The sequence below is a fragment of the Onychomys torridus genome, chromosome 1 (assembly GCF_903995425.1).
Source record: "Onychomys torridus chromosome 1, mOncTor1.1, whole genome shotgun sequence".
Lineage (NCBI taxonomy): Eukaryota > Metazoa > Chordata > Mammalia > Rodentia > Cricetidae > Onychomys > Onychomys torridus.
The window spans coordinates 105,857,489-106,001,667 of record NC_050443.1 but is presented as its reverse complement, the minus strand read 5'-3'; the positions used below and the strand labels follow the sequence as shown (position 1 = coordinate 106,001,667).

The 144,179-nt window shown below is 46.6% G+C and overlaps 2 protein-coding genes across 4 annotated transcripts in view; both read right to left on the bottom strand.

Moving 5' to 3' along the window:
• Positions 1 to 33,628: 33,628 nt before the first annotated feature.
• Itgam (integrin subunit alpha M) lies at positions 33,629 to 88,120 on the bottom strand. The gene is made up of 30 exons (XM_036194415.1): positions 88,020 to 88,120; positions 86,235 to 86,340; positions 80,904 to 81,007; positions 79,020 to 79,090; positions 78,756 to 78,873; positions 69,296 to 69,426; positions 68,857 to 69,002; positions 67,009 to 67,162; positions 65,447 to 65,597; positions 64,723 to 64,796; positions 64,430 to 64,559; positions 64,014 to 64,156; positions 54,059 to 54,199; positions 53,768 to 53,977; positions 44,795 to 44,925; positions 44,543 to 44,706; positions 40,062 to 40,216; positions 39,838 to 39,969; positions 39,623 to 39,696; positions 39,267 to 39,408; positions 39,055 to 39,177; positions 38,459 to 38,538; positions 37,254 to 37,337; positions 36,903 to 36,978; positions 36,180 to 36,287; positions 35,950 to 36,033; positions 35,741 to 35,854; positions 35,557 to 35,658; positions 35,212 to 35,322; positions 33,629 to 34,807 (listed from the first exon to the last, which is right to left on the bottom strand). The coding sequence occupies exons 1-30, from the start codon at positions 88,045 to 88,047 to the stop codon at positions 34,733 to 34,735; spliced, it is 3,462 nt and encodes a 1,153-aa protein (XP_036050308.1). The 5' UTR covers positions 88,048 to 88,120; the 3' UTR covers positions 33,629 to 34,732.
• Positions 88,121 to 128,541: 40,421 nt separating this feature from the next.
• Trim72 (tripartite motif containing 72) overlaps positions 128,542 to 144,179 on the bottom strand; it is an 18,905-nt gene continuing 3,267 nt past the window's right edge. The window contains exons 1-7 of one of the 3 annotated variants that reach the window (XM_036180954.1): positions 135,644 to 135,860; positions 134,836 to 135,246; positions 131,747 to 131,842; positions 131,126 to 131,356; positions 130,690 to 130,712; positions 129,918 to 130,036; positions 128,542 to 129,165 (exon numbers count right to left, since the gene is read on the bottom strand). In XM_036180954.1, the coding sequence (XP_036036847.1) occupies positions 128,591 to 129,165; positions 129,918 to 130,036; positions 130,690 to 130,712; positions 131,126 to 131,356; positions 131,747 to 131,842; positions 134,836 to 135,225 (1,434 nt within the window). In that variant the 5' untranslated portion in view covers positions 135,226 to 135,246; positions 135,644 to 135,860 and the 3' untranslated portion in view covers positions 128,542 to 128,590. Of the gene's footprint in view, positions 129,166 to 129,917; positions 130,037 to 130,689; positions 130,713 to 131,125; positions 131,357 to 131,746; positions 131,843 to 134,835; positions 135,247 to 135,643; positions 135,861 to 144,179 lie in introns of those variants that run through there. The other 2 variants (XM_036180945.1, XM_036180964.1) reach the window with 2 other exon arrangements.

Here is a 144,179-nt window from a genome sequence, read left to right as displayed (position 1 = left end):
AAACATGAAGAGAGGTAGAGCACAGTAGGAAAGAAAAGGAGAGCAATGAGAGGGGATCTGAGAACCAGCAAGGCACGAACGAGAGACAACTGGGTAGACAGGGTTTCTCACATGATGTGTACTGGCGATAATGTACCTCAGACTCCAGCATGAGCTCTTGCTTACCCTGTGGGAGGAGCAGGGACAAATCTTGCTGTAAGAAGGACACATCACTCACCTTGTACAGTGCGGCTGTGATGAGAACCAGCAGCAGTAGACCTCCCACGGAGCTGCCCACAATGAGGGGGACCGGGTTGTAAACGTCATACATCTCCAGCACCGTCTTCATCTGGTGGAGATGGACCCATTGGAAAGTGTCATATCCCATGCTGCCTCACATTCTCCCCAGGCTCTCAGCCTTTAACTCCCCTCCTCCTTGCCCAGGCTCTGTTTCAGGGGGTGAAATACTGAAGTACTTGTGCACCAAGTGCCTGACGACCTTCATTCAGCCTCCCCCCAGGCTGGCAAATCCCCCAGCCATCACTGCAGACTGAGCATTAGGAGCCCTCTCACCAGCCTGGCCACCGCCTGCCACAGTCACTACCTGGGCTCTCAGAAATGCCTCCTGTCCAGGCAGCTGGGAATACACAGATGTGTTGAATGTGATCTCGGCCACACTCATGACCACCACCTTTTTCTGCAATGTCTGCAAAAGAGAGGGTGGGGCAGAGCTGGGAATTGGACCTGTGAGGAGCTCAGGGTTCAAGAACTGCCCTGACCCCAGGATGCTCCAGACCCATCAGGCACACACGGACCGGGGGAGGACCTCTGCCATTGGCCACACACCTGACTGACCCAGCCGAAGCTGAGGTTGCCCTTCAGAATGAAGTCAAGCTCGTCCTGGATGCCCAAGGAGGGGATGTCACAGCGGAAGTGCAGGCAGTCAGCAATGGAGCAGTCCTGGGGACAGGGAGACATTATCATATCTCAGAAAGTAAGTCTGAGAGGAGAAGACAGCTTAACGTAGGACTTGACAGAAGCAGCCACTTCTAAATACAGCTGCTTGTTCAGCAGGTGCCGTCTGAAACTCAGAAAGTGAGTTCAAGTCCTCTGATATGTATAACACGTTGAAACATCCCAGTCTTCCTCACCAGCACGGGACTCCTCTGCATGTGAGTCGGGAGGTCAGATGGTGCTGGCACTATTCTATTCTGATAGCACTGGGTGGGCATCAGCTCTGGGTTCTAGAAGGCAAGTAGAGAACAGTGCTTTGGCTGCAGCATTGGGGATTTGTAAGTGACACCGGGCATAGAAGTCAAGGAAAGGCATCAGTTGAGGAGCCATAGCTGGTTTTGAATACCTGGGGGTGGGAGACCATCACTGCCCACACAGCCTCTCCCTTCAGCTCCACAGGCACCCAGAAGTTGATGGTGACTGGCACGTCCCTCTGTCCCAGATTATTCACCTGCGCAGAAGGCACGGAGGGTAGTCTGTGGCCAGCTCCTCCCTACTCACCAGTTCCCTCGCTCCTAAGTCCCCATACTTGCCTGGTATCTGTGTTCAGCTACACTGCTCTTGCCCTTTTCTGAGGCCGAGAAGTTGAGATACTTGGTAGACTGGTCGTGGCTGGAGAGAGAAGAGTCATGAAGTCCCACCTGGCCTCCTGAGGAGGGCCTGGCACTAGCGCCGGTTGGGTCATGGGGTAGCAAAGAACGGGGTACGTGGCAGGGTTGGAATAAGGGAAGGATTAAGGAGTGGGGCCAGCTTCAGGGTGGGTGTAAGGGAGCATGCAGGGGCCACCCAGAGGAGATGGCTGGAAAAGAACAGGTTGAGGTGTAGGGAAAAGACTTAAGAGCCATGCCACTGGCTCACTGGAATAAGTCACCCCCCTGCCCCATTTCTACACCCCGGCTTCCCTTTCAGTCTTTCGTGGACACGTAGGCTAGAGCAAACTTTGCTGACCATGTGCACGGCCCATCCTTAACTCAATCTCCACTCTTCCTTGTTTCCTTGCCTTCTATCACCACGAAGCTTTGAAAGGGCCAATGACAGACTCTCCCATGGGTCTCAATGTAACAAAACTTCACGAGACCCACTTGGTTCCAAGCCTGGAAGAGCAGTGGCCACAAGGTCTCTCACATATCGACTGATTCTACCTCTATCCCTTTCCACGCTATTCCTCGGGGCCCCAGCCTTTGCCTATACAGCCCCAACTTCTAGCCCACCACTCCTCCCCTTGAGGCAAGCTAGCAAGGCACAAAGGAAAATCTGCGTGGTTACGAGACTGGTCTAACTGCAGAGCTACACTACAACACATCACCATGTGCCTGCTCAAACGGCAAACGAGACCATCCCAAGCCAACTAGGACTAACATGGCTGACTGAAGGGATCATAACCAACTTTTCTTCATTATAATGTCATCTCCATGCCATTAGCATGCAGGATTAGCTGTTCCCATCATGCATCTAAAGACAGCCCCACATAAGGATAGAAAAGATGGGTAAACCCTATTGGGATTTTCTCTACTGCAGCTGGCCAATTAGACAAGCTCTCCGGAATCCTGAGCGGCACCACTCTTTCATGAGAAGCTTGCACTCCCTCTCAAATGTGACTTTCTCTCTGTAATAACTCCTCCTACCTCTTACTGTCCCCAGTCTGAATTCTTTCTCGGATGGTGACCTGGAAGCTCTTTTATACCTCCCGTGGCAACCCTCTGGAGTTTCATTTCTCTGTTCAAAGGACTCCTCCCAAATGCTCCAGACTGCCCTGGGCACCTCTCTGAGTGTGACTGACCTGTAGGACCACCTAAGTCTACAGGTGCTATGCCCTATCTGTGGCTCCCTGCAAAATCCCATGAGAACCACTGTGCATCTATACTTAGAGCATGCATCTCCTTACTTGGAGAACCCCAGACACGTGGGGCAATGGAAGTGTGACATGCTATGCAAGAAGAGACCCTCAGATTAGGTGGGTTACACATAGGAGTTCAACAACGTTTGCTCCTGTCAAATGAATTCAGAGGAAGCAGCCACACTCTGCCCAACATGGAGCAAACACTAAGAAGGCATCTGCTGAACATGCTTCCTAGTCTCTGTATCCCCTCCCATCCTTCTTGGTCCCAGCTAAGGCCCAGTCCCCTACCACCCTTCCCCAGTACCCACCCTCCGCAGGCATAGCTTTTGTTCATATTTTCTACAAAAGGAGGGAAGGAGAAGGTTTAAAGAGCCTTATGGCAGTGTTCTCAACCCTCCTAATGCTGTGACCCTTTAATACAGTTCCTCATGTTGTGGTGACTCCCCCAACCATAACATCATTTTGTTGCTGCTTCAGAACTGTAATTTTGCTACTGTTATGAATCATAATGTAAATATCTGATAACCTATGGGATATGTCTTTTTCTTATGAAAAAGAGGTCTTGCACAAATGCCAAAGGCCCTTTTGAGAATCATTCTAGTCAAGCCCAGTGCCATAGACCCACCAGTGTTTTTAGTGTTCCACTGCTTCAGTTCCATATTGAAGCCTACCCTACCCATTCCCTACATCTATGCTTGGTGCTCCGAGTGGCGCAGTCAGGAGCCGTGGAGCCTTTGAAGAGTGGGACATGCCGGGAAGTTCCCAGGTCAGTGAGAGTGTGCCCCGGGGAGACTACAATGCCGTAACTCCTTCCTCTGCATTCTCCACTGCCTCCTTGCCATGAGACGAGAGCATCCACCATGACACACTCCATAACCACAGACAAAAGCCTCGGGCCAATGAACCATGGACTAAACCCTCCAAACTGTGAGCCAGAATAAGCCTTTTCCATTTCTAGGTTGCTTCAGATTCTTGTAGAGGAAAATCCAGTTGACATACCATGATACCCAGGAATCCAAGAACAGCATCTGGGGAGATTGTGAGTTGGGTACAGTAACCCTGTTCTCCAGTTAGGCTATAAGAATCTCAAAGACAAGGGTGTGTTTCATATGTCCTAGAGAACCCAAGAAAATCTTGTGGATTTTCAAAGCCTTTTGAGACCTGTAATCTGCATTAAATATATGCTATAAATGCTAAAGATTCCACAATTATTGTCATAACCAGCCCATAACAAACATCCACTGATGATGATGCACAGCTATCAGTATAATCTCCCACTGAAAGGACGACAAAACCTGAAAGATCCCAGATGAGGGTGGTGACTCTTGCATACCCTCCTTCCAAGTAAAGAAGAACCATTCTGAGGTCCTAGGGAGCGTACCTGCTGATCACCATGTACACAGCATACTTTACTGGGAGCTCCAGCTGGAAGGTGGTTTTTTTGGTCTCAGGTGTGTCATTCTCACTGGGGACAGAGGGAGTATGGAGTATAAGGATCAGAAAGAGAAGGGCACCCCCTGGGCCTGGCCAGCTTACCTGCTCACTTTGGCTTTTAGAAGCAGTCGGTTCCCCAGGGCAGCTTTGGGGGAGACATCAAAAGTTACCAAGAAAGTCATCTGAGGAGGAGAAGGGAGGAGTCACAGAAGAGGGAGGCAGGATGGGAACAGGGCATGGGGTAGGCTGAAGCCAGGCTGACCTGTGCACCTCCGCGGAAAATGATGTGGCTGATGCGGCAACTGGTCCTCCAGAGGCTCTGGCTCCTGCTTGGGGTGCTGTCACATGTGAGGTGCAGAGCACGCTGCCGCCGTTGTTTCTAGTTAAAAACAAGGCCAAAAGAGCACAGGAGGTGGGGGCTTATTAGTGTTCCAGAGAGACACTGGTATTCAGGCACACAGTTCCCTGGAAATCTTAATGCTTGAGGTTCGACGTCTGGTCAAACTTCCAATGGTGTAGAAAGCTCTAGTCACGAGCCCTGACCCTTCAGTTCTTGTTGGGTTTTGCTTTTGCTTTTGCTTTGCTTTGCTTTGCTTTGCTTTGCTTTGCTTTGCTTTGCTTTGCTTTGCTTTGCTTTGCTTTGCTTTGTTTCGTAGCCCAAGCTGTCCTGGAATTCACTAGATATCCAAACCTAGCCTCAAACTCATGGTGATCCTCCTGCCTCAGGCTCAAGTGTTAGGATTACAGGCATGAGAAAGCATACCCAGCTTCTTGTTGCTGCTAAAGGCTTTTGACTGTGGATAGTTTCAAACATACTCCAAGGAGAGAGAGTGGACTATCAACCTCTATGTTCCATCACTCAGCAGAAGTTAGCAACACTTCCCCACTGTTCCCTCCCGGCCCCCATAGGTTATACTCCATTTTACCTTTTCTTAATAATTTAAAGCACTTCCTACACATCATATCATTTTATCCCAATGTATTTCAGTATCTACTCAAAACCAACAAGGTTTTTTTTTTTTAATATAACCACAAGACCTAACAAACCATACACAACAGAATTAACAAAAACTCCCTAATACAACAGTTGTGTTCCATTTTCCTGGGTTGTCTCAACCATGTTGTTTTTGAACTGCTCACTTGTTAAATAATATATCCAGCAAATATCCACACACCACACTGGGCTGCTGTATCTAGGGACACTGTCTCTGCTCACACTCTGTCCAGCAAAGACCCACATGCCACTCTAGGTTGCTTCTAGGAACTGTCTCCACTCCCACTCCAGATGTTGCTTTTCCTGGTTCATTTTTCATAAGTAATCAAAATGTACTCCCATGAAGGAATGCTAGATCTAGAGATATGGTAGATGTGCAGAACAAATACATGAGCCCAGTTAAACTCCCATTCCAATAAACCAGGTGTAAAAAGATATTTGGAGGAGAATTGGGGGGGGGGGGGGGGGCATTTGACCATGTTCTAAACACTGAGACTCATTCATTTCATAGGGTGATATGATGACTTTGGGGTCACATAAGACATTGCTGCTGTTCAGAACTCCAGAGTAAAATAAAGAGGAAGCCATGACCCAGTGTCTAATACTTGTGTGAAAATATTTCAGCAAAAGGCAAGGTCAGGTGTGGTGGTGTACACCTGTGCTCCCAGCACAGTTAAGACAGGAGGATCAGGAGTTCAAAGCAAGCCTTAATTAAAAAAGCTTCTCAAATTTGAAGTCAACTTGGGCTAAAGGAGATTTGGCTCCGAGAGAGAAACAGATGAAGCAAATGGATCAACATATTGATCACTGTTCACACTTGTTGATGGTGCCTTTAGGACATTTCGTTTAATTCTGACTACTTTAATAAAAGTTTAAAATTGTTTTAACAATAAAATGTTTGAAAAAAAATCTGTTTCACTGGGAGGTGGTGGTGCACACCTTTAATCCCAGCATTCAAGAGGCAGGCAGTCTCTGTGAGTTCAAGGCCAGCCTGGTCTACAGAGTGAGTTCCAGAGAAACCCTGTCTCAAAAAAACAAAACAAACAAGCCAACAAAATCTGTTTTTTAAATCTCTTTATGGTCCAAGTTCTGTCTTCTAGAACAGAGATCGGCCTGCCACCTATGTGTTCTGTTATGCACACTTGTGTAGATAAGTGTCAGTGGCTGCTACCATTGTACAAAGTAGAAACAAGAGGCTGGGACAGAAACAATATGGTCCATGTAGTTGAAGGATTTCCTGTCTAGCCTTCACAGAAAAACTTCTGGCAAGCCTCAAGCCAGAGTAGCCAATACATTCATTTTTTTAACAATATTTTTAAATATTCTCCCAGTTTGGTAGTATGTGCCTACATTCCTAGCACTTTGGAGGCTGGGGCAGGAGGATTGTGAACTTGAGACCAGTCTGAGCTGCTACATAGTGAGTTTCAGGCCAGGTAGTACTGTTAGGGAACCAGGCAGGAGTCCAATGACACCTTTCAGGTGTCACGTCTCTTCTTTCATCATGTGGGTCCTGGGTCACTAGGCTTGGTGGTAAGCACCTTTAGCTGCTGAGTTGTCTCACTGGCTCTGGAATCCACTTATATTCAGTATCTTCAAAATATGGTGCCAGGAGAACAAAACCCAGACAACACAACCCCACCACCCAATCAAAACCAACTAAGATCTCTTGACCCACCAGACTGCTAAGCAGGGCCACCCAGTGTGAGCTTTGAACCTAGCACACAGCCCACTCACCTCTTCCTTCCCCTGATGGAGCACTTGGCCTTCGGCAACTCGTCTAAAGGACAGACCCACAGGGTAGAGCAAAGTGACTGTGGTTCCATAGGAATCTTCCCCATCATTAGACACTGTCACATCCACATTCAGCTCCAGGTCACTTCCCACCACCAGGGTCTTCAAGCTGAGTGTCGAGAGGGAAGAGGAGATGAGTCTGTGACTGAGGCTAGAGATGGTCCGGGGATGAAATGCAGGGTAGCGAGGTAAAAGGCAGACAGGAGAGGCCCAGGTTCTGAGCCCCAGGTGAGACTGTGAGCCCCAGATCCTGGGAGGGAGGCTGGGCTTTGGGGAAGATGTAGGGGGTGAAAGCTTACTCTGGGAAGCCAAAGATGATGCCCAGGTCATCCTGGCAGATGTGATCAGCTCCACAGTTCTTCTCAAAGGGAAGCTGAGAAAAGGGGGCATAGGAATTAAGTCTGCTTCTCAAGCCAGACCCACATGCATCGGCCTCTTGCAAATAGCCAGAATGAAGGAAATGGCAAGCTCCCTACCAAGAGTCTCTCTAGGACTCTCCAGCTCCCTAACAGATCCCAGGTTTCCAGGCTTCAGGAAAATGGCAGGCACCATTCTTACTTCCCCCAAGGAAGTCCACAGGTTCAGGCTGCCAAACTCCAGGCCATCAGAACACTACCAAGATAGTGGGTACACCCCAACTAGCTGTGCCCCACCTCTCACCCCCCCACAGCCTTGCAGGTGACATTCCTTCCACATACTGCATCCCAGGTGTCCTCCCCTCGGTACCCAGGAATCAGGCACAGCACAGTTGCAGGTCCAGTTACTCATCAACCACATAGCATGAAGCCTTGCCATCCTCTGAGACCAATAAGAAGGGCCCCCACTCTGCCTTGTGGGTCTGAACTGTCCTCAGAGACCCCTGCATGCTAATATCTGTCCATGCTACCAATAGCTCTTCTAATAAATATTTTCCCCCAAATGCGACTTTCCTTGGTGTCCCCCCTTGAGCCCCAATACCATAAATCAACTGACTCACAGAGGCCGTGAAGTACGTCTGCTCATCTACAGCTAGCATGGGTTGAAGGTTCCGGTAGGAAGGGATGGGCATGCCAACAAGAGAGAAGTTGAGGCGCAAAGTGATGGGGGTCACTGAGTCTTCCACACAGGCCTACAGAAGAGGCATTTGAAGGGTGGTTTTAAAGGAAGTCCCTTGCACAGTTACTGGCTGTACCCCATCTCTGTGTATTTAAGGGGGGGTAGAGCAATCCCATCTATGGCCAATAAGCTCCACCCCCCATACAGCTCTCCCACTTTCAACAGCTCCTCATAAGACCGTTCTGTTCTCTTCTCTGGTTTCTCTCTCTGTAGCATTTATCCCTACCTGACATTCACTATCTAGAAATTTGTTTGGGGTCCCCCATCATCACTGGGGAACTCCCTATGGACAATGACTGCTTTGTCCCCTGCTGTAGGCATGTCTCAGGGGACAGCCATAAGTATGTGCTCAATAAATGCCTGCGTGAGTCAGTCTAAGGCCACACAGCTCTCCCGGGCAACCCTATTCTCTCCCTAACTTCCATCTGGGTGTCCTCTGGCAGCTGCAACTGGCCATAGTCTTTCATTCACTTGCTTGGCTAAACCGGTATTAACTACTGCCCGCAGGCCAGATCCTGGGAGGAAATTTGGAATATGCTGTGTTCTTTCCCTGCTGAACCTGCTTCCAGTCCCTACAAGGCCTCTACCCACAATCCCCACAACCCATCTATAGTCTTCTCACGGGGAGCAGCAACTTCACAGTTTCACAGGACTGGCTCAGACCAAGAATTTGGACTCGGGTCAGAGCCTGGGTCTTTGTCTCCTTGAAGATGGCACGAGGACTCAGGCGGCCAGGGTCTAGGACCAGGTCAAAGGTGACAGAGCTTTGGAGGTCACCTGTAAGGGGACGTGGAACACAAGGAAGATTGAGAGGGTCAGAAATTACTCCTGTGGGCCAGGGACAAGTCATCAGAAGTCCTAGGTGGGAGGCTTCCAAAGGTCAGGGTCAAAGGGAAGAAACTTACCTAGCTGGGTCTTGGGACTTTCATAAATATGAAGGCAGACAGTGGCATCACCCAGTGTCTGGACTGAGGTCACCTGCTCCTGACACTCAAACACAGACCTGGCGATTTCTGCAGGTGAGAAGTGTATAGTGGATAACATTCGAAGGATCGGTCTGGTCCTGCAGGCAGAACACTGAGCTGAGAAGAGGCTCCTGGCCACGGGGACCTCAACCCCCAGTTAGGAAGGAGGGTCCTAGTCTAGGATGGATGGGGAGTGTCTAAAGAAAGCTTCGCTCACCTGAGCAGCAGCACGTGTCCCTTGGAGCCCACAGCCAGGTCCACCAGTCCATCCTGGGTGAGGTCCTGACCCCCGCTCAGTGACTGCCCAAAATGTTGGAGCCTGGAGGAGAGCTGGGATCCTGAAATCCTCTGTGCAGAAGAAAAGATGAGTCAGACTTCAGGAAGGGATGCAATGGCTGAGCGGCAGCGTGTTTCCCAACTGCGTGTGACAGGCTGTGCTGAACCTTTCCAAGGAGTCTAGTGGAACTGCATTATTGATGGCCTTGCGCTCTGTGCTGACTAGTTTTTATGTCAAATTGACTACAAGCTAAAGTCATGTAGGAAGAAGGAAATTTAGAGAAAATGCGCCCATATAATTGGCCTGTAGGCAAGTCTGTAGTGCATTTTCTTGGTTGATGATAGACTGGGGATGGACAGCACAATGTGGGTGGTGCTACCTCTGGACTGGTTATCCTGAGTGGGCTGAGCAAGCCAGGGAGAGCAAGCCAGTAAGCAGCACCCCTCCATGGCCTCTGCATCAGCTCCTGCCTCCAGGCTCCTGCCCTGTGATATGGAGCAGCAAGCTGAAATAAACCCTTTCTCCTCGGCTCCAGTTGTCTCTGGTCATGTGTTTTATCACAGCAAGAGAACCCTTGACTAAGAAGCTGTCCAAGAGATTAAGCAGTATTATACAAATCATCTAGTTCCTAGAACTATTGCAAAAGAACACGACTTCTCCCTTGACCAGGCATGAGGACACAGGACGGTAATCCCAGCTCTCGGAAGGCACACAGCAGACAGATCTCTGTAGGACCAGTCTACGCAGTGAGACACTGTATCAAGAAAGACTGGCCTTCTGTGCTCTCCCTGGCTTCCTAGCTCGTGATCTTCTTACACACACTGCCACCGTCTGTTATGATGACAAAACACTCACACACAGAAAAAATATTTTTTAAAGCAACAGGAGAACGAGTGAGGTAAGAATGTAAGAGGAAGGAAGGGTGAGAAGTGGACAGAACTCATTTAAAAAAAAAGAGCCTAACAGATCTCTGTGAGTTTGAGGCCAGCCTGGGCTACAGAGTGAGTTCCAGGAAAGGTGCAAAGCTACACAGAGAAACCCTGTCTCAAAAAAAGGCTTTGTTCCCTTGGTTTACTATTTTAAATAAATAAATAAATAAATTTAAAAAATAAAAATAAAAAAATAAAGAGCCTAAAAGAAGTTGGGACACGGTGGCTGGGGTCCTCAGGGCTCAGAGACTGGAGAGCTCTCCTGGTGAGCTCAGCTGAATTCATCTGCTTAGTCCTTGCTTCCCATTGACTCCTTCGTGAGCCAGGACTCAATCCTTCTGTGCCTCGGTTCCCTCATCTTTCACAGAGAGAGAGAGCCTATGTTAGGATTTATGCTTACAGATTATATTTATATTTTCACAGTTATTAAGTCAATCCACTCGAATGGTTATTAGAACAGTACATGGAGTGTGGTCAGCAGTCAACATTATTATGATCAGGTCTCAGAAGCTGGGGGGATGGCTCTGTGGGTAAGAGGGTTTGCTGTTCAAGAAAATCCTCAGCACTCAGGAAAAAGCCCATCATAGCTGTGAGTGCCTGTGACCCCAGTTCTGGGGAGCAGAGACAGGGAGATTCTGGGAGTTAGTTGGCCAGCTAGCCTAGCTGAGACTCCAAGCTTCAGGTTCTGAGAGACCCTGTCTCAAGGGAATAAGGTGGAGAATGATAAAGACATCGAGCATCCTCCTGGGGCCTCTGCATGCACACACACACATACCTGCACACACATGTGCATAAACCACCCACACACTACAAAAACTAAAAAGGACTTCAGGGCTCACTTAGCCTCTGTCTCATTTCACAAACAAAACAGAAAGTTCAGAGGCTGTGGCCCGAGTCACACAGATTTCAAAGTTTGACTCCAGCCTAAGACAGGGTCTCTGGCTCTAGCCGGTCACCTTTTTTGCTCTGTTTTGAAAGGATGAAGAGGATTGGGGAAGTGGCTGCAGCTGGCCCAGATTCTCCCCTCATGGGCCTCCCCTCCCTGTGGCTTCCTTCCCTTTTAGTTCCGTCACTCTTAAGCTACCTATTCCCTCTGAACACACGTGACTTCATCTCTGACACTGTGGAGACCAAAGGTATTGGTGATGAGAATAAAATTGAAAGGCAAGAAATGCCAGTTCCTAAGGGAACCTGGGACTCATGGGTGTGGTAGCCAACACCAGGGATCTCCCAGTCCAGAAGTCTCCGGTTTGGTACAGGAGCCTGTGGAGGACAATGTTAACCCTTTCCAGTCAAGTGTGTGACGGAATAAGAAGAAGAGAAAGGAGTCTTCGTGGGTTGGTGAACCCCGAAAGGCCTGTGGGTAGAACCCCAGTGACATTTGCATTTGGATGGGAACCTGTAAGTCATTTTGGCGAAGAGAGGCTACAAACTGGTGTGAATTGGATGAGCTTTCAGTTTTTCTCCCAGCCACACACCTTTAGGTCTCTGTCAGTTGTTAAACACTATTAGCAGTTATAACCAGAGCAGCTTCCCACAGCATGACATAGTAATGGGGTAGTCTGAGTGCTATGTAGGAACAGGCGTGGCCAGTTCATTCCAGCGTGATCACCGGTCTGCAGATGAGCACAGACAGATGTCAGGCTCTTTTCCTGTCATGGTAACAAAATCCCTGACTAAACAACTAAACGGGGAGGGGTTATTTTGGTCCGTGGTGTCAGCTCATTCTGAGGGTACGTGTGGAGAAGAGCTGCTCTCAAAATGGCAGCCAGGAAGGAGGAGGGGGGAGGAGGCGCGAGGAGAAGGGGAGGGACAGGGACACAGAGGTTTTACTGATCTCTTAGTACTCCAAATTCAATCTCAAGCATTACACAGACACGGGCTCTTCCCTGTGCTCTTCTGAAGAACGACACAACGGCCTTCGAGAATAGCCGTGCACCACACAGTTCATCTCTCACAGCTCCACAGCTTCTGTGTGTTCAGAGCTGTGAAACCATTTCCACATTTATCACCCCCAAAAGAGATTTGACACCTGTTAACAGTCACCCCATGCCTGTCACTTCCCCTTACACCCAAACCTAGGCAACCAGTAATCTCCTTGCTGTCTCTACAGATTTGCCTATTAGAGACACTTTATATAAATGTGACCATACATCATATGATCTCCTTTAACTGGTTTCTTTCCCTTATCATGGGATTTCAAAGTTCATCCACATAGCCTGTACCAGCTCATACTGGAGTAATATTATTCCATTGCACGGATAAACATTTAGGTTGCCTGCTAAAGGTAGATGGCCCTACGGGTTGTTTCTACCTTTTGGCTATTGATTTTGAATAATGCTTCAAGCCGCATTCTAGGTAGTCTTGTGAGGGCATGTATTCGGTTCTCCTGTGCTAGAGTTGTCTGGTCATATCACAACTCTGTAATTAATCTTCTGAGAAATTAACACATTGTTTCAAAATAGCCATACCATTTTCAGACTCTCACTAGCCATGCCCGGGGGTGCTCATGTACCATGCCCTAGTGATAGTGGCCCTGTGATTCCAGCTGTGCTGATGAGCATGCGGTTACACTTCACAGTGGTGATCTGTGGAAACCTCATGAATAATGGTGTCAAGCACTCAACTTTCCCTGTGTTTATTGCCCTTGTTTGGAGAAATGCCTGCTGAGATGTCGTCCGATTTGACTTCTTTGACATTTGCCAAAGGAAGCAGCCATCCCTTCTGAGGAAACCCTGTTCCACAGTGTGGAGGGCTCCTGTCCAGCGGGGCACCTGGAAGGGTCACTGATTGCAGGATTGGAATAAAATTCACCAGCATTCACTGAACTGAAGGGATGAGAAAAAGCTGGTACAGTAAGGAAGCTAGACCTAAAGCTGGTGAGCGGTGGGTGGGGGTAAGGGGAGGGGGTGCAGAGACAGGGGATGGGGTCGGGGGAGGGAGGTGGGAGAGCCACTGAGAGACTGAATGCTGAGTCAAAAGACCAGAACCTCCCTAGTTTGCACTGAACCTCATACGTACCAAGTCACATCTATGAAAGAGGTTTCCTACCGTGCCATGCACCTAGCATAGGTGATTACCAGCTATGGTTTGGAAACTACTCAATTACTGAGCCTCAAGACAATGCAAAGAATGCAGCAGTTAGCCTTCCCATGTCTCCATTGCATGGGTTTTACATGCTGCAAAATGCTCAGTGCTTAGCCAAGAAATAAATAAAGTCACGGAAGAGCACCTTTGTGAAAGAAAGAGAAAACGAAGAAGAAGGTATTGCAGTCTTGGGAGACAGTGATTTGGCCTCACCTGGCTGGGCGCGGGGTTGATGTCCAGTTTTGAGGCTCCGTGAAATATGTACACAGCACCCCTGTTCTCTTCCTCTCCAGGTGCACCAATAGCCACATCTGTCACACTGTCCCCATTCACGTCCTCTAGCACTGTCAGGGCTGCCCCAAAGCGGCCCCAAGGATGGCCCTGCTCCCCATGGAGTCTGGCCTCACACTGCCACCTGATCCTCTGCAGAGCAAAGTCAGTGTCAGAACAACCTGGGCGGCCCTCCACCCACACCCACACCACCAGCCGGGACCCTTCACCACTTACCCCACTGGGCATTGGGCACACAGATACCTGCCCCCCTCGGGTCTGCTCATAGTAATGGGGGGCCCCGATCAAGACCAGGTCAGTGCTGCCATCTCTATCCATGTCCACAGAGCAGAGGGAAGCCCCAAAGTAAGAGCCGATCTGGTGGGCCGAGCCTGAAGTCATCTTACAGATGCCCCTCTGGGCCAGGTCCTGCCCCTCTCCCAGCACCACAGCCTCCCCCGTGGGCCCCAAAGTCCCTTTGTCTCCTCCTTCTCCACCCTGGCCACACTGCCCACTCTGAGACTCCACTCTGGCTTCTTCCATACCCACCTGTGTCCCACTGACTTCAGACTTGGGCCTCCATCGCCCAGATTCCTGGGTAAAGATGACAACCTTCCCCGTGTGCTGGTGGCGAGGGGCCCCCAGGACCAGGCTGTGGACTCCCTTCCAAAAGGCCAGTGCACTGGAGTATCCTGAGGGGCCCAGACCTCAGCATCAAGGTTTTTCCTGTCTTCAGGCAGCTCACCCCGCCCCTTCTCCTCCCACAGCCTCTTCTTACCTAGGTAAGCATCTCTCATGTCCACATTCTCCTGAGACATGTTGATGAAGGTGGGCCTCATATTTGGGGGGTATAAGAAGGCACCTCCAGACCAGCTGAAGCTTCCCACAGCTCCCAGAACTGGTCCATCCTGGGAGGAAAGGATCGCAGGGCTGAGCAGGCTGGAGCAGGATGCCAGCCTAATCCAAAGGAAGACTTCCCCTGGCTCCAGACCCCCATCTAGCACCTGCCTGCCCAATGCCTTCCTTTCCATCATCCTACATCACCAGCCTGAAGGAGCTCAACTTACAGGTGTAAATACAGCACTGAAGCCCTCCTGGGACATCTCCAGTTCAAAAGAACTGCTGCTTACTGTCTCCGTACCTGGGGAAGGCACAATGCTTGGCTTTCGGAGAGAAAGACAACATTTCCCAGGGTCAAGGAAGCTTCTTAGGAGAATCTAAGATCAGAGACTAAGCCCTCTAGCAAGGATTAGTGCCCAGCTCCTGAGGGTCAAAAAGGGAAATCCCTACGGCTGAGGACTCCTGAACAAGTAGCTTCATTGCCAACTAACCCTCAATGGCAAAGATCTTCTCCTTCAGCTGGTTCTGAATGTCCTTCAAAGCATCAAAGTTCTCCACGCTGAAGATGTGTTCTCGGGAAGGCTCTGACGCAATGTTCTCTAACTCTTGCCGGGAATGTGCCGTGTAAAAGGCCTGTCCTACCTGTCCTCAGCAAAGACCGACCCAGAGAGAATCAAAAGTTTTGTAGGCCTACGGGTAATACTACTGCTTGAGTCTGAAAACTCCCCTATGAGTTCATGTTTTGAACAGCTTGTGGGGTGGGCGTGGCCGGCAGAAGTAGATCCCTGGGGATGGGCTTTGGGATGGTATCCTACAACCACCCACCTCTCCTTGCCTCCTTTCTGGTCCTCCACAGTGTGAAGAGCTTTGGCCTCACACTCCCACCGCCATGAGTCCTAACCTTCCTTCTCTTCCATCATGTGCTGAGCCCCTCTGAAACTGTCAATCAAAATAAATCATTCTGGGGTTGGGGATTTAGCTCAGTGGTAGAGCGCATGGCCCTGGGTTCGATCCTCAGCTCAACATACAAAAAAAAAAAAAAATCATTCCATTGCAGAAGAGGAGGTAAAAGGGGTGTACGGGCTGGCAGATGAAGGGGCTTCTGGGAAGTTCTGTCTTCTGGACGGGCGTGGCTGGCTGTTGCCTTTGTGAACTTGTACCAGCTGTGGTTCCTTTCACAAGACACTCATAAGATCAAGCCAGCCAAAAGTCCCACATAGATGGGACGATGACATCCACGCCCCATCCCACAGAGCCAGTGGTACTTCAGAGCTGGCAGGGAGGAGTCATCCTTCTTTGGGAGTATGGTTACTAGTTGGGTTTCCAGTGCTCCGGCAGATGACTCCACAGCCATGCACATAAGAGCAGCAATAACTGGACATAGTCGGTTATTTTTTCAAGCACACAAAGTTGGGAAAGGGAGGGATTGGTGACGGGGTCGCCAAGGGAGGAGGAACAGGAAACGAAGAGTGTGTGTGTGTGATCAACTCTCAAGGAATGAAAAATAAAACCTATTCTCCCTTAAGTGTTTCTGTTGGATGCTTTACCACAGTGAGGCAAGTGTCTAAGACACTATATGTGCTGCCATCCACCAAAAACACTCCAGTCGGCCTCGGAGACCCTTTTGAAATGAGGCTCAAATGGCATTAGGGAGTAGAAGCGATGGAGTCATAGGTTCCTGGGCTGCAAGAGTCTTTCCTGGCTCCACATCTGCAGCAGGAGATGAGAAAACTGGTTTCCACCAGGCGGCGATGACACACGCCTTTAATCCCAGCACTCGGGAGGCAGAGACAGGTGGATCTCTGTGAGTCCAAGGCCAGCCTGGTCTACAGCGCGAGATCCAGGACAGGCGCCAAAACTACACAGAGAAACCCTGTCTCGAAAAACCAAAAAAAAAGAAGAAAACTGGTTTCTACTCTTTAGAGGAAGTTCCTTCAAGAGGAAGCGACCGGAGGAAGTGGTGGGTGACCACCTTTGTGTCCTACCCCAATCGCATAACGAATGATGCCCGCAGCATCTGCCATGGGAATGACATCACCATAATCCCGCGTGTCACCTTCCTTCTTTCCATCAGTAATGACAATGAGGATCCTGGTGGCATCTTTCCGAGCCCCATTCCAGGCGGTGAACAGCTGTGTTCTATCAAGAAAGATTCCAGAGGTCTGTGAACAAAACCGCACTGCTTCTGGGGGCTTTGTGAAAACAAAGGCTTTTCCTGTGAGAGTCCCTGTTCCCACTCAGAAACCCCCAAGTGGCAAGAAGATCAACAGGCCACATATCTCTTTCTTAGAAAGGCAAATGAGGCCCAAAGAGAACCCTGGATGCTCTGGGAAAGGATGCACTGGGAAAGGATGCTCTGGGAAAGGATGCTCTGGGAAAGGTTGGGGGGGTGGTGCAGGGGAAGTTTGGACTCACATGACATGCTCTATAGCTGAGGCCGTGTATGTAAACCCTCTCAGCTGCCTTACAGAGTTCAGCAGGTCTAAAGGGCTTGAAGTGGAGATGAAGTCTTTGAAGGTAAAATGTGTCTCAAATCTATTGGAGAACTGCATCAAGGAGAACTAAGGGGAAAAAAAGCACATGGGGCTGAGGGCTAAGACGGCTTCCCCAGGACTCCTCAAACGAGCCCCCTCAGCAAGCCCTGCCGACCCAGGCCGAGGCCCCCAGGGACACACCTGTGTGCTGGGTCGATGGAACTGGCTCATCACAGCTTCCACGAATTTCAGCATTGTTTTAAAATTGTTGGAAGAGATGCTCCCCGAGCCATCAATCAAGAACACGATGTCCTGGTCCTGCTTTGGACACTCTAAGAAAAGATGCAGCTCTGGTCCTCCAAGAGATACAAGATCTCCTGGCTGCAAGAACTCATTCTCCTCATACCCTCCACCGCCCTCAGTCTGGCAGTCACAGCCCCACTTGTGGGTCCTCTCTGTGTCAGAGAACAAAACTTCCTTGGGCCTCTAACTCGACAAGGCCTTCGAGTCTCATAACAAGGCTACAGCTGTGAATGTTCTACCTCAAGCCTGCTCAGCAGATTAAAAAAAAAAAAAAGCAGGCATCTCCTGACCCAATAGCAAGAAACTGAGAGCTTTCTCCCTCCACATAGATCATTCAGTGCCTCTCCTGAGGCCTGACGCACAGCATCCAGCAAGGAAAGGACCATAGTCTGTGGCAGTCCCCATCCTCACTGGTTAGTGCTGAACTGTTACTTTGTTAGGTATTTTCAATGTCATCCCTGGCAAGAGCCACACACTCCCCCAGTTTGTGGGTTAGGCCTCCTGGAGAATATCAGAACTTTTATTCAGAAGAAGCTTTTCCAGCTCCAGAGAGTGGGGCTGGCCTTCTGGAGCAGCAGCGGTGTGGTGTTCTTACCTGTGTGTCTCTTACCTGTGGTTTCTGCGTCTCTGCACAGAGTGGTGGTGGTGGATACACCCAAGAAGATGAGGGTCACCAACCAAAGGCATGGCCTCTACAAACGTTCCTACCATCCCTCCCAGCCTTCCCTTTCTGTGTTCTCTCAAAAGACTGAAACTAGCATTCTGACAGTTCCTGTGGGTGGAAGCTAAATACAGGGGATTTCTGTAAGGAGTGCCCGTCCATTTCCCTCAGAGTGACTGTGAGACCAGGGGACAGACTGTCGGCCAGGGATCAGGTTAGAGAAGCTCACTCCTCCACCTTACCTTTCACCTCCATTAGCACCAAAGAAGTCAACACATACACAGAGAGAGAGACAGGGAGAGAGAGAGAGAGAGAGAGAGAGAGACAGAGAGACAGAGAGACAGAGAGACAGAGAGACAGAGAGAGACAGACAGAGAGAGAGAGACAGAGAGAGAGAGAGAGTATGTATACATATATACGACTCAGACTGCCCCTTCATCAGCCAGTCCCAGACTGTTCACCAACCAGTCACTGGAAAGCAAATCCCCTTCACTTTGGTTCTAAAAGCAACAGCAGCTTATATCGTTGGCACCCATGTCAGAGTAGGCACTGTGCCAAATGCTGGCCGTGGGTCATCTCCTGTTACTTTCAGAGTTCCATCCATTACTAGTCCCATTTGACAGATGCAAAACCCCAAGCTCCGAGCCAGTAACAGAACAGGTACCAGAGCCAGAAGTTCCTCCCCAGCTGTGCCTGGAGCTGCTGCACCATCCGACAGTGTATTCGTCCAGACCTTCTCTTCCTCATTCACTTTGGGAAAAGAATCTGACCCACTGAATCCCCAGATGGATGCGTGTGGGCGCCAAAGAAGCTGGTGGCCCTCAATACTTACCCTGCTGGGCAGTCAGGAGCCTCTGGTTCTGCAGCCATGATGAGGCCAGTAGAAAGCAGAGTCCCGTCAAGTATATATTCTCTCTGCATGTGTGGTGCACAGTAGGACCACAGGCCTTGGGGTAGAGGGGACTGATGAATGGGGTTTGTTCTGGTCTGGTCTGTTCTCCAACCCCAGCACCTCTAGCCTCTGCAACACCCCCAGACCGGCAGCCTCAGGTCCCTATTCGTCCCCTCCAGACCCTCCTGTGAGATTGAGGACACTCACCAACAGCCTGGAAGGGTTGGTGGTAGCAGTGAGGGACAGGCCCAGGGACATGTTCACAGCTGCTGGAAGCACTGAGGAGATAGACAGGTACATAGTCCCCCTTGAGGACAGAAGACATCAGATAGGAGATGAGTGGGCTTCACCTCCACCTGGGAGACAGAGAGGCCTCACAGCTGAGGCAGACAGTCATATCATCAGGGAGCTGAGGTGGCATGGGGGCATGATGGGTAGGCCCAAGGGCTTGTCTGAGGTAATGGACAGAGTTTATGGACAGAGCTGCAGCTGCCAAGTGGGACTCCTGGGCTCTACACAAGCCCACAGCACAGGAGCTCAGCACTAGGCCTGAGGTAGGGTCATGACTCACCCTGGAGGTGGACAGGATCACACTTGCCCATGTGATAACCACATTTATAGAGACCACCCATTTGGTTAGTGGCTCTAACTTCCTTTGGGGCTCCAACCACCACCCTGTGGGGAGACACAGAGTCTGCAGTTAGGAGCATCAACACTGGAGCCACTGTAGAGAGCTGACTTCACCCCTCTGGACAAATGGAGGTTCAGAACAGTGTAAGCTCCGGGCAGGTAGATTTTTTTTTTCTGCTTTGTTCTGTTCTGATGGGAGCCCTCCACTTCTGGCATCTAGATATTTAGTAAATATATGTTAGATGGACAATTCCTCATAAGTGTACTATGAGGTCTCAATGAACACCCCCTGTGTCATGCAGGTCACAATGCCTGGCACTTAGTAAACACTCGGTAAATGTTAGCTGAAGTTATTCGAAGGACCTGCTTCCAATAAAACATTCTTAACATGAAGAAAATTGCCACATCCCACAAAGGAAAAATATGCCACTGGAGTGTGGAGTCGGGGAGGGGCAGAACCCTGCGCAGCTACCATCTGGTCTCACCAGGAGCCGTCATACTGGACCACACTGTGTCCGAACCCAGCACCGTCCTCATGGAAATGCGTCGGCTTCTCTGTGTCCAAGTTGAAGCCAAGAGAAGAAACAAATGCTAGGGAAGTGCGAGACGCATTAGATAGGGTCTCCTGCCCCTTCACCACCACTCTGCCCTCCCGGCTACACCCCCAGGCTCCTGACCCCCTTGTCTGTCTTCCACACTCAATACCCCAGAGCCCTGGCCCTAAACTCCCGACTCCTCTTCCTTCTTTCCTTCGCTCAGCTCACAGGTCACTTTCCACTGGTAAGTCTCAGCTCTCTTTTCCACAGAGTGGCCCTCTAATTTGAAGACTCTTTTTCCCACCTGGGGCTTCGATGAGGGAGAATGCAGGAAAACCTGGAAGCCACAGGGGTCTTATGGGTACCCAGTGAAATGTACTTGTTCGGCCTCCTTCAGAAAGCTGTGGGTTGCCCACCAACCTCATTCTCAGGATCGCTTGGCTTCTCTCTCAAATTGGCTCTTCAATATTTCTTCAATATTTCAATATTCTCCCTTTCCCCAAACTCCAGATCCCAAGCCCTATGTCTCTGCCTCCTCGTAACAAGACCCTGATCTCTCAACCACATCCTTTAGCTCAGGGGCCTGGCTCCCTAAGACCAAGTACCCAGTCCCTCTCCTTCAGGCCCAGGCTCACCCATCAGCAGAAGAAGGGCTGTCCAAGTACTCATGACTGGAGCAGAAGCAGGTCTCTGAGAGACGGGTAACTGAGAAACAGCTACCAAGTCACGGAGGAAGAGAAGAAAGGTGGTCAGGAGGCCAGAGGCCAGGAGGGAAGTCGTCGGTATGACTCAGAAGGGAAGGGTAGTGAAATGAGATGAAATGGGGAGAGAGAGGGATGAGGCAGCCCGCACACTTCCATACAAGAGTTTCTCTAGTTAGATATGACTTCCCAATTTTTGCCTGGATAGATGCAAATCCCCGGCTCACCTCAACCCTCTCAGCCCCCTTTTGTACCAGCAGAGCTCTCCTCTAGACCTCCAAGTGTGAGCCAGCCTCAGGAGGGGGGAGGAACAGATGCCAGTCCTACAGAACCCTAATGGGAGCCCTCCACTTCTGGCCTGGAAGAATGGGCTAAAAGTTAAAGATGTGGCCCATGTGAGGAGCACAGACTGGAGTTCATTCATTCATTCATTCATTCCAGTGAATTAGTCATTTATTCAACAAGAGTAATCAAGGGGGATCATCTGAGCCCTTTGCTAGGTAGAGGAGAGACCAAGGGATCAGTGGAGAAGCAGGTGTGCTAATCGTAAAGTGTGCACTGTGAGAGAAGGGATGCAGAGACCACTGGAAGTCCTACTCATGCTGAGAGAAGCCGGAAGCCTTCCTGGAGGAGGCAGCACTTGAGTCTTACAGGCAGCGGAGGATAAAAGAATACTGAAAAATGCATTTCGGAAGTGACAGGCAGGTATGTCCATTAAGATTGGCATCAAGCCGGGCAGTGGTGGCGCATGCCTTTAATCCCAGCACTTGGGAAGCAGAGGCAGGCGGATCTCTGTGAGTTCGAGGCCAGCCTGGGCTACCAAGTGAGTTCCAGGAAAGGCGCAAAGCTACACAGAGAAACCCTGTCTCGAAAAACAAACAAACAACAACAACAACAAAAGATGGGCATCAAGTAGACCCTGTTTTGGATGACAAGCCTGGCCCACAGCTGGCCACTAGGCTCTTTCTCATACCAAAGAACATGGGAGGCAGCATTGCATCACAACAACCACTAGGTTCTGGTTCCCATTTCTCTACCAAGAAAAGCTTAATTGTGCCAGGCCGGCAGGATGGCCTGAATAGCGAGAGTGGCAGCTGGCAGGAAAAAACAAAACAAAAAAAAACCACTGAGGTGCTAAGGTAACTGTGGCATTTGCAACCACATCTGTGACCATACCTTTACAGTATAATCCTCCCTGTTTTGACCTGCTTTAGAGATAATACTGATGGTGTCTCTGCTTTGTCTAAAAATGGTTAAGTTTCTGTAAAACATGTTTAATTTCTCAGAATGTAACTCGGGGCTGGGACCTTGAAGAGATATTCAGGTGACATCATTTGTGAAATGTTACAACTCGAGACCTACATAGCCTCAAATAATTTCTATGCAAGGCCAGTTTCTCTTTGGGCACTAGCCAAGACTGGTCACAAGCTATTCTTTTTTTATAGTTTTGGTTTGTTTGTTTCATTAGTTGGGGTTTTTTTGTTTTTTGTTTTTTGTTATTGTTTTTCTTTCTTTCTTTCTTTTCTTTTGGTTTTGGTTTTTTGAGACAGAGTTTCTCTGTGTAATAGAACTGGCTGTCCTGGAACCAGCCTTATAGACCAGGCTGGCCTCGAACTCACAGAGATCTGCCTGTCTCTGCCTCCCAAGTGCTAGGATTAAAGGCGTGCGCCACCACTGCCCAGCAAGCTATTCTTATTAGAGGGTTTTTCCTTATTTTTCCTGAGTTTGTGACATGAATTTTCACCAGGCACTTGTTTCTCTGGTACCCTATGAAGAGTTAACACAGCAGTGTAGGAGGTAGGGATTGACAAGAGATGAGGCGTAGGCTGTGGGGAAGGAAGGAGAGCCAGCCAGTCACAGGCCCTAGAAGGTCTTGTAAGACTGTTGATTTCTATCCTGCAGACAGAAGGAAGTAAACAGTAAGGAACGAGATGTTCCCACTCACCTCCTGTGCCCCCTTCCCTACTCTTTGGAGTGGTCATGTATATCCTGTGCCATTATATGTTGGAAGTATGTGATCTGTTTTTTATTTTGATTTTATAGAGGATTACAGTTAAGAGATTGCATGAATCTCAGAAGGGACTTTGAACTTTGGACTTTTAAACATTGTTGAGACTGTGATAGACTATGGAGACGTTTGAAGTTGGACTGAATGCATTTTTTGTTATGATATTCCAGGGACTGGAATGTAGTAGATTGAATTTATAATTGTCCCCCTATAATCTCATAAAGAATGGCACTATTAGGAGGTGTGGCTTTATTGGGGTGGGTATGGCTTTGTTAGAGGAAGTTTGTCACTATGAGGGCGGACTTTGAGATTCCCTATGCTCAGGATACCACCCAGTGTCTCAGTTGATGTCCTGTTTCCTGCAAGATATAGGACTCTCAGCTACTTCTCCAGCACCACATCTGCCTGCACACCACCATGCTTCCCGTCATGATGATAATGGACTGAACTTCTGAAACTGTAAGTGAGCCACTCCAATTAAATGTTTTCATTTATAAGAGTAGCCGTGGTCACAAGCAGGGAGCTGCATGGGATTGACCTTGGCCCTCTGCATATATGAGATGGTTGTGTAGCTTGATCTATTTGTGGGACTCCTGGTGATTGGAGCATGCTGTCCCTGGTGCTTTGACTGGCTCTTGGGAACTCATTCCTCAGGCTGGATTGCCTTGTCCAGACTGAATACAGGGGGAGGTGCTTGGTGTTATGGCAGCTTGACAGGTCATGCTCTGATGACACACAAGGGAGGCCTGTCCCTTTCTGAGGAAATACAGAGGAGGGGTGGGTGGAGGGGTGTAGAGGGGAGGAGGGGGAAGGAAGTGAGAGGGAGGGAGAGGAAGCTGCAGTCAGGATGTAAAATAAATAAATAAATTTAATTAATTAATTTTAAAAAAGAGTTGGGTGATCATGGTGTCTTTTCACAGCAAAAACCCCTAACTAAGACAGCCACATAGCAGCAGGACTATAAAGAGCTGGGATGCCATCTCACTGTCTATTCATCTCCAGGAGCCAAAGGTCATCCCTCTGAGGAGATAGGAGAAGGGAGGAGGGAATTTGGGGAAGAAAAGAGAGGGATCAAGAGGGAAGACTCCAGGGCCCTATAAAAGACCAGCCCAGAGTCCACCGCACAGCCTGCCAGCTCTGGGTATCCCACCCTTCCCAAAAGAAAGCTTTTCACCTTTTCTGAGTCTCTTCTTTTTTGTCCCTGGGTGTTCCACACACAGACAACACAGACGCCCACGGCACAAGACTTAGAAACTCTGTACCAGGACTTGAAGAAGACCATCATTCCATATAACAAACAATTAGGAAGCAGAAGTTGGGAACTACCATTGATCATCCAGCATGCTGACTCTTCTGCCTAGTTGAGGTCCCTTCTACCACCACCACCATACTCAGCACAATCAGACCCCCCAGCCAACTCCCTTTCTACACTGGAAGGAAGCATAGGGGACCAGGTCCAAGAGACAAGACAACTCTAATTCATACAGATCAACAGAGACTTCCTTCCCATGACATACCCGATAGAGCTGTTATACCATCACGCCGAAGCAAGAGATGGGACCCAAACATCCTGGAGAGGAATTTGAAATCTTGAGGACTGTTCACAGCCCAGGGTGGATGGACAAACTCCTTTACTCATGTCTGTGTGCAATGGGGCGAAGGAATTCTTCAGACCATTGGAAGCTAAGATCCACGGCTTTCAGGAGTCAGTCACTGGCAGCTTCCTAAGAGAGGGGTCACAAACGTTTACACTGAGGGCCTAACAAACAGGGGATCCCGTAATCTCCCTTCCCTGCATTTGTCTCACTTTGCCTAGTTGGATAAAACAAAAGGGTCCACCTTGTTTTCTGAGACAGGGTCTCTCTAAAAACCGGAGCTCACCTATTCAGCTAGGCTGGCTGGCCAGCAAGTTCCAGGGAGATATTTGTCTTTGTCATCCTCCTGCTCCCTGGGACATCCTTCAATATATCTGTCTCCCACCTTCAGAGTCCCATTTTAAAAAATCCACTAAATTCAGTTAGTACAGCCCACATCCGCATGGGTGTAGGGCCATCCACTGGATCTTGGGCTACCTACCAGCAGTCACCCCCCAAATAAAAATGACTCCCCTCCCTCAGCAGCCATCTACTACCAATGGCTTCTCAACTAGGGGTGGGCCTTCACAAGTCCTTCCCCCACCCCATCAAGCAGTGTCCAGGGCTTTGATCCTATCCAGGTAACCTAACCGTAGCTATGAGTCCCATGAAGGCAAGACGTGTTCCTGATCAGAAGACAGCATTTTGCACACTCTCCCTGCCCTCCACCTCCTGCATTCTTTCTGTTCCCTTTTCTGCAGTGTTGCTTGAGCCTTGCAGTGGGAGGCGGGGTGACGCCAGTGACCTTTGTAGGGCTGAACACACAACCACCATTTATTCTCAGCCCTGTGACCAGTTATGAATTTCTTCACTACCTACTACCCACGGGTGGTGGGGGAGGGGAGAAAGCAAGCTTCTGTAACCAGGACTGAAAATAGCACAAACCTGGGCCAAGGGTGGGGTCCCATGAGCCTTTTCCTCTTCCTTGACCACAGCAGCTAGGGCCAGTCTTGCAGATAGGACCCAGTGCATGTAACGGCGATTGCTCAGTGGTTTGTCTAGCCCAGAGAGTGGCATTTTGCAGCCTCGAGTGTTTCCAAGTACTCTCCAACTCTTGAGCACTTCCCGTCCCCTTTTCTGCACTGTGACCTGATCTTCACAGGGGTGACCGAAGTAATCTTCTTAGGGCTGTGCCTATGTCAGATGCTTATCTTCTGCATCTTGGGCACCCATGAGTCTTTGCATTCACCACGACAAGTTGGTTTTCTTTAATGTGTGCTGTAGCTGAAGTTATCCTGTTCCCACCCGGCTCCTGCAGCCCTCAGACCCAAGCAAGCACACAGAGACATATATTATTTATAAACTGTATGGCCTAATGGCTCAGGCTTCTTGCTATCTAGTTCTTATATCTTAAATTAACCCATTTCTATAAATCTATACCTTGCCACGTGGCTCATGACTTACTGGTACTTTACATCTTGCTCCCCATGGCGGCCACTGGCAGCATCTCTCTCCTCAACCTTCCACTTCCCAGAATTCTCTTCCCTCTTTGTCCCACTTATACTTCCTGCCTGGCTACTGGCCAATCAGCATTTTATTTATCAATCAATCATCCACAGCAGTGTGTGGTGGTTTAAAAGAAAATGGCCCCCAAAGGGACTGACACTATTAGGAGGTGTGGCTTTGTTGGAATAGGTGTGGCCTTGTTGAAGAAAATATGTCACTGTGGAGGTGGGCTTTGAGGTCTCTTTTGCTCAAGTTATGCTCAGTGTGGTAAACAGTTCACTTCCTATGGCCTACAGATCAAAATGTAGGACCTGCAGCTCCTTCTCCAGCACCATGTCTGCCTGCATGCCACCATGTCCCACTATGATGATAATGGACTAAATCTCTGAAACTGTAAGCCAGCCCCAATTAAATGTTTTCCCTTTTTTTGATTTTCAAGACAGGATTTCTCTGTGTAGCTTTGAAGCCTGTCCTGGAACTCACTCTCGACCAGGCTGGCCTCCAACTCACAGAGATCCACCTGTCTCTGCCTCCCAAGTTCTGGGATTAAAGGTGTGCGCCACCACTGCCCAGCAAATGTTTTCCTTTATAAGAGTTGCCTTGGTCATGGCATCTCTTCCAGCAATAGAAACCTTAACTAAGATAATGTATAATTACATTTACATGAAATTACAATTACATGCAAACAGTTATCAGGAAAGAACATGAAAATTAAATTAGATCAAGGTGAACCCAGACAAAAAAAAAAAAACCAAATAAACCAAATTAAAAATTTTACATCTTTAATCCTTCCAGATATGATAAAGTTTTAATTAAGAAAGAGCAAAGCTTGGTCTGCAGAATTAGGTCATTAGGTCATGTTCTTAATCAACAGAGGGTCACTTTTATGGTGAAAATTTTAAATGTAGTACAGGATCTCTTTGCCTTCTATGTTTTGTGCTAAAACAAGCCGAAGTAATTGTTTCCTTTTATATTCAGAATTTTATTTACTGGAAAATAAAGAAAGAGGGTGTAAAGACAGATGAGAGGAAAGAGTTGGGGAAGCTCCACTTATTTAGATTATGCTTTTCCCCTCCCCAACTCCTCCCAGATTTTCCCCACCTCCCCACCCACCCAACTGCAAGCCTTTTCTTTCTCTCTTTAAAAACAAACCAAACAATACAAACAATAACAACAAAAATCTAAAACACACACAGATACACACACACAAAAAAAACCCCACAATAGAAACCAAAATATATAAACAAAAGACCAATAAGACTCCCCCCAAAAAGCCCAGCAAAGCAACTTGAGACAAAACATCTCCAAAAACATCATTGAGTTCACTTTGTGTTGGCCCCTCTGGGCATGGGCTTACCCAGAATGGTGGTTAACATCTTTTGCAAGCAGGTATCAGCTGCAGATAGCTTCTTGGCTAAGGGTGGGAATTCCTGTCCACTTCCCTCTTTCTCAGCACAGGGGTCCCATTTGACTTGAACTCTGTGTACTGCCACAGTCTCTGAGTTCATGTGCACATCAGTCCCTTTTGTCTGGAGGACACAGTTTCCTTAGAGATATCTATCACCTCAGGCTCTTACAATCTTTCCATCTCCTCTTCTGCATGGATTCCTCAGTCCTGGGGGGGGCTGTTTGATGAAGATAGACATCTCATTTAGAGATGAGTTATCCAGAGTCTCTCACACTGCATATTGTCTGTAAGTTTTACAGCTCTGAGGGGAAAGGCTTCCCCTATGGAAGTGTTATACCTCTGAAGGGAAGAGTATCCTGGCAGTCAGAAGCCAAGGAATACCACAAAGTCATATGTTGTGAAATATTTGTTTAACTATGCAAAGATGAGCCAGGCGGTGGTGGCACACATCTTTAATCCCAGCACTCAGGAGGCAGAGTCAGGCAGATCTTTGTGAATTTGAAGCCAACCTAGTCTACAGAGTGAGTTCCAAAACAGGCACCAAATACATAGAGAAACCCTGTCTCGAAAAACAAAACAAAACTATGCAAAGATGTGTTACATTTGTTTATGTTGTGGAATATTTGTTTAACTATGTAAAGATGTGTTGCTGTTTTACCTTGTCTACCTAAGTCACCTGATTGGTCTATTAAAAGCTGGACATTCAATAGCTAGGCAGCAGAGGGATAGGCAGGACTTCTGGGCAGGGAGAGTGAATAAGTGGGAGGAGGAATTTAGGCTTGGGAAAAGAAAAGAGATGCCAGGAAGACACCAGGGGCCACCCAGACACAGAGAAGCAGGAAAGTAGGACATACAAGATGAAAGAAAGGTAAAAAGCCCTGAGGCAAAACGTAGATGAATAGAAACTGGTTACGTTAAAAGAGCCAGTCGGACAAGCCTAAGCTAAGGCCGAGCATTCATAATTTAAAAATAAGTCTCTGTGTCTTCATTTGGGAGCTGGTTGGCAGCCCAAAGAAAATTCCAACTATAATCATACTGCACTACAAACCTCACCAGAGATTTCCTGGGAGAGACACAAGAGGGTGGCTGCCTCTGCCCTGACAAGAAGCGGTGGGGAACTGAGCAGGAGACAAGCTTGTATAGAGTTTCTTGTCGGGGGAGTTTTCTAGGATGAGATTCTCAAGATGGGGATTGATGGGATTTCAAGCCAAGCCTAGGGATGGGTGGGATTTGTGCTCAGAGATTGGTGGGTTTTTGTGCACAGGTATTGGTGGGTTTTGTAGGTTTTCATACCCAGAAGTGGGCTCAGACCTTTTACCCTGCATTGTCTAGTTATGAGTCTTCATGTTAGTTCCCATACACTACAAGAAGAAGTTTCTCTGATTATGGCTGAGTGAGGCACTGATGTATGGGTGTAGCAGAATGTCATTAAAAGTCATGTTGTGCTCTGCTCCTTTAGCAGAACAATAATATTTGGTTTTTCCCTAGAGCCATGGCCTATCTAGACTCAGGTTCTTGGCTACCACGGAATTATCAGGTATGGATTTCATCAAATGGAGTGTGTCTTAAATCTAATGAAAGAGTGGTTGTTGGAAAAAATAGTGATTGGTTACTCCCAGAACATTTGTGCTACCATTGCACCAACACATCTTGTAGATAGATAATGACATTTGTAGGTGTCAGGGTTTGTTGCTGAGTTGATGATTACTTTTCTTCTGGTAGCACATAGAGTACCTTCTAGTACCATGAACTCTAGCCAATAGGAGTGAAGCCTCTAGTTAGGCACCAGCTCAACTTCTTGTTGGATGAGATACGTAAATATTGTTTTCAACAGCAGAGCTCATCAGTTTGTGGAGAGAAGCCTTACCAATAGCCTGAGATATCTTGGGGTTTCCTTGGTACCTGTGGTGGTTTGAAGAAAAATGGCCCCAAAGGGAGTGGCACTATTAGGAGGTGTGGCCTTGTTGGAGGAAGTGTGTCACTGTGTGGGCGGGGCTTTGAGATCTCTTTTCTCAAGCTTCACTCAGTGTGACAGCCAGTTGACTTCCTGTTGCCTCTGAGTCAAGATGTAGGACTCATTATATTTCATAAGGGGTTATAAGTGTCTAAATTGCTTAATTGATCTTGACCTAACTTTGGTAGATTGTATACATCAAGAACTTCATATATTTCTTTTAGATTTTCCAATTTGGTGGGATACCGATTTTTAAAGTATATCCTTATGATGCTCCAGATTCCTCCACATCTGTTGTAATGCCTCCTTTTATCCCTAGTTTTATGGGTGTGGATCTCCTCCCTGCATCTTTTGATTGATTTGGCTAAAGGTCTGTCAGTCTTGTTTATTTTCTCAAAGAACCAACTCTTTCTTTCCTTGATTCTTTGTATTTTTTGTTTCTATTTATTGATAGCAGGCTGACCCTGAGTTTGATTATATTTCAAATCTACTCTTTTTATGTGTTATTTCTTTTCATTATTCTTGGACTTTCAAGTGTGTCCTTAAGTTACTAATAGGATGGTCAGATACAAGGCACTATTTCATTTCAATTTTTTTATACCTGTTGAGACTTGTTTTAAGTCCTAATATGTGGTCAAAGTAAGATGTTATTCTGATGGGCCTGCCATGTGACTTGGTCTTTTCCCCTTGCAACTTTTAATATTCTGTCTTTGTTTTGTACATGTAGTGTTTTATTATGTGTCATGGGGATTTTTTTTTTTTTTTTGGTCCTAATTGGTATTCCATAGCCTTCTTGTACCTTGACGGACATTCCTTCTTTAGGTTGAGAAAATGTTCTTCTATGATTTTGTTTTAGAAAAATATTCTGTGTCTTTGATGTAGGTTTCTCTGCTTTTCTGTGTCTTTGATGTAGGTTTCTCCGCTTTCCTCTATGTCTCTTAGGTGTAGATTTGGTCTTTTCATAGTGTCCCAGATTTCCTGGATGTTTTGTGCCTGAATATTTTTGGACTTAATATTTTTTAAATGAGGTGTCCATTTTTTCTACCTTGTCTGAAATGCCTGATATTCTCTCTTCCATGTTTTATACTCTGTTGGTGAGACTTACCTCTGAGGTTTTTGTTTGATATTTTCATTTCCAGCTTTATTTCCGTTTGCGTTTTGTATAGTGATTCTTCTGTTTCTTTCTCAAATTATACTTTCATATCTTGGAATGCTTTCATTGTTTCATTCAGCTATTTGTGTTTTCACAGACTTCATTAAGACATTCACTCACATCCTATTAAGGTCCTTGAACAGACACATAATTGCTACTTTAAGTGACTGTCTGTGGTTTGCTCCAAGCTTCTTCCTCAGGATCCTCAGAGGAGGTCCTCAAGAAAGGAGGGAACCAAAACAAGTGATCCTGGTCCCACGTTAGGTGACAGTTAAGTGTCACGACTCTACTTTAAAGGCTGGGGACAGTGGCAGGGGCATCACTGAGTTTGCATTAAGTGGCATGCTCCTATCATAAAGCTCCTAGTATGTGTAGCAAGGGAGCCTTCTAGCAGGGATCTATATCAGGGTTCCAGCTTAAGAGAAGTCAGGCATCTGGTTTTAGAGAAAGGCATCTTGTTAGAGACAGCTTTCATATAAGTTCAGTCCACCATGCCTAGGGACATCCTCCAGATAAGGGCAGGTAGAGAGCAGAAGCTTTGTTGGGGAGGAGCAGGTTTCCACATTGTGGAGCTTAGAGAAAGCTGCCAGGCTATAGGAGACTGTGACTTCTACCCGCCAGCAAAAATCTCCCAGCAGTTGTCCTGTGCTTCGGCTAAATTGCTTTCCTCAGGACCTATTACAGTAGGATCACTGGCTTCTGGAGGAGGTGTATTGTATTGGATGTTCATGTTTGTGTTTTTGCACTGGGCATCTGGAGTTAGGAGGTTTGGAGTGTTTCTTGGTGTAGATATCTGGTCTCCTCTCTGATGGGTGGGTCTACTGTTCTTTGGTTGTTGTTGCCCAGTTTGGATCCTAAGCAAGTGTGGTGGCTGTGGGTTGGTGGGTGACACAAAGGAATGGAGATGGGATAGGAAGAAAGGCTGAGAGGACATGGTAAAGAGTTAGGGAGACCCTGGGATGACCTTTTCATACACTGTGGAGATGGCTCTGCAAAGGCACCTTCTGATTGGTTTAATAAAGAGCCGAGTGGCCAATAGCTAGGCAGGAGAGGAGAGGAGAGACTTCTGGAGAAAGGAAGTCATGGAGGAATCTGAGGCACACAGGATTCCTCAGTGAGACATAGAGCAAGTTGGATGACAATGTGGAGGAGAGACAGCGAACCACGTGGCAGAACATAGATTAATATAAACAGGTTCATTTAAGTTATAAGAGCTGGATGGGAACAAGCCTAAGATAAGGCCAAACATTCATAATTAATGAGAAGTCTCTGTGCCATTATTTGGGGACTAGTGACCCAAACAAAGTCCAACTATATAAGAGTGAGTCTGGAGAGACAGTAATGAATGAACTAGAAGACCTGGGTCTGCACCCAAGAACTCTCCCTCTTTTTATGAAGCCACCAGGATTCCACTGAGGCAACTCTACCCTGATGACCTTATCTAATGCTAATCACCTTCCAAAGGCCCCACCTCAGGATGCCATAGCGAGACTGTTTCCATCTCTTAGTACCTGGCAAGTCAACTAAAGGAAGACACACTCAAAGTATACTCCAGCCATAACTTTCTTCATCTCCCTGTCTCCCCAGGAAGAAGTAAGCCCTCCCTTCCTACCACATCTGGAACAGGTGGAACAGGTACCCAGCCCATGACTTTCTTCTTGTATCTCAACGAACATTATAAAATTCATATTTTTCTTTTATACCAAAAAAAATCAGCCAATTTGGACAAGATGGCTTGCATTCACAGCTGCAACTACTTGGGAGGTTGAGGCAGGAGCTCAATTTCCCCATAAATGAAATTTAAACATTAATAAATAGGAAGTGGCAGCCACTTACTTAGCCAGAGTAGTGTAAAATCAGAGAGGATGCTTTCAAGACTAAGGCTGAGGTCACTGCATTCACAAAGGTGCAGTAGATGGGAACTGGGGTTCCCCTTAAGGATGGAGAGCCATCTAGAAGTAGCCATCAAACTTTCCTGTGTGTGTTCTTGCTAGACAGTGCTGGCAATGCCTCAGCCATATCCCCACAGGTCTTTCTAGGAGCTGTGCTCTTCCTTCAGGCTTCCAACTGGCAGCACCTCTGGCCCTGGCTGCCAGATTCTACTCCACTCACATTGATTGCAGGCCAGAAGAGTCAAGGGGTTAACATTTTGTATGTGTGGGGTGTGTGTGTGTGTGTGTGTGTGTGTGTGTGTGCACATGCTGTGAACAATCCTTTTCTATACTATAAATATGTATTACTCTCATTGGTTAATAAAAAGCTGACAGGCTGGTAGCTGGGCAGGAAGTTAGGCGAGAAAGCCAAACTGAGAATGCTGGGAAGGAGAAGGGCAGAGTCAGGAGATGCCAGCTAGCCGCTGAGGAAGCAAGACATGGAGAACATGAGGCAACAAGCCATGAACCATGTGGCAAAGCATAGATAAGAAATAGGGGTTCATTTAAATGTAAGAGCTTGCTAGTAATAAGCCTGAGCTACCGGCTCATCATTTGTAATTAATATAAGCCTCTGAGTGCAACTGCCAGGTGTAATTTGGCATATGAAACAGAAAGCTCTGCCTCCAGCTTGTGTGTGTGTGTGTGTGTGTGTGTGTGTGTGTGTGTGTGTGTGTGTGTGTGTGTGTGTGTGTGTGTGTGTATTATACATCCTCAATTGATAATCATAAGTAAAATGATGAATACACAGCTCCTTCTGCCCCTGGATGATACTCAGGTATGTGTTATTCACTGTCTCCCAGGAGACTCACAGGACATGCCCATTGGTTGACATCTGCCTTCCATTCCCCAGGTAATTCCCTCCAGCTGAAGGTATTTTGTGGGATGCCTCTCACTTGAACTCTTTGGGGAGTGGTGCTGAGGATAAAGTCTAGAGCCCTGTGCATGATAAGCAAGTGCTCAACCACTAAGCTGTGGCCCCATTTCTGTCCATTTATTTTGTTAAGAAAGGTCTTAGTAAGTTACTTGGGCTGACCTTGAATTCACAGTCTTGTTGCTTCTGCTTTTCTGAGTTGAAAGGATTAAGTGTGCACCACCAAACTCATATTCCTCTCTAATTTTTTGTTTTGTTTTTCAAGAGAGAGTTTCTCTCCAGTAACACCCCGGGCTGTCCTGGAACTCACTTTGTAGACCAGGCTGGCCTCAAACTCACAGAAATCTGCCTGCCTCTGCAAGTGCTGGGATTAAAGGCATGCGCTACCACATCCAAGCTCCTCTAAAATTTTTATCTTGGGATCCCTTCAAATAGAAAGCAAATGTCTAGAAATATATCAATAAATTATCCTGCTACATATGTAAAAATTAGATATATACAATTTATTAATTCAGCATTGTTTGTAATAGCAAGAGGTTGGAGATAATATATCCAAAAGAAACAGATTAAATACATTACAATATAGTCACCCAGGGGAGTACTACACAGCTACGGTATTTTATAAATTATAAAATTATTTGAGCATATTAATAAAAAGACAAGATGCATAATAGTAAAAACTTATGTTACCAGTTGTTTAAAACTCTGTGTGTGTGTGTGTGTGTGTGTGTGTGTGTGTGTGTGTGTGTGTACACATACCTACAATCTTTCTGAAGTAGATGCCAACCATGTAGCTTTGAATCCCCCTAAGGAGGGAGTCTTTTCACTATACACTTCTCAGGTTGGTTTGTTTTGCTTTGCCTTGGTTTTAAGTGTTACAAGCTGAGCCCAGGACCTTGCAAATACCAGGCCAGTGCTCTGCCATGAGCTGCACCCCAGCCTTTCACCACACATTCCTGAGTGTCTTTTGATTTTTGTACTGTGGACAGGTTAATCAATTAAAATATTTAAATTAAGAATGAATGACTAAGTAGTGGCAGATTTCTCAGACTTCCTGGCAATGGAGCTGGGAATTGAGCCCAGGTCTTCTGCAAAAGCAACCAGTGCTCTTAACCACTGAGCCATCTCTCCAGTCCTGGGAGATTTCTTGTTCTTCATTGGACATTTTTGTTGGGTCACCCATTCTCTATTCCATATCCAGCTTCTCTTGTATTCTCGGTACCTAGACTCTTGCAAGTCTGCAGCTCATCCATGAAAGGAAATATTCCTTCCTTCAGAGAAGACAGCCACAGCTTTTCACTATGCTTACCCACAAGGGTCCTGTCACCTTGCCCAGAGAAGGTTCCATTAGTGTGTACCCTCACACAGTAAACCCAAGAGATTCCTTTCCCTCCAAGAGGATGCTTCAAAGCATTGCCTACATCCAAGAAATGTCTGAGCTCTAACACACACACACACACACACACACACACACACACCAAGCCATTCCTGTATAAGGTATCACTATGACAGCCTCCTAGAGGACGTGGCTGTCCATCAGCCTCGGGACCTGGGTGTTGGTCTGGTCAGACCTGCTTGCTGTTGGAGAGGTCACTCCATGGAGAAAGGGCCATCACTGAGGTGGGGGCGTCTCTTGGGGAGCATCTTCACTCATCATGTCCTTGTATTGCCGCTTGAAGAAGCCAAGCTGTCAGGGCAAAGACAGAGGGTAAGGCCACACAATCCATGGCTGCAGGTCAAGATCAGACAGGACAGACAACAAAGAGTGACAGGCGGAGAACAGAAAAGACGGGGGACAGTCAGGCAGGGGAGAAACAGCATCAGCGCTGGGGCTAGGAAAGAACTATGAAAAACAAGAAGAATCCCTCCTTACATAATGGTCACTGTAAGCCAGGGGCCATCCCAGTCGCTCCACATGTCCTAAGTTCATTTTCTTTGTAACATGGGCGTTAATAGTATTGTTTTACAACTGAAGAAATTGAGCTGTTGAGAGCCTTCGACTGGCCCAAAGTCATATAGCCAGCAGCAATCCTGAGAGTCAAACCCGAAGTGGGGGGGGGAGGGACAGGAAGAGGCCGAATCAAGGAGTACCTTGTACAGGACAGCAGTGATGATGGCCAGGAGAACCAGCCCCCCGATGGAGCTGCCCACAATCAGTGGCACAGGGTTGTGAACTTCATATGGCTCCACTTTGGTCTCCATCTAGGGGAGGAAGAAGAGAAAGGGGGTACCGCAGGGGCAATATACCCCAAACTTCTGGAGAGTTCCCTGAACTCAAGGGCTACCCCCTCCCTACAATCCACAGCACCAACTTCAGGCCTCACCTCTCTTCCCACCTGCTTCTCTCACCAAGCTAGAGATGAGATCTCCCTTCCAGCCTCCTGCTCCCTCCGCCATCCCCGCCACCACCCCACCCCACGAGCCTCAGATGGGTACCTTGGACTTCACAAACATCTCCTGCCCTGGAAGAAGGGCAAACACAGAATCATTAAACAGGATCTCAGCGGTGCTCACAAGCAGGAGGTGGTCATGAGAAGTCTGTGGAGAGAGCAGGATGGGAGCCAGGCCTGGGCTCAGGACCATGACAGCTATACCCAGAGAGCCTCAAAACACAACATACCTTGATATACCAGTCAAATGACAGTTTGCCCTTGAGGGTGACATTGAACATTTCCTGAGTGTTGAAGGATGGGAGGTCACACTGGATTCTCTTACAGACTGCAACAGAGCAGTTCTGGAAGAGAAGGCCAAAGAGACAGATAAGTAAGACTGGGACAGACCATGATGCCCGTGTATGTGGCCTCGAGGTGGAGTCCACCACGCCCTTACCAGCACTGGGGTCTTCTCAAGCTCGTCCCGGAACTGGGAGCGAGAGGGGGATCTCTGCTCAGTGTGACAGGCCCTTGAGAGATTCTGGGGGAAAACAGACACCAAGAAGAGAGAAATGAGGGCTCTGGTCCCACCCAGAAGGGCAACAGCCTAGGACCAAGGGACAGTTGGAAAAGGCGGGAAATAGATCTTCGGAAAAACCTGGACTTTGGGGACCCAGCTGGACTCACCTGGGAGAAGATGACCTGGGGCTGATCCCATATGGTCACCTTGTTGAGCTGGACAGGGATCCAGAAGACCACACTGATGGGGGGGCTCCTCTGACCCAGGTTGTTAAACTATCAGAAAGAAGGTGCTGAGGGCTGTAACCTTGTGGCCCGGCTAGCCCTCAGCATTGGCTCCTCATTTCCCTCAGCCCAGGACCACTGAATAAGGCCTCAGTGTCCTGCGCTTCAGGGAAATGGGAGCATGTAAACAAACAGCACACACACACTTGAGCCAGACTGGCCTGTCTCAAGTTCTAGCCCTGCCACTTGCCAGTTGTGAGAATTTAGGCATAGTTCATGTCTCTCTGACTTAGTTTCTCCATCTGTAAACAAAGGACAGCAAGAGTGTTCAGGGTCCTGATTGGGGAGGGGGGCGGTGCATGTGTGTGCATCTGTGTGTGAGTGCATATGTGTGTGAGAGTGAGTGTATATGTACATGCATGTGTGTGTGTGTACATGTGCATCTGTGTATGTGTGTATAATGCATGTATGTGTGTATGCATGTGCATCTATGTGTGAGTGCATGTATCATGTGTGTGTGTGTGTATTGGGGTGTGGAGCAAGCTTGGAATTGTGCCTGACACACAGGAAGCACAGTATTCATGATTCCTACAACTTCCTCCTGCCTTCTCCATACCAGTTTCCATCCTAGCATCCCTCAGGATCCAGGCTTCTCCTGCTCCTCACCTGGTACTGATGTTGTAGGACCTGACTGGTCATCTCTGAAGCCGTGAAGTTGAGATATTTGGTAGAACTCTCGTCACTGAAAGAAAAAAAGAGTAGCCAGTGGGTTACAGAACAGGAAGGCGTCCTGCTTGAACTTAATACACAGAGAATAGGGAGGTGACAATGTAGCCCTTGGGGTCAATGTCTGTCAGACACTGTGTGGGTTTGGGCGCACACACACATCCTTCCTCCACAAGGCACATGTGCATACACACAACACAAGGCAGCTCATGAACACAAGCACAAAGCTGGCTGTGTCCAGCCTGACGGATGGGGGGAGGGGGCCAGTGGGAGAGTCATCAGGAGCAGCACCTGGTAACAACCATGTAGATGGCATACTTGACAGGCAGTTCCAACTGAAACTCCGTTTTGTGGGTCCTGGACATGTTGTTCTCACTGAAAGGAAAGCAGGTCCTTAGCCAGCTCTGAGAACTGAGAATGAGCCTCTCCGTCTCCCTTCCATCACTCTTGGATCCATTGTCTCCTGTCTATTGTCCCCACAGTTCTCTCCACCTCTGCTTTGCCAGGCCTGCTTATTCCAACAGCTTATTCCTTCCCCAGCCCTTGCCTCACCCTCCTGAAGAGTGACCTTTCTCATATGCAAGTCAATACAACCATGTTCATCCTACAGTCTAAACTGCAAACTCCCTGTCAGCACCCTCAGTCACCCAGTGCCGCCACAGCCGTACCCAGTTCCCACCAACTCCCTAAGTCATGCATCTTATGTTGAAGCTATTCTTTTCCTTTTACTTTTTTTTTTACATTGTGTGTGTGTGTGTGTGTGTGTGTGTGTGTGTGTGTACACCACCGCACACACTTGGAGGTCATAGAACAACTGATAGGAGTTGGCTCACGCCTTCCACCATGTGGGTTCCAGAGACTGAACTTGGGTCTTCAGGCTCTGGCAGCCTTACCAGGTATGCTATCTCAGCAGTCTCTAGGTTCATTAGTTGCAGGTGGAGGGTGGGTTCATACACACCCCAGCATGTTACAGGGTAGAGGGCAGTCAGTAGAGTCAGTTCTATCCTTCCAGCTTTATACAGGTTGCAGAGATGGAACACAGATTATCAGGTGTCACCCACTGACCCATCTCACGGGCCCTGCTTAAGCTGTTCTGAAGCATGCCCAGATACCTCCAAGCCCCAGGTTTGCCTGGCACATGCTTTCTTCTACCTTTATGCCTTTGCTTGGCTTACTCACAACCTGAATGTGTTTTCTTCAGGAATCTTCTCAGAACACTGGGCACCACTACCACCACCTGATCATTTACTTTATACTGTATTGTAATCACCTTGCCTATCTGTGCCACTGAACGTCTGTGAAGACAGCAACCACCGCTGTCTTATCTACCACTATGCCCCCATACTTGACACAATGCCAGGCACATGGGTGGGTGCTCAATCAGTGTTTGTTAAATGAGTAAGTCATCAAAACAGAGAACCAGTAGAGAGAAGAAAACGATTCATCCTGGCTGGTCCTCAGAAGGAAGGGTGACCGTGGAATGTGAGAACAGGTACCTGGTCACATTGGCCTTGAGGAGCAGTTTGTTCCCCAGGGAAGCATCAGAGTCTACATCAAATGTGATAGTAAGGGTGACCTAGAGTTGGAGAATGGAGACAGTGATTTAAAATAGTAATGATCTCAAAAAAAAAAAAAGGTAAAGAAAAAACAGCACAATTGTTCACCAACCACTGAATGGGATAAATCAAAACATGATTTGCCCACATTATAGAATAATGTTCAGAAATAAAAAAAGAAGAACTGACAGGCAAGTGATCCTTGAAAATGTGATGCCATTGAAAGAAGCCAATCACAGAGGACCATGCTGCCTTCGTCTATGGATGGGAGACATCCAGGAGAAGCGAATCCACAGAGAAGGTCGATTAGGAGCCTCCAGGGGATATTAGCCAGGTCTCAGATTGATCAGATGGCAAAACTCTGAGAATATTCAAAAGCCACCGAAGTGTACACCATGGGTGCGTTTATGGGATGTTTTTAGACCTCAATAAAGCTCGTTTGTAGAAAGGGGCCACCTCTTTCTCAGGACAGAGAGGAGTAACAGGAGGAGGAGGGTCCCCTAAGACACCAGCACACAGTAGGGGCTGGCGCTCACCTCGGAGTTAGCAGGAAAGATGGGGGGGTTTATGCTCCAGGTGGTACTCTTCAGAGCCCCGTATCCTTCAGTGGAAGAGGTGGGCTCAGACAGCACGCGCCAAAGCTTCTGCGTGAGCGGATTCTGGAACCAAGACAGGCAAATGTGCTGTCAACTGCCAGCCATAGGGGCTGAGGGAAGCAGAGCCCAGATACTGAAGAGGAATTGGCTACCTGGCTCGCTGACACCTTCCGGTAAGACAAGCCAGATGGGTAGTAGATGGTAGCCCGGGTCCCATAGGAGTCTTCACCGTCATTTCTCACAGTCACCCTCACGTTGAAGTCCCGAGGGTCTCCCACCACCAGGGTGTCCTGGCTGTGACAACAACAAGACCATGAGGTATCAAGGGCATCACTGCAGCGAGTCTGCTCTGATGAGGAAAGGCTGCAGGCCCTTAAACAGGACCGTGACGAGAGCAGGCACTGGGATCCTTGTGGCACACAAATATCTCTGAGGAAGGCCGGGCTCCCTCGGAGACCAGGAACACATTGGGTCAGCCTGAGCGGAGCAGTAACAGAAAGGAACTCACCCCATGAAACTCATAGTGATGCCGAGGTCATCTTGGCAGATGCTGTCATTGCCACAATTCTTCTCAAAGGGAAGCTGGGAAGGGGATGTGACCCAAAGGAAAGGAACAGCAAAGAGTCAGCGGAGCAATGAAACAAAATGTTTACATGAAATTACATAAAGTAAAAATGTTCCTTCTGTTCTAGTCTCTCTACTCCTGCAAGGCCCAGGACTCACCATAGCTGTGAAGAACCTCTGAGCATCTACAGCCAGAACTGGCCGGAGGTCCCTAGAGGTGCGCAAGGGCACCCCCACCAGTGTATAGCTGAGGCGCAGGAAGATTGGATTCGCTGATTCCTCCACGCAGTTCTAAGAGATAGTGGGAAATTGGGGATCTATCTTCTTCAGCTCCCAATGGCCACCCCATCCTCAGCCAGGAGTTCTACCATTTGCCTGCTCACCGGTAACTGCAGCTTCAGGGTTTCACATTTCTGTGTCAATCCAAAGACCTGGGTGGTCCTGCGTGTGTTGTTCTTTGTCTCCTCAAAGATGGCACGGACAGGTTTGCTGCCAGGGTCTAAAGCCAGGTCATAAGTGACAGTGCTCTGGATATCTCCTGAAAGGAGAGGAATTAGTGGTAGAAAGCAGGCAGACAGGGGTCTGTGACCACAGCTCTGCTCCCAGATGTGTGATGATCCACACAGCATATGACCTCTCTGTGTCTTAATTCATTACTTTCAAAGTAAGAATAGTAATTAATAAAGCCTCTCAAGTGGTTACAAAGGAGAAATGAGGAGCGCCCACTGAGCAAGTCCTCCAAAAGTGGCGGCTAGGGGTTGGGAATTTTGCCCACTGGTAGAGCGAGCTTGCCTGGCAAATGCAAGGCCCTGGGTTTGGTCCTCAGCCCCAGAAAAGAAGAAGAAAAGAAAAAAGATAATATGGTGCAATGCCAAGCAGCAGTGGCACACGCCTTTAATCCCAGCATTTGAGATGCAAAGGCAAGCAGATCTCTGTGAGTTCGAGGCCAGCATGGTCTAGTCTGGAGTTCAGGGAAACCAGAGCTGTAACACAGAGAAACCCTGTCTTGGGTGAGGGATGAGGGTGGAGAGGTGGCTACTCCATAAGATATTACAAAGCTATTTATGTTTCTTTCAAAGTCTTTGGTCTGTCCTTGTTATTTGCTAGTTTGTCTCTGATACACTAACCTAGGCATTCACAGCTTAGGAGTAAATGACTTGAGAAGAATTTCTACGTAGAGTTCATCCCTTCTCCCTACTGTTTCCTGATCTCCAAAAGGTTTCTATTCTAGCCAAGCTGGCTCTTCTGACCTCTGGACCAGTAAGAAAGATGCTGAAGAAACATCTTTTCTTCTCTTCCTGTTTCTCTCCAGGTCAGCCAAAGCACAACCCTACTCTTTTAAAACGGGGACAGGGAAGAAGTCAGGCCATTGGCAACAAAAAACCATGCCTAACTTGATCAGTTCAATCTCTCAAGTCAATTCTCTCTTGTTTGAAATGAATCTGTCTGAAAATGGATGAAACTGGAAATATTATACTAAGTGAGCTAGTGAAGGCTCAGAAGGACAGGCACCAAATGTGGGTCTTAGCTTCTGATTCTAACAGGATCTCATTTCTGATGGGAGAGTGTGCGTGGAGAGGACAGAAGAGAGGGCACCGTGAGAAGAGAAAGGAAGCATTAAGGGAGAGGGGCAGTGAGGTAATGATGGGGTGAGAAAGTACAGAAGGAATGCGGGAGGGTGGAAAGGTTTACGTGGGGTTAGAAATGGAGATAGGGAGGCAACCGGAAAAAAAGTATGTATGAAAATGCTATAAAGGAAGGTTAATATCGTAAGCAAATTGATCAAAAAACTATGTTGGTCTTATATTGACATTCTTGATCCATTTGATGTTGAGTTTAGTGCAGGATCGGAAACAAGGATCCATTTCCATCCTTCTACATGTAACAGTCTGGTTGACCAGCACCATTTGTTGTAGATGCCGTCTTTCCTCTGACATGCGCCATTGGCCTCTTGGTTAAAAAATAGATAAAATCACCGTGCAACTGTGGATGTATGTGCATGTGCTCAATTCTCCTCTGTCAAACAGTGTGTCTGATTTATGCCAGTACTGTACATTTTTATTCCTGTGGATCTGGAGCATGATTTGGATCTGGGCTGGCGATGACCACAGGAAAACTGGTTTTTCAATGACAATAAGGCAGTTGATAAATGAACTCATGGTGATTGTGATAAGATGCACAAAATTGGCACATGCGGAGGTCAGACAAAATGCCAGCACAGAGTAGAAGACAGCAGGAAATCCCACTCCTAACTGAGGAACTACTGGCAATTGATGGCAGAGGGGAGTCAGTTTTCACTGAGAGTGTGAGCCCTGGTAAGTCAACCAACCTGGGGATGGCCCATTCCCAAGAGTATCTGGGCAACACAAATTAGACTCTATGGTTTTTTTAAAAGGACACCAAGTTGAGTGGATAAGGAGACAGGGGTGTACCTGAGAGAAGTTGGGAGAGAAGAGTGAATATGATCAAAATACATTGTATAAAATTCTCAAAAAATTAATTAAAATATTACTTTTTAAAATTAAAAAATAATTATATTGGACATCTATATCACTTGCCCCCGGGGCCAAGGAAACTTCAAGAAAGAAGAGGTGGAAAGAATGTAAGAGCTGAAGGTGGGGAGTAGTGTGAAGCCGTCTCCTGGATATGAACCGGCGTCGGCAATGGTTACCTGCACAAGACCTACACAGCATTCCGTCACAGATGGGAGAGGGGCTCATGGGGTTCCACTCTTCCATGAGGTGCTATTGGCAGTTGCCAGGGAAAGACAGTCATTCTCAGTGGGGTAGCCTCTGCTAAGCTGCTCCAGTCTCCAATCAACAGCTTCCCATTCATGCTCACGCAAGCATCAGATTCAGTGGGTCACAAAAAATAAAAATGATATGAACGTAGCCCAGGGACTAGGTGGGAAAATAAGGAGTCCAGGGGGCCAGTAAGAGTGACGCAGGCGAATCGAACCAAAATACACTGTGCACATGTAGGAAACTGTAAAAGGAACAGACCACACTGAACACGTAGGTGATGTCAGGAAGTAAAGAAATAGATGGAACAAACCCTAGACAGCAAAAGGCACATCCTATTCAGACCCTGCTGTAAGAAGGTAAGAACAGCTCGTATGGGCGACAAAAAATTGATTTTTTTAAAAATAAATTGCTCTATATTAGCAAGTATTTATTGTGCATTAAAGTTGACAGTGATGTTATGGCTTCAAAAGAAAATGTTCCTATTTCAATGTTCATAGGCTGAGGAAGTAAAATGGTATGATTTTTATGTTTGTCTTAACACTCTTGGGATGGACTGGCAAGATGGCTCAGTGGGTAAAGGTGTCTGCTACCAAACCTCACATGTGAATGTGTGAATAAATAAATCAAATTTATATTTTAAAAATTTCAAAGTTCTGAAAAAAAATTTCCAAGTCATTTAAGCCAGATGTAGTGGTGCACACCTTTATTCCCAGTATGGGGAGGTAGAGGCAGGGGGATCTCTGTGAGATCCAGACCACCATATTCTACATGGCAAAAACAAAACAAACAAAAAGTGCTTTCAGAGGCTGGGGAGGTGGCTTGGTGGTTCTGAGCACACGCTGTTCTATCCAAGCACTGGGGTTCTGCCCCCAGCATCCATATCAAGCAGCTCACAACTGCCTGTAAACTCCAAGCTCCAAGGGTCCAACACCCTCTTCTGGTCTGAGGGTACCCACATTCCTGTGCATCTCTACACAGCGACACATGCATGATTGAAGAGACATACACAAAATTAATTAAAATATAATAAATCTTTCTTTAAAGTAGTTTTTTAAAGATTCCTTGGCAAAGAAGAGAAAAATAAAAAGAATGGAATGAAGCATGTTTGGAAAAGCTGTAAAACTTGTCTAAGAATGCAGTATGTTGTTCTCTAGGGGGTGTTTGTTTGTTTTCGAGACAGGGTTTCTCTGTGTAGCTTTGCACAAGGTTTCTCTGTGTAGCTTTGCATCTTCCCTGGAACTCACTCTGTAGACCAGGCTGGCCTCGAACTCACAGAGATCTGCCTGCCTCTGCCTCCTGAGTGCTGGGACTAAAGGCGTGCGCCACCACAGCCACCCAGCACTTGATCTCTAGTTTTGTATGTTTAAAATAGTCATTTAAAAACAATTTTGGGACACACTGAGACCTGTCACACACACACACACACACACACACACACACACACAAAAAAAAAAAAAAAAAATGGGGATAGATAATAATAAAAATGTTAAGTTAGGGATGTTGCTCAGTTGTAAAGTGCTTGCCTACCATACACAGAGTTCTGAGTTCAGTCCCCAGCACAACATAAAACTGGCTGAGGTAGTATATATACCCCAAAGTCCCGGCACTTGGGAGGTAGAGGTCATCTTCCTGGACATATAACTAAGATCAGCTATGACTACATGAAACTTTGCCTTGAAAAAATAATTTACTATCATTATCATTGAGTTAAGTGAAAACAAGGAGTTTCAGGTGGATACATAGAGTATGACAAGCTATGTAAATTTTAAACATACAAAACAGACATAGTAAAAACACAAACATATGGAAGATATTCTCACACTTTTTTAAAAAAGAGAAAAAGAAAGACTAAAAGAAGAGAAAAAACAAACCAACAAGCAGAGCCTGGCTCGCTCACACACACACACAGGGGTCCTGGCTCTCTGCACAGCGGACACAGTGCAGAAAGAAGTGCTACCCAGTCACCTCACTGGTAAGGTTTGGCGGACTTCCCCACTGATTCTAATCAGGCTTTAAAAGGCGGTCAGCACCAGCCAGAACTTTCCTCTGCTAGAAGACTGGGCAGACTGACCTGAGTCACTGGCATGCAAATCCGGAGATTCACCCCCAGCACCTCTCACCTTCTCGAAGCCGATCCCTGGTGACCTTGCGCAAGCGGAGGCAGACTCTGACCTCCCCGGCATCCCTGTTTCCTGACATTTGGTTTCGACATTCAAACACACTCCTTGACAGAATCTTGGGAGTGAATTCCAGGACTGCCTCAAGTCTTATCACAGGCTGGGCTCTAGAGGGACACCAGAGAGCCATTAGGAACTGCCAGACGGCAGAGATACTCCAAAGCGGAAGAGCTGGTATGACCCGAGGGTTCTCACCTGAGCAGCAGGAGGGACCCCTGCGCCCCAACAGACAGGTCCGTCAGGCCGTCCATTGTGAGGTCCTTGCCCCCACTCAGAGACTGACCGAAGTACTGGAGTCTGGGGGAGAAGCGGGCGCCCGTGATCCGCTGAAGGCAAGAAGGAAAGCCGGGGAAGGTGTGATCGGTCGCCCAAGGCAGAGACTCTCTTCTTTACCACCCACACTTTCCAAGGAATTCAGATGACTTAAAACTTAAGGAACTGTTTAAGCCACGATCTCCAAACAATACCCAAGGTTTTCCTGGATTAATCTGAGTTTCCTAAAGAAAGCTAAAAGTTTTACAGGAAAGAAATTTTTTAAAAAAATACACTATTTCGCCCATCCAGATCTTATTTATATGGTCAGAAAAATACAAACATTAAATATTGATCTAGCCAAAGCTATCACTTTTATTACATTTATCTTCCCTGAGGCAGGGGGATTCCCACACCGACAGTGCTCATGTTGAAGGTCCGAGGACAACTTTTCAGGAATCAGGTCTCTCCTTCCATCATGTGGGTCCCAGGATCAAACTCGGGTCACCAGGTTTGGCAGCAAGTGCCTTTGCCTGTTGAGCCCTCTCACCAGCCCCCAAATTCTCAAATAAAAACAAGAAGTAGGTCGGGGGGGGGGGGCATAGAGGAGAAAGGAACTAGCAGTCCACACATTACACCCTCAACAGCGGGAAGCCAGAGTTAAACAGAACCCGGCAGTGTGGGCCCGGCAAGGCTCTCAGCGGTAAAGGCACTCGCCCTGCAAGCGTTTTGGCCTGTGTTTGATCCCGTAACCCACTGCGGGTGCCAAGAACTACTCCGAAAGCTGTCCTCCGCCCTCCAAGTGCACCTGCCTCACAAACGCGTGTCACACTCACAGAACAGTAGTAAATAAAACTGTGAAACACTGAAGCTGGGGGCTCCACTTCCCCGACATCCTCACCGGCATCTCTGATGTTTATCCCTAGGATGGTGAGCACTAGAAGTCTGCAGAAGCTCACTGGGTTCTCACTCACAATGACCGGACATGTCTCATACACTTGCACACATGTTGGACTTCTTTTGAAAGAATGTATGTTCTGACATGTGCCCATTGTTTTTGTCAGGCAGATGTACAGTGGAATATTACCCTGCCACCTAAAGAATGGAGTCCTGTCTGTTGTTGGCAGTGAAGGAAATCAGGCTAAGTTGAATGAGCCAGGCGCAGAAAGACTAATTCTGTCTATCGTTATTTATTTACAGAAAGAACAGGGCTGGATCCTCTGCTCTTCCAGAGGACCCGGGTTCAATTCTCAGCATCCACATGGCTGCTCACAACTGTCTGTAACTCCGGTTCCAGAGGCTCTGGCACCCTTGCACAAACACACATGCAGGCAAACCCCCGATGCACATAAAAATAAATAAATCTTAAAAAAAAAAAATTAAAAGAGCAGAGTAGGACTGTGGTCACTAATACTGAAATGGGAAGGGATGAAGGAATGAAGGCAGGTAGAGGGTGAGTAACGGGTACTAAACAGAGTCGATCAAGGTGGTTTGTTCCTCAGTAGTGCAGCTACAGTTACAACAAAACCATGATAAATTTCCAAATAATTCCAAGAGTCTGACATTTCCCAGTACAGAAGCTGTGAATATTTAATTTATGGTGAGGGTAATGCCAGCCTCCTGAGCCAATCATAACACATACCATGATTTATGAACACACACAAATATTGTGTGCAAATTAACTCTTTCTTTTCTTTTTTTTTTTTTTTTTTACTTAAAATTTGGAAAAAACGATCCTGTCATTTGGAGAATATGGTGAGTGACTAAAGAGCTGAAAGTGTCACTCTTAAGAGAGAACAGAAATCAGAGGGAAATGGGATTTTGTCTTTCTTTTATTACATTTGTTTGTTGCACATGTGCAAGCCCCAAGGTGTGTGTGGAGGTCAGAGGGCAGCTGAGTGCTCTCTTCTCCCAGCCTGTGGGGCCTGAGAATGAAACGTAGGTCACCAGACATGGAAGCAGGCGCCTTTGCCCCCTAAGCCATCTTTTTCCTGATGAGGCTTTTAGAACTATTTTGACTCTTCAAACTACATGTAAGATTAATAACAAAGAAAACGAACTGGTTTTGAAGCCTGTAAGTCATTTTTGTCAAACACTTAAAGCAAGGAACTGCACATTTAAAATGGTTAAGACCGTAAAATTTAGGTCACGTGTATTTTACCTTATTTAGAAGGATCCCACTGGAGCTAAGGTTATAGCTTGGATGTGCATGCACTTACCATGCACAAGCACCACAAAGAGGAAAATGGACTTTTACCACCTTACAGGAAAGAATAAGGAAGTGTGAACTGCGGGGAATGTCTGACACTCTCTCACTATTTTATTACACCTGCTTATCTAGGCTCATGAGCATGCGTGCCACAGCGTGTGTGCAGAGGTGAAGGACAACTTGAAGGAGTCAGTCCTCCCTGGCCACCTCAGGTTCTGGGGACTGAACTCAGGCTGTCAGACTTGGTGGTAAGCACTTTTCCCTGCCAAGCCGAAATGCCGGTCCAGTGATTGATATCTCAGTCTAGCTGTGCTTGCTCATACATAAAAATCCATCATGAGATCTGTGTGTCAGGGAAGCACACACACACACACACACACACACACACACACACACACAAGGCCAGGCATAGTGGATCACACTTTAATCCCAATATTTCAGGAAGCAGAGGCAGACAGATCTCTGTGAGTTCGAGGGCAGCTCGGTCTACAGAATGAGTTCTAGGACAACCAGGTCTACACAGAGAAACCCTGTCTCGAAAGAAGGAGGAGGAGGGGGATGTGGCAGGAGAATTGTTCACACTGCCACTCCACTGTGCTAATAAAGCCACCGTGAAGTAGCTTTATCGGAGTCAGGGACCGACTGACCAAAATTAGCCATAGAGATGTTGGAGGACCGAGGAAGTCAGAGAGAGAGCAACAGGAAGAAAGGAGGGGCTTGAGGGAGGCTTCGCAGGCTTTTGGATCAGGAAAACATGGAGAGTAGGGTCAGCTGAATCCCTCTGCTGTTCCTCGGATTTATCAGATTTTAATCTCAATTTCTGATTCCCAAGTTTTTATTGATACTAGAACAATTAAGGTAAACATTTTAGGAGGAGGAAGAGAAAAGGGTTGTGTGTTTGCTGCCAGTGGCCCAGCAAGCAAATACTATAACAATGAGCCACATTCTCAGTACCTCATGGGAGGATATTTGCTTTGAAATTACCTATAATGTGCCAGGTTGGAGGTCCTGGCTCATCAGCTTTTCCACTACTTATCACCTCTACTTTCGATCATATGAGAAAAAATATAAACAACAACAACCAAAAAAATAGCACAGTCCATTTTGTGTTTCCTTTAAACCACAAACTGTGGGTAAACACACACGTGTGCACATATAATGTACCCCTCCTTCAGTATTCACCAGGCATGTAGCCCCCAAGAAGCACCCCAGGCTCTGGACACACTGTCAGCACTTAGGGTTTGGGGTGGGGGGCTAGTGGGCACATAGAATTGGAGAGATGGCTCTTCCAGAGGACCCACAGTAACTCTAATTCCAGGGGATCCGATGGCACCATCTGGCCTCCTCAGGTGTTAGGAAATATTCCTTTACACTGTGATTGGTTTAACAAAAAGCTGAACACCCAATAGCTAAGCAGGAGCTATAGGCAGGACTTCCGGAAAGAGGGAGCTCTGGGAAGAAGAAAGACAGAGTCACCAGCCAGACTCAGAATAACCAGGATGGGCAAAAGCAGATGAGGTAACGAGAGCGTGGAAGAATGTAGATTAAAAATATGGGTTAATTTAAGGTATAAGAGCCAGTTAGCAACAAGCCTGAGCTAAGGCCAAGCTTTCATAATTAATAATAAGTCTCCATGTCATTTTTTTTTGTGAGCTGGCAGCCCAAAAAGAAAAGTCCATTTACACTCAAGTCATTATGCACAGCCGTGCACAGACATACATGCAGACAAAACATCCACATGTGTAAGATAAAATACATGATTTTTAAAAGAACATATGAAGTTGGGAGAGGAAGGTGGTATGGGGAGAGAAGAGGAGCTGGAGGGAAGGAACAGAAGTGGATTTGATCCAACACATTATGAATGCATGAAACTCTGAAATAAAACCAACTTTAAGTACTCTCTCCTTGGCCTTGCTATGAGCTGTGGTGTCAGTGGAGTAAGGGACCAGGGCTTCCACTGTTTGCTTTACATAGAAAGTTACTTAACAGACATGTAGAACCTCTGTAATAGAAACAAAGCTAAACCACAACCTACACACCCATTTACACAGAAAATAACTGTACCAATAAAAGAGGGCATGGCGTCAATATGTGTCAACTGTGGCAAGGCCCCACGGCAGCAAAGTCAGAGAAACAAATGTTCCTCAGTCCTGTTTAGAGCAAGGGTTCTCAGCCTTCCTAATGCTACAACCCTTTAATGCAGTTCTTCATGCTGCGGAGACCCCCAAACCATAACATTATTTTCGGTGCTACTTCATAACTGTAATTTTGCTGCTATTGTGAATTATAATATAAATATCTATGTTTTCTGATGGCCATAGGCAACCCCTGTTAAAGGATCATGGGACTTCCAAAGGGTCACGACCCACAGGTTGAGGAACATTGCACATCTGTGAGCCGCTAATCAGAACTGTGGGTTGTTTCTGGGGTAGGAGGTAGGATAGGAATTGGCTGGGGAGGGAATGTTCTATATTGTTTGAGGTTTTCTTTGGGCTGGGATTAAGGTTTGGAGGGTCTGTAGCAAGATCTGGATATGTGGCTCAAGCTTGCCTTGAACTTGCTAAACAGCCCGAGAGGGCCTTAAACATGACCTTTCCCTACCTCTACCTCCTGTGCTCTGGCATTACTGGTGTGTTCCACCACATCCAGCCACGTGCCTCTATATTGAAAAGGATATGAGTTATGCTTGTCACGACTCACTGAACAAAGACTTACACATTTTCTATTATAAGTCTGAAAATAACTGTGAACAAATTTTTCTAGTTAATAATCTACATGTCAAAGTATTATGGACAAAGGCAACTGATAACGCAACTTAATTTAAAATGCATCAAAAAGAAAGAAAGGGCCGGGTGCAGAGACACAGAACTGCAATTGTAGCATTGGGAGACTCAGACAGGAGGACCATGAACTCCAGGCCAGCCTGGATGAGGAGTGAGACCTTGTCTCAGAATGAATGAATGAATGAATGAATGAATGAATGAATGATGGATGAATAAATAAATAAATAAATAAATAAATAAATAAATAAATGGCGAGAGAATGAAGTCTCGGTGGGCAAAGCTATGAGAACCTGGATCTCTAGCACTGTGTAAAAACTGGTCATGTGAGTCTGTACCCAGCACTGGAGGGCAGAGACACATGGATCCTTCAGGCTTGCTGGCCAGCTAGACTAGCCAAACTGGTGAGATCCAGGTCACTTGCAGTGATAAATGAAAATAAAAATGATCCTGCTAAGCAAAATAAGTCAAGCACAGAGAAACAAACTGTATGTTTTCCAGGCTTTTAGAACTGTCACATGATGCAGAAATCCCACATTGAAATTTCATTCAAAAGAATCAGCATAAGAATCTTAAAGGGATGTTGAGCACATCCGCATTCATTGCCACACCATTCATAAAAGCCAAGAACAGGAATAACCTGCATACACCATGGCTGACAAGAAGTCACCCCAACATTGACATTTATCTATAATGGAATACAATCCATCCCTTATTTCAAAAAGAATAAAAAGGAAAATCTGTCATCTGTGCCAATAGGAATGAACCTAGAGGACATTGTTCTACTGAAATAAGCCAGACACAAAAGGCCAAATCATTGCACCACAGGAGTTGTCTAAATTAATCAAATCATACAAGCAAGCAGAGCATGGCAGTTTCCAGGGACTCAGGGAGGAGGCAAACATGGAGGATTGCAGACCAGTGCCTAGAAGCTGCTAGAACAGGACAAGTGTGAGAATATATATTTGAAGTCCTGTAAGAGGGGTGGGTGGTCAAGTATTTGAGCATTTTTAACACAATAAAAAAAAATTTTAAGGGATAGAAGAAAGTATGAGACTGGAAAAAAACTAGAGACCAGAGACTGAGAGACCACATGGCCTGAGCTTGCTGGGGAAGAACATAGCATGGTCAAGGCAGGCCAATACTGCAAGGACCCCACAGGCAGGAAATTCACATGGCAATGACAGAGTCTCTAAAGAGGAGCCCAGTTCTGGGGCCAGGGTTCAGGATGACCCATCATCGGAGTGAGCTACTTAATTTGAAGATGCAGCATAAGAGAAGGATGCTGGGTTCGATTATCCAAAACTGTCATTAGCCAAGCCTGGTGGCTCTCAACTGTAATCCCCACATCCAAAAGCCTGAGGCAGGAGAATCTCCAGCCTGGGTGGGCTACACAGCTGAGCTTAAGGCCAACCTGAGCTACACAGTGAGATGCTTAATTTCTACTAAGAATTTCAGGATAGGACTGGGAAACAGCTAGCTCAGAGGCTAACACTTGCTGCACAAAGTGTGAAGACCTAAGTTCAGACCCCAAGCAAGCACCCACACTAAGGCTGAACATGGTGCTACATCTGTAATGACAGTATTAGAGGGTGGAGACAGATGGATTCTGGGAACTCACTGGCTAGCCACTGTAGCTGGACCAGCAAGCTCCAGGTTCAGGAGAGTCCCTTAAAAGATAAGGTGGAGGACCAGTGAGACAGCTCAGCAGGCAAAGGGACTTGCTGCCAAGCCTGATGACCTGAGTTCAATCCTCGGGACCCACACATTGTCCCACAACCTCCACATACAATTTAAAAACTGAATTTATATGACCTCCCCCACTAAGGCTGCAGAAATATTATGGAAGGGGACTTGGAAAGAATATAAGCACCAGAAAATAGAAAGAAAAGCTATGAAACATCCTCTTCTGGGAATGATGCAACCATTCCAATAATGAACTCAATGCAAATACACCAACACTGAGTCCAAACAAGAATGGGCCTGTCGATAGCCAATCACCAATGGAGAAGCAGCTTAGGAGGGCCTGCCATGCCCTCTACTGAACAAGTTCACTGATGGAGTCTGGAAATGATGGAGCTACAGCCATCAATGAGCATGGTGAGCCTAACCAGGTGCCAGTGGGGGCTCCAACCCCATGGTCTGTGGTAATACATTGTGTACCCTAATAAACTTGCCTGAGGATCAGAGGACAGAGCCAGCCACTAGTTCTCACCTCTACAAAATCCTCAAACTAAAGAGAGCGAGTTCCTGTTTCCTCATGCCTTATAGACCTTTCTCTGCCCTGCCATCTTACTTCCTGGGATTAAAGGTGTGTTTCACCACTGCCTGGCTCTGTTTCTCTCCTATACTGATTCAATCTCATGTAGCCCACTGTGGCCTTGAACTCACAGAGATCCAGAGGATCTCTGCCTCCTGAGTGATAGGATTAAAGGTGCGTGCCGCCACTGCCAGGCCTCTATGTCTAATCTAGTGGGTGGCTGTGTCCTCCAACCCTCAGGCAAGTTTATTAGGGCACATGCTATATTGCCACAATGGTCACATAGATGGCCCTGGTTAACCTTAGTGCGTCTCACATCAAAACAGAAACACATGAGTGTGACTAGAAGGAGGAGAGAAGGGGAGGGGTGGGGGGCGAGAGAGCTCAGAATGTATTGTATATATTATGAAAATGTCAAAGAAAAAAACTAATTTGGGGGCTGGAGAGATGGCTCAGCACTTAAGAGCACTTACTGCTCTTGAAGAGGACCTGGGTTTGATTCCTGGCACCCACATCAGGCAGCTTACAACTGCTTTTGATTCCAGCTCCAGGGATCCACTGCCCTCTGACCTCTGTGGGCATGTTGGTGAACATAAACTTACGAAGCCATACACACAAATAAAAACAAATCTTTAAAATAAAACTTAATTTTAAAAGCATCAAAAATATGAAGAGGGCTGGAGAGATGGCTCAGGGGTTAAGATCATTGGCTGTTCTTCCAAAGGTCCTGAGTTCAATTCCCAGCAACCACATGGTGGCTCACAACCATCTGCAGTGAGATCTGGCGCCCTCTTCTGGTCTACAGGCATACATACAGGCAGAACATTAATATACATAATAAATTAATAAATAAATAATAAATCTTTTTTAAAAATATGGAGTTAACTGACTTTAAAAAAAATGAAGAAAGAGACTGAGCCTTTAATCCCAGCACTTAGGAGGCAGAAGCAGATGGATCTCTATGAGTTTGGAAGCTAGCCTGGTCTGCATAGTGCATTCCAGGCCAGCCAAGGCTACATAGTGAGACCCTGTCTCAAAAAGCGCGCAGGGGGGTGGGGGGATAAGGTGGAGAAGTGATTGAAAAGAGTAGAGTATTCTGCCATCAGTCTCTTAACACACAGACATATACACACATATGCACACATGCATGCAACACACAAAGACTTTTAATATAGTAATAGCAGAATTTTAAGCCCAACTCAGGAATGCCATAGAAAGCCCTAGGATCAGTGGGATTCTGTCAAGTGTCCAACTGTAGGGATTTCCTATGACATGAGATTTTTGGTCCTAAAACAGGGACATGTCTGGGGAGAACAGAACTCTTGGTCCCTCGGCCGGAACGGGGCCAGAGGAAGGAGCTGCACAATGGACAGCGTTATCATACATCTCTCCAACGGCCTAACTGCAGCTCCACGGCCATGCTGAGCACTTAACATCCTCACACCTGCGGCTTGCCCTCTACAGTCTCAGGTCTCAGGACAAAGTAGAGTGTGGGTACCCCAGGACGTCGCCCACCATTACAGGGAGTTCATCTAGCCTGGAGACTCCCTGAGGCATCATCTGTGAAGGGCGTTACTGTTTTAAGGTGAAGCAAAGCTGATCCGGCAGTTAAATCAGAGGCTCCAGATCACACAAGTCAGTGCTATGCGAGGTCAGTGGGGACTTACCTGGCTGTGAGGGACACTGATGCTGACTGTTGATTCTCCATGAAAAATGTAGACAGCGCCCTGATTCTCCTGTTCTCCTGGGGCCCCGATGGCCACATCTGTCAACTTGTCCCCATTCACATCTCCCAGCACTGTCAGAGCTGCCCCAAAGCGACCCCAGGGATGGCCCTGCTCACCACGGAGAACAGCTTCACACCGCCACTGTGCCCGCTGCGAAACAGAAACAGTGACAGACCCAAAGCCCTGGCAGCCGTCCACCTCCCACCCAGCCCCACCCGGCCCATCACTCACCCCCCTAGGGAAAGGACACACTGACACCTGGCCTCCTCGGGTCTGCTCGTAGAAATGAGGGGCCCCAATGAGGATCAAGTTGGTATTGTCATCACCATTCATGTCCACAGAACAGAGGGTGGCCCCAAAGTAAGAGCCGATCTGAAAGAGAAAGGGCAAAGATCACATTCCTCTTCCCACCTATGAAGAGCCTGGGAGTCTCCTGTCTATGAAGAAGTCCATAGCCAGACATGGTGGCAGCACTCAAAAGGCAGAGGCAGGAAGATCAGGAGTTCAAGGCTGCATAGGGATAGATCGTAAAACTTGTCTTGAAAAGAAGAGGGAGAAGAACCAGATCATGACTACTGGGGAAAATCATGTGGAGAAGATACGGTTTTGTATATGACTTGTGGTGGTTGGAATAAGAATGGCCCCCACAGGCTCATATATTTGAATGCTTAGTCACCAGAGAATAGAACTCTGATAGTATTAGAAGGATTAGGAGGTGTGGCTTTGTTGAAAGAAGTGTGTCACTGGGGGTGGATTTTGAGGTTTTCTTCTTGGTTTGTTGTTGTTTCAAGACAGGGTTTCTCTGTGTCGCCCTGGCTGTCCTGAAATTTACTTTGTAGGCCAGGTTGGTCTTGAACACCCAGAGATCTGCCTGCAACACAGAGATCCCTCCTCCAACTCCACCCCGTGCACCACTATACATGGAGGGTTTTGAGGTTTCCTTTCTTTCTCTCTTCCTTCCTTTCTTTCTTTCCTTTTTTAAGATTTATTTATTATATGTACAGTGTTCTGACTGTACATCAGAAGAAGCTACCAGATCTCATTACAGATAGCTGTGAGCCACCATATGGTTTCTGGGAATTGAACTCAGGACCTCTGGAAGAGCAGCCAGTGCTCTTAACCTCTGAGCCATCTCTCCAGCCCTGAGGTTTTTAAATGCCCACACCTGGCCCGGTGTTTCTTTCTCTCTGTCTCAGCCAATAGATCAAGATGTTGCTGTCTCTTACTGCTCTAGAGACCTGAGTGCTGCCATGTTCCCCACCGTGATGACAATGGACTAAACCTCTAAAATTGTAAGCCAGCTCCCAGTTAAACGCTTTCTTTTATGAGATCATTGTGGTTGTAGTACCTCTTCATGGCAACAGAACAGTGACCAAGACATGATTCATGATACATTTGGAGAAAGAGAGAGAGAGAGAATGTCAAGGATGAAATCCAGGACTTCAGGCATGCTAGGCAACTGGTCAACCATTGAGCTACATTCCCAGCCCAATCAATTGAATATGCTGCTAGCTAGAGGAGTATATCATTAAGTCAGTGAGCAGTAAATTTGGATTTAATCCAAATGGTATTTCAGAGAAATTACTAAGGCAGCAAAGAAAATGATACATTGGAGAACACAAAATACAATATCTAGAAGAGTAGACATGGTACCCTTTTAGATTAGAATTTTTTGTAGGGAGAAAGGATAAAGTCTAGTTTAGCCATAATCTATACGATTGGATTAAAATCACAATTACAAGGGCTGGAGGTATAGCCCAGTGGTAAATTACTTGTCCTATATTCTTGAAGTGCTGAGTAGTTTAGTCCCTAGTACTGAAAAACTTGCTACCCAGAAAGTTTTGTGTTAACCTACCAGGAAAAAAAATGGCTTTTTAATATGCTCAATGTAAGCATGCAGCATATATCCATAGAACTCAGCTGTTTATCATCCACTTATTCATTCAACAAAGACTTGTTTGCTGAGCTCAAGACTGGGTAGCAGACTCAGTGCCTTCAAGGACTCTCAGCATAGCAATGTAGAGAGAAGAGCAAGGAACAGTTAGACAGGCATGTACTACAAGTTTCAAACCAGAAAAGGAAGGAAAAGCATGGAGGATTCAGGACACCAGTCTCTGCCCCACCCCCCCACGCCATTGCAGGAGACTCACTGACCACCCAGGGAAGGCACTGCAGCTTTGTTCTGAAGTCAATGGCGTTTTTTAGGTCAGGTTTATTGGGGGTAAATTTTGCATAAAATAAAATTCAACTGTTTTAGTATATAGTTTTAGAGTTTTGACAAACATCTAGTCATATAGTCCTGACCACCATCAGGATAAGGAACCCCTCATGGCGCCTCACAGTTGGCTTCTTACCCCTTGGGAGTCCCCAGAAAGCACAGATGTGTTTTCTGTTCCTGTCCAAGCTGTTCTTTTCTATGCTGTAAGAATGGCTTCCCTAGTATGAAGACTCTTTAGACTTTGCCTTTCACCTGGAATAATTCACCTGAAATCTATCCATATTGTTTGTATACATTAGTAACCCACCCCTATTGCTGGTGAGCACCCCACTACAGGGGCATGTCACAGTTTGCTATTCCATCCTCCAGCTCAGGGCATCCAGATTGTCTCCAGTTTGGCATGATTAGTAAGAGAGCAATGGCAAGCATTTGCACAAAGATTTCCATGTGAATATCTGTCTCCATCTCTCCTCAGTAATGCTTAGTTGCACTGCCAGTGTTGGATGTTAAATCTCATAAGAAATTGACTGTTCTTTGGATCCGTTTCATATGATGTGTGATGAAATGGTTTGCTTTGGATTGTCAGCTCCACTGTCATTCGCTGAAAAGTCTCTCCATTACATTTTTTGCACTTTTGTTGAATATTAGTTCATCAATTGTGACAATAACAACATAAAAAGTGGTGGAGGAAGCTGTTAATGAGTAGTTTATTTTAAGGTGCATGAAATTGTCATCCATTAAAAATAGACTGCTCTAACTATAAGATGTCTTATGTCAGCCTCATATACGCAGAGAAAAATCTGTGTCAGAAGCACAAAGAAGAAAGAAATCAAAATATATAACTATAAAAAATGATCAAAGGCAAACAAGACAATAAGAAACAGAATGGAGGGCAAGAACTACAGAACAGAAGACGGTAAACAACACAGGAGTGTTCACCAACACTGTGCCAAGTACAAGTCAACCACACTCTTTAACCAGAGCATGGAACACATGAGTGGGTTCGGAGTTTTTGTTTTGTTTTGCTTGTTAGATTATTTTATGTATGTAGGTGTTTTGTCTGTGTGTGTCTGTGTACTAGATGTGTGTCTGGTGCCTATGGAAGCCAGGACAGGACATTAGACACCCGCTGAACCAGAGTTACAGATTGTTGTGAGCCCCGTGTGGGTGATGGGAGTCAAACCGGTCCTCTGTGAGAGCAATGAATACTCTTAACTGATGAGCCAGTTCTCCAGGCCTGATTGGATGGTTTTTAAGTTCAGTACTGGCTACCTAAATTAGACCTTTAGGTGTAGATTTATGGGCGTAGCTTGAAAGTGAAGGAAGAAGAAAAAGGCTGCTCCATGAACAAAGACCGTGGAAGAGAAGGACGCCACAGACTCCTCTCAGGCAAAGCGGGCCTCATGTCAGTCCGCCTTCGAGACAGAATCATGACAACGGAGAAGACAGTTCATCAAGGGACTCCCATGCAGCAAAACCTGAACAGACCAATAATTTGGAATGAGAGTGAATCAGTAATTTAAAAAAAAAAAAAAAAAAAAGACTTCCCAAAGACAAAGAGAAACCCATGGTTCACTTCACTGCTCCATTCCATAAAGAGTTAAAGAGCATCAGTTATTGGAGTTGAGGGTGGTGGAGTCTCACGTAGCTCAGGTTGGCCTTGAACTCCTGAGCTTCCATCTGTAAAAGGACTATAGTTATCCCAAGCTCAAAAGAGAGGGAATAGTTCAAAAGTCATTTTATAAAGCCAGAATTACACTAATACTAAAGCCAGACAAGCACACAACAAAAAGAAAACACAGACTGCACCCCTCGTGAATATAGCTGCAAAAAAAATTCTAAATAAAGTGTTAATGGAGTCAACCTAACACCACATTTCCAAATGGTACTCTGGGTCCGGTGACATAGAAGAGAGGTGGTGGTGTATCTGCAGAGTGTTCATGAAGCTATACTGCAAAGGAGGGAAGAGATGAAGCATAAAAAAGAAAAGAGGAAAAGAGGAGAAGAGGAAGAAGGGTAGGAGGTGGAGGAAATTGTATTACCAATAAAGTGATGTATCACATCTCTAGACCAAACAGGAAAAGTTGTGTGATCATTTCAGGGCAGGCAAGAAAACCATCTTATAAGATTCAACATTTCTTCATGATAAAAATTCTAAATAAATTAGTTACAAAAATAATTTGGTGGGCAGTGGTGACACACACCTTTAATCTCAGCACTCGAGAGACAGAGGCAGGTGGATCTCTGAGTTCAAAGCCAGTCTGGTCTACAGAGTGAGTTCACACACACACACACACACACACACACACAATCTATGACAAACCAAAAGCAAACACCACCCTGAGTGGTAAGAAACTGAAACTGTTTTCTGTAAAATCTGAACAGCACTGTTGCTCAACACAGTATAAGAAGCCAGAAATTAAGGCATGGAAATTAAGCAGGAGACAGAAAGGAGTGCATCTAGACAAGACAGGAGGAAGCAAAACTTAGAGACATTGTCCTCGACTCTATCAGAAATACTGTTAGAACACATGATTTGGTAAAGTTAAAGCATACAGAATCAACATACAAAAGCAGCAGCATTCTAGGTACCAATAGTGAACCATCAGAAAACAATTTTGAAGAAACTAATACCATTTACAACAGCCATCCAAACAGTGATAGGCCTAGGGCTGGAGAGGTGGATCAGCAGTTAAAAGCACCTGCTGCTGTTCCACAGGAAACTGAGGTCCGTTCCCATCACCCTCACTGGACAGTTCACAACCACCTGTAACTCTAGTTCCAGAGCATCTCCTAGGATCCATGGTCTCCATGGGCATCTGAACACACTTACACAAACCACACATTTAATAATTTTTTTAAATTAACAAAAGGTCTGTAGATACAGCTCAGAAGATAAAGTGCTCACTGAGCATGGAGAAAACTCCAGCACCTTACCAGTGGAGTCTGGTGGTACATGTCCATAATCCTGGTGGTACACGCCTGTAATCCTGGTGGTATATGACCATAATCTAGGTGGTACGTGCCCATAATCCAGGTGGTACATGACCATAATCCTCGTGGTACACGCCTGTAATCCTAGTAGTACATGACCATAATCCTGGTGATACACGCCTATAATACCAGCACTTGGAAGAGGCAAGAGGATGAGAAGTTCAAGGTCACTGTCAGCTACAAAAAAAGTTCCAAGCCAACCTGGGGAACTTGACATTATCTCAAAAAAAAAAAAAAAAAAAGATTAAAAAAACTGGAAATGATTTGAATCACAGAATGGAGGCTCTTTAGAATGAAAAATATAAAATATTGAGAAGAGATAGAAAAGAACATAAAAAATAAAAAGACATCCCATGTTTATGAATTAGAAGAATTAGTCTACATTGAAATAAAATGGCAGTTTTAATAAATATATTCTTTTAAATTCTAAAATTCATAAGAAATTAAAAGAAGCCCCAAATATCAAAACAATCTTGAGGCCGAAGAAGAAAGATGAAGGTACTACAATCCTATAGGTCTGCCGTACTGGTATGGAGGCACATACCTATAATCACAGAGCTTGGGAGGCAGAGATAAGAGGATCATCATCACAGACAACCCAGGCTGAATAGGAAGATCCTGACTCAAAATGTGTGTGTGTGTATATATATATATGTGTGTGTGTGTGTGTGTGTGTGTGTGTGTGTGTGTATATATATATATGTGTGTGTGTGTGTGTGTGTGTGTGTGTATATATGTGTGTGTGTGTGTGTGTGTGTGTGTGTGTATATATATATGTGTGTGTGTGTGTGTGTGTGTGTGTGTATATATATATATATGTATATGTGTGTGTGTGTGTGTGTGTGTGTGTGTGTGCTATGATTGGTTTAATAAACAAGCTGACTGGCCAATAGCTGAACAGGATAAAGTTAGGCGAGAAAGCCGAACTGTAAATGATGGGACAAGGAAGGGCAGAGTCAGAGAGTTGCAAGCCAGATGGAGAACGAATTGGAACACAAAATGGGATAGAGGTAAAAAGCACAAGCCTTGGGGCAGCACATAGGTTAATAGAAATGGGTTAAGTTGTAAGTGCTAGCTAGTAACAAGCCTGAGCTATTGGCCAAGCACTTATAAGTAGTATTAAGTCTCAGTATGTTTATCTTGGGAGTTGATGGCAGGACAGAAACTTCCATCTACATCTATGAAAAAAAAAAAAGCTTCTGTAATCAAAACAGCATGAAATCAGAATATAAATAACAATAAGCCAGGGGGGATGGATGCAGAACCAACCCAGAAATCCACATTCTCACAGGTAACAGATTTTCAACAAAGACCCCAAGGAGACACATAAAGTGAACATTCATTTAATAAATGTTATCACTTGAGAAACTGTGTGCAAAAGAATGGAACTAGACTCCTACCCCAGTCAATTCTAAATGTACTCAGTGGGTTCTCAATTGTGAAAAAAATGTCAGAGTCAGCCAGGTTCTATTTCTGTATCTACTAAGGTGACTACACATCTCTTATACCCTGTTGTTATGACGAATTACATTGAGTTTTTTCAAAATGGTTTACATAACATAAATTCTCTGTTTTAAAGCACAAAATTTAATAATGTTTAGTGTATTTATGTTTTGTAACCATGAGCTCTAAAGCTGGAACACTGGCCCCAGAAAGAAAACTTACATTGGACAGTCATTCCCAGGGTCTCCCCCACTTCGTCCACTGGCAACAACTGACCTCCTCTTCGTCTCTGTCTACTTGTACACTGGAGGTGTGTGATTGGTTTTGCTGTTGTTTTATTGGGGTTTTGAGGCTGAGTCTCAAACAATAAAGGCAAAGTTAACCCAGAACTCACTATGTAGCCTAGTCTGACCTCAAACATACGGTCCTCCTGCCTCATCCTCTCAAATACTAAGATCTTCTGTGTGCACTACCATACCTGGTCTTGTAAATTTGGGATTGGGAAGTGGTCTCCTTCTTCAAGACTGTTTTGGTAATTCTGGGTCTCTCCCATTTCCCCACAGACTCTGACATCAGTTGGTCCATCTGAGCCACACAGCCAGTTATCAACAGATATGGAATTACTTCAGTATTTTAATGTATATGGGGGCACGTGTGTGTGTGTGTGTGTGTGTGTGTGTGTGTGTGTGTGTGTGCGCGCGTGTGTAAGCCAGAGGGCAACCTCAGGGGTCATTTGTTGAACAATATTGTTTTAACTAAGCAATGATATGTTACTGCTGCGGACCGCAAGGATGTATCATAAGAACTCAGCTGGTTATGGCAAAGTCACTACCTGGAGGGATCAAGGAATTCCTCCAGAGGAAGACAAATTCCAAGGAGTTTTTGTTGTTCCTTGGCTTGTTATACATATCATCTGTCTTCTGTTATGAAAATCATGTGTGCCTTCATGGTTTTCCCAATTGATTTTTCCCTAAGAAAGGCTAACAGTGTGGACTGATCACTCTCTGGACATACACATTCAAGGTATTTGGAGAACAGCCTCAGGAAAGGCTTCCTCTGGAATCAGATATCTCCCTTAGCCACTTTCAAGGACTAACAGTAATAGCAGTCTACATGCTAGTCTCCTGATTTAAGGTAAATTCCACAAGGAGACACCACCTAGGTTAGGTGGATGTTAAGTAATAGCTTTACACAATTTAGCTCGGACCCTCCTTTCTTACAGCCTTACTAACTTTGTAGACCCCTAACTTCTTACCTAACCACTTCTAGAAATATTCAGATAACCTTCTGCACTGACAGCTATGCTCAGCCAGTACTACAGTTCAAGACTCCCTGTAATTATCATCATTGGCAGCATCCGGCCAGGTCCATCCCCAGACGGAGGAAAGTACCTTATCAGAGATACCTCTGTACTCTCTAAGAACAGACTTAAGCATCTGGACTACCCATTTGAGATGGCCTGGTGGATGTGCCAATTAAGCTTAACTTCCTCCTTTCCCAAATCTTTCCTCTAGTTCCAGATCTCCCTTTAACTATCACCAGAGGCATCTAGCTGTACACAGGTTGCCTAGCAACCGAGCGCACTTTCCCCAACCCTGCAGAAAAACAGCAGATATCTTGGACAGATAGGAGCCACAGGAAAAATGAAGGCAGTTTTATTTTCTCCCATTGACCTAGCAACTTACAGATTCTTAATGTTTTCTATCAATCATGTTTAAGACTATAGTGGAGCACATAAGATCCCTCGCCTTAGATATTACCTGAATTTAGCCTTTAGTTAATTTATTTCCCCATTAGTCACTTCCCTTTTGGGTTGCAAATGATAATTAACCACTACTGCCCCTGTATGTGATTCTTATCAACCCTCCATTTGACCCTGGAAGCCTGGTGGTCACTGCCTGAGGAAAATTCTTACCTGCCTTTATGACCCTGTAGAATTCAAACCTGGTGGCCTTGCTCAACCAGGGGATTGCTATTGCCTGGGTTTATAACTGGACTCCTGGAGACTTGGGGAGAACTTAGAGACCGAGAACGGAGAGGGATAAGGAGGATTTTGACCAGAGAGAAAATGAGGACGAGATGGAAGGTGAGGAAAGAGTCAGATGGGGAAGTAGTAGCTGGGTAAGAACAAGATGAAAAGGACCTAGATGAGGCAGAATTAAGACGAGAGAATTAAGATAGAACTTAGAGGGAGCAATAGATATAGAGAGAAGTCAGGCAAGAAAGGAGCTAGGCACAAGAACGGAACTGAAACTGTGTATACAGGATGTTATGCCAGAGGAATTAAAGCAAGTGGACTATAGAGCTCAGTGTGCTGAGATTCTATTTCCCGAAAATAGTCCTCACCGTTTTTAGTTCTCTCTCCTGAGCCCGTGGGATGTAGAATATTAAGGCTGGTCCCTCAAATATTATACAAGATGTTACATTTGTTTATGCTGCAGAATATTACTTGAACTGTGTAAAGGTGTGTTGCATTTGTTTATGCTGCATTTGTTCAGCAATGTAAAGACGAGTTAAACTTGTTTGTGCTGCATTTGTTTAATTATGTAAAGACGTGCTGCATTTGTTTCACCTTGCCTGCCTAAGGCACCTGATTGGTCTAATAAAGTGCTCAATAGGGAGGCAGAGAAGGGATAGGCAGGGCTGGTGTAGAGAGACTAAAGAGGAGAAATCTAGGCTCCACAGGAAGACGAGAGAAGGAGGAGGAGGAGAGACCAAGGGAGACACCGGGGCCAGAAGCCAGGCAGCAGCAGCCAGCAGACAGGAGGAGTGAGATTAAGATACACAGAAGGGAGGAAGGAAAGAAAAGTAAAAGGCCCCGAGGCAAGAGGTGGATAAAGAGAAACAGGTCCACTTAAGTTAAAAGGGCTAGCCGGAAAAGAGCCTAAGCTAGGCCAAGCACTCATAACTCCCAAGAAGTCTCTGTGTCATGATTTGGGAGCTGGTTGGTGGCCCAAAAGAAAAAAACATTCTTCAGCAACTGTCTACCTTGTTTATTGAGACAGTCTCTCATTGGCCTGGAGCTCACCAAGTAGGGTATGCTGGCTGGCCAGGGAACCCCAGGAGATGCCCTTGTCTCCACCTCGCCAGCTCTAGGCTCATGAGCATGCCACCATGCCCAGTTTTTTATGTGGGTTCTGGGCATCAAATTCACGTCTCAGTTATCACCTTAGCCCATCAACAGACGTGGAATGATTTCAGTATTTTAATATCTAATGTCCCTGTATTGGTTATGTCCTGACTGAATGGCAGTTCAAAAAACAGGTCAAATATTACTAGTCATTTCTGGAAATGCTCAGGGTAGGACTGGGGATATAGCTCAGTAAAGCACTTGCCCGGCCCTGGGTTCAAACCCCAGTACCACAACACAAGAAAGAGAAGCCAAAGGCATGACATTCTCAGAGGCAAAGCTGACCTGGGACTCTCTAACATAAAGCATCCCAAAGACTGCCATACATGTCATTGATCTACCCTAGAATCTCAGTTCCTAGGCACTTCTGCATGTTTTTGCTTCACACACTCTATATTTACCTGACTGCCCTTGATATCAGCGTGGGGCTCCCAGGCATTGAAATTCTGTCTGAACATCACCACCAGGCCAGTATGCTGATATCGAGGTGCCCCTAAAACCAAGCTTTGGACCCGGCTCCTCGAGATGACCGCAGAAGCATAACCTAAAAAGAATGCTTTCAATAGGCAGAGTGTTTTCCATTGAAGATCTGGCCCTCCTTTCCACAATGCAGGCCCAGTGTTAAGTGGGGCAATAGAGCAGCCCTATGCCTGCCTGATGTGTTGCGCTATTATGAACATAACCAAACTTAATTTAGATTTTTTTTAATCCTTACAGCTGTCCCAAGGGCCAATAGAAAAGCCAATAGCATCCATGTCAGCTGAGTGACATCACATCTTGACCCCTTCCGAGAGCAGCTCCGGCCCTCCTCACTTACCCAAGTAAGCGTCATTCATATCTGAATCCACTCGGGTTGTGTTGATGAAGGTGGCTTTGTCCTTCGATGTGTACAGAAAGGCTCCACCTGCCCAGTCAAAGCTCCCCACAGTGCCCAGCAAGGGACCACTCTGGGGATAGAAGCATAACGGGACTGAGAGCGGGGAAAGAAAGGGCCAGTGATGCCTGTCAAATAGCCCCCCATGAGGACCTGCCACAGAGAAAAGCTCCCCAACCCTTGCGCCTCTTCTTCCTCTTTGTGCCCCATCTTCACCCCCAGTTTAAACCACTCACAGAGGTGATGGCAGCACTGAAGCCCTCTTGAGACATCTCATGCTCAAAAGAGCTGGAACTTCCTGTCTGAGTGCCTACAAGGAAGAAAATTTTCTGCATTAAAGCAAGCAAAAAAGCGTGGACCAAATACCCAAAACCTCAAATGCTATCATTGCCAGACAAAGGGAGGCTCCCATGTTGAACACATGCACCTTACGTGCATGGCAGGCCTTCGGCGACCTTCCTTTTCTCAAGAAAGAATAGCATTCTCCAGGTATCTAACCTCCCAACTTTTCCACAGAAGCCATCATCCAGATTATACATGAAATGCCCTAATGTGGTCAGATGTTGTAGCACAAAGAGGCTGAGGCAAGAGATTACCAAATTATCATAGGCTACAAGATGAGACTCTACCTCAAAAACAAAGTCTCTAATTTGTAAATGTACTTGATAGATATTTATTAGACACTTTCTATGTACCACACACTATTCGAGGCAGAGGAGCCATGCCAGGAAATCAGGGCTCACAGCACACACACATTTTTGGAAAATTATTGTGTAGGATTTGAATCCACCATGCTTCAGTTTAATCTTCCTATAGCCTAGATTTGATAATTAGAGACAAAAATCTAGCTTTGCTTCTCTCAAAGGAAGGGAGCAAGTCAGACCCAAGTGTCAGGGGAAGAGCTGAAGCTGGGGTGAGGATGCTAAGTAGGAACTGCTGGTCTGCACTGGGCTGGCTCACCTTCAATGGCAAAGATCTTTTCCTGAAGCTGGTTCTGAATGGTCTTCAGAGCTTCAAAGTTGTCCACTTGGAACACGTGATCACTAGCTGGTTTAGATGCGATGGTATCAAGCTCTAGGCGGGATTTCCAATTATTGAAGGCATTCCCCACCTGTTTCCAAAGAGCAAAAGCTAGACTATATATTCTCTGATGGTAGCAGCAGCATCTAGCAAAGAAAATTCTGAACAAAGGAATCTGAAACTTCTGTCAAATAAAACGTTCACCAGAGGGCACTTAGAACAGGGCTGCTGAGGACAGTTAGTCAGGTTTGCGCACCACAGGGGACAATTTGGTGTCCAGATTGTCACCCATCTGTTATGCCATTTTTCTGGTAGGAGACTGACATCCTCAGCAAAAGAGAATCCTTTTAAAAATTATTTTGCTTTTAATTCTCCCCTTCCCCCACCGTGTGTGTGTGTGTGTGTGTGTGTGTGTGTGTGTGTGTGTGTGTCCATGTACATGTGGGCTGGAGGCCAGAGGTGTCAGATCCCTTGGAGCTGGAGTTGCAAGCTGTCATGAGTCACCTGACCCAAGTGCTGGCCCTCTAGAAAAACAGTAAGTGCTCTTACTGAGCCATCTTTCCAGCCCCAAAAGAATCCCTTTGATAGGTGGAGGTCCTTCTTACATTCAGTTCAAGTTAATCAACTGTCTCACTTATCCAGAGGGCCTGATCCAGTTGGGGGCTCCTCAGCTATTGGTTCACAGTCTATGTGTGGAAGAAGCAAAGTGCTAGAAAGGTCCCAGAAATCCACAAAGATACCTCCACATGTAAGAACTCTTACATGAATGTATACCTTTTTCAATGTCACACAAGGTGGCTCACAAGTGCGGTGGCACTGGGACCCTCACACTTTCCCTCTTTCTGTATCCAAGCCCCTTCCCCAAATTCTGCCACACCCACCCACTCCTGGGCAATCCTGCCCAGCTCACTGTCTCTGCATCAGCCCATGACTGGTACCAAATGTGATGCTGACAGAAACCAGTCAAAAGCACCTGCAACATCTGCTTCCTTTCTCTTCTGCCTTTCTCATAAGAGCATCCCTGGAGGGGGCCACCAGAGAATGAGAACCAGTGAGTAGTAGAGCCAAATGACCAACTTGTCCCCAGCAAGTGCATCTGCCCAGCAGACAAACATGACTGTCATCCAGAAATGAATCGAGCAAAGGCAAGGTCAGCAAATCTGCCCACCAGCCTGCAGCTAACGACAGATATGTGAGCCTTGCTGAGACCAGGAAAACAATCCGGCCAAATTACAAGCTGACTTATATTAAGCTGCTGAGGGCTGGAGAGATGGCCCAGCCATTAAAGGCTAGGCTCACAACCAAAAGTGTTGAGCCACTGAATTTGGGATCATTTGTTATATATACAGCATTATTGTGGTGTAGATATGTGCTAGCAGTGTGCATGGCCCAGCAAAGGCCTTTGCCTCCTTTTAATTTTATCAATATTTGCAAACTGAAGACAGGACACATCAGTAGACAATCTCCAGAGAAGTACCAGGCCCAATATCTACATTTCCTACCCCAATGACATAGCGAATGATCCCTGCTCTGTCTGCCTCAGGGATGACATCCTCATAATTCAAGGAATCTCCGAATTTTTCTCCATCTGTGATGACAACTAGGATCTTCACAGCATTCTCCCGGGCCCCACTAGTTTTCTGAAACAGTTCTCTTCTGTACAGAGAAGAGAATGGTAGAAACACAAAGAGACAGAGATGTTGTTATCATCCAGCATGAAATAGCAGTGAAGTCCCAGTCACAGATACAGCTGAGCTCTGTCTGTCTAGGTGGAGCTGTCTCCTGAGTTTGACTGGTTTTGTTTTTATGTTTTGAACACAGAGTTTGGCTGGGTCTCAAATTGGTGATCCCCCTGACTCTATTCCCTGAATAACAGTTATGCACCACCACATGCAAGCTCCTCATTACTGATAAATATAGGAAAAAAATGTAAAGAAATAAAATCTCCTTGATCCATCATTAAATCTTACCCAGAATACTGTCCAAGCTTTCTAGTTCACTTTCCTGCACATGTGTTGTGGGGAGAACGTGAGATGGGGGCAAAATATCATACCTCAGCAACTGTCTCTTGTGGAATACTAATTCAAGATGTGTTACATTTGTTTATGCTGTGGAATATTTGTTTAATAATGCAAAGATGTATTGCATTCTTTTATGTTGCATTTGTTTAACTCTGTGAAACTATGTTACTGTGCCTGTCTAAAACACCTGATTGATCTAATAAAGAGCTGAATGGCCAATAGATGGGCAGGAGAAAGGATAAGTGGGGCTGCCAGGCAGAGAGAATAAGTAGAAGAAAAAGAGCAAAGAGAAAAAAAGGATGAGAAAAGAAGGAGGAGGACATCAGGGGCCAGCCACCCAGCTACACAGCAAGCCACAGAGTAAGAAGGAAAGAAAAGATATACAGAAACAGGGAAAGGTAAAAGCCCAGAGGCAAAAGGTAAATGGGATGATTTAAGTTAAAAAAAAAAAAAAGCTGGCTAGAAATAAGCCAAGCTAAGGCCAGGCATTTATAAGTAGGAATAAGACTCTGTGTGTGATTCTTTGGGGAGCTAGGTAGAAGACTCCCCCACCACCAAAAAGTAGAGAGCAGTAAAACAAACAACAACAGCTGTCCACCTTGTTTTGAGGCAGGGTCTCTCACTGTCCTGGCACTTCGAGTTCCAGGGATCCTCCTTTCTGTGCCTCCCTCCCTGGCACTAGGATTCCAAGTGAATTGCCACTGAGTCTGGCTTTTCTAAATGGGTTCTGGGGATGGAACTCGGGTCTAAGGTTTACATTGCAAGCCCTTTATTAACTGACCTATGTCCCCTGCACCTCATCTTCTTACTCTCTGTCCAACCCCACACTCCCCTCTGTACACAAACCAGCAGCAGAGCCATCTTAAAAACAAAAAATACATAATACCTCCCTCCTGCTTAAAACCTGCCATGGAGCCACATTGACTAGAAAGTTGCATTTGGTGAATACATGGATTTAACGTATTTTTATTTTGTCTTTTTGTTTTTTGGTGTGGTTTTGGTTTTTGTTTTGTTTTGGTTTTGGTTTTGGTTTTTTCTTACGGTGTTAGGAGTCCATCCCAGGGTCTTCCATTAGATTAGGCAAGCACTCTGCCCGAGGCCACATACCCAGAATAGATTCAACCCATCTTTCCTGCCATGTTTATGCTGCCTCTTTAAAATGTTAGTTTTAACTGCAGCCTGTGTTTCCATGAACATTCTTCAAATAGTTTTGCCCTCTGGAAAACGCTTCACCCGTCCCCCGTCTGAGCAGCTTCTGAGCAGCTTCTGACCCCGTCTGCCTGACTGTACCGTTGACTCCATCTCCCAGAAGCAAAGATGGCGACTCACACGACTCTGCGGATGCCTGTAGCAGTTTTTGTCCTTCCGGTCAGCTGTTGTATGCCGCTCACATGTGACCTTGGGTTAGGTTTTTTCTTGAAATCGTTGAAGTTGAAGTGAGTCTGGAAGCTATCAGAGTACTGCATCAAGGAGAACTAGGAACAGAGCGCCTGGCGTTACTCCGGAGACAGTGCCCATCCTCCCACCCACCCACCCACACACACACAAGGAATGTACACATCGTTTTGACAGTACTAGAGCTCAGCAAGACTGACACGTGGGTTTCATCCCCTATCGATTAATGAGGGCCACCTTCTCGAAAGGAGCCAAAGAACGCTAAGATGACAGCCAGTACAGGAGAGAAGAGCGTGATGAGGTAACGCTACCGTCCAACCCCACGTTTGTGTCCATCCAACAGACTGGTTGTCATGAATTTGTCAGCCCTCACCAAGGTTTTAGACTTTATGAACTGTTCCATCACAGTTGAGACAAACTCCTTCATCTTCTGAAAGTCTCTGGGGTTGATGCTGCCAGAGCCATCAATCAAGAAGGCAATGTCACTCTCCTGCCGAGGACATTCTAGGCAAGAGGAAAAAAGAATAGAAATTAGTCAAGTAATTAGAAACGTCATCTTTGGATGTCAGCTCTCAGTTGGACAATAAGGGGGGGGGTAAAAAAATCTGAATTTGCACCAAGGAAAATAAAATATGGACAGATGTCTTAGACATCAGCGAGATGGCTTACTTACCAGAAGCCCTTGGTGGCCAGCACAACAAAAACTGATTGAATTTGTGCGAAAATAACTAAGGAGTGAGCCAGACCGCATCAAGGGAGTAGCGGTGTCCCTAAAGAGCACAGAAACCCAGGCTGGCCACAAAAGATAGATGACTGGCCTCCAAAGCCAAGATCAGCACAAAATCAATAGAGGCTTCTCCCTCAGGGGAGAGGAAGCTATGCGAGAAAATACCGACAGCTCTGACCACCTTAAATATCTACCGTCCTCACCATTAGGGATCTCTGCAGCCTTCACAGGCACTAAACCCAGCTGAGGGAGCTGCCTATGATCCGCATGGCCATGCTCCCCCAGAAAAGCCAACACTGCATCTGCTCCCACAACACCACGATATTTTGGAACCATAGACATTGCTATAATGCATGTCCTATTCCAGGGATGGTGATCATGGTACCTTCCTACCACTGGGATTTAGCTACTCGTCATCTAGCTACAAATATACTCTTTGGGGTCATGCTACTGGGGAGAGGTCTTGGTTAGTATACCATTGCTGTGAGGGGACACCACAGCCAAGTCAGTTTTAAAAAGAAAATGTTTTAAACTGGGAGTTTGCCATTACTATCATAGCCTGCAGGCAGGCAGGCAGGCATGGCAGGCAGGCATGGCACTTGAGCAGTAGCTAAGCACTTACATCCTATTCTGAAGGCAGCAGGCAGAGAGAAAATAAGACTGGACCTGGAATGGGCTTTTGAAACCTCAAAACCCACCCCCAGCGACATACCCACTCTAGAAAGGCCACACTCTTAAACAGTCCTCCAGCTGGGAACCAAACATTCAAATATATGAATATATGAAGCCTATAGGGGCCATCTTCGTTCAAACCTCCACAGTAGCCATCCCACTGACCCTTCCCAGAATAGGCAAAGGCACAAGTCCAGGACGGACACTGGAATTCACGTCCTCTGATGCTCAAGGTCTAAAGACAGAGGCACAGTCAGAAGCAAAAGTCATACCCAAAGCACCACCAAAATGTCTCTAAATGAATGCTTTTCCAACATGCAAAAGAAAAAGCAGCCAACACCACTGCATATTTGGGTTGTGATGCAGCAGTAGCAGCAGCCATCCAGTGCCAGAAATAGAAGGCTGGCCAGGTAGGTGGGAAATAGACATGTACATTCAACCAAAAGAGTTTAAGTAGGGTTTGGTCAGGGTAACACCTAGGCATGGCTAAGCTGAATCATCAGAGCCCTGGTGAAGAGAGAGTAGAGTTGAGACCTTGTTGTTGTGGAATATTAGTTTGGGATGTGTTACATTCATTTATGCTGTGCAACATTTGTTTAATGATGCAAAGATGCGTTGCATTCTTTCATGTTGCATTTGTTTAACTCTGCAAAGCTGTGTTACTTTGTCTGCCTAAAACACCTTATTGGTCTAATAAAGAGCTGAACAGCCAATAGATGGGCAGGAGAGAGGATAGGCAGGGCTGGCAGGCAGAGAGAATAAATGAGAGAAAAAGATCAAAGAGGAAGAAGGAATGAGAAAAGAAGAAGGAGGAGGACATCAGGGGCCAGCCACCCAGCTACATAGCAAGCCACAGAGTAAGAAGGAAAAAAAAGATATACAGAAACAGGGAAAGGTAAAAGCCCAGAGGCAAAAGGTAGATGGGATGACTTACATTAAGGAAAGTTGGCTAGAAACAAGCTAAGCTAAGGCCAGGCACTCATAAGTAAGAATAAGTCTCCTTGTATTTATTTGGGATCTGGGAGGATTGAATGCTGTCCAAGGCAAGTGAGCTATAGTTCCCAAATGGTCTTAAAAGAAGTTGTTTGAGCTGGAGGCCTTGAATCCTAGCACTTGGGTGTGGTGATATATTGTGCTCCCCAATATATTGTGCACCCTAATAAAGCTTATCTGAGGATCAGAGGAAAAAGCCTTCCACTATATTAAACATAGAAGTCAGACCATGATAGCACACACCTTTTAACCTAGCATTCAGGAGGGAGAGATCCATCTGGATCTCTGTGAGTTCAAGGCCACACTGGGGAACAGAGTGAGGCATGGTCACTCACGCCTTTAATCCCAGCACTAACCATAGAGGACTGGAGGTCTGTACAGACAGACAGGAAGTGATGTAGCTGGGTGGAGAGAGGAAGTTAGATGCAGAACAGAAAGGCATATAGGTGTGGGTATAAAGAAAGTAGCTCTCTTTGGCTGAGGATTTCCAAGTGGTAAGAACGTGGCTGGCTTCTTTCTGCTTTTCTGATCTCTCAGTTTTTATCCCAATATCTGGCTATGGAATTTTTTTTTTTTATCAATAAGACCATTTAACTATTTGTCTTACACTTGAGAAGCAGAGGAAGTGCTTTGTTAGTTCTAGGCCAGGCAGAGATACACATAAGACCTTGTCTGGAAAAGGAGGATGAAGAGGAGTAGGAGAAGAAAAAGAAGAAGAGCATGAAGGGAGGGAAGGAGAGAGGGGGAGAGAGGGACAGAGAAAGAGAGAGAGAAGGAAAGAAAGAGAGACAGAAAGAGAGAGAGAGAGAGAGAGAGGAAGGAAGGAAGGAAGGAAGGAAGGAAGGAAGGAAGGAAGGAAGAAAGAGGGATAGCTGGATAGAAAGGCACTTAGAGAGTCATGGAGGTACCGGGAGAGAGGCCTAGGGCATCGAACTATGGGTCCTGGAAAACCAGTGGCAGAATTTAGAATAGAGAGAGTGTTGGAGGCTAGGCCAGGGCTAAGGAGAAGGGCCCCCACTCATCCTGTGTGATAGTTTAAATGAGAAATAGCCCCAGCCCCTAGTCTCAGCATTTGAACACTCCATCTCAGCTAGTGGCACTCTTTGGGAAGCTTTGGGAGACGTGTCCCTGCTGGAGAAAGGTACATCACTGGCCTTGAGGGCTCATAGCCTCACTCCGCTTCCAGTGTCCTCCTGCTTGAGGACGCGATGCTCTCTCAGCTTCCTGCTCCTGCCACCATATTCCTGTCATTGGCTAACTTATATCCCCTGGAACCCAAGCCCAAACAAAAACCTCTTTCTGCAAGCTGCCTTGGTCACGGTGTTTTATCACAGCAACAGAGAAGTAACTGATATAGAAGGTGGTCTCCAGAACGGGGTGTTGCTGTGATGAAGCTGACCATTTGGGTGTTTGGAGGGATGTGGAAGACCTGGGAACTCTGAACTAGAAAAATCGATTGAGTTCTATAAACAGAGATTTAAGGGCCGTTCTAGTAGGAGTTTGGAAGACAGTAGAACTGAGTAAGAGAAATGTGGACTGTGAAGGCCCAGCTCAAGAGATTTCAGAGGGAAACAATATTAGCAACTGGGATAGAGCATGCCCTTGTCTTAAGAAGTTGCCTGAGGGGCTGGAAACAGCTCAGTGGTTAAGACCATTGAATGCTCTCCAGGGTACCCTACTGTGGATATCGCTCTGTGTAAATAAAGTTCTGATTGGCCAGTGGCCAGGCAGGAAGTATAGGCGGGACAAGAGAGAAGAGAATTCTGGGAAGTAGAAGGCTGGAGAGAAACACTGCCAGCCACTGCCATGAGAAGCAACATGTAAAGACACTGGTAAGCCACAAGCCATGTGGCAAAGTATAGACTAACAGAAATGGGTTAATTTAAGATAGAAAAGGTAGATAACAAGAAGCCTGCCATGGCCATACAGTTTCTAAACAATGTAAGTTTCTGTGTGCTTACTTGGTTGGGTCTGAGTGACTGTGGGACTGGCGGGTAAGAGAGATTTGTCCTGACTGTGGACAAAAACTCTAACTACAGTACCCAGATTCAATTCCCAGCAACTACATGGTGCTCACAACTGTCTGTAACTCCAGTTCCAGGGGAGCTGACACCCTCACAAAGGCATACATGCAGGCAAAATACCAATGCACATAAAATAAAAATAAATTTAAAAAAAGAACTTGCCTGAAACAAAAAGTAATGGACTAGTTTCTTTGGTGAAGGAAATTTCAAGCCATAATGTTGAATGGTTATTACTGATAATGTTTATGCAGGTCTACAGTGAAAAAGGACACGTAGGATAGAAAGAAATACCAAATGTATAGTCTGGGGGGCTGCAGAGATGGCTCAGAGGTTAAGAGCACTGACTACTCTTCCAGAGGAACTGAGTTCAATTCCCAGCTACCACATGGTGGCTCACAACCATGTGTAATGAGATCTGGCGCCCTCTTCTGTGTACATAATAAATAAATAAATCTTTTAAAAAAATGTATAGTCTGAAGAGTAAAGGAACACTAGGAAGTGTGAAGTTATAGTCAAGGCTTGTCCTGCAAGGAAGGCTGTAATTTTTAGGGAGTTTGGCACCGTTTTAAAGACAGGCCTGCTCCACACTGGAAAGAAAGGCAGAGAGTTCTCAGGGCCAGACCCCACCCAGCTAAGTTTCCAGCTTGTGAAAGAGAAAGCAACTGAGCAAAAAGCTGCTGTTAATGTGATCAAGGAATGAGGGTCTAGCTCAAGCTGGCAGACTGTGGCATCCAGATAGTGGTGGCATTAGAGGCATGAAGGATGCAGAAAAGGGGTCATGGATTCTACATCTGATGTTGAAGAGAGCAGCCAAGGCCAGCAGCATGTGGCAGGGGAGTCTCTACACAAACACCCCAGAAGCCATTCTGTGACATTCTGAAAGTGGAGCTTGGGTTGCAGTGAGGCCCCCAGGATGTTGGAAATGCCTGGGCCATGAGACATCTGTCAGGGAAAGCTGCATACAGGGAGTGGAACCAGGCTAACACGGGGATGTGTTCAGCCAGTAGCAAAGCCCGAGGGGCGGATCATCCAAGCCCTTCGAATATGGACATGGAGCTGCAGGATTTGGTGTTTGCCCTTATGGGGTCCAGTCTGGCTTTGAGCCAGTATTTGCTCACAATGCCCTCATTGCTTCATTTGGGAAAGGTAACCTGTATTCTGTGACTCTGTATGTTGGAAGTATGTCACTTTCTTTTTTTAATCTTACAGGAAGTCACAGTTAGGAGACTGTCTTGGGTTTTGGAAGACTTTAACCGGTGTTGAGACTATGAAGACCTGAAGTCGGGCCAGGTGCATTTCACATGGCAATACAGCCACGAGCCTGTGGGACAGGGAGCAGGGAGAAGCAAGAATACATTTAGAATGACCGGAAAGGAGAATGCTGAGAAAGCCACTGTGATTGTTAAAGAGAAAAACGCAGTGAATCAGTGAGACAGCTCAGCAGGGGAGGCGCTTGCTGCCAAGCGTAAAGACAGGTCCCTGGAACTCACATGATCAGAGAGAACCAAACCCCACCAGTTGTCTAATTTCCACATGTGCACCATGGCACGCACACATCGCTTACACACATATATCACACACCACACAGACACAGACAGAGACAGGGTGCATCGTTCTTTAAAGAGAGAACACCAGTAAAGAAAATCCTCTTGGTCTGCACTGGGACAATAGGAAGGGTGTCCAGAAGGCAAGACCCACCCATCAAAGACTCCAACTTGCAAAATGAAAATTCACTTGAAAGGCTGACCAGAGACTGTCACTGAAGGGATCCCCTGCTTAAAATAGCTGCCAGGACACCCCCTGCATACTGAATTTGGAAGCCAGAGCCACCAACACCCCACCCCAGGCACCCAGCACCTCACTCCCCATGCACACTGTGGATGCTGGGTCCTGAGGTCCAAAGCCCTCTGAGTCCCCACACTAAGGACAGGATGCATGCAGGGGATCTGTGCACCTGCTTCTGAGGCCACAGACTGTGCAAAACCCCACACTCAGCATCCAGCGGCCACACACCATGAGGACTCCAGCTCCTGAGATCAGAGGTCATGCCAACTCTGCCTCCCCACACCCTTGCACCTGCACACCCTGCAGATGCTGGCTGCTATCATCAGTAACCCACACTTGGCACCCAGTGCCCATGTACTACGTGGACTCAGGTTCCTCATGTTAAAGGCCACATGAAACCTCAGGATAGCTGGCCTGTTGGCTAAAGAAGTGCTGTACTCCCATTTTTGATTGTCAAACTATTGAAAAGATAAATCCAAAGAAATTAGAAATTGTCACTAGGGCAGCCAGAGGATTGTCTGCTGGGGGAGGAACTTGGCTCTGGACAGAGCGGTAAGCGTGACAATGGTGGGCAGGGACCACGCCCTGGCCAGACCTTAGTTATACCCAGCTCATACTTTCTATTTGAACCCTATCCTTATGACCCCCTAAGACAGACTGGGGGAGGGGTCACTGAATCTTTCTCCCTCTTCCACAATGTGGCCATATTGAATAAATTTTCTTTTTCTACTTTTCACTATTAATTCAGCAGTTTTAATTGGCTTATGGAAGACAGGTGGATGAACCTGGCTAGCTGGGGCACAAGCTAAGTCTTGTAACACCAGTACTGTGAGGCCTGCAGGCTGCACAAATTCTGACTCCTAAGGTCAGAGGGCACTGTTGCAGAATGTTACTTCAACTGTGTAAAGATGTGTTACGTTTGTTTATGCTGCATTTATTTAATTATATACAGATGTGTTGCTGTTTCACCTTGCCTGCCTAAGGCACCTGACTGGTCTAGTAAAAAGCTGAATGACCAATAGCTAGGCAAGAGAGAGATAGGCAGGAACTGGCAGGCAGAGAGAATAAGTAGGAGAAGGAATCCAGGCTCAAGAAACAAGAGAGAATGAGGGAGGGAGGGGGAGAGGGAGAGAGAGAGAGAGAAAGAGAGAGAGAGAGAGAGAGACTTGGAGCCAGGCTGGAGGCCGCCAGCCAGTCAGACACAGAGGATGCAGGATAGTAGGACATACAGAAGGAAAGAAATGTAAAAAGTCCCGAGGCAAAACATAGATGAAGAGAAACAGATTAAAACAAGAGCTAAGATAAGGCCAAGCATTCATAACTAATAACAAGTCTCCATGTCACAATTTGGGAGCTGGTTGGTGGCCCAAAAGAAAAAGCCAGCTACACCAAATAGTGATGGCCTCTGATGAGAGTCACTTTGATGAAACTGTAAACAAAGATTTGAAAAATGATCACAAATATGTTCATGGATCTCAAAGGCAACATGGATAAACTCCTGAATGATTTCAAAGAGGGCACGAACAGTTGAATGAAATAAGGAAATTAATTCTAGAATGGAAATATAATTCAAAAAAGAAATGCTAAATAAAAACAAATAAATGATTATTAAATAAAAATTTCAAAAAAAAACAAAACAAAAAAAACAAAACCCACCTCAGTAGAAAACCTCACCAGTACAATGGATTATATTTCACAGAGTATCAAGGTTTGAAGAAAAAGTAGTGTAATTAGGTCATTCATTCAAAACCAATAAATTTTTAAAACATATAGGCAGAATATATAAAATATTTTAAACACCATGGAAAGACTAAATCTATGACTATGAACATAGAAGGAGAAAAATTCTATTCCAAGGGCATAGAAATATAGTTTTAATAAAGTCATCAAAGAAAATTTCCCAAATCTAGGGATAGAGATTCCATTCACGGGCAAGAGGCATACAGAACACCAAATAGGCAGGTCATTAAGGAAACTCCTCACGTTATGTTAGAGTTAAAACCACTAAACACACAGAAAAACTACAAGAAAGGCTGATGCGCTCAGAGGGAAGGCCCATCAAAATAACAACTGGTTTTCTAAAATCCAGAAGGGCTTGGAGTAATGCATTTGAAGTTCTGAAAAACCCAGGCTAATATACCCAGCAAAACTATCTGTCATGATTGAAGAAGAAAGAAAAAGTTAGCACAATTTAAAAAAAAAAAAAAAAAAAAAAAAGCTAAAGCCAGCTCTAGAGAGGACACCTGAAAGAACACTCTGGAGTGAACATCCAGGGGACTCCTGGGGGGAATGTTAAGATGGCTCTTAAGCAAATGCAGACTAAAAACCACCAAACACTAAAAACAAACCAACAAGGGCTGGAGAGACAGCTCAGGAGGTGAGAAAATGTGCTGCTCTTTCAGAAAACCTGAATTGTTTCCCAGCACCGACATCGGGAGGTTCACAACCACATGAAACTCCAGCTTCAGGGTTCTGATCCCCTCTTCTGGACTCCATGGGCCCCCATACATCCATGTACGTACATTCACACACAGACACACACACACACACACACACACACACACACACAAATATAAAACAAATGCTTTTTAAAAAAGTGGGCATGGTGGCACACACCTTTAATCCCTGCACTTAGGAGGCAGAGGCAGGTGGATCTCTGTGAGAATAGCCTGGCCTATATAGTGAGTTCCAGGACAGCCAGGGGTATGTAGAGAGACCTTGTCTCGAAGAAGAAGAAGAAGAAGAAGAAGAAGAAGAAGAAGAAGAAGAAGAAGAAGAAACTTAGAAGAAAAATGACTGTTTTATAATCAGCTTGGAGCTGCCAGGCACTATGGGAAAGCAGCTTGAAATGATTATTCAACCCCTCAGTTTCGTTCTCAATCAACAAATGCCCAGGAAACAGGCCTCTATTAGGAAGTCACTGACAACAGTATAACTGAATAGTCCCTGTGGTGGAGAATGAGAAAGGCCCCCATAGGCTCACGGATTGAATGCTTGGTCACCAGGGAGTGGCATTATTTGAGAGGATTAGGAAGTGTGGCCTTGTTAGGGGAAGTGTGTCACTGGGGGTGGGCTTGGAGATTTTAAAAGCCCATACCAAGCCCTGAGTCTCTCTCTCAGCTAGCAGATCAGGATGTAGTTCTCAGCGACTTCTCCAGCGCCATGTGTGCCTGCATGCTGCCATGCTCCCTGTCATGATGGTAATGGACTGACCCTCTGAAACTGTAAGCCAGCCCTCAGTCAAATGCTTCCTTTTATAAGAGTTGCCTTGGTAGCAGTGGCTCATCAAAGCAGTTCTAAGACAGCCACCCTCCTGAGTATGAGAAGCACTGTTAGTTTTGTTTCGTCATTTGAGACAGAGTCTCCTGTAGGCCAGGCTACCTCAGACTCACTATATAGCTGAAGATGACCTTGAACATCTGACCCTCATTCTTCCTTCTCCCGTGCGTTAGGATCACAGGTGTTAGGATCACAGGTGTAGACCATTGCACCTAGCAGAGCTGGATTTTTTTTTTAAGTTACTTCAAAGGACTAGAATATGGCAGAGGTAATGAGCTGTTAATTCTAAAACAGTCTGAAAACAATTCTCAGCCCTGCCTCCCATCCTCAAGTCTCTGCCAAAAATGGCCTACCTCTGAGAGCCTGTGGGAACTGCTGGGGTGGTCTCAGCAGGTTGGAGCCAAACAGGAAGCACAGTCCGCTCGCGTACGTGTTCTCCTTGCAGTCCTGGTGCACAGTGGGGCCGCAGGCCTGAGGGGCAGAGTGCCAGTCAAGGGGCCGCCCCTGCCCCCTGGCCCACCATCACAGAACCTCCACCCTCCACAGCCCTCCACCTCAACATCCCCAGGCCTCCCACTTCTCCCCTCAGAGCCCTCTTCTGGTCCAGGGTAACTCACCAGCAGCTGGGAGGGGTCTGGAGTGGCAGCCAGGGACAGACCCAAGGACATATTCACAGCCTCTGGGGGTACTGAGAAGACACACACACACACAGAAGAGATGTGAAATGTCGTGGGGGGGGTGTGTGTGCTGTGTGAAGATGTATCGCTGTGACTGGTGTAAAGAAGAGCTGAAGGGCCAATAGCTAGGCAGGAGGTATAGGTGGGACTCCTGGGCAGAGAGAGCTCTGGGAAGAAGACAGGCAGAGCCGCCAGAGAGATCCGAAGAGGAAACAGAAGGTACACGGTGGAAGAGAGGTAGAACATAGATTAATATAAACATTAAGTTAAAAGAGCTAGTTGAGAAAAGCCTAAGCTAAAGGCCAAGCTTTCATAATTAATAACAAGTTTCCGTGTCATTATTTGTGAGCTGGTGGCCGACAAAGAAGCTTGCCACAATGAAACAGTGATGTGAGAGATACACATACCCGTGTTCACTGTCTTGCTCACAATAGCCAAGCACAGAAGCCAGTCAATGGATGACTGGAGGGAGAAAATGCAGTCTACACAACAGCGTCGCATCCAGCCACAAAGAATAATGAAATGATGTCATTTTCATACAAAATAAAATAAAGGATAAAAAAAGACACTGTGATAATGAAGCCCAGTTTCAGGAATAAGGGTGTAGCCCCGTTGGTAGAGCGTGGCCCAGCATGCACAAAGCTTGAGGCCATGTGTGGTGATGCCAATACTTGGGAGTGAAGCAAGAGGATCAGGAGTTTAAGGCTGTTGGTAGCTACATAGCAAGTTCGAGGCCAGCTTGGGTAGCAGAGACCTTGCAGAGAGGTGGGGGGAGGGGAAGAGAGAGGGAGAGGGGGACAGGAAAAGGGAGATAATTCTCTCATGTGATATAACATATACTATTTATGTCTATCTGGGACAGGAGAGACGGCTCAGTCAGTAAAGTCACTATCATGAAAGCTTGAGGGCCTGAGTTTGGGTCCCCAGAACCCACGTAATAAAGTGGGTGAGATCACACTCATCTGGAACCCCAGCGCTAGAGGGGTGGAGGCAGAAGCAGCCTTGAAAATCATTGACCAGGTGGCTCAGCAGTCAAGGGTGCTGTTTGCTCTTCTAGGACCTAGGTTTGGTTACCAGAACCTACATAGCAGCTCACAACTGTCTGTAACTCTGGTTCCAGGGGATCTGACACTCTCTTGTGACCTCCCTGGGCACCAGACATGCATATGGTACATACACATATATGGAGGCGAATATTCATACACGTAACATAAAAATAAATTTTTTAAAAAAGAGAGAGAAATTCATTGCCCAGACAACCTAGGCAAACCGATGAGTTCTTGACTCAAAATAAACAAGGTAGCATGCAGTCAAGAACAACACCTGATGTTGACTGTGACCTCCACAGGTGGCGCACAGAGCACATGTACCTGCAGGCACATGTGCATGCACCACACGCATACAAAACATTTCTTTTTTTTTTTTTTTGGTTTTTCAAGACAGGGTTTCTCTGTGTAGCTTTGCGCCTTTCCTGGAACTCGCTTTGTAGACCAGGCTGGCCTTGAACTCACAGAGATCCACCTGCCTCTGCCTCCCGAGTGCTGGGATTAAAGGCGTGCGCCACCACCGCCCGGCTTGAATATTTCAATATGAACTATTTTAACAAAAGAGCTGCAAAGAGTCACTTCAGCCTGGGAGACCCACGGGGTAGACTATGAAAAAGGAGCATCGCAAGTTGTCTGAGGGATCCATAGACAAGGGAGAGGCTAGGAAGCCAGGTGCTCTCTGCCCAGCAGAGATGAACAGGTTACAGGAGTGCCTGGCAAAGCAGGTGTGTTCACAGGTCGACTCCCATCAGGGGCCAGAGGGAGAGCCGAGACTCACCTTTCAGGGAAATGGGCTCACACACCCTGGTGCTGTAGTCACATTGGTAGAGGACACCTGTTTGGTTAACATCCTTTGCCTCCTGGGGGGCCGCAACAACCACTCTGCAGAAAGCGGGGTAATAAAGAACAGTCTGAATGTACAGAAGCAGTCCTCCCTTCCAGAGGGAAGTGAGCTTCCTGAACTCCCATAAACAGAAGGGGGAAATAGCAGTGAAAACAATGTAAATCCTAGAATGGGAAGGTTCTTTCTAAGAATGACACAAAACTCTGAATTTTTAAAAATGGCTTTAAAGAACAATCGTGTGAAGTTAGGATGGAAAGGGTGATAGAGGAGAATGGGCTAGGGGTGGAGACGGAGGTTTGCTCAAAATAAATTATAAACACATAAGAAATGCTCAGACAATAAAAAATGGGTATTTCAACCACATAACCATTTTAAGTAAATGTACAACTATGATCAATGATTACAAGCAAAGTCAAGAGATAAATTGGGACAAACTGGGAAGGGGAGACTCGAATTTACGCCCCAGGTCACCTTCCTCTGGTCTGTCAGTTCCTACAAACCTGAGAGGGGAAGAGCAGAAAACGGGGATAGAGAAGAAGAGCACCAAAGGACGAGGAGATTGCTGTGGAACAAGGACTCGGCCCAGAGGGCCACTGCCACCTCGAACTCCCAGTCGCTGTTATGACCCGAAACAGACAGGAATGAGATCGATCCATCAACGGTCCATCTGGAGGGGAGGGGAGGGCTCCCGAGGCTGTTAACGGTTGGCTGGGAGAAAGGTTCTTTTGTAAGCTGTTTCTGCTCCTGCAGGTAACCCTTTATCCACACTATAGAAGCAACTCCAGGTAGACATTGGCTCACAGAACTGGTAGACTGGATAGAGTCTTCTTTAGTCTGCTGCTGATGCCCTATCTGCAGAGAACTTATGTGTTTGTTCACATCTCTCCAGAAAAAGGTCCCACAACAGAAGGACCTCTCATAAAGGAGAAAATCAGCTGGTGAGATGGCTCCAGGGGGCAAAGGTGCTTGCCACACAGCTTGATGACCCGAGTTCAATCCCTGGGACCCATGATGGAAGGAGAGAACCGACTCCCAAAGATTGTCCTCTGACTAGCATATGCATGCCATCACACACACACACACACACACACACACACACACACACACACTGTACATGCATATACTATTAGATTGTGGTCTTGTACCTGATCTCTCTAGGAGGCCAGATCTCACAGCCTAAAGAAACCAGGCCACATCCCCCTGAAGCTGTGCCTGTGGTCTTAGAACTAATCTACGACCTATCCATTGCCTGGCACCCCATTCTGCTCATCACATATACCACCCCACACTAAATCATGTGCGGCAAAACTTCCCTTCATCCCCTGAAAAAATAGAAAAGTTGAGCATTTTTCTTTGGTTTCTGGGATTTCTCACAGCTTTCCTCTGGGCCTCCCCCACCATCCTGTCATGACAGCTCTCTGTCATTCTCTCTCTCTCTCTCTCTCTCTCTCTCTCTCTCTCTCTCTCTCTCTCTCTTGTTTGTTTGTTTGTTTGTTTTTGAGACAGGGTCTCACACCAAGCTAAGAGTGATTTTTAATCATATGTGTGTTCGTATCCCTGTGTGGGGGTATGTGCACGTGAGTTTAGTGTTGGAGGAGATTGGAGGCACCAGATCCCCCTGCCCACTCCTTTCTTCTATCCACCATACACAATAATAACAATAATAACAACAACAACAATAATAGTCATCTTTTAAAAAATAAGGGGACTAGAGAGATGGTTCAGCAGCTAAGAGCAGTGGCTGCTCTTCCACAGGACCCAGCTTCAGTTCCCAGTACCCACACAGCAGGGGATAATGGGTCAGGAAGGGCTAAGAGAGGGGTAAGTACAGAGAGGGATAACTAACAAGAAAAATAGAAAGAGCCGGGCAGAGGTGGTGGTAGTGGTGGCGCACACCTTTAATCCCAGCACTTGGGAGGCAGGGGCAGGTGGATCTCTGAGTTCAAGGCCAGCCTGGACTACAGAGAGAGTTCCAGGACAGCCAGGGCAATGCAGAGAAACACTGTCTTGAAAAACAAAACAAAACAAAAGAAGAAAGCAGTATGGAAACCAACTACTCTAGATGCTTCCTAAAATATATACATCGTATGTATGTGTACACACATACATACATTTATATATTTCTGTGTATGAAACTCACGCATACACTCCCACACAGATACACGCATATAATTTTTTAATTTAATATATATATATGAAATTTATAAGGAGTTACCCTATAATGAGGGAGGCAATTCCTCTCCCAGACACCAGGAGCTATCAAAAAGACCGATAGCATCTATGACTCCGGTTCCAAGTGATCTGCTGCCCTCTTCTGGCCTCTTCAGGCACTGCATGTACATTGTGAACAGATTATACTCAAACTCTCACAGTTAAAAATAAATAAAATCTTTTAAGAAAAAAATAATTTTTTAATGTTCATCATCTTTATATATCAGGGAAACACAAATTAAAACTACTTTGAGATGTCATCTTACCCCAGTCAGAATGACTAAGATTTTTTTAAAATTACAACAGATGCTGACATGAATCAGTGGTGGGCGTGTAAACTGGTGCAGCCACTCTGGAAATTAGTGTGGCGGTTCCTCAAAAAGGTCAAATTAGATCCACCACGAGACCCAGCTATACCATGTCTGGGCATACACTCAACGGCTCCATTTTCTGCTCGTCCATGGCTGCTGTATTCACAATAGCCAGGAAATGGAAACAGCCGAGGTGTCCCTCAACTGATGGATAATGAAAACGTGGTACGTACATATACACAGTGCGCCATGACTCCGTTATGAAGAAAAATGAAATTTGCAGGGAAATGGGTGGAGTAGAAATAATCATTCTGGGTGAGGCAACCCAGAATGACAAATGCCACATATTCTCGTTCATATGCGGGTGCCGCCTTTGAATCTGTGTGTATGTGTGTTTAAACTGGAGTAGCAGTAGAAGTCAGGAAAATAAAAATGGATCATTGGAGGGGGGACGTTCAAGGGAGAAGGCACAGAATGAAGGTGATGTGGAGAGAGAAGGAAGGGAAGGGAACAGGAGGCTAAGAGAGGGATGGGTGTGGGGAGGGATAACTAACAATAAAAACCTAAAAAAAAAAAAAAAAGCAAAACCAACAACTATAGAAACTTCCTAAAATATGTACATCACCCGTATGTGTGTATATACACATGCACATACATACATACACACACAATTTATATGGTGTTACCCTATAATGAGGATACCATGAGCTGTCAAATAAAAATCCCAGCTATGAAGAGCCTCATTTTGAGTTGTTGGTCAGTGGGATCCCATAGACTTCCTCCCTAAATATTACAGGCTGTTGCCATTGCTTTTGGCTACCCTCCAGAGTTTGATGGCAATGACTCATTGCTTAAGACAATGCATTCTTGAGTCATAGAATATGGAGAAATCAAGTGGTACCAAGCTGGAAACTTCATCCCTACTGGCCAGCTGCCATGGTGCTGGAAAGCTCTACACATATTACCAGCAGAGAAAAGTAATCAAATGCTTTACACAGCTGTGGACCTTTTGGTTACAATAGGGACTGGCCTGGCAAGATATCCAAGTGTGTGCTGGTGTAATGGTGGCGTGAGTGTTATGGGAGTGTGTTTCTGTCAACTTCTGTCAACCTAGACACACATGGGAAAGGGTAATCTCAATGAAGGAGTTGCTCCATCCAATTGACCTAGAAGGGCATTTTCTTGACTGGTGGCTTGATGTGAGACATGTGAGCAATGCTACCCCTGAGCAGGTGGCTCTGAGTTGCATAAGAAAGCAGGCTAAGTAAGCCAATAGGCAATATTCCTCCAGAGCTTCTGCTTCAGTTCCTGGCTCTAAGTTCCAGTCTCTAGACTCCTGCCTTGGCTCCCCTCAGTGGACTGTGATCCGGGCTTTGTAAGCCAAATAAACCCTTGCCTCCCCAAGTTCCTTTAGGCCATGATGTCTTATCAGAGCAGTAGAAACTTAAGATGGGGGTAACCACCACTTTCTGCTTGCATTAAAGTTCTGCTCCTCAAGACAAATTCATGTCTGATACTGTTAACTGGGTCGAGACTACTGTAGCTAGGAAAGCCACAGGCCCAAGGGGAGAACTACCTACTATTAGTCTACTAAGTGGGCACAGAATTAAACTTCTTTCTAAGTTCTTAACGTTACACCCGTGCATCAGTGCATTTCTCAATGCTCGTTAGAGAAGCTTCCTTTTAAGTAGATGACAAGGACTCACAGCTGTTCCATACCAGAGAATAAGAGAGTGGCAGTGCCCAGCTCTAAACGAGATAGATATACCACATACTTCCTCTCAAGGCTCAGGAATCATTACAGAACAGGAAGTGGAAAGATGATGACCGCTAGAGGCAATGGGAATCTGCTCTCTGGACATGACAGTACTGTTGCTCATAGGACTCAGCCTCTGCAGCTGCAGGCACTAACACTTTTTCACTCTGAAAAGATTTTTTTCATAATGAATCCTGGTAAATATTCCTCTGAAGGTAAATGTTTTAGACTTAATAGACCATAGCCCCTTATCATTTCTCTTTATTCTGTGATAGCAAGTGAGCGGGATAAGGTTTATTTTCATAGCAGAGAGATGGTTCAATGAGAAGGGCACTTGCTGTGAAACCTATGAGCTAAGTTCCTCCTCAGGGCCCACATGGAGACGCCAACCGCCACAAGCAATTCTGACTTCTGCACAAGAATGCATACACACACACACACACACACACACACACACACACACACACACACACATCTTAGAAGTATTTATGGTAATAACCGTACGTTATTACCATATATGTTCAAGTAGGTCATAGCTTGAACAAAGCTCATGCCACAGCTTGAGGGTCGGGGAGGTGGGCAGCAGTTAAGAGGTAGATAGACAGATAAAAATCTCTCCTGAAGAACCACAAGAAGCCAATTGTCAGGATCCCTCCTAGGAAGAGGGCAGAGAGTAAAAAACACATTTTTCTCTCAACTTTCTTGGATCTTGTGAATTTGGAGCCCTGAAACCTCATTACAGATTTGGAAAAAAAAATCAGCCAAGAGGGCCAGGGGGTGTAGCTTAGTGGTAGCAAACCTTGGATTCCATCACTAGCAAAGAAAAGAGAGAGAAGGGGAGAGGGAGAGAGGGATGGGGAGGGAGGGACGGACGGAGGGACGGGCGGAAATAGGGAAAGGAAGAAACCTTAATAAGGAAATTCCTTTTTCCCCCTAGCTTTCAGAGAAGCACCGAGACGGGAGCTGCCCCCACCCCCAGGCATTTACCGAGAGTCACCAAGCTGGACCACACTCTGCCCAAAGCCTCTTGCATTCTCTTTGAAGGTCATGGGATTTTCAGTGTCCAGATTGAATCCTTGACATAAGGCTAGAGCTGGAAAGACAACAGGAAGTCAATGCAAAGGAACCAGCATGGTTAAGAGAACAGCACACCTTTCCACTTGTGACCTTTCCTGACCCCATTCACTGAAACTCCGACAGTCAGGGGCCGGGGTCCACAAAGTGGTGCAACTTGTCTGTTTGGTTTTTGAGACAGAGTTGTATATTACCTGACCTAGAACACTACAGTGTAACTCTGGATGGCCTAGACCTCCAGATCCTCCTACCTCCTCTCCACTTCCCAAATGCTGGGGGTGCAAGGGGTGCAGGGCTGGGCCACCACACCACAGTCCATTCTCTTTTTCTACAGAGGACCAGACAGTTCAGCGGAACCCAGCACTGGGAGAGGAGGAGCAGAGGCAACAGCCATGCCCCAAGTTTGAGCCCAGCTTAGTCTCAGTAGTGAGTTTCAGACCAGTCAGGACCACATGGTAAGACCATGGAGGAAAGCTTCTGGGGACAGGGTCTCACACAGCCTGGCTGGCCCCAAATGCCTTCTGTAGCTGAAGATCATCTTGAGCCCCGGATCCTCCTGCCTCCACCTCCCACTGCTAGAATTACAGGTGGGCACCACCATGGTCCAGTGGTCCTGGGGATCAAATCTAAGGCTTCATACAACTAGGCAAGCCCCAGGCCTCAGATCCACCAATGTTTCATCAAGGGAATTCAAACTGTAGTCAGTTATCACAATTCTGTGATACAGGGTTACTCATGAGATGAATGAGATCCTTGAGGAGTGGCATTTCACTTAACTAGGAGTAAAGTTAGTGTCCTCTGTCAGCTATGGATGATAAGTGGTCCTTTTCAAAACAGGTGACAGCTACATTTCACCCGTAGGCCAAAGGTGCTGACTCACAGCTCAAGGGTCTATAAGAGCCTGCAGGGACAAACCAGTCCCTCTCTAAGCCCACAAAGGCCTCTTCCCCGCTGTCACAACCACGATGATTTACACAACAGTCAAAGGCCTTGGTTAGAAATGTTCCTTCCTCTGTAGGTCTCAAGCAGCTCTTCCCCTTCCTGACTCACTCCCATCAAGACAGACATGAAAGGAAAGGACCTCAAACCGATTTTTGACTCAGCTGGCAGCTGGCAGCAAACATTGCCACTAGGTCATTGCTGACTAGAAACCGAGGGCTGAGTGGGTGGATCACAGGAGGAATACTCTTGGAAGCAGAGGCCACACCTGCTGCGCTGCCTGGTGCTGTCCCTCATCTCTCTGTGCCTCAGTTGCCTCGTCATGACAGACAGTCTTGCAGAGTCAATGGATTTAGTCCCTCTATAACAAAGTGACCACCTCCACTCTAATTCTCTCAAATCATGTATCCTTCCCTAAAGCCCTTTGCCTTTCCCCACCTAACTCCTTCCTATGCTCTGCCCTTTCTCCCGACTTGTGCACTTGAAAGATCCCCTCCTCCCCATCCTGGGGACCCCCTGATCCCTCCTCCCCATCCTGGAGACACCCTGATCCCTCCTCCCCATCCTGGAGATCCCCTGATCCCTCCTCCCCATCCTGGAGACACCCTAATCCTGGAGACCCCCAATCCCTCCTTCCCATCCTGGAGACACCCCTAATCCTCTTCCCCACCCTGGAGGCCCCCTAATCCCTCCTCCCCACCCTGGAGACCCCCTAACCCCTCCTCCCCACCCTGAGGCTCCCCCAAGACCCAGACATACCTGTCACCAGAAGAACTTTAAAAGTCATGGCTGAAAGAAACAAGACCCTGGGAGACCTATGAACTGAGGGTGGCAGGCACCGCACAGATACTGAGGAAGCCACCCAGACCAGGAGGAGTAAAAATAGAGAAGTAGGGAGGCAAAGCCTATGAGCGAGGCAAAGCCTATGAGCGAGGCAAAGCAAGAGGGCGGAGGCTTTGCAAGCACCCAGCCCTGTCTGGCCTTCCTCTGGGACAGCGTGGCCTGCTCTTCCTAGCAACCCCGTTTCCTGACCCCAACCATTAAGGTCACCACCCAAAGGTGCCATCTGACACTCATTTCCCTGAAATAGGTCAGATACTATGAAAAATAAGTTAGGTAGATGGTAGTGCCAGGCTGCTCTGGTGGGACCCACGTCTGCACTACTGGTTCCCAGGACCCACACAGAGACTCAACATCGTCTATAGCTCCAGTCCCAGGTGATCCGACACCCCCTCTTGTCTCCACTGGCACTGCACACACATGGTCACACACGAGCATGCAGATAAAACACCCACACACATAAAATAAAATTAAATCTCTTTTTAAAAGAAATAGCCAGGAGTTAGTCCAGCAAGGTGGCTCGGCGGGTAAAGGTGCTTGCCACTTTGCACTGAATGCCTGAGTATGGTGAGATACTTAACCACTCCTGTCTTGTTAGGTATGCATTTTATTCTAGGTTTTTTTGGGGGGGTTGTTTGTTTGGGGTTTTTTTGGGGGGGTTGAGACAGGGTTTCTCTGTGTAGTTTTGGTGCCTGTCCTGGACTAGCTCTGTAGATCAGGCTGGTCTCGAACTCACAGAGATCCTCCTGGCTCTGCCTCCTGAGCGCTGGGATTACAAGTGTGTGCCACCATATTCAGCCAACACCCTGCTGTCTTAACTGCCATGACAAGCAGCCAGGGCTTCTTCAGATGCAGGGGAGGGGATGGGTGACACATTTCTGAGACACTGGGTCTCCAGAGAATCTGGGACTAAACTTACTTAGCTGCAGAGGATCACCACAGCCCTTTTCAGGGGCTTTGCCGTTGTGCCTGGACAAGAAGGGAGAGGCTCTGTTCCTGGATCCTGCTAAGGTTAAACATGGCAGAAGAAGAATGTTCTTCAGCTCACAACACAGCAGAGCGAGGAAGGGGCTGGTAACCAGATGCAAGCTGCCAATACCCCTCCCTACCTTAAGGGTGAATCTTGAAAATTGTCAATTTGATCGGATCTGGGATCAACTAAGAGCCTCTTGGTGGATCTCTGAAGGAATTTCCAGAAAAGACTAACAAAGAAGATGCCCCTCAGGGTGGCTGGCACTGTCTAACGGGTGTCCCAGATATGAAGAGCTTGGAGGGAAGACAGCATGGCCTGCCCACCTGCCCTCACATCTTACTAGTGGATGTGTCTGTATCTGCTGTGGTCACCATCCTTCACTGGCATCAGATCCAGCTTCTTTGACCCTCCAACATGGACTGAGGACTAAAAATTCTCCAGGAACCTTCCAGGCCTTCAGTTGCAGATTAAAACTCTTGAGACATCCAGGTTCGTGGACTGAGAATCTACCAGGTTCTCAGCCTCACAAGTACACAGACAGCTGTTGATGGAGTACCCAAGCCCTAGCATGTAGGCCATTCTGGTGAATCCCCTTCTAACATACACACACACACACACACACACACACACTCATTTAGTTCTGTTCCTTTAAACAGCCTACCATCCAGAAGTGACCAATTTTACCAAATAGGCCCCACTTCCTGCAGTTTCTAGAGCCTCCCCAAAATAGTGCTACAAACTAGGAACTCAGCCTTCAACACATGAATGGAGGCTGAGGGAGGGGTATGGACCAGTTCATATCTAAGCCATAAAAGGGAGTCATTTAATAGATGGTATGAGTTTATTTTGATAAAATTGTTCACATTCTGACCACCCCAAGGGGCTATTCTAACTCAACATCGAAGCTTCTTCTTGTGTAAGCAGTGGGGGTCCACTTGGCTGCAAAGATCTAAGCAAGTCTCAGAAGAGCGGTCCAATCCAAAGAGTTTTTCTTGATGACCCAAAGTTCTGGTATCATTTCTGTTGCAGTGAGAAAACACCATTACCAAAAGCAACTTGGAGAGGGTTTATTTTAGCTTAAAACTCCAGGTGAGCATCCATCATTTCAAGAAAGGCAAGGCCAGGATTCACTCAGCTGTCCCATCCCATCTATGGTCAAGAGCAGAAAGACAAGATACACCATGCTGCCTGCTCACGGGCTTTCTTCACACGTAGACAGTCCAGGGCCCAGCTGAAAAACAAATGTTCCTACCCACAGAGGGCTGCTTGTTCAACATCAATTAGCAGTCCAGGCAATCACCCACATGCCAGCCTGACTGGAACAGTCTCTCAACTGAGCCTTTCTGATCATGTGATTCTAGGTTGTGGCAAGTTGACATTTAAAACCAACAATTGGTTTTAAATCGGGCTGGAGAGATGGCTCAGAGGTTAAGAGCACTGACTGTACTTCCAGAGGTCCTGAGTTCAATTCCCAGCACCCACGTGGTGGCTCACAACTATCTGTAATGAGATCTGGTGCCCTCTTCTGGCCTGCAGTCATACATAAATATATATAATTAAATATACATAAATAAATAAATCTTAAAAACATTCTTAAAAAAAAATAAAACCGGGTTTGGGGATTTAGCTCAGTGGTAGAGCGCTTGCCTAGCAAGCGCAAGGCCCTGGGTTCGATCCTCAGCTCCACATACAAAAAAATAAAAAATAAAATAAAATAAAATAAAACCAACAATCACAGAGGCTGGAGAGATGGCTCAGTAGTTAAAAGCACTTGTTGCTCTGGCAGAGGACCCGGTTCAATTCTGGCACCCCCATCTGTGATGCCTGTTCCAGGGGATTCAACAACCTCTTCTAGTTTCTATGGGCACCAGGCACTGGGTGTACAGATATATATGCAGACAAAATGCCCATACATGGTAAAAAGAAAATCACACCCACCAACAGGTATGCCCAATCAGATGACTGTGGGTATGTTGCTAGCCCAGCCCTCCCATACCCACTCTTTCTTCTTTTCTTTCCTATGGCTGAGCATCTAACAGGTACAAATAACATGCTTGGAAGGTGATCTGGAAAAGTGGGGATGTGGGCAAGAGAAAAAGCTCAGAGAAAGTTACTTCTGTAGAAAACTGGAGCTCCATACACCAGGACACTCTGGGAACCTCAGTTGCCTGTTTGAGGGACAAGGAATCTAGACCCTACTGCATGACTCCCATTAGCTATTGGGTTATCTGTGAGAAATGCTCCACCTTGGACCCAGCCTGCCTTCACCCAAGTAGAGCAGATTCAACTCTGGTAAGTAATTGATGGTTCTCTTGCAAGGCCAGCTTGCATAAGAATGTCACGTGCTGAAGGGACATGGGTGGGGCAAACAGAGCATCTGCTACAGATAAGCAGTTTTTCATAATACTTGATAGGTTTTCATACCCGGATACTAGGTTTCTCCACTGACACTGTAAGCCAGATCAAGCCGAAAGAACGGGTTTAATCAGCAAAGCACTCTCAGGTGACCTTCCAGGCCCCAGAGGTGAGGCAGGGAAAGGGAGCAAGAGAAATAAAGCATATGGCAAGTCTAGAGGGGGGTTGGAGTGGGGGGGGGAGAATGCTTAAATACCCTGTAGACATGGTCTTGAGCTTGCGGGGAGGAGCCTGGACCTTGGTGGTCTTTATGAGAGGGGCAGGGTTTGGGAAGGGAGGACTGGGCCCGAGATGGAGTTTCCAGCCAAAAATCCTGACCTTCTTGGATATGTGGGCACTGGTTCAAGTCTGGCGATTTCCTGGTGGCATGGGGAGACTGGGGAGGGGGAGTCGGCGGGCTCGTGCTCAGTGGGAGGAGTCAATGAAGGAGCATTCGGTTAACCGCCATGACCTCAGGAATCTGTTTCTTGAGGAAGAGGAGAAGGCTGCTAGAAGGAGAAATGGGTACTGGCCCTGTGAATGGGGCTAGACATGGGGGAGTGAAGACGGCCAGAAAGAATGGAACAGAGATGTGCCCTGGTTGTACAGGAGAGGCAAGCGTGAATGAGCCAGACACAAGAGCAGATATGCACTTCATTGGGACATTTTGAAAAACAGGAGGGCAGAGGGTCCCAGTTGCTGGACAGACCACTTATCCTGGATAGGTGCTTGCTTGAGCCTGAAGAGGTGGTACCAGCACTGATGTCCCAGGCACTTGGGGGGATGTGGAGTTTCCAGGAGATGTTGAGGGCTTCAGACGTGAGCTTGACGACCCTGGAAGTGAAGGCTGGGCCATTGTCTGTTTGGATGGTCTGTGGCATGCCAAATCGAGGGATGATGTGTTCCAGGAGTACCCAAGCCACCACTGTAGTTGGAGTTTTCCTGCCTGGCCCAGTCAGGACAAATCTCTCTCACCCGCCAGGCCCATAGATGCTCAGACCCAACCAAGTAAACACACAGAAACTTACATTGTTTACAAACTGTATGGCCGTGGCAGGCTTCTTGTTATCTACTTCTTCTATCTTAAATTAACCCATTTCTATTAATCTCTACTTTGCCATGTGGCTTGTGGCTTACCAGTGTCTTTACATGTTGCTTCTCATGGCAGCAGCTGGCAGTGTCTCCACCCAGCCTTCTGCTTCACACCTTTCTCCTCCTCCTTGTCCCACCTACCCTATCCTTCCTGCCTGGCTACTGGCCAATCAGCACTTTATTTATTTTAGCCAATCAGAGCAACACATTTGACATACAGAACATCCCACAGCACACCACATCTGCTGTTTCCCTGGAGATGGGGAGTGCCTCCATCCATCCTATAAAGGTATCAACAAGAGTTAGGCGATGGCAGAGCTTTTTATGAATGGGCATGTGGGTGAAGTCAACCCACCAGTCCTTGCCCAGTTGGTGTCCTGGGAGCTGGTGCAAGGGCTGGTGTAGCTGGAGAGTACCCTGTGGGTTGGCTTTGGCACACATCTGGCAGGAGAAGTGGACCTATAAAACAAAATGGGTGGGGCTGAGAGGGGCTCTGGAGACTGATGTTAGTTTCCACCAGGCCAGATTTCTTGATACAGTAGCAGAACTCTTTCCCTGGGAACCTGCAGGTGCCTGTAAAACAGCTGGAACGGATCTACACCTTGGTGTCATAGCAAAGGCCATGGCTCTGGGTTAAAGGGATGAACATTTTTCCTAGGGCCTGGTTTTTAGCCTGATGAAACAATACCTTTAAGTCTCTACATAGAAGACAACAGAGGAAATTTACTGAACAAGAGAGGTTGAGCAACAAAGGAGGAGGAGGGGCGGAGGCTGGGGAGCAAGGGAGGAGGAACAGAGTTGAACACGCATGCAGGCTTCCATACCACCTTCAATGCTGACTGCTTCAGAGGGGGAGGAGTCCAAAGAATGAGCAGCCCCGGACTGCTGGACTGTTATTAGCACCATGCTTTTCAGCAACACTTCAGCAGAGTTTTGCTGCATGTGGCTGGAGACAGTCATGCTGAAAAAGCCTCCATGCAGTCCTGTTAGTGTCAGAAAGAACCCAAAAGCCGGGCCAGTAAAATCCAGAGGAATTTAAGAACTTCTGAAAACTGTTTGTAGTCAGTGCTCCATCCGTTTATCAAAACTCCATGTATCGATGCTAAAACTCAGAAACCTGTTTGTCCTTTACTATGAAGCCTGTGAACGAGGCAAACCTGTCTGTATTTTAACAAGAAACTTAACTAATAAACTAATGAGCTACCAAAGTGGTTGTAGCCTTGGGGGTCGGGGGGAGAGCTGTTAAACTGGTAAATCTGTCAGTACCCTAGTCATCCAACACCCTCAGATCTGAGAAGGAGAAATTTCACCTGTGGAAGCAAAAATAAAACAACTTATTAAAATGACAGGGGTTACCGGCTATCTAGACAGCTACCCCAGGTGCCTCCATGGTTGTTGGGGACAGAGGTCCCAGGGAAGTATCAGTCTTCAGCTGCCAGGACCAGAATATCATCTGACAGACTTTCCTGTGAAGTAGGAATTTGGGGAGACAGGCCTACCTTGTCTTGGCAAGCGGGACAATCAATTCCCCAGTGTCCTGCTGGTCCACAGTCTGGACAGGGGCTTGGCAGGAGTTTTTTTTCTGTTCTGTGGCTGGCTTTGCTACATTTAAAGCAAGCTCCAGGTGGAAGTTCTTCTGTGCCCATCCATCTTCCTTGGAGGAGATACAGGATGCTGCCAGGAGCTGGCATGTCTCTATCATGAAAAGCCTTTTTTTTAAAAATACCATTTTCTCAGATCTCTGAAGTGTTTGAGGATCAGGGGATCATTATCTGTTAGGTATAAACAGTTTAGTATCTCTAGAAGGCAAAACCCAGTTTTAATATTATAAACAATTTAGTGTTCCTAAAAATCAGTATCAAGGGGATTAAAATATGTTACAAAATCTGGCTGCCAGCAAGATATGTCCATGAAACCATGGAAGTGCAGTTTTAATACCTCATTAAACCAGTACTGTTTCAAATCCTATCTTTTTTTTTTTCTGTTCAGAGCTATGTTTTACTTAAATTGTCTAAGTGAGATTTCTATTCATCTTCCCCTTCACTGTTTGATTTACAGTAGACATTTTTCTATAGGCTAATCCATAATCTAAAATGATTTTAGCCTCCCCTCCTGAAAGTATAGCCAGCATATTCTTTCACCAGCTTGATACAGTACATATTCTTATCCCAATAGTGAAATGTTTCACTAAAGCTTGCCCAGTGATTGGGCAAATCCAAAACTTATTATAAGCCATAGTCATCCTAGGGTCCCCCCTGCTAGGTAGCCTCCCTGTATGTGTGGGTTGCAATATGATTGTTCTTTGCTTTATATCTAGTATCCACTTATGAGTGAGTACATACCATGTTTGTCCTTTTGAGTCTGGGTTACCACAAAGATACATGCTCAACTATGTTCATAGCAGCACTATTTGTAATAGCCAGAACCTGAAAACAACCTAGATGCCCATCAACTGAAGAATGGATTAAGAAAATGTGGTATGGGTTGGGGGTTTAGCTCAGTGGTAGAGCACTTGCCTAGCAAGTGCAAGGCCCTGGGTTCAATCCTCAGCTCCAGAAAAGAAAGAAAGAAAGAAAGAAAGAAAGAAAGAAAGAAAGAAAGAAAGAAAGAAAGAAAGAAAGGAAGGAAGGAAGGAAGGAAGGAAGGAAGGAAGGAAGGAAGGAAGGAAGGAAGAAAGAAAGATAGAAAGAAAGAAAATGTGGTACATATACACAATGGAGTACTATCAGCAGAGAAAAACAATGACATCATGAAATTTGCAGGCAAATGGATGGAACTAGAATATATCATCCTGAGTGAGGTAACTTACAGCCTATTGTTCATAAACCTTGTTTTTAGGACAGAAAAGGAATTATCATAAAGAAATCCATCCTAATCCAAAATATCTTGAAGATCTGTTGTCTCCTTAATGGGCCCATTCCATGTGATCACCTTTATTCAAGATGGCAGTGAAGTCATATGACCTTCCTCTTCTCCATCCTTAGTCAAAATAGTGGCTGCCCACATGGCTGTACTTAATTAATGTGGTGGCAGACCACGTGTTATTCTTCCAGAGCAATTCCAATTTGGAGTTAACCATACCCAATTCCTTAGCCATTTTTTTTAATTAGGTAAAACAACATAAAATAACTTTCTCTGTCATTACATCAGATTCAGTATCCAGAAATCCCAGAGGCAAATTCTGAGCCCAGTCAGCTAGCTGTAATAGTAATAGCTGAGCTATTACCAAGACACTATAGAACTGCATCCAGTGGTACAGCCTGGAGTCGGGGGTGGTGTGGGGACTGCCTCTGTGCAGAACATCATCTGCAGAAAGGACCCTGCAGAGCAGGGACAGTCTCTGCTGCAGAAACAGGCCGGGGCTGCCTAGTGCTGCAGTGGATTGGCAGTTAACTCAGAAGTCTTTGACCCAGAAGGGATCAAAGGCTCAGAAGAGATCCCAGACTTCTTTTTGCTTGGAAATGGGTGACTTACGCGAGCCAAAGGCCAATCCGGTCTGGCAAAGAGCAGGATAAAAGGAGGATTTGTTTCTCCGTGCCTGAGGGACCAGCCTGGAATGCTCAACTCCAAGGGCTCAGCACCAAGATGACAGGTTTTCATACCTTGTTTCTCCATCGACAGAGTAAGCCAGATCAAGCCAAATTAAAAAGACCAGGTTTACTGGACCAAGCACTCTCGGGTGACCTTCCAGCCCCCCAGAGGTGAGGTGGGGGAAGGGGGCAGGAAAAATCACATGGCAGGTCTGGGGGGTACTTAAATACCCTATAAGCAGTCTTGAGCTTCAGGGGAGGAGCCTGGACTTTTGGCTGTCTTTCTGAGAGGGTTGGAGTTTGGAAAGGGAGGTGTGGGGCAGAGGCAGTTTCCAGCAGATACTACTCACTGTAGTCAGGCTTTTCTGTCCCACCAGCCACTTCCCAAATAACCACACAGAGACTTGATATTAATTATAAATGCTCAGCTGATATCTTAGGCTTGTTTTTAGCTAGTTCTCATAACTTAACCCATTTCTATTAACCTATGTGCTGCCCCAAGGCTCATTTAGCTCATATATGTACTCTCTCCATTCTGCTCACTCTGCATCTCATGGCATCTCCTTTTGACTCTGCTCTTCTCTCCAGCGTTCTTTCTGCCCCAAAAATCCTGCCTAACCATCGGCCAATTGGCTTTTTATAACCAGTGAGAGCAACACATCTTCACAGTGTATAGAAGGATTATTCCACAGCAACTTACTACATGAAGTTGCAGGATATTTTCAATGTCTGTCTATTTTCTGACTCCCCTAGTGGACTATAAGAGCTCCATTACAGGAGAGATTCTTGAATCTTCTCCACTCTCTCCAGTGCACAGATCATGAGTGGTTCATAATAGACATCTGTGGTGGTTTGAATAGGTCCCCATAGGCTATGTTTGCATGATTAGTCTCCAGCTGATGAGCTGTCAGGGAAGGGTTAGGAGGTGAGGCCTTGTGGGAGGAGGTGTGTTGCTGGGGGCTGGCTTTAAGGTTTTAAAAGCCCACATAAGCCCAGTCTGTGTGTGTGTGTGTGTGTGTGTGTGTGTGTGTCCGTGTGTCTCTCTGTGTGTCTCTGTCTCTGTCTCTCTCTCTGTCTCTCTCTCTGTCTCTCTCTCTCTCTCTCTCCTGCCTGCTGCCTGCTATCTATGGATCAGATTACAGCTCTCTTCTACTTCTCCAGCGCCATGCCTACCTGTCTGCCACCATGCTCCCCACCATGATGATAATGAACTAATCCTCTGAAACTGTAAGCAAACCCCCACAGTGACACATTTTCCCCAACAAGGCCACACCCACTCCAACAAAGCCACACCTCCTATTAGTGCCAGTCCCTATGAGATTATGGGGGCCAATTACATTCAAACTACCACATAGAGTGAGTGCTTCTTAGAAAAGTAAACCAAAGGAAGGTCATAGAAAGTCTAGAAAACAATGTATGAGCAAACAGAAATATCAACAAAGAGAAAAATCCTAAGAAGAAATTCTGGAGCTGGAAAGAATTCACTCCAGGTAAGATCTTCAGAAAGAAGATCTGAATAAGCAGATGAAATAATAAACAAATCTGAAGACAGAACGATGAAATTGTAATGTCCAAGGAACATAAAGAAAAGCTGCCTTGGTGATGGTGGCACATACCTTTAATCCCAGCATTCAGGAAGCAGAGGCAGGCGGAGCTCTGCAAGTTCAAGGCCAGCCTGTTCTACAGAGTGAGCTCCAGGGTATCCAAGGATACACAGAGAAACCCTGTCTCAAACAATCAAAAAGAAAAGAAAGAAAGAAAGAAAGAACGGAAGGAAGAAAGAAAAGAAGTAAGCTGTCTGAGGGATAAGAACTGCATCATGTGATATGTGACGGGCAGCCAGTAGGGTAGAAGAAGACAAGAGAGCAGGGGGGAGATTGTCACTGGGGCCCCTCTGTCCAGACACATCTCAAGGGGGCCAACCTCAGTGGCTTGGATGATGTCATCTTCCACTGTGTGCTCCTGTGCCTGGAGGGCAGGGAGCCCCTCAGACCCAGCAAAGAAGACTGGCAGTGAGGAGACAGACCTTCAGTGAGATGATGGAAGCCTATGTGCTTGACTTTGCCCACATCCCCAGCAGCATAATACTGGACATGATGCAGCAGCTCCTGGGTGCCAGGAACAAAGAGATCCTGCATCCCAGAGCCTCTGCTCATCTCCACGGTGGCCCTGCAGCAGCCTGGGAAAGCCCAATGAAGGGACCAGTGTGGCAACAGCAGCTTCCAATTGTCCTGCTTCCCAAGATCAGAGACTGGGACTGAGGAGGAGCTAGGGCCTGGAGGTATTCCCTATCTGTTCCACCACCAGCAGGGGTGGTGGGTGCTTGGAAGAAGCTGTGCAGATGCTGATAAAGGCCAAAGAAGAGGAGGGTCCAGGCTGGCTTACTCAAATCAGGATACCTTGGAGGCCACCAAAAGGAGGAGTTGAAGTCCTTCACCATTCAGAAGTACATGATGGTGGTCAGTGCAAAGGATCAGAAGTACCACTGATCCATACTCCCAGGGAGGCCCCCCCCCAGGCTGATCTGTTTCACTGAGCAGCAAAGGGGAGAGATTCCAAGATGTGCAGAGACCAGAGGCCAAGGTGATGAAGGCCACATATATCAACCTCAAGCCAGTCATAAAGTACCAGTGCCACGGAAGCCTTGCTGGAATCTGCTGAGCTTTCCAAACCCCAGAGGGATGCAGAAGCCCTCCCTGTCCCTCAGGGCTCCCCTTACCTTCTCTTTGTCTCTGTATAAGGTTAACCCATTCTTGGAGATGCCACCATGAGCATGATAAAGGAGGCCCACAGAAGGAGAGAGACAGAGGAGAGGTGGTTCTGCAGTTAAGAGTTAAGTGCACTGCTCTTGTGAAGACCTGAATTGAGCTCCCACTTCAGGCAGCTCACAACCACTTGTAAGTCAGCTCCAGGGCCTCCAACTGTTGTGAAACAGGTACCTGAGAGGCCTTGGCAGGTTTGAGCCAAGGTGCCCAGTGGGTGAGGGAGACACGCCATGCAGACACAGAGGGTGGCGGCATAGCGCGGTGGAGAGTTACTCACACCATGCAGACACGGCATCCACGTGAAAAGTTTTACTATTAAAGGGGAGGGTAAAGGGAATAAAGAGAAGAGAGAGAGAAAAGAGGGAAAGAGAGGAAAAGCAGAGGTGTGTACCACCTCATGGAGGGGGGAGAAGGGGAGGGGTTTTCTCTTAAAGGGGACTTTATATAAGATGACATCAGGATGCTGGGCGGGTCCCCCAAGGGACTAGAATGCTAACACCAACCTCATCTTCTGCCAGCACCCACTCTCATGCGCACGCCACACACAAAGACATACTTTAAAACGTTTAGAACAATAAATTAAGGTTTATTGAAACAGTCTGGTTGTGATGGGGCACACCTTTAATCCCAGCACTCAGGAGAGGGAGGCAGGCAAATCTCTGAGTTCAAGGCCAGCCTGCTCTACAGAGAGAGTTCCAGGATGGCCAGGGCTACACAGAGAAACCCTGTCTCTAAAAACAAGCAAAAAAGATTTATTGAAACATAGACTGGAGAGATGGCTCAGTGGCTAAGAGCACATACTACTCTTCCTGAGGACATAAATTTGATTCCCAAAACCCACATTTTACACAGTTTACAACTGCCTGTTACCCCAGCTCCAGGGGAATCTGACACATCTGACCTCTTGGGCACTTGCATTCATGTGCATATACCCCTTTGTGGTACTCTGAATAAAAATCGTCCCCATAGGCCCACAGCGAGTGGCACTATTAGGAGATGTGGCTTTGTTGGAGGAAGTGTGGCCCTGGCAGTGGGCTTTGAGATTTCAGATGCTCATGCCACACCCAGTGAAGCAGTTCTCTTCCTGCGGCCTGCAGATCAAGATGTAGAACTCTCAGCTCCTTCTCCAACACGATGTCTGCCTGCACACCACCATGCTTCCTGACATGACTATAATGGATCAAACCTCTGAACTACATACACATAATTAAAATAATAAAAATAAATCTTTTTTAAAAAAGGTTTATTAAAAGTTGAGCCAGGGATGATGGTACACGTCTTTAATTCCAGCACTCGAGGCAGAGGCAGGTGGCTCTCTGATTTTGAGGCCAGCCTGGTCTACAGAGTGAGTTTCAGGACAGCCAGGGCTACACAGAGAAACCCTGTCTCGAAGAAGAAAATAAAGCTGGGTATGGTAGCTCACACCTTTAATCCCAGCCCTAGGGAGGCAAAGGCAAGCAAAGGTTTATGAGTTTTAGGCCAGCCTGTGTAACAGATCTTTCTTTGGACCACAAGCTCTGAAATAATGATACAAAGACTTATTTTTAAGTATGAAATCTTGGCCTTAGCTTAGGACTGTTCCCAACTAGCTCTTGAAACTTAAATTAACCCGTTTGTATTAATCTGCATTCTGCCACATGACTCGTTACCTCTCCTCAGTACTGTAGGTCCCACAGCCTCTGTGTCTGGCTGGTGAAGCCCCGCCTCTCAGATTCTTTCCCCGAGTTTCTCTCTCTCCCCAGAAGTCCTATCTAACCTCTCCTGCCTAGTTATTGGCCATTCAGCTCTTTATTAAGCCAATCGAAGGTGCCTTAGGCAGGGGAGGAAGGACAGACACATCTTCACACAGTGTGATCAAATATCGCGCAACAAGTCTGGTCTACACAGGGAGTTCCAGGCTAGCCAGGGCTACATAGTGAAACAATTTTTACAAAAAGAAGGAAGGAAAGCAGGTGAACATGCAGACATGCATGTTTGCAGACATGCACAGCACCATCAGAGGTCACTGTGGGGTTCCAGACGAAAGGAGCAAGAGAGGCACAGAAAATGAATTGTAATTAAAAAAAGAAAGGGTCTGGGCATGGTGGTTCACACCTATAATGCCAGCACCTGGAAGGTTGACTGGAGAATCTCCATAATTTAGAGGCTAGCCTGTGTAGCAGTATTTGCTCCACCCATGACCTTGAGTTATGCGGCCCCAAAAAGGGATGCTTCTTGCCTTCTATGTGACCTCTTAAAAGGAGAGGAGAGAGGGGTCACAGATTTTCTTCTTCCTTTATGCTGGCATGATCAGACACCAGATGGCCAGGTGCATTCGCTCCCAGACAAAACAGAGGAGGACGTCAGCTCTTTACTCGGTTCTGTATTCAAGTGTATTTCCTCGATTTAAATCTTAATAAATCCCTATTATCCATTAAATAGATGCACGTGGGTTGATCTTAACAAGCCTGGGCTACAGAGTTGAGACCCTTTCTCATTTAAAAAAAAAAAAAAAAAGGCTCCTTAGTGTCTTGGCAGCTGCTCTTGGTTGGGAACTCTCCTTAAGCTAAAACAGCAAGATGGTGGCCACAAAGAAGTCACCAACTCTAGGCTTCAACTTATCATGAAATGTGGAAAATACATACTGGGGCACAGGCAAGCTCTGAAGAATGTCAGGACAGAGCAAAATGTGCCATTCTCACCAACAATGTCCCTGCTATAAGGACATTTAAAGTCGAATACTACACCACATTGGCCAGAACTGATTGATACGCATCACTCAGTGGCAATGATACTGAACTGGGCACAAGATAAGGAAAACACAACAGTGTTCACGCTGGCTGCCACTGATCTGGGTGATTCTGATATTGTCGGTACACCAGAGCAGACTGCAAACAGTGACCAGGGAAGCTTCTCTGTAGTATAGGAAGGAGGGAGGGAGGGAGGGAGGGAGGGAGGGAGGGAGGGAGGGAGGAAGGAAGGAAGGAAGGAAGGAAGGAAGGAAGGAAGGAAGGAAGGAAGGAAGGAAGGAAGCAAGCTGGAGAAATGGCTCAGAGGTTAAAAGCTCTGACTGTTTTTGCAGAGGACTTGAGTTTGATCTGACTTACAGATACCTACACTCAATGAAGACACACACGTAACACAATTCAAAATTTAAAAAACTAGGATGGGCGGTGGTGGTGCTCACCTTTAATTCCCAGCACTCAGGAGGCAGAGGCAGGTGGATCTCTGTGAGTTCAAGGCCAGCCTGGTTTACATAGTCAGTTCCAGGACAGCTAGGACTGTGTAAAGAGACCCTGTCTCAGAAAAGCAAAATAATAGTAAGAATTAGTAAATAAGATAATAAAAATAAATCTAAAAGAAAGGAAGAGGGTACTCCAAGGAATAACAGCTAGGTATGGTAGCCCGTGACAATAATCCCGGCATTCTGGAGATGAAGGCAGAGGTATCAGGAGTTCTACATCACTGACTTAAAGGTCAACCTGGGATACAGGGGACCCTGTGGAAGAGCCAACAAGATGGCTTAGTGGGTAGTCACCTGCCACCAAGCCTGACGTCCTGAGTGGAATCCACGTGGTTGAGGAGAGAACAGACCCCCCAGAGTTGTCCTCTCCCTTCACACCCACACCCTGGCTCACATGCAGGCAGAGAATAGCAAAGAGGGAGCCCGGCCGCTTCCATCACAGAGGAACAGGAAGTGGAGTCCAGTTTGTCCTCAAACTTTTGATTTCCTGCCATCCCCCACACCCACACACACACACGCACACATAAATAATAAAATACAAATAAAGGTAACAAAACTTTATGAAGAAAAAGGGAAGGGGAACCTAGTGCACCCTCAAAAACAATGCATTGCTCCCAAAGAGAAGCAAAAAGCCTTCCTTGGGTTCAGTCCCCCACTTCCACCAATGTCCTGGTTTCACTTCCATTTTACAAAACTTCTCCAAAGCAGTTGTCTATATCTGCTGTGTGTTTTTCTTCCTTAAACCCCTTCCAAGCAAGCCTTCCTCCCCCTAGACCCTTGTCTACCAAACAGATTCAGAGTCACCAAGCTGTGTTGACGGCCTCAGCCTTTAGTCCCCAGTCCTTATCTTTAGCGGTTCAGTACTTTCGACACGTCAGCACCACTTCCTGGGTCCAATTTGTTTAGTTGGCCTCTGAAATGCCACAGCCCTGTCTCTGCTACCTTAGTTCCTCCTTCAAGATTTCTTTGGCCAGTTCTCTTCTCCCCAGTGGAGGAGTTCAGAACTCAATCCTTTTATCTCTTTTGTTGTTGTTGTTGTTGTTGTTGTTGTTGTTGTTGTTGTTTTGAAACAAGATCTCACTGTGTAGAACCAGGCTGGCCTCAAACTCCCAGAGGTTCCCCCCACCTCTGCCTCCAAGTGCTCGAAGATCATATGTGCATGTGTGTGTTCACAGGTGCAGCTTTGCCAGTCAAATAATTCAGCCACAGCTGATGTGGCCTTGTTTCATTGCCGATCACTACCAATCATGACTACCACGGTAATCCACTTTCTGTGCATCAGCACATGAAACAAAGCCACACCACTGAGGGCCTGAATTATCTACCCAGTAAAGATGCACTGGATCATTCTTAGGTTCCAGTAGCTTGTTATTTACACAAACAACCAAAACACCTCATGGTCTTTGTCTTGCAGATCATAAAGGGTAGCACACAGAAAGCTATACAACCATAACCCGAGTACTTGGAAGGCTGAGGCAGGAAATCAAGAGTTCAAAGACAAACTGGACTGCTGTAGAATAATCCTCTTGTACACTGCAAAGATTTGCCACTCAAATGGTTTAATAAAACACTGATTGGTTAGTAGCCAGGCAGGAAGTATAGGCGGGGCAACCAAACTAAGAATGCTGGGAAGAAGAAGGTCGGAGTCAGGAGCCGCCAGCCAGATGCAGAGGAGGCAAGATGAGAATGCTGCACTGAGAAAAGGTACCCAGCCGCGTGGATAAACATAGGTAAGAATCATGGGTTAATTTAAGTGTAAGAGCTAGTTAGTAAAAAGCCTGAGCTACTGGCCGAGCATTTATAAGTAATATTAAGTCTCTGTGTGGTAATTTGGGAAGCGGCTGCCAGGTATTTGGGAGTTGTTGGAGGGACAGAAACCTCTGATTACATATTGTGCCCAATGTGGGACCGAAATTTTCACATAAAACCTGACAAAGTTTTTTTTTAAAGATTCCAGATACATAAGAATGGAGTCAAGCATGGCTTCATGGTAGCTGTCTTTTCTTGGGTGGACTCTTTTTGCTGACAGTGAGCATGGCTTCTTTAAGAGATGGTTACCTGGCTCAGTGCTAGCAGTAAAAATGGGTGGCTCTTTTAAGAGGGCCTGCTACCAAAAACTTATATGGTGTTTATGAGCAGCCAGCAGCACACTACTTGATGGCAGCATGGACCTAGAAACTTCCCAGAGTTGGAGCCATAAACATGGTTCTCAGAGCTGATAGTAATGTACCTCCACCCCAAGACTAGCAGCGTAAGGAACTGGAGGGAGGAGCCAGCACCAACACTCCATGATCTAAGTTACACAGCAGGTTTTTGCTCATGCAGACAGACAAAAGGCGTTAAATATACACAGTAAGGACAGATTCAGACCAAAACAAACAAAAAACCTCTAAGTGGGTTACAGTGTGTTTAAAAATGTACATAGGCTAGTTCCTGCCTCCAGGTTCCTGCATTGAGTTCCTGTCCCAACTTCCCTCAATGATGGACTATGACATGGAAGTGGAAGCAAAATAAACCTCTTCCCCCCCAAAAAAAAAAAATGTACATAGGCTTGAGAGGGAAAATAAAAAGGGTAGGGACAATCATAGATTTTTTTGTATTTAAATATACTTATTTATTAAAATTTTTTCCATTTTACATATCAACCCCAGTTCCCCCTCCCTCCCCTTCTCGCGCCTCCTCACCTCCCTAGCACTCTACCCCCATCCACTCCTCAGAGTGGGTAAGGCCTCCCATGGTAGTCAACAAAGTCTGGCAAACCAAGTTGAAGGAGAGCCTAGCCCCTCCCCATTGTATCAAGGCTGAGCTAGGTATCCCACCACAGGGAATGGGCTCCAAAAAGTCAGTTCATACACCTGGGATAAGTCCTGGTCCTGCTGCCAGGGATCCCACAAACAGATCAAGCCACACAACTGTCACCCACATTCAGCAGGTCTAATTCGGTCCCATACAGGTTCCCGAGCTGTCAGTCCAGAGTCAGTGAGCTCCAACTAGCACCGGTCAGCTGTCTCTGTGGGTTTCTCCATCATGATCTTGATCCCCTCTCCTTCTTCTTCTTCTTCTTCTTCTTCTTCTTCTTCTTCTTCTTCTTCTTCTTCTTTTTGAATGCTGAATGCTGTTTATTGAAGGAGGGAGGAGGTCTTAAATACAGGTTTACAGCACAAAGCAAACTTCTGATTTTTTTTTTTTTTTTTTTTTTTTTTTGGAGCTGAGGATCGAACCCCGGGCCTTGAGCTAAATCCCCACCCCCGCTCCTGATGTTTTACAATCTTGCATCTAAGCTGTTCCAATTGTATTTATGGATACATAATGGATCCCAATATGCTGGATACACAGACAAGGAGCTTCCCTTAAACATTCAGGAGGGTGGAATCTCACAGGGAATTAGCATAGGGAGGATATCAAGGTCAAGGTCAGCAAGCAAGGCAACAGTTACCCAAAATGGGGGCCAGGGACCTACAGGTCCCCCCCCCCCTTTTACTAAAAATATGAGCTTCTGACTTAGGTTGTGAGGGACATCAGCAGGTCACCTTACCCATCATGGAGACACCTGTCCAGGCCACACAGGCATTTGGACAATCATAGATTTAAAAAATAATTTAAAAATAATAAAGCCCAAGATTGGAAAAAGCACAGGGACAAATAGTCAAACAAATGGAAGCACATGAATTATGAACCAACGGCTGTGGAGCCCCCAGCTGGATCAGGCCCTCTGGATAAGTGAGACAATTGAATAGCTTGAACTGTTTGGAAAGCATCCAGGTTGTGGAACCAGGACCTGTCCTTAGTGCATGAGCTGGCGGTTTGGAACCTTGGGCTTACACAGGGACACTTTGCTCAGCCTGGAAGGAGGGGACTGGACCTGCCTGTACTGAATCCACCAGGTTTAAATGAATCCCCAGGGGAGTCTTGGCCCTGGAGGAGATGGGAATGGAGGGGAGGAGATGGGGGGAAGGTAGGGGTGGGTGCAGGAGGGGGGAGGACAGGGGAACCCATGGCTGATGTGTAAAATTAAAACATAAATATAATAAGAGTTAAAAAACAATAATAAAGTCTTTAAAAAGGGAATAAAGTAATAAAAAATATGATAAGCCATGTCAAGATGGGAAATACACAGAGAGTCTGTATTCTATATTTTAATGTGTTGTCTTTGTATTTTTTTACTGTTATTGAACAAATAATAACTACTAAGAGACTTTGGATTATGGAAACTGCTATATCAAACCAACCTATGTATTTTTAAAATATCTTAACTCCAAAATGTAAGTCAAAAGATATGTTGCTTTGGAGGAGAAGATGTGTTTTTGTATTCACAGGAAATGAGAGGCTATGTATTCATTCTAGGTTAAGGAAAGTCAGGTTTGATCGAGGAAGACCCCCAGAAATCTTAACTATAGACATGGAAAAATAAACCCAAAGTAACTATAAGACATGTAATGTATATTTTACCTCCTCAAACATAAAACAAAAATTATCTTTGGCTGACTTGTATAAATTCACAGTTTATATTTGTATTAATACAGATATGTATGTTACCTTTACAAGTTTATGTATTTTTAGGCTGGATAAATAGCTCAGCCGTTAAAGGCTAGGCTCACAACCAAAAATTTAAGAGTTTGGTTCCCAGCACCCACGGTTGACTCTCCAGCCACTCAAAAAAAAGAAAAAAAAAAGTTTAGATATTTTCAAAACAAGGGGACCAGACACCAATAAAAAAGGCCCAGATGATCCAATATCCAAAACAGCTTCAAGGTCACTGACTGAGATGATTCAGCCTCACAGAATACTCCAGCCAAGACCTAACAATTATCCTGATTTTCTCAGGGTCCTGCAAAGATTCCCAGTGCCCCTCAATCAGCAGGAAGTCATCTAGAAAACTATGCTCATGTTCCCAAAATATTAGCTATAAATATTTATTTTTATTTAAGGGGGATGGTTACAAATTGTTATTGGTCATAATCAATCTCTTTCTAAAAGAAGAAAGAGGGATATAATATAAAAATGATGGGGAAAAGGGTAGATTATTGAATCTACTTTAATCCAAAGTATAGCTATCAATCTTACATCTTTTTACATTAGTATGGATTTTTGTTTACTGATAAAAATTTAAGTTAATTTTATTATACTGTATGTATATTTCTACTGTTGTTTAGGGCATTATGTTTATGCAGCTCATTTAAAATGTAATATATAATAAAGAAATACAGATTAATACTCATCTATAGTAGCAAACTTATAGTCATGTTAGGTATGTTCTCAAAGTCACACAGAGATCGCCTATTTCAGATACATGGGCAATCTTCAAATGCTTCAAAGACCTACAGAATATGGCATTTAAAATGTTTTAAGAACTTAGACTTTTCTCGACAGTGAGATGAGTCTGCTCCTGGCAGCACCAATTACTTCAAGGAGGATGATGGGCATTGAAGAAACTCCATATGGAGTTTGTTTTCTTTATGGCAAAAGCTAGCCATGTGAGCAAAGAAACTGCCCTTGCCTCAACTGCTGACAATTACTGTCCAAACTGGACCAGCAGGACACAGAAAGGCAACTACCAAATTTTGCCAAGACAAGGTAGGACAGTCCTTCAAAATTGCCTGCTTCAATGGAAAGTCTGTCAGACATGCTAGGCCTGTAGGCCAGAATTTGATGCCCCAACATTGCAAAGAAAGTTTGGGTGACTGTCCAGGAAGCTTGAAATCCCTGTCATTAAGGAACATTGTACCCTTCTTGGGTCTTTGGTGGAGTTGAAGACTAAATAGTTATAGTTTTCCTTAGTTATAATAGAAAGTAAATTAGATACAAAACTTTATACGCACCAAGATAAATAATTATTTCATCTAATTTTGCCAAATGCAAATAGATTAGATAGTATTACTGTAATTCTTACTTAATAACTGTTTTGTTTTATATAATCTTACTATGTTAAATTTGAAGCCTTCCTTTTTAATTACACAAAAAGGGAAAATGCTATGGATTGTGCTGTGGGTTATGCTGTGGATTATGTGGATTAGTAAAAAAACTGACAGGCTAGTAGCCGTGTCTGAAGTTAGATGAGAAAGCCAAACTAAGAATGATGGGAAAGAGAAGGGTAGAGTCAGGAGTCACCAGCCAGACACAGAGGAAACAAGATGAGAATGCCATACTGGTACCAAGGTACATGGCTAAATATAGATAGGAATTATGGGTTAATTTAATTGTAAGATCTAGTTAGTAGTAAGCCTAAGCTACCAGTGGAGCATTTATAATTAATATAAGCCTCTGAGTGGTTATTTGGAAGTGGCTGTAGGATGGAGCTGCTGGACAGAGAAAATCTTTGTTTACACTAGACTCCATTTCCTATCCCTCTGTGATGTAAACGGCCTCTGGTTCACTCCCTGCCATTACCACCTCGCCTTCCCTGTCATAATACACTGAGATGCTATTAAACCAGTAGCCAGAACAATTCCCTCCCTCAAGCCACAAGTCAGATATTTTGGTCACAGTGATGCAGCAGTAAATGACACAGAATATGAGGCAAACTGGGCTGAAGATGTTAAGTCCTATAAGGATTCGGTTTGGTTTGGTTTGGTTTTTCAAAACAGGGTTTCTCTGTGTAGCTCTGGCTATCCTGGAACACATTCTGTAGACCAAGCTGGCCTCAAACTCCCAGAGATCTGCCAACCTCTGTGTGTACCACCACTGCTTGGCTATATATGGCTTTATTTTATTTTATTTTTTTATGGGTATGGGTGTTTTGCCTGCACCAGGCACAGGTGTGATGAACAGCTGAAGGAGTACAGAAGAAGGTCAGAAGGAGGTGTTGGATCCTCAGAAAGAGCCATGATATGAGTTCTGGGAATCAAACCCCAGTCCTCTGGAAGAGTAGCCAGTGCTCATAAACCCCTAAGACATCTCTCCAGCTCCTATAGGCATAGGCCTTGATAAAGGTACTCTCTGGACCTCATATTGTTCTTATGTAGGAAATGGAGGTGATACTGCTATTCCCACACCTAAGGCTCAGAGAACATTGCAGAAGAGGTGTGAAAAGTTGTAAGAGCCAGAGGATCAGGGAGTTCGCTGTGAGATTGTGTCTCCTTTAAATGTCAGGAGCTACACCCATAAAGTCTCCCCAACATGGCTGCCTAAACATGACCTGCACAAGGACAACAACAATAGATATGCAGAAGTGGATGAGGAAAGCCCATGAGGCTTCAACCCTACACAAAGATCGACAGGCAACTAAGGATGCTGACAGTGGGAAAAACAGTCTTCCCCAGGGAAGAGCACATCAACTGGTTACCCAATACCAAATGGTCAGCTCTGAAAACATACATACAAGTAACATCGCACACACTGAGCAGGTTCTATTTAAGAACATGTGTATACACATATATGCATGCAACAACAATTAATGAAAAAAAGAGATGGGGTTGGTAGAGTGCTTGCCCTGGGTTCGGTCCTCAGCTCTGGGGGGGGGGGGGACAGGAAAAAAGAGGCCATGAATCTGACAGAGCTAGGAAGGGAATGTGGGAGGGTTTGGAGGATAGAAAAGGGAGAAGTGACATAATTATAATTTCAAAAAGAAAAGGAAGAAGTTGTTTGTGGTTACTATGTGCATGTGATTACTATGTGCAGAGACTAGGAAGGTACTGAGGAAGTTGATGTTCTCTCTGTGTAGAGAACCAACAGATAATTTGTCCTGAGTTTATTTTATAATTTCCAACAGTGATCACAGATTAACTAATAAAAATTAGTTATAAAAAGCAACAAAAAAAAAAGGAAAGAAAGAAAACATACAATATCACTATATCAGCTTCCCACACCCATTCCTAGACCTCAGTCCCAAAGACAGGGTTTACCAACTTACCACAATGGGATAGGAGAATGTTGCCTGTTGCTTGTTCTGGACTGTTCAGCTATTTCTAAGCAGGGAGGCAAACATCCAGTAAGTCACAGAAACAGTCCTCCATAGTTTTGAGGGAACTTCATGAGTTCCTAAAGTCATACTACAGACATGCTTGGCTAGAGGTTAGTTTGGAGTGGGAACAACCATTTCACCATTTCTAAAATACTTCCTGCTGCCTCTCACCCTTGAAAGCAGAAGCAGCCCAGGCTGTGACCTGAAGGACAAAGGAAAAACTGACATTGTGGATTGACTGGAAGGAAGTTCTCTAGTTGAAGATTACGAATTGCAAACTTTCTGTAAATTCATTCACTTCTACAATAAGAGAAGTGGATACACATATCAGGAGACAACAGTGTCACCCCAACTCCACCAAACAAGTCACTTGAGGGGAATGGAACAGGCATGGCCTACAAGACCTGACTCTTCCATTCTTAAGAGGTCAAACCAGAGCTAAGCAGTTTTTAGATTATATTTTTTCCTCTTAATATGTTGACTATCTGGACAGTATTATAACATTAATAGAGAAAATAAGAGAAATAACACATAGACCATCAGCAAAAGATTTCAGCCACCGGGCCGTGGTGGCACACACCTGTAATCCCAGCACTCTGGAGGCAGAGGCAGGTGGATCTCTGTGAGTTCAAGGCCAGCCTGGTCTATGGATCGAGATTCAGAACAGGCTCCAAAGCTACACAGAGAAACCCTGTCTAGAAAAACAAAAACAAAAAAACAAAAAAAACAAAAAAAGAGAGATTTCAGCCGTTTCGTTTGTTTGTTTGATGGAATAGGGCCTTACTGTGTAGCTCTGTCTTGGAACTCACCACCTAGACAACACTGACCTCAAACTCACAGAAATCCTCCTGCCTCTGCCTCCTGATGCTGGGATCAAAGGCAGGTCCCAGAGGCTTGGCTACTTCAGCTTTTCTACAGCAATTCCAGGCCATTCTCAGGCACAGATATGATAAGACTTGATGCCATAGGGTAGGCCTAATGTTTGTATCATAGCCCTATCAAATAATATTTTAGCACAAATATATCTCATCATCATTTTTTACTAATTTTACTAAACTGTGCTTCAGTAGATGATAGCAGTAGGTTGGGTTTTTGTTTTAGTTTGGTTTTGGGGTTTTGGGGTCTTTTGTTTTTGTTTTTTGTTTTGAGCCAAGGTTTCATGCAGCCCAAGCTGGCTTCAAACTCAATAGGTAGCCAAGGATCACTTTGAACTTCTGATTCTCTTTCCTCTCCCTCCCTAGAGCTGAGAGTGTAGATTTGTGTCACCACACAGTTTCATTGCTTTAACAAAAGCTTTTGCAAGGGTCAAGTTAAGTGACGTGTAGGAAAAGCCTAGCACGACACCTGACATTAGTACAGACCAAACAAACACAAGGTGATTTTCATCAGTTGAGAGTGGTCGGGGATTTAGCTCAGTGGTAGAGTGCTTGCCTAGCAAGCGTAAGGCCCAGGGTTCAATCCTCAACTCCAAAAAAAGAGACACTATGACCATGGCAACTCTTATCAAGGAAAACATTTAGTTGGGGCTGGCTTACACGTTCAGAGGTTTAGTCTATTATCATCATGGCAGGAAGCATGGCAGCATGCAGGCTGACATGGTGCTGGAGAGGCAGCTGAGAGTTCTATATCTGGATTGGCAGGCAGCAGGAAGAGAGAGACACTGGGGCTGGCTTGAGAATTTGAAACCCCAAAGCCTACCCCCAGTGACACACTTCCTCCGCCAAGACCACACCTCCTCCAACAAGGCCACACCTCCTAATCCTTTCAAATAGTGCCGCTCCCTTTGAGCCCATGGGGGCCATTTTCATTCAAACCACACAGGGTGAGACTGTTCCAGGAGTATAGTTACAGAGGCCTGGCTGCCCTGTTGACAGTCCTTTATCCAGGAAGGGTAAAGGATGCAGTGTCAGAAACCCAGGCTCCTTTTAGTAGATTGTTCTAGGATGGATCATCCTTGTCTTCTCCCCTTCTCATCCCATTGGCCAGAATTTAGTCACATGACAATACATAACTGTAAGGGAGGCTGGAAGAAGTAGTCTTTGTTCTAAGTAGCCATGGCTGCTAAAACTGAGTATGTTGCTGAACAGGAAAAGGAAAACAGTTCCTGGAACTCGACTGGCTTGGCTCCAGCCACACTCTTCCTCTTGTTCCCCTAAATGCCTGAAAAGCACCTCACAGCTTGACAAAGTGAACCCCAGCTGTGGGCACCATTGGCCCAACCCTGTATCACAGCATCACAGTTAAACTCAATGCCAAGGCTCCTTATCCCAAGTGCATGGGCCTTGGAGGTTGAAGAGAAGCTGCAGGTATGAAAGTTCCTCCAGAAAAGTTTTATGGCTTAAATAAGGGGAAATTAACGAAGTCTGGGCCTAGTAAAGCATGCCTATAATACCAGCCTGAGCTACATAGTGTCAGGTCCCAAAGAAACTGCGACAAGTCTCTCTCAGTACTTGGGGCTCCTCCTGTTAGTTATTTGGCGGCGCTCTTACCCTGTGAGAAAATGCCACAAAACACGACAGAATCCACTCCCGGCTAGAGGCAGTTTATTTAAGGCACCTGTTTTCTTCATTAGTTTAGCATTTAGGAAACGCAGGTGATCAGTTGCTGAGTATTGAACAACGATAGACTGTTATATCCTTACTGCCTGAATATTTCTGATGGTCCTTTTGCTTCTGGCTCTGTGTGGCCCTAGTTGGGAAAGGAAGGGGTGATACCTTATTCCTCTGGAATTGGTGACAAGGCAGTAAATCCTGATGTCCTCTGGAGCTTGAGAGTGCAAGGCCCTGTTTGTTTTACTGTATATGAAGAGAGATTTTTCTGGAATGGAGGTGAGATAAAAGGTTTTAGATGAGACAGGTGGACCCAGTGAGGAAAGCCCTCGAGTTTAGCAGCTGTAGGAGTCACAAGAATTACCTTGAAGGGTCCCTGCCACTTAGAGGAAAGGGGTGAAGGGCACTGGCCTGGAGGAAAGAGAAGAACCTGATCTCCGATGTGGATTGGAGGTGGACAATGATTGTCACATGGCTGAAGTAATGACCAGTCTGCGTAGCTCCATAGGATGGACCTTAGGTGACATAAGAGAGGAGTTAACAGGCTATCTGGAACAGCTGGAGGGTTGGATAAAAGACCTGGTGTTAGAACTGGTCTTCCATACATTAGTTCAAACGGAGAAATTGAAAGAGGCTTTTTAGGGAGAGCCCTGAGCCTGAGAAGAGCTAGAGGCAATAATCTTACCCAGTCGAGGTGAACTCCTGTGACATCTTAGTAAGAATAGTTTTTAAAGACCGGTTGGTACGTTCCACCTTTCCTGAGGATTGAGGATGGTATGGAATATGAAAATGCCAAGGGATGGTAAGAGCCTTAGCTAGTGTCTGGGAAATCTGAGAGGTGAACTCCGGGCCATTGTCAGACTGAAGGGAAGCAGGAACCCCAAACCGAGGAATAATTTCTCAGAGAAGGAGGTCTGCAACTGTCTGAGCCTGCTTATTAGAAACCGGACATGCCTCCACCCAACTTGAAAATGAGTCCACCATCACAAGGAGATATTTAACTTTCCTGACGGTGGGCATATGGGTAAAATTGAGCTGCCAGTCAGTACCTGGAAGGGAACTCTAGCCTGGTGGGTGGGAAAAGGCTGACTCCTGTGCTTGGTATTGGGATCTGTTTTTTGGCAGATCTCACAAGAGGCAGTAATAGTTCTTAAGAACTGTAAATCCTCAGAGGTGGGCTGCAGGTGAGCCTTTACAAGTTGAGACAGAGCAAGATTATTAGGATGAAAGAGCTGGTGTAGGTAGGAGAGAATTTGCCTAGTGTCAGGAGTTCCCTGTGAGGATATAGCTGTACTGTATGGATTCCCTGTGGTGGGTGAGGTGAGACTTGACCTGGAGGGCCGCTGTCCTGGCTGCCTGGTCAGCTCGGTTGTTTCCCCTAGAGATGATAGTGCTATCGGTCTGATGAGACCGGCAGTGGACAATTCCTATAGCCTTGGGGAGGTAGGAAGCCTCCAGCACGGCCATTATTTGGCCTGAGTTAGACATGGATCCCCCTTTTGCTGTGAGAAGGCCACACTCCCTCCAAATAGCAGCATGGGACAAGAGGATATGAAAAGCATATTTGGAGTCTGTGTAGACATTTAGAGATTGTCCTTGTGCCAACTGGAAGGCACAGGTGAGAGCTATCAGCTCAGCCTGTTGGTTAGTGGTGTGTGTGGGTAATGCCTGTGCTTCTATTATCTCATTATATGACACTATGGCATAACCCGCCTTACGGGTCCCTTCATATAAAAAGGAGCTGCCATCTGTGTACCAGGTATAAGTGGCCTGGGGCAATGTGCCCTCCTGTATGTGTGAAGGGTGAGGTAACAGTTCCTCTAAGGTTTCAGTGCAGGAATGAGAAGGAGAATAGTCAGCATTAGGTTGAGGGAGGAGGCTTGAAATATTAAGAGGTGGACAAGTCCGGAAAGTAAGTGTGGCATCCTCTAGTAATGCCACCTGGAGAGAAAGAACCCGGGAAGGAAGCAAAGTTTGTAAGCCTTTATAAGTCAAGAGATGGGACAGGTTATGGTGAGACAAGACAGTAATGGGTGACCCAAAGCTTAGCTTCTTTGACTCCCGAATAAGGAGCTCTGCAGCTGCTAAGGCATGGATGCAAGGTGCCCAGCCTCCTTCTCTGCTACATAGAGGGAGTAAGGATGGATTAAGTCTGGAAGATGAAGCGCTGGGGCCTGAAGAAGAGCCTGTTGGAGCTTCTGGAAAGGTTTAGTGACAGGATGGAGGAGGGGCTCGTGTGGCAAACCCTGAGCTGCCTCGTATAAGGGGCGAGCAAGGAGAGAAAAAGATGGAACCCACAACTACTAGTAGGAAGCCAGCTATTCCTAGGAAAGACAGAATCTCCTGTTTAGTAGAAGGGACTGCAAGAGACTGGATTAGATGTTTTCTGTCTACAGTAATAGCCTTGTGGGTTGGAGTAATGGTTAGACCCAAATAGGTGACCTGGGGAGTTGACAGCTGAACTTTAGAAGGAGATACCCTGTAACCTCAGCTGGATAAGAAATTTAGGAGAACAGAGGTGTTAGTTTGGCTAACCTGTAAGGACGGGCTACAGAGTAAAATATCATCTACATACTGTATTAGTTTAGAGCCAGGGAGAGACAGAGAAAGCAGGTCAGAGGCCAGAGCCTGACCAAATAGGTGTGGGCTGTCTCTGAAACCCTGTGGCAGAACAGTCCTGGTCAGCTGTGTGGACAGGTGAGTGTCAGGGTCAGTCCAGGGGAAAGCAAAGATATTCTGAGACTGAGCACTGAGAGGGATAGAAAAGAAAGCATCCTTGAGATCCAGAACAGAGAAGTGAGAGGTTCCTGAAGGGATGGTGGACAGGAGAGTATAAGGGTTAGGCATTACAGGGTGGAGGGGGACCACTGCAGAGTTAATGAGCCAGAGGTCTTGAACCAGGCGGTAGGTTCCATTAGACTTTTTAACTGCAAGTATGGGGGTGTTAAACGGTGAAGAGGTTGGGAAGAGCAGTTTTTTCTTGAGAAGGTCAGAAATGATAGGCTTAAGACCCCTTAGGCTCTGGAGCGAGAGAGGGTACTGAGCTTGAGTGATATATCTGGAATGGTTTTGTAGTTGGATAATAATAGGTTGATGGTGTCTAGCGATAGAAGGGTTCTGGGTATCCCAGACCTTTGGGTCTACCTGAGAGGCTGGCAAGGGAAAAGAATTGTTAGAGTCAGTAGAGTGGGTGGCTAGGAGAAGAAGAAGAGGAGCTGCTGGTGCGTCTGGGATGAGGCGAATGTGTGGAGAGAAAGAAATGGATGCTCCTACCTTAGCTAGAAGATCCCTTCCCATTAAAGGTACGCCACTAAGAATGTGCGTGTGAGAGGGATGCCTCTGAAAATGCAGTTGAGTGGTGGTGTCTGGTGAGGTAGGTAAGGCTGTCCCCCAACCCCGACAATTGGGAGACAAGAAGGAGAAGTAGGTCCCTAAAACTCTCTCAGGACAGAGTAGGTAGCTCCAGTGTCCAAAAGGAACAAGATCGGGGCGCCCATTTACTATTATTATTACCCTTGGTTCCCTGTGTGAGATGGGAGTGGCCGGGGAGGAAACTGGGCAGTTTCAGTCACTGTAAGTCAAGCCTAGAAAGTCAGCCAGAGAGTGGTCTTCATCTGGCGTTCCTATGTCGCTTGGGACATTAGGACAGTCAGCTGACCAGTGACCCTTTTGGCAACATTTTGGACAAGGCCTTGTTGGTGCCCTTCATGGGGCGGTGGTGCAAGCCCAGGCCCAATGGCCTTCTTTCCCACACTTGAAACAGGGACCAGACGGCTTTCGGGGAGCAGTTTGGATAGTGTTTGCCAGCATCTGGTAGTTCCTTTTCTGGGCCTTCTCATCTCTCCCATGGTATACCTTAAATGCTATAGCCAGTACATCTGCCTGTGGGGTCAGAGGGTCGTTCTCTAAATGTTTAAGTTTAGCCCTAATGTCGGGGAAGCTCTGTGAGACAAAGTGGGTCATTAGGAGCTGCCTGCCCTCAGGGCTCTCCAGGTCTAAGCTAGTGAACTGAAGTAGAGCCTTAGTGCACCGCTCTAAGAAGTGAGACGGATTTTCGGCCTTATCCTGAATTACCATTTTTAGTTTTTCATAGATTACTGCTTTTAGAACAGCCTTATAGAGGCCTGTCAGGAGACAGGTAATAAACCTATCTCTGGCTAGAGAGCCACTCTGGGTGTTATAGTCCCAGTGTGGTTCTTGGTCAGGAACTGCCTCGGTTTCTGGAGGATGTGAGGGGTTAGTCTGGTGAACTTCATCTGCATGAGTTCTAGCCTGCTCCCATACTTGCCTGCGCTCCTCGGGAAGTAAATTATTAGGAAGTGTCATATATATATCATGAAAGGTGAGACTATAAGATTGAGTTATATATTGAAACTGTTTAATAAAGGAAGCAGAATTAGAAGTATAAGAACCCAGCTTAGGCCGGGCAGTGGTGGCAGAGCCAGGTGGATCTCTGTGAGTTTGAGGCCAGCCTGGGCTACCAAGTGAATTCCAGGAAAGGCGCAAAGCACAAAACCAAAAAAAAAAAAAAAGAACCCAGCTTAGTTTCTACCTGAGAGAGTTCTGCAAGAGAGAATGGAACATGAACCTTAATCAGTCCATCCACACCAGCCACCTCTCGCAAAGGGAGAACAGTGGACGGGTTTGGATGGCTGGAATCAGGCACTTTAGCAGTTCGAGAACGTGTAGTAGAGGGAGTAAAGGTTGGAGCCAGAGCAGGGCCTTTGGAAACGGCCGCTGCTGAGGAAGAATCAGCTTTAGAGGAAGAAGAATCCAGAAGAGGAGCTGAAGGAACAGATGCCCTAGGAGTAGGTGTGGGAGCCGGAGGTCGGATAGGTGGAGGTTCATTAGCAGGATCTAGAGTCAGAGATTCCAGAGTCAGAGAATCTTCCGGTTTAAGCATAGCTAGGAGCATATAAGCAGGAGAGAAGGAATCCAGAAGACATGGTTTAGCACTGAGAAAGAAGAAAGCTATGATATAGAGCAACTCTTTCCATTTGCCTGTTCGCTGGCAGAAATTAGATAACTCCTGCAAAATATCAGGATCTAAGGAGCCGCTTGGTGGCCATTTTTTGTATTTTCTCAAGCATATTTGGGCCATCTCTTAGTACAGAGATAGATACGCTTAGGAATCTGTAAGTGAGGCATTAAGCTAAGAGGTTTCAAAGCCTCAAGAAGACAGCCTAGGGGAGAGGAAGGATTGATAGGGTTGGAAGCCTTATTTCCCATGTCTGCAGCGGAGAGGCAGATAGATAGATGATAGATAGATAGATAGATAGATAGATAGATAGATAGATAGATAGATAGACAGACAGATAGATAGACAGACAGACAGACAAATGTGATCCAGAGCCAAGGCCCCACAAGTCCCTAAGGCCAAGGACAGATACCTGGCACAGGCTACTAGATGGCTCATCAGCCAAAAAGCAGGGGCCCTGCTGCATGAAGCAAGGATTCCCCAGGAATCCGGAACAGCATCTACCGCTTTGTCAAGCCAAAAAAATCGTGCTGCCTTCACACCCACACCCAATAGTGGTGGTCCAACCGTGAGGAATATCTCAAGCTGCAGACGTGGGAGGTGGCTAGAAATTTAGGCCTGCGATAGGGGCCGGCTGTAGCCAATAAAGACCGTGGCCGGGGGTTCACCTAGTTTCAAGAATACTCAGTGAGGCGCCAGACACGAAAAGTGGGGGGCTCACCAATCAGAGCAGCGGTTTTGGATGCGAATTTGTGCAGCCAGGCGAATGGACAGTGGTCTGTCAAGTACGGAGCACAGTCCCCGTTTTGTACGGAGCACAGTCTCCAGTCTGTACGGAGCACAGTCCCTGGTTTGTGCAGAGCACAGTCCCTGGTTTGAGCGGAGCACAGTCCCTGGTTTGTGCAGAGCACAGTCCCTGGTTCACGGGTTTCCAGGCACAGAGCCCGTTTTTCTCACAGCACCTGATGTTAGTTATTTGACGGTGCTCTTACCCTTCGAGGAAATGTCACAAAACACAACAGAATCCACTAACAAGAGTTTTATTAAGATAGGAAAGAGAGACAGACGTGAACAGGCCTGCGGGAAACACACGTGGATCGAGAGAGAAGCCGGGGAACATGGCGCCGGCTCATAAAGGCTGGGCTGCGCCTGCGTACACAGGCTCATGTGGCTACTCCACATATGTGCATAGATCACATGGTGCGCCGTGTGCTTTACACAACCATGCAAAGCCTGGTCCTGGTCACGTGAGACGTTTGACCCAGAAATGACTATTTTGACCTGGAAACGGCTAGGTGGAAGTGTCTAGGTCCCCCAGGCATGCCCAACCGTGGGGGCATGTTGTGAATTCATATCAGAGAGACTTCTTCCTCAGGTGAGATAAACCCTTGAGAATCTGAAGGCTCAAAGTTCTCAGCTTCAAATTAAGCAAAAATTCCTCACTATGTGCCCCTCCGTTTCTGGGTTTTAGTTAATTCCAGATGTAATCAAGTTGACAACCAAGAATAGCCAATCACAGTTAGTTTGAGGCTAGTCTGAGCAACATGAAATTTCATCTAAAAAAAGAAGGAAGGAAGGAAGGAAGGAAAGAAGGAAGGAAGGAAGGGAAAGAAAGAAAGAAAGAAAGAAAGAAAGAAAGAAAGAAAGAAAAAGAAAGACGGACCTCTTTTGTAGTCTATCGCATACTATTTGCTTTACAAAGTTTTGTGGTAGTTTAAAGGAAAAGTGGAAGTGTTGAGAGCTGTTACTATATATTCACCAAAGCTTGTGTGTAGCTCTGTGGTAAAGAATGTGCCTGCTGGGGTTGGGGATTAGTTCAGTGGTAGAGCATTTGCCTAGCAAGTGCAAGACCCTGGGTTCAGTCCTCAGCTCTGGAAAAAAAAAAAAAAAAAGATGCGTCCGTTAGGCAATTGAACCCATGGGTGTCTCCTGACTCACAAGTTCCCTCTTAAGAAACTCACCTCCACCCTAACCTTGTGAAATTCTATGTTCAAGTCCAGGCAAGATGGTGCATGCCATTAGTCACAGCATTTGGGAGGCAGAAGCAGGTGGATTTCTGTGAGCTCCAGGCCAACCTGGTCTACACAGTAAGCCTCTGTCTTTAAAAATAAATGAGAATAGTGAAAAAGAATTATTCTTAAAGCTAGGCCTGATGGCGTATGCCTGTAGTCCCAGTACTTAGCAGGTAGAGGACAAAAGGAATCCAGAGTTCTCACACATCTTTAGCTACATAGCAAGTTAAGGTCTGCCTAGGCTATACAAGACTTTGTCTCAAAAGAAAAAAGTGAGTGAGTGTGTGTGTGTGTGTGTGTGTGTGTGTGTGTGTGTGTGTGTGAGAGAGAGAGAGAGAGAGAGAGAGAGAGAGAGAGAGAGAGAGAGAGGTGTGAGTCAGTCTGGCTGGCTGGCTGGCTGGCTGGCAGGATGACTCAGTGGTTAAGAATGCTGGCTGCTCTTGCCAGGGCCTGAGTTTTGTCTCCAAACCCACGTGCTAACTCATCGCTCCAGTCCCAGAGGATCACGACGCCTTCTTCTGATGTCAGTCATAGTAACGGCAGAAAAGCAGTGACTGCAGAAAGCAGGAAAGTGAAAAGAGGTCACTGCCGGGAGAGTGGGCTGGGAGCCATAGAGGGGACAGCAGGGTACGAGTGACCAACCTGGAAAATGGGAAAGGGGGGCTCTTTAAGGAGGGGAGATAGCGGTAAACACAAAGGGCAAAATAAGAAGGAGTCTGAAAAAAGTATTAAGTATGAAAATGTCATAAGTATGAAAAAGCAATAGTGTGATTCATATTATTAACTGTATCTAAAAAATCTATAATATATGTAATTCTGTGGATAAATATACATATATATTTTTAAATAAGATTTTCTCAATTGATCTGACAATGTTCCCTTTAAGAGCCAAAGACTACCTAACAAAAATCCCAATACCAGAAATAAGCCCCCTTTTGAGTTGTTAGTCAGGGGTTGTCCAAGAGTCACAAAACATACAGCCTATTGCTTTTGCCCTTGGTGGTCCCCAGAGGTGGAAGGTAAGTCCCTTTTGCTGAAGACACCATGCACTTCAGAAAGAGGGCCCAGAGGGCCCTGAGCTAGAACTGATCTGAACACCCCCTCCCTGAGGCCCACCTTTCATGGTACCAGCAGGCACAAGGCAAGCTTCCAAAGGAAGGATGCAGCCAACAGTCCCACCCAGCTATACTGCCTATAAACTACAACAATGACCAGCATGGCAAGATAACACCAAGGTACAGTACAACAGTGGCACACACACCTTGGCGGTAACCAGCAACTCTCTACTTGACACACTCAACAAAAGGGAGACCATGCCTGGTACTGGAAACCTAGCCAACCATTCAGTGCTAGTGAAGTCATGGATCTTGGAGGAGAACCTGCAACCACAAGTTTACTAAACCAGCATAATCCCTAAGGACAATCTAAACATCTGTCCTTGTACTCACAGGTAAGTGTAGTCCTCATGCCTCATCAAGGAAACTTCTCTTGGCAACATATGGAGACCACTACAAAAACCACAACCAAGCAAAACGCAAAATGGTTGGAGAGCCCAGTCCCGGGGAACATATCTGTTACTTATTGAGCGGCACTCTTACCCTGTGAGGAAATGTCACAAAACGCGACAGAATCCACTAACAAGAGTTTTACTAAGATAGGAAAGAGAGAGACAGACTTGAACAGGCCTGTGGAAAACACTTGTGATCAATAAAGAGTGAAGCCAGAGAATATGGTGCCGGCTTATAAAGGCTGGGCCGCACCTGTGTACATAGGCTCATGTGGCTACTCCACACATGCACTTTACACAACCACACAAAGCCACAGGGTCCTGGTCATTTGAGACATTTTGACCCAGAAATGGCTATTTTGACCCGGAAATGACTAAGCGGAAGTGTCTAGGTCCGTTGGGCATGCCCAACCATGGGAGCATGTTGTGACTTCATATCATCATCTACAAAACTCCCACACCTAAGGTTCAGGGAACACTGAGGAAGAGGAGGCAGAAAGATTGAAGAGCCAGAGGATCAGTTTACTATGAGATTGTGTCTCTTTTAAATGCCAGAAGCTACAGCCATAGTCTCCCCAACATGGCTGCCCAAACATGAGCTGAACCAAGACAACAGCAATGGGTGTGCAGAAGTGGATGGGGGAAGATCATGAGGCCCCAACTCTACACAAAGATCTATGAAGGAAGACTGAAAGTGGGAGATAGAACCTTTGTGGCTGTGTAGTCGCTACACGGGTGTGTGGGTTCTCAAGGGTCCGTGGAATGCAGACACAGAGGCATCTTAAGAATGAATCTAGCCTTTCATGGCTGTAGGAGGTCCATCCTCGAAGGACTGAAGCACTAACCCTTTGCCTAGGGCAGTTTTATTTCTCTCCAATACAGTTTAGCCAGTTAATTTCCATATGCTCAAAACAACCTGAAAGAGGCTCCCAACAATACAATGCCAAGTGCAAATTCCTTGATTTGTCGGGCACCACAGTTTTCCAGGTTTCCTAAATCAAGTTTTGCATAGGCCTTTGCATCCTTGGGAAACATGGAGGGCAAAAGGGAAACAAAAGGTGTCTGCTAAAGAAAAGATGGATTAGGGCTAGGTGCTACTCTCGGGAGCCAGACTAGGTGCAGCTCAGCAGGAATGTAGCCACAAGTCTTCTCAAAGGAGGAGGAGCAAATCAATTGGTTATCCAAGACCAATGGTCATTCTTGACAATACAAGTAACTGAGCAGGTAATATATAGGAATAGATATAACATACACACATACATACATGCATGTATCAACAATTAATGAAAAAAGGTCATGAATTTGAAAGAGAGTTAGGAAGGGTATATGGAAGGATCTCGGGGGAGGAAAGAGAAGGGAGAAATGATGTAATTCTATTATAACCTCAAAAATAAAAGGAGCTAGACATGTTGGCCCACACCTTTAATCCCAGCACTCAGGAGGCAGAGGCAGGCAGATCTCTATAAGTTCAAGGCCAGCTTGGACTACAAAAAAACGAGATCCAGGATAGCCATGGCTCTATTATACAGAGAAACTCTGTCTTGAAAAACCAAAAGAATAAAAAACAAATAAATAAAAGAAAAGAAGAAATGTTTTTAATTAAAATAACTTTTTTAAAGGAGCTCACTGGGTAAAGGCTCTTGCCATACAAGCCTGGTAACCTGAATCAGTCCCCTAGAACCCACATGTGGTGTGAACGAGCATTGGCCTCCATGTGGTCCCCAGTTCTGGAACCTGTAGGAGGTAGAGTCATGCTGAAGGAAGTCTGTACCTGGAGGAGAGGGGAGGGGCTTAAGGCTGTATAGCCCCACCTCCCTTCCTTTTCTCTGCTCCCCATGTAGATGCAAATGCGATCACCCCACTTCCTACCCCTGCTACAGTGCTTGCCCCGCCCTTCCGTGTCTCCACCTTGATGGGCTCCATCCCACTGGAGTCATAAGCCAAAATAAGCCTTTTCTCCCTAAGTTCTGTTTTGGTGGTGGTGGTGGTGGTGGTGGTGCTGTTGTTGGTTAGAGTTTTTTGTTTGGTTGTTTTTTGTGGGGGTGGTTTGGTTTGGTTTGGTTTGGTTTGGTTTTTTGAGACAGGGTTTCCCTGTGCAGCCCTGGCTGTCCTGGATCTCACTCTGTAGCCCAGGCTGGCCTTGAACTCACAGAGATCCGCCTGGCTCTGCCTCCCGAGTGCTGGGATTACAGGTGAGTGCCACCACCGCCTATCCTGTAAGTTCTCTTGGCCATGATATTTTACTACAGCGACAGAAAAGTATCCAGCACACCACGTAAAAGTGGATGGACAGCCTGGTGGTGGTGGCACTCGCCTTTGATCCCAGGAGGCGGATCTCTGTGAGTTCGAGACCAGCTGGTCTACAGAGGGAGTTCCAGGACGGCCAGGGCTACACAGAGAAACCTTGTCTCAACAAAACAAAACAATAAAAAACAAAAAGAGGAAGAACAGAACTGACTCCACAAAGCTGTTCTCCGGCCTCTCCATGGGCGACAGCATGCATATACCCACCCACATCTACACTCGTCATGTGCACACACACAATTATAATAACATGAGCAGAAAAGTACATGCCATTGCTCAGTCATTTTGAGAGAACAAATATCCCTCCATAGATGACACTGAGGCAAAAGCATTTCAGAGGTTCTAAATCCACAAGACAGAGAATTCATAAACTAAGACAAGCTGTTAAATTAAGAGAAAAGATTATAACACGTATGTAACAGACAATAAGAAGTATATGTGATATGTAAAAAGTAACTATAACTTGCCAAGCATCAGTGGCACACACCTTTAATCCCAGCACTCAGGAAGGCAGAGGCAAGCGGATCTCTGTGAGTTCAAGGTCAGCCTGGTCTACAGAGTGAGATACAGGACAGGCACCAAAACTATACAAAGAGACCCTGTCTCAAAAAACCAAAAAAATAAAATAAAATAACTGTAACTCATCAAGAAAATGAGTAAGGGGCTGGAGAGATGGCTCAGTGGTTAAGAGCACTGGATGCTTTTGCAGAGAATCGAGTTCAGTTACCAGCACACACAAGGAGATGACTCACTGTCCATAACTCTATTTCGAAGGGATCCAGTGCCTCATTCTGGACTCCTGGGCACTAAGTGTGCATGGTACACATATACACACAGGCAAAACACCCATACACATAAAATAAAAAATTTTAAAAAGAAAATGAGTAATATGAATGACCAATTTTCAGAAGGAGAAATATTAGATATTTAAAGTGACGAAATGTCAGTTATTCTGATCTGATCATTATATATCATAAATATGAATTGAGATATGTGGTAATACATTATGATTTAAAAAATTACATTCTAAGAGACTGGAACTTTTGCTGAACTTCTCAGCCAGAGTTAATAATACACCTTGAAATCAGTCAAGATTGTTATCCTGCCAAGTATTATAGCACATGCGTTTAATCCCAGCACTTGGGAGGCAGAAGTAGGTGGATCTCTGTGAGTTCAAGGCCAGCCTGTTTACAAGGCAAGTTCCAGGACAGTCAGGATTGTTACACAGAGACCCTGTCTAGAAAAAAAAAATATTTTTTTTTTATATTTGATAGTTAGTTAAAGATTTGAGAAACCTCATTCATATGATGCTGTTTGGATTCTATTCCACGCACCACAAAGAAAAAAATAAACCCAAAGCTAAGGACAAAATGTGATTTATCAAAGTCCTGTTGTGTGGCCTTTTCCTGTGAAAACAGACAAATACTTTCTCCTCAACAACAGTTCAAAGAAATGATGAATGAATGAGTGTAGCCAGGATGAGAGGTGACTCACAGAAGAAAAGGTCTCTTACTCCCCAGCCACCATTAATGTCTATATATCCTCAGAGGGTGAGTCCTTCCTTCTAGCAACTCATGAACTGTTTCTAAAAGCTTGGGGGCAAGGCCAGTCTCCTGAGCCCCTCCCTGACTCCATGATAGAGAAAGTTAATAACCTTACACAGGTCTCCTTCCAGGAAACAGGGTTCAAAAGGACAATGGCTTAGTCATGCCCAAGAACGGTGTTTCACAACAGCTCCGCAGCCTATAGAGGGCTGCCCATACAGCCTTCAGGATTTCCTAATGACGAGGGCAGGGTCAGAGCTGCACTTTCCAGTGTCCTTACATCATTTGTCCTCATGCCACCACAACAGGCTCCCCAACCTCAAAGTGAGTGAACTGCTGTAACACCACCCCAGACTTTAGTGGGCCTCCAGAACTTAGCTCAACTGACCCCACAGTGGAAGTACCATTCAGGTTGTAAAACTCAGCATGTAGATAAAACCGCTTGATAAAATGAAAACAAAGTCCATAGTTCTGGGAAAGTCTCTAAATGCATTAACCTTATTTCAGATTCTACAGTTTTGCTTCTGGCTAACTGTTCTTGTTAAACCAGGACATGGTTTTTGTGCTTAAAAGCTCACCCTGAAGCTGGGCAGAGGTAGCACATGCCTTTAATCCCAGTACTCGGGAGGCAGAGGCAGGTGGATCTCTGTGAGTTTGAGACCAGCCTGGTCTACAGAGTGAGTTCCAGGACTGTTTGACAGCGAAACCCTGTCTCAAAAAACTAAAAAAGAAGAAAGGAAGAAAGAAAGAGAGAAAGAGAGAAAGAGAGAAAGAAAGAAAGAAAGAAAGAAAGAAAGAAAGAAAGAAAGAAAGAAAGAAAGAAAGAAAAGAAAGGAAAAGAAAAGAAAAAAAAGCTCCCCTTGAGACAGGCTCAGGGCTACAATGGATTGCAAACACCCAGTGTAGTTACTAGTGGACTAATAAAGACTTTCTCTTGGCTTAAACCCATGTCTAAGCAGTCTTCTCTGGTGGACACCCCACGGCACCCCACATGGAGACCAGAAGTCTCTTTGGACCACAGAAGTTAGAGAGCCTAGGTGAGGCCTAGGGAGAGCCTTTTGGTCATCACCAGGACTGAGACATCTTCACGAACTGGACATCTTGTGTCACTTTCTGAAAGGTGGTGTGACGATGGCCAGGAGCAGCTAAGATATCCAGACAAGAAGAGATAAGAGTGTGTCCTTTAGAGGTAAGAACACAGAGAACAAGTGAGTGCTGGAGCTGGCAGCAGGATTGAGATGGGGAGACACAAACAGACCAGACAGCAAGGCCGCAGGAGACACAGCATGGGGCAGGGGTGGGGACAGCGTGCAAGTGTCACAGCAAGTCAGGCCTGAGGGGTTATTCTGTGGTTCAGGGCACACATTGACCTTGTAGAGGATCTGAGTTCAGACAGCTCAAGCAGCTCAAAACCACCTGTGATTTTATCTCCAGGGTCCAAAGCCTCTGGCCACACACGTGCACACACATAGTTAAAATAATAAAGAAGTCTTGGGTGGGAGAGTCGGGCAGAGAGTGTAGGTCTGGATCAGCTTTGTAAACCCAATGCCTCTTCTGTGTGTTAATCAGTATCCTCATTAGGTTTCTATTCCTGTGATAAACACCAGGACCAAAAGCCACTTGGGGAGGAAAAGCTTTATTTGACTTACACATTCTGATCACGGTCCATCATGATGGGAAGTCATGGTAGGAACCCAAAGGAAGGAGCTGAGGCAGAGGCCGTGGAGGAACACTGCTTACTGGCTTGTTCTCCACAGCTTGCTTCCTTACTTTCTTATTCCACCCAGTACCACCTGCCCAGAGGTGGCACCACCTTCAGTGGGCTGAGCCCTCCTACATCAGTTAGTAAATCCAGAGATGCCTACAGTCTTGCCTACAGACCAATATGATGGAGACATTTTTTCAGTTGAGGGTCTCTCTTCCCAAATGACCCTAGCTTACATCAAGTGAGAGAAAAATAAAATAATAAGAAACTAACCAGCCGGGTGGTGGTGGCACATGCCTTTAATCCCAGCACTCGGGAGGCAGAGCCAGGCGGATCTTTGTGAGTTCAAGTCTAGCCTGGTCTACCAAGTGAGATCCAGGAAAGACACAAAGCTACACAGAGAAACCCTGTCTCGAAAAACCAAAAAAGAAAAGAAAATAAGAAACTAACCAGCACAGCTGGATTTGGTGTGATCAGGAGGAAGGGCTCACCTGGCTCAAGGTTCCCGACACCTCAGCCCACAGTGACTTGGCCTCCTGTGCTTGGGCAGAGCGACATGGCAGGAGGAACGTGTGGCAGACAAGGTTCTTTACTTCAGGGTGCACAGGGAACAGAGCTTCCAAAGGCATGCCACTAGTGATCTTCCTCAGCCAGGCCCTTCTTCCTCATCTTGAAGTTTCAGAACTACCCAAAATAATGCCTCCAGCTGGGTCCAAGTATTCAACACACACATTCAAACATAAAACCTGAAAGCACATGGCCCTTAACTTACAGAAATGTTAATTGAACCAGAAATGTATTTAGACTCAGTGCCTCTGTCCAAGCCTACTAGTCAGGGTTGCTCTCAGTGTGATCCTAGGTGACCTGCAGCTACAGGACCACTCAGAACTTGTTAGAAGCAACCATCTTTGCTGGGCATGGTGACATACACCTGAAACCCCAACATGCCAGAGGCTGAGAGAGAGAATTTGAAGCCAATCTGGCCCACGTAGTGAATGCTAGGCTGGCCTGAGCTACAGCAAGACCTTGTCTCCAAAGAGAGACAGAAATAGAAATAGCGATACAGAGGCAATCTTTTTTTTTTTTTTTAAACATGTATGAGTGTTTTGCCTGCACATGTGTCTGTGTACCACAAGTGCCCACACAGGCCATCAGATCCACTGCAAGTGACCTGTTGTGAGCCACAGTGTTGATGCTGGGAACCAAACCGCAATGTTCTATAAGAGCAGCAAGTGTTCTTAACCACTGAGCCACCTCGCCAGCTTCTGGAAGCCTTCTTTGACCTCCCCCAGATCACAGTTCTGTGCACATTTGTTTGTCTGTGACAGAGTCCTGCTGACTTTCAACTTTCCATTCTCCTGCCTCAGCCCCCTCCCACCCCCCAGTGCTGGGATTATAGTCATGCACCAGCAGTCTGTCAGGATTGTTGGGGGCTTTGAAAAGGCAGTTAGAAGCCAGGCGGTGGTGCCACACGCCTTTAATCCCAGCACTTGAGAGGCAGAGGCAGGCGGATCTCAGTGAGTTCCAGGGCAGCCTGGTCTGCAAGGTGGGTTTCAGAACAGCCAGGACTGTTTCACAGAGAAACCCCGTCTCCAAAAACCAAGAGAAAAAAGAAAAGGCAGTTAGATGAACTGAAAACCTGTCGGGTACGGGGAATTCGCAGCTTTGAGGAGGAAGGGGCCTTCAGGAGTGGGTTGTGGGGCTGAGGGAACCATTGTTCCACAGACTTCCCAAGATCCTCCATTAAATCCCACCCTCTCCCCAGCCTCCCTAAACCTCAGCTGGAACTCTTGGCCCAAACTCACTGAGATCTGACTAAGGGCACTTCTTCACAGACCCTGTCCCTCAATCCCTCACCCTCTGTCCCCTGTCCGTCCCAACCGGAACCCTGTGAGACAAACACCCCCTCCCTGTCCACCCCTCAGCCTTCAGTCCTAGAACCCGCCCCACCCACTCCAGGCCTACAAAGGTGACCTACACCCTCCACCGCCTTGAGGACCAGGCCTCCCCGTCCTCAGGCCTGCTCGCTGTCAGGCCCCACGAGCAGCAGCGGCTGAGCGTTCTTGCCCTTGTCGTGCCAGCACACGTCAAAGAAGGGGTACACCGGCCCGGGCAGGCGCTCGTGGAAGGAAAAGAGGGGTGCCAGCGCGTCAGCGTCGCTGGCGTCATAGAAAGCCAGGACGCCGTCGGCGAAGCTTAGGTAGAGGCCGATGCGCCCCGGGCGCCTCTCGGGCATACGCAGTGCCCGCGGCTCCTTGGCCTCCACGTGCGCCTCCAGGATCTTGCCCTCGCGCAGGCCGAGCAGCCACATGCCCTGGGAGGGCACCGCGTGCAGCCGGCCACGGCGGGGGGCGTCGGCCGCCATCACGCCCAGGGCCCAGCGCGGCTTGTCGCCCACCTCCACCTCCCAGTAGTGCTCGCCCTGGGCCAGCAGCTGCTGAGCCACCACGGCCACCGCCTTGTCGAACTGGCGCGCGTCCTCTCCGGCCGGCGGCGCCTTCTGCTCCGAGCACTCCACGCGGCGACCCGAAGGGGACACGACCAGGCTCGGGTGCGCAGAGCTGGGGTCAAACGTCAGTTCCTCCAGCGCTGCCAAACAGACCATGGTCAGGCTGGCTCCGGAGGAGCCTTCCTGCTTAGAGTCCCCTCACCCTCCCTGCATCCTCTCGGGTTTGCTCAGCTGCACCGTGAGGCACGTGGTAGGCAGGACCGGGGAATACCAAATACGGGGTGTTTTCTGAGGCCCACAAAAAACGCCCAAGGTCCAGAACATGAGCCAGGAAGCCCGGTTCTGGGTGTCTTGATGCAGTCTCTGGGTCTTAAAAGTCTACTCTTGAATAAACCAAAGTGCTTTTCATTCCCACCTCAACTAGACCAGAGGCAGTAAAGGCCCAACAGCTCTGTGTGCGTGCGTGTGCGTGTGTGTGTGTCCTATGGGCACCCAGAAATGTTAGCTCCTAGGAGAGGAGGCTGAGCTCTTGGCTCCCAGCTACAGGTTCCCAGAGGCAGTGTCAGATGCCCCAGGGTGGCAGGAACTCTGCAAAACCACAGCCCACAGCCACCAGGAACCGTCAGCTCCATGGTCAGAGAAGGACAATAACTGGCCAAGGACCACACAGCCAGTGGCCCAGACCAGCCACAGCAGCACTCTGGGGTCAGCTGGGCACTCTCTATGGCATTTACCCACTGTAAACTCCAGGCCCTCATAGCTGGGAGGGGAGCAAGGAAGAATCCAAACAGCAAATAGTATCTTCCATGGCTTTCTGAGGTGGGGCTGGGAGGCTGCTCTCTGTGTCTTGGGTCTCCCTCCGACCCCACAGTCATACAAACCCTGTCAGTACCTGGCATCAGAGCCCGGAACATCTTCCTCCACACCTGGAATTTGAAGTCATCTGAGATGACAGGCAGCTGGATATCCAGCCTTGCAGGTGGTGGTGACTCTGACAGGATCTTCTGCAGCCTGGGTACAGTGGGGTAGAGAGGTGATGCTGGGGGTGAGGGCTGGGGCAGGAGGAATTCCTCCAGGGGAAGAGCACACAGGTTATCGGAGAGGGGCTTTAGGATTTCCCCACATCACACCCGTGCCTTAAACTCCTCCACCGAAATTTCTGTTTGGGAATATGGAAGAACTCTGGAAATGCATGAAGATGCCAACTGCACAGCATGAATGTATGTGATACAATTGGATATAAAATGTACTCTCTAAAATGCCAGTAACCCTAGCATCTGAGAGGCTAAGATCGTTCGCTTCAGGCATGCCTACACTGTGAGTGTAAGACCAGCCTGCACTGCAGGGCTACTTCTCCAACTCCTGTCCATTCCTCCCAGATCCAGCTCTAACGTCCGTTCTTCTGGAACGTCTCCTTGGGCTCCCCCTTTCCCTCCCAGCAGTCTTGAGGTGATACCTGTGACCCATCCACATCTGTGGCACCGTGGCACCAGTACATGCGGTCCCCGGGGGTAAGGACCAAGGCTGTTTCATTTCTGTGCTCAACACAAAGTGCACAGAAATGGTTGTGAGCTGAGTGAGGAGACAGGCACATTGTAAGCAGAGGGTGTCCCCTGGAAGACTTGCACAAGGAAGGTCAGCAAAAGAAAGAGACAGGTTCTCACCTGCTGGTCACCAGGCAGTATTTCTGGAGAAAGAGAAAACGAGAATGGAGATAAAGCAGTGAGGAAGGAAGCAGACAACCCAGGACGTGCGGTCAGAAAGATCAGAAAAGCCAAAGCCCAGGACTCAAAGCCGCTCTTGGACGATAACTTTTATGTGAACAGAAAAAGGTGCCCTTCCTTATCCCAGAGACATATATCCACCTGTTAGAAGACTGTCCTAATAGACACACAAGCCTACACTGTTTGACATGAATGGTGCCACTCACTTATGCACTATACAATCTGAACAGCAGTTCAGAGACCCAACTCTGATATGAAGACCCCGCTTATCCCTTCACAGCTATGGGCTACAGGGTCCCCCCATGACAACTGGATGAGGTCTCGGGAACCTGGGCCATGGCCAGGAGGCAGGGAGGGGCGGTCCTTCAGTGCTCACCATTAGGAACTCTGTCTGTGGCTTGTCAGCCACCTCCTCCAGCACCTTCTCCATCTGCCGCAGCTGCTCCAGGTAAGAATTCAGGCTTGACAGCTCCCGCCGCAAGGCAACTCCAGCCTCACCCCGAACCCTTTCTGCTTCACGATCCAAAGAACTTTCTAGGGCAGTCAGGAACACCCGCATCTTCCCCAGCTGCTCCCCGACAGCTCCCCGGAAATGACGCACTGTCTCCTGAGATAGGGGTGAGAAGATTCTTGCCTAGGAATCCTCAGCCACTGTGGGAGCCCATTTACAGGTTCCTCGTGGCTTTACTCAGCAGGTCTGCATAGAGAGGATGATTAGGCCACGGGCCTGAGTGCAGGTGTCTGAGATGGTCTGCACTTGGCTGTGCTGGGGGAGGAGGTCTTTTGCGCCACCCCTTGGCATTTCTATAAATATCCTAGGACAGAGACAGTCAGGGCCCATTGGAATAGGCCCTCTCAAGACTATCCTGTATTTTCTGTTTCTTTCCACACTCTAAATCCTTCTAACTAATATTTCCTGCTGCTCGCACTCAAGAAAACTCTGGGGAATTGTGGGGTTGGTGGTAGCCGCCCCACATGCCACCCTCAGCCCTCTCACCTCCACCTCCACCAACTGATGCTCCAGCAGGGCCACACTTTTCTCCTTCCTCATGCAGGCCTCCTGCAGCTGCAGTTTCTGCTGCGGAAGCTGCGTCTGGGGACAGGATAAAAGAGATGCTGGAATGCCACCCCAGAACATCAGCCCCCTTATCTTGCCATCTGTCCTTTCCCGCTCAATGCCAGCCCCTTCTCCAGCCCTCTGCTTAGTCCCCAATCCACGTGCATGCCTGGCCGTACTTCACCCTAGGGAAGTGGTCTATTCTTAACTCTCCTGGCCTTACTTTCCCAACCTCACCCCCAAGCAGTTAACCCCAGATAGGTCCTTGCAAGGATCACAAGCACAGCATCATCGCCAGACTGGAAAGCGTAGCACGTGGCACACAGCAGCCTTCCAGAAATGAGTGAAGGATGTATGAAAAAAGAAATGAAGCTGGGCGTGACCGTGCATGTCTGTGACTCCAGCACTCGGGAGGCTGAGGCAGGAGGATCACAAACTTGAAGTCAGCCTAAGCTATATAATAACACCCTGTCTCAGAGGAGAAGTAAAGAAGGGAGAGAAGGGGCTGGAGAGATGGCTCAGAGGTTAAGAGCACTAGCTCCTCTTTCAGAGGACCAGGGTTCAATTCCCAGCACCCAGATGGCAGCTCACAACTGTCTGTGACTCCAGTTCCAAGGGATCTGACACCTTCACACCAGTGCACATAAAATAAAGTTAAATACATTATTTAAAAAAAAAAAAGGAAGAAAGAGGAAGGAAATGAGGGAGAGGGGGAGGAAGGGAGGAGGAAGAAGGGAGAGGGGAGGAGGAAGAAGGGAGAGGAGAGGAGGGAGAAGGAGGAGGAGGGAGGAGGGGAGGAGAGGGGGAGGGGAGGGAGAGGGGGAGGAGGGGGAGGAAGGGAGGAGGAAGAAGGGAGAGGGGAGGGGAGGGAAAGAGGGTGGAAGAGGAGGAAGAGTAGGAAGAGGAGGAAGAGTGCATTCTTCCCTTCCTGGGTTTCACCCCTTACTTAAAAATCCAGTCTCGGGCAGCCTGGTACCCTGGCCAGCCTCTGCACACACCTATGAGTTCTGAGAACAGAAAATGTATGTGCATACCGCTATGAATCAACGAACGCGCGCGCGCGCGCACACGCACACACACACACACACACCCGTGGGCTGCTTAGGGAACCCCTGAAATGCAAGTATGGAGAGCTTCTAACGGCTCCTGCCACAGTCACCTCTGCCTTCTTACAACCCTTATGCCCATCGGTTTCCCATAGGAATGCAGAATGTGAACACTCACACCCCCACTTCAACCAAGTGACACACCTCCCCTGGGGAAACTGAAGACAGAGGTGGTGTTTGTTGAGGAATACTCCCTGAGAGGAAGCCACAGGGCTGAACCAAGGACTCCTGGCTGGCTGCCAGATCAGCCTCCACCTCGGATGTCCTCTCTTGAGGCCAGCCTGATTGCTCTAGGTCCTGCGGTCAGAGGCTCAGAGGTCGCAGGGCTGGGCCATGGCAATCAAGCACCACCCGGAAGGTGAGCCTGACAGCGACTGGTTCAAGAAGGCCAAGCTTGAAGCTAGAGGCACTCTATAGGGCTTTCGACACATCCTGGGAGGTGAGGGGAACCTGGGCCGCTGGATACCACCAACCTCACCAGCAGGCCGGTTGCCTTCTACTTCTGCGCCAACTATAGCAACCATACTGCAGAACGCAGGAGCAGGCAGCACGGATTCCAAAAGCACTATGACCCTCCAGTGCCGAGGAAGTTGGTCAACCGCTCTGAGTCTGGTAAGTGGCTTCCTGACCCAAACCCTCTAAGTTGTCAAAACTCCAGGCATCAAGTCCCAGAGCTGTCCTGTTCCCTTCCTCCTTCGGGCTCGTTTCTAGGATCTCCTTCTTCAGACCTTTAAGGCTTAGGGTTAGGCTATTGCAGGTCACTGAGACTGGAGCTCCACATCTGCCCTTTCAAAGTTCCCAGAAGCCTGATACACGTCTACTTCACAGGTTCTAGTCTCTCTTCACAGATAAAATAAGCAAGGTTAGAGTTCTGGGGTCAGCAAAGAGGAAACTGGGCTGGGTGGACCCTAGCAATAGACGCCTGCCCTTTACTAGAAGTCCACAGCAGGTCTGAGCTGGACTGAGCAAGGCAGGAGCCGGAAGGGGCCTGCGAGGCGAGGCCCCGGGAAGTCTGGGAATCACTACCAAAGGAGAGTGAAGACCAGACACTCAGAAAAGAGGCAGCAGCAGACAATAGCAGCATCTCCACCCGCTGAAGGAGGACCGCTCCAGACCCTACCTCCTCCCCCACCTCTGCACCTGCTCGCTTTTCCACAGGCTAACAAATGCTTAATAACAGCTTCCTGGGCCAACCGGGCACATATCTGCTAGTATCTGCATGCGTGTAATTTGTGATATGCATGACTTGTAGGAGCGCGTATACCTGGCATGTGTGTTCGACTATTATCGGATATTTTTTCTAGTGCAACTTCGGGAGAGCAAGACTGTGTAAGGGCTGTATTCTAGCTCCAACTGGAATAACAGCCTGGACTGGAGTCTCGTCCTACCCACCGTGAGCCTTGGCCAGACGTGCCTCGCCCTTCCCACATCCCTCTCAAACTTCAGGCTCACCCAAGTGCACAGTACACAACTGGACAGCCGGGTTCTGGGATGCCTGGCCTCACCTTTAACTTCCTGTCAGCTAGTCTTACTGCATACTCCACCCCGCAAACATGCCAATCTAGCAGGTCCAGCCAGTTCACCCAAGAGCACGTGGGCGGCAGGTGGCAACCCAGTTTCAATCTGCTACGAGGCACATCACAGTTTGGTCAGATCCCTGTCGTGCATTTCTAGGCTGGCTGGAGGACTTCAGCCAGGTCAGCGCTATTCTGCACGCTGCTCCCAGGGGATCCTGCAGGCTTTGCTCTACTGAAGGCTCCTGCGGACTTTTGGCCACCTACCCCGGCCCACCCTCCTTAGCAACCCAGACACCTACCCTCTGAAGTTCCTAATACAAGTCAACGCAGCGGGTTTTCCCGGTGGTCAGACCCCCCTCCCTCCCTCCCCACGCACCCCGACCGGACCCCTGCTGGGTCCCCGCACCTTGAGGCGTGCGTGGGCCTCAGCGGCAGGCAGAAGACGGTGGCCACGGTGTGAACCGAGCGAGGCACACACACCACACACAAGTGTGCGGTCCTGCTCGCAGTAGATACTCAGTGGATCCAGGTGTTCCTCGCAGTGGCCTTGGGGCACTTGGGCCAGACTCTCCACGAGACGCGCCAACTGCAGGTTGGTGCTGAGCGCCTGCGGCCGCGTGGGTGCCTGGCAGCAAGGGCAGGGCACTGTGCCATCGGCCGCAGGCTCGCCTGCCACGCGGCCCAGGCAGGCACGGCAGAAACTGTGGCCACACTCAGCGGTCACTGGCGCATCGAACAGCGTCAGGCACAGTGGGCAGGACAATTCCTGGTGCAGAAGGCCTGGAGCAGCCGACATGGTGAGCCTGGGAAGAGGAGTCTGTCAGAGAGACCCAAAGACAGAATTCCAGCTCGGTTCCACGCTGGGTCTGTGGCCCCACAGCCTATAACTACCTCATAGCCCAGACCGGAAGAGATTTTGGTTATGACCAACGGGTAAAGGCGATTTAGTGTCGTCCCAAAGTGAGTATATATTGCCTTTCTCAGCCCAGATAAAAACAAACGTGACCCAATTGGGCCTTTGTCAGCCCTGGTTTCTAAACACACCCGGCTCCACTCTCACCCGCTCCTTGCTCCTGATTTAGCCCAGGCTTCAGCCTCCGACCTAGGTCTGGACCCCAACTTCTCTAGAATGATCCAGAATCCCCTCCCCATCTGTCCTCCCACAGACCTCTCTAGCATACCCAGCCTTCTTCCCCCATATCTCCAGGACTCACAGATCTGAAGGGAGAACTCAAGCCAAAAAGGATTCGGGGAGGACCGGTCAGGGACAGGCCTAACAGCAGGCTGCTCAGAGCTGTGTCCAGAGACCAGCAAGCGGCAGGCAGCAGGCTCAGTGCAAGGACAGGGACTCAGGGCCAGACGGGCGGATTCAACAGTTGACAAGCACATGCCAAACAGAGGTCAGACCCTCCCAGATAGTTGAGTGGCCCAAGAACTATATTTAGTCATCCCGCCCTCTCCCTCCCACCACTTCTGGAAACTGTTCTAAAAGTGAAGCGTGAGTAGTCAACAGGCAGACATCCAGGCCACCTGTCCCAACCCGTCCATGTCCTCCCTCAGGCCAGGGTAGAACTTAGAGTCGGTGGGGAAACAGGACCCTCTGCACACACAGAAGACAGACGGCTGCCCAGGGCTGCCCCTCTGCACACACACACACACACACAGAAGACTGTCCAGGGCTGCCCCTCTGCACACACACAGAAGACTGCCCAGGGCTGCCCCTCTGCACACACACACAGAAGAAGACTGTCCCAGGGCTGCCCCTCTGCACACACACACAGAAGACTGTCCAGGGCTGCCCTTCTGCACACACACACAGAAGAAGACTGTCCAGGGCTGCCCCTCTGCACACACACAGAAGACTGCCCAGGGCTGCCGGTTCTTCCTATTCTCACCCCTACACTCTCTGGCTTCCTTCCTCCTTGTCTGCAGTTAGTTAACCTATTCATTTCCCAAGCTGACCACTATCAAGCCACACTGACAGTACCACCCTCACCTGTGGGAAGGCAGGACTTCCCCAAGCCCTGAAAGGTTTTCTTCTTCCATGGCTAAGGTGTGAGGGTATCTTCTCCCTATTTTTAGCAAGGGCCCTGGAACAAATGTACCCCCTCCCTAAATGCTTGGATGCTAGGTAATTAATTGAATGAACTAAACCTAGCGTCTACAGCTCAGAGCTGGAGCTTGCCCTGGGAGCAACCAGGCTTTCTTACATGCTTATCTTTCAAATGTCAGTATAAATTTCAATCCGAATAATAATCATGGTCTTCCTTATGGCCTATCATCTCTGTCCTGTCTGGCGCCATTCATTGCTCTGGCCTGTGTGTCTCACCCCTTCCCCCTTGCACCTTAAGGACTTTGCTCTTGCCACCCCTCTGCCAAGAATGTTCTTTCAGGCCAGATATCGCATGGTTCTTGTCCTTGTCTCCTCACATCTCCTCTCAATGTCAACCTTTTAGTGATGCCTTTTCAAGCTCCTGGGTTTTTAATTCCTGATTGTCATTGTGCTGCCCTATAGTAACAAGACAACTATACAATATTCTCACACTATCTTTAAATTTAAAGTAGGGGGGGTGGGCAGATGGTGGTGGCGCATGCCTTTAATCCCAGCACTTGGGAGGCAGAGGCAGGCAGATCTTTGTGAGTTCGAGGCCAGCCTGGTCTCCAAAGCAAGTTCCAGGAAAGGCACAAAGCTACACAGGGAAATCCTGTCTCGAAAAACCAAAAAGAAAAAGCAGGGGGGGGGGGGGGGGCGGTGGCGGCGGTGCACGCCTGTAATCCCAGCACTCGGGAGGCAGGAGCAGGCGGATCTCTGTGAGTTCAAGGCCAGCCTGGTCTACAGAGCTAGTCCAGGACAGGATCCAAAGCTACAGAGAAACCCTGTCTCAAAAAAAAAAAAGTAAAGTACCAGGGGCTAGAGAGATGGCTCAGAGGTTAGGAGTGTAGACTGTTCTTCCAGAGGTCCTGAGCTCAATTCCCAGCAACCACATGGTGGCTCACAACCATCTGTAATGAGATCTGGTGCCCTCTTCTGTACTGCAGGGATATATGCAGGCAGAACACTGTACACATAAATAAATAAATAAATCTTTAAATAAATAAATTTAAAGTACCGGGCTAGGGAGATGGCTCAATGGTTAAGAATCACTGTCTTCTCCTCCAGAGAACCTGGGTTCTATTCCCAGTACCTACATGGTAGTGTTGTGCCTGTGTTGCAAATCCCCCAGAGACCACCAAGGAGCCGGTTTCCAATGCAAGCCCACAAAGGTCTTTTTATTTTCAGGTTTAAACCCAGACCACCACCCTATGCTCTGATGCAGCAGATGGAGGGAAATGTGGCAGCGGCCAGAGGCTCAGGAGTAGGAGAGTTTTTAAAGGAAAAAAAACACAAGCTGAGAATTACATGGCTGGTCATTTTGAGATTGGGTAGAAGAGATATGGGGCAAGGTGATTTTTTGAAACTATTGGTCTAGACTTTCAGCATGAAACCACATTTGGGTTAGATTTTTGGCGTGGAACCACAGCCTGCTGACAAAATGTCTGCAGGAACATCTGGATCTTGTTAAAACTTTTCTGCCCTATTTCTTAATTGGTTGCTTTTAGGATGTTTGTTCGAGTTGTCATGGTACATTCCTGAGGCTCTTCCTGGAACTGAGTACAGACCCTGGTCACCAGGTGGTCTAAGATGGGGGCCATCCCTAAGATGGTGTCTGTAAAGTCAAATCTAGGCCTTCACATTGCCTTCACAATAGCTCACCACCATCTATAGTTAGGGTCCACAGATTACCCCACAAAAGACCACCACTCACGTATGTAAAAGCAAGAGCATTAATTTCTCAAAAGATGAATTCCTGCATGGGCAAGTCAGCCACACAACAAAATGGTGATGACCCCCAGAGAAGCTCACAGGCTCCTTTTCTAGATAGCTAGGGGGAATTAGGTCATCCTAAACATGATTGGCAGCAGCAGCAGTCACACTAACATGTTTCTGATTGGCTGGGGCTGTAAGTGCTGAATCAAGCCTGGTATACAATATCTCCCTCACCTGCTTTACCAAAGACCGAAACTGAAACCTAAACAGAAACTGAACTCAGGCATGGTAGAGGCTGGGGCCAGGAGAAGTCCCCCATGGCCTCTCACTGTAACTCCAGTTCCTGGCAGCCTGTCACCCTTCTGATCTCTGTGGCACCAGGCACACAAGTGGTACATAAACATACAGGCAGGCAAAACACCCATACAAATAAAAAATAAATTTTAAACCATTTTTTTAAAATCAATTAATGGATTGGGGATTTAGCTCAGTGGTAGAACACTTGCCTAGCAAGCGCAAGGCCCTGGGTTCAATCCTCATCTCCAAAAAAAAAAAAAAATCAATTAAAGCAAGAAGCTGGAGATGGAGGCTAGAGAGATGGCTCAGAGGTTAAGAGCACTGGCTGTTCTTCCTGAGGACCTGAGTTCAATTCCCAGTAACCACATGGTGGCTCACAACCATCTGTAATGAGATCTGGTGCCCTCTTCTGGCATGCAGGGATACATGCAGACAGAACACTGTATACATAATAAATAAATCATAAAAAAAAAAAAAAAAAAGAGGCTAGTGTGGGGTGACTCATGTCTGAGAAGCTGAGACAAGAGGATCGAGATATTGTGGAATACTAGTTTAAGATGTGTTACATTGGTTTATGCTGTGGAACATTTGTTCAATGATGCAACAATGTGTTGTATTCTTTTATGTTGCATTTGTTAACTCTGTAAAGCTGTGCTACTTTACCTATCTAAAACACCTGATTGATCTAATAAAGAGCTGAACAGCCAATAGCCAGGCAGGAGATGGATAGATGGGGCTGTCAGGCAGAGAGAATAAATAGAGGGAGAAATCTAGGTCAAGAGAAGTGTGAGGATTGAGAAAAGGGGAAGGAAAGGAGGATGCCAGGGGCCAGCCACCCAGCCACCCAGCCATACAGCCACACAGCCAGCCATGGAGTAAGAAGGAAAGAAAGACTTATAGAATGAAGAAAGGTAAAAAGACCAGAGGCAAAACATAGTTAAATAGAAACAGGATAATTTAAGTTAGAAAAGCTGGCTAGAAACAAGCCACGCTACGGCCAGGCATTCATAAGTAAGAATAAGTCTCTGTGTATTTATTTGGGAGCTGGGTGGTGGGCCCCTAAAGAGTTTAAAAAAAAACCCTAAATTATGGTGTCCCACGTTGGGCACCAAATATTGGTTTGCATTCAACACAGTGGCTGCACCTTGAGTAACTGCTGGCCCAACCGGCAATTGCAACTCCACAGCGGCTCTATCACGGCTGCTAAAGGAAACTTTATCTAGATCTCTATCCTCCTACAGAACTCAGGATTCAAAGGCTGAAGTGAAATCCTGCTCACTCCGAGAGGCTGAACAGCAAGTAGCTGACCTTCTCTCCTTGTTCACGTCTCCTGAGAACAGGCCATCCTTCTGCTCAGCCCCCACTAAAGAACTCTGGCTACACTTAGTTCCTTCAACAACTTCCTGTCAGCTAGTTGCTGGCTCAACCTCCTGACCCAGGTTAATTTTGTTTAATCAAACAAATGTAACGCCATCTTTATGTCATTAACAAAGGCAGCAGAAACAAATGTAACATACCTTTGCACATTTAAAATAGTATTCCACAACATCAAGATATATTAAAGATTATACATATTAAATATATATGTTTAATATATATTAAAGAGAGCCAAGCAGCTGTGGCACATGCCTTTAATCCGAGCACTCAGAAGGCAGAGGCCAGAGCTACACAGAAAAACCCTGTCTCAAAAACAAAAAACAAAAAACAAAAATTATATATATTGCAAAATAGCCAGCTCTGGGTTGGGGATTTAGCTCAGTGGTAGAGCGCTTGCCTAGCAAGCGCAAGGCCCTGGCTTCGATCCTCAGCTCAAAAAAAATAGCCAGCTCTGGTGATCATCTGTAATCCCACACTCAGGAAGGAAAGACAGAAAGACTATAAGCTCCAGGACATCAGGACTACAGCAGAAGCCTGTGTATAAATAAGCTCATGAAGTAAAGCAAGATTACTTGAGGTTTTTATTTCGTTTTTACTTTTCAGTTTGGGTTTCTTTTTGTTGTGTTTTGTTTAGCTGTTCAAGAAAATCATGCAGCCCACGCTGGCCTCAAACTCCCTATATACCAGATCCTCCTGCCTCCACTACCTAAGTGCTAGGATCACATATATGCACTGCCTTGCCCAGACTTAAAGCAAGTATGTTCCTCTAATGGATACACAGAAAACCTCCCATTCACAAGACATGCAATGGCCCTCTGCTGGAGAGATGGCTCAGAGGTTAAGAGCACTTGTTGCTCTCACAGTGGAGCCAAGTTTGGTGCCCAGCAATACACGGTGACTCCCAATCACCCATAACTTCAATTTCAGGGGATCCAACACACTTTTCTGACCTCCGAAGGCAGGCATACACGTGGGACACACACATGTATGCAGGAAAGACATCCATATATATAAACTAGAATAAATAAGTCTAAAAATGTGTGTCCTCAGTTCCAGCATGACACACACAAAAAGAACAACAGTCTTGCCCAAAAAGGCCACAACATGGGGCTAGAGAGATGGCTTAACAGCTAGAGCATTTGCTCTTCAAGAGGGCCCAAGCTCAATTCCTAGCCCCCACGTCCAGTGGCTCACAATTGCCTATAACTCCAGGGGAATCTGATGCTCTCTTCTAGCTTCGATGGGCACCTGTATGCATATGCACAAAGAGACAGAGAAATAAAATAAATAAAAGCTTTTGATGAAGTAAGGCAGTACACCCAACACGCTCCCTTTCTGCCATATAAACTGCCCCGTTTGTGCACAAAGAACTTTGTCATCTAGAACATCATGAACATTTCCAAAGTGAGGGTCTCCAATGCACATGTGCTTCCCAAGCTTCAGGCACAGCTGCATTACTGTGTGAGTTATGCCATCTACTGCAAGGTATTCAGAAATCAATCTTGTGAAGCCCCATGACCCCTACCACAACCTATGTAAAGAACTGATTGGTGGCTGGGTGGTGGTGGTGCACTCCTTTAATCCCAGCACTCGGGAGGCAGAGCCAAGTGGATCTCTGTGAGTTCGAGGCCAGCCTGGGCTACAGAGTGAGTTCCAGGAAAGGCTCAAAGATACACAGAGAAACCCTGTCTTGAAGGAAAAAAAAAAACTGATTGGCAGGAGAGGACACAAATAGAGTGGAAACTATAAAAATATTCAAGCCAAGGAAGAAATCTCATTCATATTTTTATATATGTGTCCACATATAATCAATCGTGTGATAAATGAAGGAACCTAGTTTCCCATAAGTCATGTATTTTCAATTTATCAGAAGTATCTGATATATGTATGTATGTATATATATATACATATATATACATATATATATATAATTTTAAACTTTTTTAGATTTAGATTCTATGTATGAGTGTTTTGCCTACATGTATGTAAGTGTCCCATGTGCATGCCTGGCACCCACAGAGGTCAGGAGCCATCAGATCCCCTGGAACAAAAGTTACAGATGGCAGCTAAGGCTAGCTTGGAACGTGTGATTCTTCTGTCTCCACATTGCACGTCCTGGGATTATGACCATGACTGATGTCTGTTTTGAGACTGACTGAACTCATTATCCTGCCTCAGTCCCCTGCCAATAGCTCTGACTACAGATGAGCCACAGCTGACAGCCCCACGTCTCCTCAAACCTCCTTCTCTGATTCCTTTTTCTACATAACAGTTATCACCATTTAAGATGTAATACATTTGGCGTGTTGGTTTATTGTCTTCTGCTAGAATGTAAGTTTTGTTCCATACTTGTCTCTGGCTTGTATGGCACACTATCATGATCAACTACTATTCCAAAACTGAAATAAAACAGAAACTAACTCTTCTTCATTTGGCCTCTCAGATTCAACCAGTTTTGCTCAGAGTTGAGTTAGTTTACTCATTCCTCGCTCAACGGCTATCTCACTCAGTCAAGAGTTTCTATTTTAAACTCTCAGTTTCCTCTTTGAAGGCGCTTTGCCTTCTCCTGCTTCGGTCTTTGAATGCTGGTATTTCAGGCGTGCTGTAATCGTATCTGTGTTTGAAGCTAGCGTCCTTTCCCAGGGAACTGAAAAGTCCAGGGAAGGTTTATTTCGCCTGTTCTCATTATCTCTAAGCTTTCAACTACCTTGCTGATATTTTGGACCGATCAGATTTGGCCTGACGTTTGTAACAGGAAGGGTGTGGGGCAAATGTATATTTGGAGCTGGCCATCAAAGCCACAAGCAGTTTCATTTAGGTTCAAAACCTAACATCCCAAACTCTTATCTCATCTACAATTGCCATCACTGTCAATTTGAAGCTAAAGATTCTAGATTTGATTCATCCATGGAAGTGTGTATCCAGGGCCAGAAGGTGACAGAGATGGGCTAGGTCTGTCTTTTGACCAAAGAAAGAGACACTGATTTTCATAAGCAGATTACAGAACAAGATAGATCAAGAAGCCATGTCTAAGGGAGGAGAAGGGAACCAGTGTTGCTGCTCCTGAAACTAAACTTTGACAAAGTCCCTGGGCTCAAAGACAAGCTCCAATTTGTAGCAAGGCAAAGTCTCCCAACAGCTAGAGTGAAAAACGCAATGAACGAGCCGTGAGCAATGGCGTACACCTGTGACCCGAGCGCTCAGGAAGCTGAGGCAGGAAGATAGCCACAAGTCTACTCTGGTCTAGAAAGGGAGGTATCATCTGGGAGTGGTGGCACACACCTTTTTGGGGGGGGGGGGTTGTTGTTGTTGTTGTTAGTTGGTTGGGGTTTTTTTTCAAGACAAGGTTTCTTTTTTTTTTCTTTTTTTTTTTTTGGCTTTAGTTTTTGAGATTGGGTTTCTTGGTGTACTCTCTGTAGCCCTGGCTGTCCTGGAACTTGCTCTGTAGACCAGGGTGGCCTCAAACTCAGAGAGACCCACCTAGGATCAAAGTTGTGTGCCATCAGAGGCAGACAGATCTCTGAATTTGAAGCCAGTTTAGTCTACATGAGTCCCAGGACATCCAGAGCTATGTATACAGGGAGACACTGCCACAAACAAACAATGAATGAATTTGGGACACTATCTCAGAAACAAACAAACAAAAAAGTGCATGACCGGTGAGCATTTCTTAGGAGTGAAGATGTCAAAGAGAAGCAGAGCCCCTCCCCCCCAGCAGGCTGCTACCGATGCACACCTGTCCTAACACTGACATCACACTGAGTGCCCTGGGAAAATCACCTGTGTCGATGGGCTTCAGCATCTTGAGCCACAACAGCAGGATATGACCAAGGTCCTGGGCATATCATGATTAAAGAGAACAAATAAACAGGGACCCCATCCAAGACCTTAGGAAGCGCTCCATGCCATTATGAAATTCAAATCCTGACTCCACCATCACATATGTCCTTGCACAAGTCAGTTAACCTGGTTTTCTTGTCAATTTAAAGTGAGGATTACATGTTACAATAAGTATTATTAGGTCATTATGAAGATTCAACAAATTAGTTCTTTGGTCCTTTGCTCTTAGAGACAGGCTCTCATATTTGTTGGTTTCTCTGAGACAGATCTACAAAGATCCAGGCAGGCCTCTATATGTAGACCTAGCTGGCCTCAAACTCAATAATTTCTATCTGCCCACTGATGATTACAGGTATGAGCCACCACACCCAGCAAACACACAGAAAATGTTCAACAAATGTTAGATATTGATATTATTACATGTTGTA

Coding starts and splice junctions, on each gene's coding strand:
- Itgam (XM_036194415.1), bottom strand. CDS start 88,047: ATGACTTTTAAAGTTCTTCTGGTGACAG. Junction 44,707..44,794: donor GGGTCCCTCCTGCTGCTCAG/GTGAGAACCCTC, acceptor GTGTCCCTCTAG/AGCCCAGCCTGTGATAAGAC. Junction 36,288..36,902: donor TCCTACAACATCAGTACCAG/GTGAGGAGCAGG, acceptor TCTTTCTGATAG/TTTAACAACCTGGGTCAGAG.